This window comes from Coregonus lavaretus, assembly GCF_964263955.1.
Source record: "Coregonus lavaretus genome assembly, chromosome: 7".
NCBI lineage: Eukaryota > Metazoa > Chordata > Actinopteri > Salmoniformes > Salmonidae > Coregonus > Coregonus lavaretus.
Window position 1 is genome coordinate 11,269,983 of NC_139994.1, and position 129,714 is coordinate 11,399,696.

The 129,714-nt window shown below is 43.5% G+C and overlaps 2 protein-coding genes across 3 annotated transcripts; one reads left to right on the plus strand and one right to left on the minus strand.

Annotated features, from left to right (window-relative positions):
- Window positions 1–5,011: 5,011 nt before the first annotated feature.
- On the plus strand, window positions 5,012–99,088 carry ctnnal1 (catenin (cadherin-associated protein), alpha-like 1). 2 transcript variants are annotated; one of them, XM_084166353.1, is made up of 19 exons: window positions 5,012–5,384; window positions 56,306–56,495; window positions 60,145–60,332; window positions 63,615–63,734; window positions 66,255–66,344; window positions 68,271–68,441; window positions 68,934–69,134; window positions 72,926–73,015; window positions 73,701–73,859; window positions 74,175–74,267; window positions 82,897–83,047; window positions 84,492–84,529; window positions 84,647–84,697; window positions 87,636–87,790; window positions 89,189–89,237; window positions 89,968–90,024; window positions 93,336–93,455; window positions 96,453–96,536; window positions 96,729–99,088. In XM_084166353.1, the coding sequence occupies exons 1-19, from the start codon at window positions 5,289–5,291 to the stop codon at window positions 96,891–96,893; spliced, it is 2,268 nt and encodes a 755-aa protein (XP_084022479.1). In that variant the 5' UTR covers window positions 5,012–5,288; the 3' UTR covers window positions 96,894–99,088. The 2 variants fall into 2 exon arrangements, with proteins under 2 accessions (XP_084022479.1, XP_084022480.1); XM_084166354.1 differs by having other exon boundaries at window positions 72,929–73,015.
- Window positions 99,089–99,099: 11 nt separating this feature from the next.
- On the minus strand, window positions 99,100–108,737 carry LOC311132961 (protein Abitram-like). The gene is made up of 6 exons (XM_084166355.1): window positions 108,544–108,737; window positions 108,198–108,249; window positions 107,834–107,963; window positions 100,104–100,180; window positions 99,899–99,968; window positions 99,100–99,746 (listed from the first exon to the last, which is right to left on the minus strand). Exons 1-6 carry the CDS (start codon window positions 108,611–108,613, stop codon window positions 99,588–99,590), a joined length of 558 nt encoding a protein of 185 aa, XP_084022481.1. The 5' UTR covers window positions 108,614–108,737; the 3' UTR covers window positions 99,100–99,587.
- Between the last annotated feature and the right edge of the window lie 20,977 nt (window positions 108,738–129,714).

Consider the following 129,714-nt stretch of genomic DNA (forward strand, 5'->3'; position numbering starts at 1 on the left):
GGCCAAAAGTATGTAGACACCTGCTCATCGAACATCTCATTCCAAAATCATGGGCATTAATATGGACTATGGAGTTGGTCCCCTCTTTGCTGCTATAACAGCCTCCACTCTCCTGGGAAGGCTTTCCACTAGATGTTGGAACATTGCTGCGGGTACTTGCATCCACTCAGCCACAAGAGCATTAGTGAGGTTGGGCACTGATGTTGGGCAATTAGGCATGGCTCTGAGTCGGCGTTCCAATTCATCCCAAAGGTGTTCGATGGGGATCAGGTCAGGGCTCTGTGCAGGCCAGACAAGTTCTTCCACACCGATCTCGACAAACCATTTCTATATGGACCTCGCTTTGTGCACGGGGACATTGTCATGCTGAAACAGGAAAGGGCCTTCCCCAAATTGTTGCCACAAAGTTGGAAGCACAGAATCGTCTAGAATGTCATTGTATGCTGTAGTGTAAATATTTCCCTTCACTGGAACTCAGGGGCCTAGCCCGAACCATGAAAAACAGCCCCAGACCATTATTCCTCCTTTGCAGTTGGCACTATGCATTCGGGCAGGTAGCATTATCCTGGCATCTGCCAAACCCAGATTCGTCCGTCGGACTGCCAGATGGCGAAGTGTGATTAATCACTCCAGAGACCGCGTTTCCACTGCTCCAGAGTCCAATGGCGGTGAAATTAACACCACTCCAGCCGACGCTTGGCATTGCACATGGTGATCTTAGGCTTGTGTGCGACTGCTCGGACATAGAAACCCATTTCATGAGACTCCCGACGAACAGTTATTGTGCTGATGTTGCTTCCAGAGGCAGTTTGGAACTCGTAGTGAGTGTTGCAACCGAGGACAGATGATTTTTACACGCTACCCGCTTCAGCACTCGGCAGTCCGCGGCTGAGCCGTTGTTGCTCATAGACGTTTCCACTTCACAATAACAGCACTTACAGTTTACCGGGGCCGCTCTAGCAGGGAAGAAATTTGATGAACTGACTTGTTGGAAAGGCGGCATCCTATGACGGTGCCACGTTGAAAGTCACTGAGTTCTTCAGTACGGGCCATTCTACTGCCTATGTTTGTCTATGGAGATTGCATGGATGTGTGCTCGATTTTATACAAACTGTCAGCAATGGGTGTGGCAGAAATAGCTGAATGCACTAATTTGAAGGAGTGTCTACATACTTTTGGCCATGTAGTTATCTCAGACCTCAGTGGCCAAAATAAAGCCTGCATGGCATCCAAAATGACTTTGCTAAGTTTTTTCACTTTTAAGTAAAATAATGGTGAGCACAGCGTTCAGTATGGTATGACCACTGACCAGGCTAACCAAAATATGCTTTGGTTGGTTGAACAGAACCGGTTATGGAATTGCGGTTCAAAGCAAGAATACCACCCATTACAAGAACACATGTCTCTGGTTGGGAAACCATAACAAGGTGTTCTGGGGGATATACAGTGGGGAGAACAAGTATTTGATACACTGCCGATTTTGCAGGTTTTCCTACTTACAAAGCATGTAGAGGTCTGTAATTTTTAGACTTCAACTGCGAGAGACGGAATCTAAAACAAAAATCCAGAAAATCACATTGTATGATTTTTAAGTAATTAATTTGCATTTTATTGCATGACATAAGTATTTGATCACCTACCAACCAGTAAGAATTCCGGCTCTCACAGTCCTGTTATTTTTTTATTTAAGAAGCCCTCCTGTTCTCCACTCATTACCTGTATTAACTGCACCTGTTCGAACTCGTTACCTGTATAAAAGACACCTGTCCACACACTCAATCAAGCAGACTCCAACCTCTCCACAATGGCCAAGACCAGAGAGCTGTGTAAGGACATCAGGGATAAAATTGTAGACCTGCACAAGGCTGGGATGGGCTACAGGACAATAGGCAAGCAGCTTGGTGAGAAGGCAACAACTGTTGGCGCAATTATTAGAAAATGGAAGAAGTTCAAGATGACGGTCAATCACCCTCGGTCTGGGGCTCCATGCAAGATCTCACCTCGTGGGGCATCAATGATCATAAGAAAGGTGAGGGATCAGCCCAGAACTACACGGCAGGACCTGGTCAATGGCCTGAAGAGAGCTGGGACCACAGTCTCAAAGAAAACCATTAGTAACACACTACGCCGTCATGGATCAAAATCCTGCAGCGCACGCAAGGTCCCCCTGCTCAAGCCAGCGCATGTCCAGGCCCGTCTAAAGTTTGCCAATGACCATCTGGATGATCCTGAGGAGGAATGGGAGAAGGTCATGTGGTCTGATGAGACAAAAATATAGCTTTTTGGTCTAAACTCCACTCGCCGTGTTTGGCGGAAGAAGAAGGATGAGTACAACCCCAAGAACACCATCCCAAACGTGAAGCATGGAGGTGGAAACATCATTCTTTGGGGATGCTTTTCTGCAAAGGGAACAGGACGACTGCACCGTATTGAGGGGAGGATGGGTGGGGCCATGTATTGCAAGATCTTGGCCAACAACCTCCTTCCCTCAGTAAGAGCATTGAAGATGGGTCGTGGCTGGGTCTTCCAGCATGACAACGACCCGAAACACACAGCCAGGGCACCTAAGGAGTGGCTCCGTAAGAAGCATCTCAAGGTCCTGGAGTGACCTAGCTAGTCTCTAGACCTGAACCCAATAGAACATCTTTGGAGGGAGCTGAAAGTCCGTATTGCCCAGCGACAGCCCCGAAACCTGAAGGATCTGGAGAAGGTCTGTATGGAGGAGTGGGCCAAAATCCCTGCTGCAGTGTGTGCAAACCTGGTCAAGACCTACAGGAAACGTATGATCTCTGTAATTGCAAACAAAGGTTTCTGTACCAAATATTAAGTTCTGCTTTTCTGATGTATCAAATACTTATGTCATGCAATAACATTTAAATTACTTACTTAAAAATCATACAATGTGATTTTCTGGATTTTTGTTTTAGATTCCGTCTCTCGCAGTTGAAGTGTACCTATGATAAAAATTACAGACCTCTAAATGCTTTGTAAGTAGGAAAACCTGCAAAACCGGCAGTGTATCAAATACTTGTTCTCCCCACTGTGTATATATACTGTACCAGTCAAAAGTTTGGACACAACTACTCATTCAAGGGTTTTTCTTTATTTTTACTATTTTCTACATTGTAGAATGATAGTGAAGACATCAAAACTATGAAATAGCACATATGGAATCATGTAATAACCAAAAAAGTGTTAAACAAATCCAAATATATTTTATATTTGAGATTCTTCAAATAGCCACCCTTTGCCTTGATGACAGCTTTGCACACTCTTGGCATTCTCTCAACCAGCTTCATGAGGTATTCACCTGGAATGGATTTCAATTAACAGGTGTGCCTTCTTAAAAGTTAATTTGTGGAATTTCTTTCCTTCTTAATGCGTTTCGGCCAATCAGTTGTGTTGTGACAAGGTAGGTGGGGTATACAGAAGATAGCCCTATTTGGTAAATGACCAAGTCCATATTATGGCAAGAACAGCTCAAATAAGCAAAGAGAAACGACAGTCCATCATTACTTTAAGACATGAAGGTCAGTCAATTTCTTCAAGTGCATTCGCAAAAACCATCAAGTGCTATGATGAAACTGGCTCTCATGATGACCGCCACTGGAATGGAAGACCCAGAGTTACCTCTGCTGCAGAGGATAAGTTCATTAGGGTTACCAGCCTCAGAAATTGCAGCCCAAATAAATGCTTCACAGAGTTCAAGTAACAGACACATCTCAACATCCACTGTTCAGAGGAGACTGTGTGAATCAGGCCTTCATTGTTGAATTGCTGCAAAGAAACCACTACTAAAGGACACCAATAAGAAGAAGAGACTTGCTTGGGCCAAGAAACACGAGCAATGGACATTAGACCGGTGTAATTTTTTCCTTTGGTCTGGACTCCAAATTTGTGGTTTTTGGTTCCAACCGTCGTGTCTTTGTGAGACGCGGTGTGGGTGAATGGATGATCTCTGCATGTGTATTTCCCACCGTAAAGCATGGAGGAGGAGGTGTTATAGTGTGGGGGTGCTTTGCTGGTGACACAGTCTGTGATTTATTTAGAATTCAAGGCACACTTAACCAGCATGGCTACCGCAGAATTCTGCAGCGATACGCCATCCAATCTGAATTATGCATCAGATTACCTGGCCTCCACAATCCCCCGACCTCAACCAAATTGAGATGGTTTGGGATGAATCGGACCGCAGAGTGAAGGAAAGGCAGCCAACAAGTGCTCAGCATATGTGGGAACTCCTTCAAGACTGTTGGAAAAGCATTCCAGGTGAAGCTGGTTGAGATAATGCCAAGAGTGTGCAAAGCTGTCATCAAGGGAAAGGGTGGCTATTTGAAGAATATCTCATATAAAATGTATTTTAATTTGTTTAACACTTTTGTGGTTACTACATGAATGTCTTCACTATTATTCTACAATGTAGAATGTAGAAAATTGTAAAAAGAAAGAAAAACCCTTGAATGAGTAGGTGTTCTAAAACTTTTGACCAGTAGTGTATATATATATATATATATATATATATATATACTGTATAGCCTATGAGGCTGCCAAACACCAAAGCGATAGCTAACACCCAACATCAAAGACTTACATTCCTGCAAGCACCTTGTTACATACATGTGTCTTCATTCTTCAATACAGCAGGTTTTGATCGCCTGCTATGAAGTTAATATGTGAATTGAGAAGGTATAGAGAGAGCTGTCTTGGATGCCGTAAAACTGTCCGAGGTGAGAGTGATAGAATATGAAATCAGATAGTGGCTTCTAAAGTCAAGGGTTCCTACCATGTCATAACAAAACACTAAGGGTAGGCTAAAGGCTATGCTGACAATGAACCATTTTGTACGAGTTTAAGACAAACTGAAATTATGTCTGTAAATAAGAGACTAAAACGTCCATGTCCTCAGTGTGCTCTCTCTCGCTCTCTGTCGTTACAACCTGTCTCTGTGTGTGTGTGTGTGTGTGTGTGTCTGCCTGTCAGTTCCTATCCGTACGGCTCTAGTCCTTGGATAGCCAACCCACTCTCTCGAGCTAGTTGCTGCAGACTCCTCTCTGTCTATCGTAGTTGAGTAAACTACATAGACATTAGCGGGCGCACAGAATGCAGCACAGCCGAACACGAGTGGATTAAAACGGCATGCTTCTTTAGAGGGTCAGTCAGTCGACTGTGTAACTAGAGGAAGAAACACCAAATACGTTCAGACATTAGTTTACCCTAATTTACTGAAACGTTACGCCAGGTAGAGGTAACTCAGTAGTGCATTGTGTAATAAAGAGCGATCGGCTGGAATGGCTTCATCTCCTTGCAGCAGTGGTAACTTTGATTCCGGACTGGAAATCAAAACTCGGTCGGTGGAACAAACACTTATCCCATTGGTCTCGCAGGTGAGTTGTTGTGCGCGAGAACTAGCCAAGTGAAACTTTGTCCATGAACATTCTTAAAGAACGAATTGTTATTTTGTTTAATTTACCAAGATAACGCAGTGTGTTGTAGATTGAAGGAGACTGCATTGCACTTTCACTCTCAAGTCGTCGATTTTTTAATCTATTCAGACTTTTGTGTAAATGTGAAAGTTTGATAGAGGCGGTTGAATGTCGGTGCATTGGAATAACTGCGTTGTTCATGTTTGTTTACGTGGAGGCCGCCGCATGTTCATGTTGTTGAGAAGTTTTGCCCTTACGAAAAAAGATTGCAGTTAGAGTGCAGTATAACTGCAGTACACTGCAGTATAACTGCAGTATGCAGCAAATACTGCGTCCAAAATACGTTTTTTTTTACTGCTGTAATTTTGCAGTGTAACTGCAGTTAGAGTGCAGTATTCTGCAATTACTGCGTCCAAAATACCACAGTTGACTGCAGTTACTGCACTTTTACTGCAATCTTTTTTTGTAAGAGTGGAATTTGAACCCAGTGAAATATCCAACTGCTGTAAAGGCTCCACGATTTAAAAAAAATAGTTAAATGGTCTCAATTCTATCGTGAACGGTCTCAAATTATTTAATTGCATAGGGCCCAACTTGGGAAAGAATGTGTTGACATGATCACAAGGAAGTTTCAAAGGGTAGCCTACTAAAACTACAATGTGTCGTTTGCTCATTGATTAACTATTGTTGAAACTGTTGATTTTCAGTAAGTTACATTTTCTCATTATGGTGTAGCATTTGTTGCCATTACATGTATCCAATTGTCTGCTTTTTTCCCCTTCTAATTAGTGCACAACGGGGCTGACCCCAAAATGTAGAAGAAAAGTTACAAATAGCCTATATGCTCCGAATTTACGTTAACTTTTCTCCCCTCACTAGAATACTGCAGAGAACATTATGATAACTAGCCTATACCCTATTGCCATGCAAGACTGCAGAGAAAGTTTCTCTGAATATCAATAGTTTTACCCAGTTTGCCCCAGCAATCTGACTTCCAGAACAGTGTTGACCCAACCCCCTCTAATTACTTTGACACACTTGTTTTGTTTTTCAATCTACAACTCTAATTTGGCATACCAACCATTCTTCAAAGTCTTAGATTAATCAGTGTTCATCAGATAACAAAAAGTACCTGCTATTCTGCAGTTTAAAAGCATATGGTCTAGGGCTGGTCAGATGGTTCTAACTATTAGGCTGTTACAGTTCTATAGAGAAAGCTACAAGCAATGTATGTCTATTATCCCCATTGAGAAATAGGATTTGTCCAGATCAGATCAACAACATAATCAGATTTTCATAAATAGCTCCTGTTTTAGCATGTGTAAAACTAACCCATTATGCTCTTGTGTGACCTCTGGGCTGATTTCCAATTCCAGCAAGTCACATGGCCAGCTTGCATTGCATCACATCGAGAGAGAGAGAGAGAGAGAGAGAGAGAGAGAGAGAGAGAGAGAGAGAGAGAGAGAGAGAGAGAGAGAGAGAGAATCACATAAATGCTAATGTCCCCTTGTTTAAGAGGTAGTGGCTATTGGAGAAGGGTCAGAGTGAGACATGTAATATATTCTGTTGTGTCTCTATTCATCTACAGTGGAAAGAGAGGCAGTGGGGCACCTATCCAATGAGGGTTTACAGAGCCCCAGACAATACAGTGGTGAGGGGGGTCTCTGTCCAGGACCCTTCCCCCTCAGAGGGGTGTCAAAGCCTGGGTCCTCCCTCCATTGGCACTGGCTCATTTGAAAGATAAGGCCACTAGTGTCATCCTTGTGGATACACCTATCACGAGGATAGCTGCATGACATAGGCCTAGGATACTCTTGTCATTCCAATGCATTCATTTAGCACTGGGTTGTGTGCTTTTTGATTCCATGTATCTGAAGTGAAGAAGCAGGTTGCGCATGTGTAAGAAATTGCAATGTACATCCTTTAGTTTATTGATGAAATGACCTGTAAAATCAATGTTTCTGCCTTGCTCAAGGAAAGCTGAAAAGATTCAAGGCCTTCTCTAGCTTAACTTCTTCATACCAACTAATTTCAAAAACTAGCAGAGTTATTGACTCGGTACCGGTACCCCCTGTATATAGCCTCGTTATTGTTATTTTATTGTGCTACTTTTTATTATTGTTTAGTTTATTTGGTAAATATTTTCTTAACTCTCTCTTGAACTGCATTGTCGGTTAAGGGCTTGTAAGTAAGCATGTGGCGCATGTGACAAATAAAGTTTGATTTGATTTGTATCATTCATGCCCATTGGACAGCCGACTTACTGAATTTAAGCCTACAGTGATGCAAAATCAAGATGTAAGGTCTGTTTCAAGTTCCCTCTATTCTCTCCGGTGGTGAGGAAAGATCGTCGTGTGTGGGTGTGCTATAATGACATTCACAATCTTGCTGTTTTAGATGTAACAAAAGCGTCAAGGACAAAATGTTTGCTCAACAAATTTTTTTTTCCTCTCCCGCCCGTGTAAGAATCCCCATAGCAACCATTTGCGACGCAGATAATCTCTGCTAAATGTTTTCTCCATATTTCTTGTTGAAGTCATGATGTCATTGGGGATAATCATGCACCAGACGGTGTTGTTGATACAATGTAAATGTAATACACTAGTTTCCCTGCAGTGAGAGGCTTCTGTTGTGTAGAGGGCAGACGTAGATTGTGAGGGACTCGCTGCATTGTGTGGGTTCTCCTTTGGGAGTGGTGTTGGGGGGTTGGAGAGGGGGGTACTGGATGATTATCTGACTGCCTGCATTGTGTGGGCTCTCCTTTGGGAGTGGGGTTGTTGGAGGGGGGGGGGGGGGGGGGGGGCAATGAAAGGTCTGTGTCACTGAGAAAAGTCCTGGGAACATTATTCTGGTGCTCGTTCCACCCCTGTCTGTACACTGTGACATTGATCTTCTCACAGCCTCTGTTCTGTTATCAGCTCCACTCCCACCAGCATGTAATCTCAGGGCTAGTAGCTGGGAGGGAGATGTGTGCGGTTGTGAGCAGGCCCAGGAGTACGTCTACAACTACATAATGAAATGGAACACTTTTATACACTCTCAGAACAATATAATATAGAACATTGCTATATTGTGTCTCTATGGCTACAATATTCTATCTCTATGGTCCTGCACCATGCATGCACACACAAGGTTACAATAACCAGCCTGCCTGTCTGTTTGTCTGCCCGCCTGGCTATCTGTTTGTCTACCTGCCTGTCTGTCTGTCTGTCTGTCCGTCCGCCTGTCTTTTTGTACCCTCCTTCACTGTGGCCACTCAGGACCTGGTCAAAACTAAGAATACCTTTTTTAAAAATCTTTCAACAGTATTTCTCTCATATATATGCAATGACATAGACATAGATTTGTTTTGTAGGTAACCCTTTTTTTATTCCAATGGTGTAATGAATTAATGGTGGTGAATAGCCTATCTCTGATAGAGGGGCCAAATTCACCTGTCATCATACACAGCACAGGGAAGCAAAGGAAAGCTAAATTAATGTGTCTAGGGCTGACCCCATTTAGTCGACTGGTCGATTGTTTGGTCGACAGGCTGTTGGTCGGCCGAGATTTCTTTAGTCGAACAGTAGCCACATTCATGGTGTATAAGATACCTGTCTGATTGGCACCTGTCTGAGTGGACTGATTCATTGTGGAGGCCGTGGCGATCAGTCAGTCAGTCTAAAACATGTGCTACTGAAATTGTATATGGTTATATTATGTAAGAACAATGGTGCAACACAAATAAAAAGTTAATTATTTTATAAAAAATGCGCTTTCTCCCGCGTTGGATAGTAGTCGCTGTCCGCGGTTCTGAAACACATCGGTGCGTAGTTGAATTGGCGCCTTTTCCTAGACCATGTTGCTATGTGCATAATAGCAAAGTTAACCAGCATATTGGTGTTGAGAACAATGTGGAGGAGGCAGCAGATCTCCTTCTTATTGTTATTATTACTATTATGATCATTATAATAAGTAATGTCATTATCATTAGTAGGCTTAGTATAGCAGCCTTGTATAACCACCATCGAGCTGTAGGCTTAAGAGCGCATCCTGTTTAGTCTTAATACCGTAACATACTTAGGCCTATATTTCAAAACGTACAGTATATAGGCTGCTGTATCAATCAATCATCTATTTGTTAATGTCATCACACAGCATACGAGTCATTCATGATGTGAAATGCAATCAAGCATTTTATTTTTAAAATAAAATAAAGCCACCATTGAATAATTAGCGTAAACAACAAATAGGCCTGAACCGTTCCATTTCGGGAATTGCATTCACGAATGAATGCGACTGTTTTTAGTCTTTGCTGTAATAAAGGCTTTACAAAAAAACATTACAACAGACTCTCTGGTACGCTTATAATTTATCTAGTGTTGTCTACATTGTTCCAAACGGTCAGAAAAATTATATTGTAATCTAACAGCACCAGTTTGGCACACATAATATGCAGGCAGTGCTTGCTCCTTACTTTATTTTTCTTGAGCTCCAGTATTTTCCTCAACTAGTCAAATTTATTGAGCAACCAGTAAACATTCCCCCATTTCGAGTTTATTTGTCACATCCTCTGCATTCATTTTGCTGTCACGTGTTACGGTGTTCAGAGTTTGTTCTAACCAATTTATTGATGTGATTACGATGTGCTATAGGTCAGGCCCTATTGGTCACGTGCATGAGATGCATACATGTGTCACATAAAGAGAGCAAGGGTTGAGGGAATAGGGAATGTTTTTCCTAAACAAATGAGGGATTTTGGTAACAGAACTTTTCAGTCAGAAATGGCTGTAATTATGTTGCAGCTTCAGCAACACGGACAGCGCGATACACACTGTTGATGTTCTGTGGTGGTCGCTGCAGCAGGGAAGAGAGAGAGAGAGACAACGGGTGCTAGTCACACAGTCACTCGCTTTCATTTATTTTTTACACAGCGCAGTCTGTCACTCCCTCTAGTCATTTGTGTGTCATCAAACAGTTTACTTAAAGTTTACTTCATCAAACAGTTTACTTAAAGCATCAGACAAGCTCAGTGCATATAGTTGATTTGATTAAAACACATAAGATGTGTCTATATATGGAAAAATACACATTTTAAAATTTCGGGCCAATTGGTCAAAAGAACAGACGACTCTTAGTCGACCAAGATTTTTTTTTGTCGGGAACAGCCCTAAATGTGTCTCAACCAGCCCTTTGTGCAGCCTTACCTGTGATGTGGTCCACACAGTCGGTTGGTGGGCAATTAGGCATAATCTAGTTCTGCTTTTGTGCTTGCTTTTCACATCCGATTACTGTTTTGAAGCCATGATTAGTCAAAAATAGTTCTGGTCTTTGGCTATATAATTGAGGTGTGCATTTAGTTAAACAAAAGTTACTGTGTAGAGTATAGATCTAACATGGTGGTCTTTGTCTTAACTGGATGGTTGGGGGGAGGTGGTGGTGTTGTTTGGAGGTTTGGCTAATAAATGACACCTGAGACTTTGATCTGATCTGGGAACATTTAAACGCCTGTGAAACCCAAAGCCTTGTTATAACATATTTGTGCTGGCTCTGTCGTTTTTCTGCCAGACTAAGCACAGTTTCTTAAAATATTTTCTCTTATAATTGGGGGCTGCGAAATCCTTTCTCTGTCCAAGTTGGTTAAGTTGAGTTGTCATGCTTGCGTAACTTCTGCACCACTTGCAGTTTTTCTGAACGTTCAAAAGGTCTGAGAAAGAGAGGAGAGTTTTTGGTTTATTTTACTCACGATCTGGAATAAGATAAAATATGTATTACCATAACAAAACCTCAGTGGCAGGCTTTCAGTCATTTGTTGATAACTTTACCTATTTTGTCAAATAACCACTCTGACAACACCTCAGAATAAAGAGAAAATGCTGCAACTTTTTCTCTGGTATCTGAGTGCTCCAGTCCCATCTATTCCTGAATGTTTAATGCTAAAATGAAAATGTAGTTTTATTGGGTAACTAACCACCCTGTGCAGTAATGTCCTAGCCTAGAATCCAAAGGGATATGCTCTGTTTCACCAGCATATCAGTGTGGATTCCAGGCTAGTAATGTCCCCATCCCAGCAGTGGAATGACATGATAAACACCCAGGTGGAAAAGTAGTTATTTATTATCAGACAGACAGTAGAGGCATTAACCTAGTTTGAGAGCATAACAGATCTGCTTCCTCTAGCCATGACTGTAATGAAGATGAGTGACTCCATGGCTTAAAGGCAAACCACGAAGGATTACCACACCAAACACCTCCTGGGATAGGAGACAAAGGTGTGTGTGTGGTGGTGTGCTGTGTGGTCAAGTGTGTTTGCCTGTGGTAAGCGGTTGCATTCCCTCAGCATGATGATTGTTTAGCTATAGCTTAACACGGGTGGCCAGGGCCAGGGTAATATCTGATCAATTATTTCACAGTCGACTTCAGGCTAGCTATGTGAGTTGAGGCCTCCGTTTGTTGGTTTCCTCATAATAGGCTTCTGTGTGAGGCCAAAGCCAGCGAGTCTGCTCTGCACTGTGGAGAATGATGCAGGCAGGCAGTGTGCATCACACATCATGAACCATGAGGCACAGAACAGGCAGAGTAAATGGTCTGGTGTAAGATAACATCCGATCAGCTATGAAAACACATGCGCTAGCCTAGGGCAGACTCGTTGTTGTGTGAATGAACAACAATGTATTTTGTTTCGATGCAACACATTTCTAGGCCGTTATTGTAAATAAGAATTTGTTCTTAATTTATTCACCTGGATAAATAAAGGTTGAATAAAATACTAAATAAAACCACAGATCCCACTAATATTTGGGGTGGGAAGCCAACGTGTAGTAGTTGGTCAGGTGGTTTGGTCCTATTAGGGAATCTTGGCCTCCCTTCCTATGACCACACCCTCTCTCATCCCTCTATCGCTCTTCCGTCTCTTCCCCTCTTCCGCCTCTTCCTCTCTTCCGTCTCTTCCCCTCTTCCGTCTCTTCGTCTCTTCCCCTCTTCCGTCTCTTCCCCTCTTCCATCTCTTCCCCTCTTCCTTCTTTTACCCTCTTCCTTCTTTTACCCTCTTCCGCCTCTTCCCACTCCGGCTATCAAGGGAGTCATTACCACTCCGTGTCTTTTTAAGAGGCGTTAAAAGGGTGTCCATCAGTTGTCCTCTCCCAGATAAGAGTCCAACACCTCCCTAGGGAGAGAACGGAGGAGGAGGGGGAGGAGAGGAATGGGGGGATGGAGGGCATCCCATCCATCTATCCATCCACAGTTTATGTGTGTGTTTCTGTTTCTGTGTGTGCGTGTGTGTGGTGCCATTTCACCCTCCTCCTCCTCGTTGGTTTGAGAGATAAGAGGAGAAGGAGTCATTACCCAGAAGGGATCTCTCACCTGAGAGAATGAGGAGGTAAGTGGAGTGTCTCTCACCCTCACTGGTGGTTATCTATTGGCCAGTGGCTGGTGGCTGATAGCAGACTCATTATCTGAAGTGGAGCTAACTGTCTGCCTGCTGCCGCAGACTGCGAGAGGAGAGGAGACCCAAGCCAGGGAGAGGAGACCCAAGCCTGGGGGCCTGGGCCCGTTTTCATAATGAATACGATCATATGGACAGGGAGAACCTGATCCTAGATCAGCACTCATACTTTTGAGATGCTTTGTGAATAGCAGCCTTGGGGGTCTGACTGAGGGGAGGTGAGGACTGACGAGAGGTTCCCTGTCCCTCTCAGGCCTGACCAGGGCTGCTCCTGCTCTGGGTTCCTACACCAGGATCAGGTGGCATCTTGGTTTACTTCCAGCAACCCGTATTTATGTCATGGAGGCGTGATATCTCTATCTGTTAGCGTGCTGGGAGCAGGAAGCGATCTCTGTCGGTGATGGTGGGGCTTGTCGTGTTGGGTTGCCCCCTCCCCCCTTTTCAATCCAGCATGGGAGAAAAGAGGAGCGCTCTATGAATAGAGAATACAAAACATCCACTGTCACTGGTGCTGCTTATGATCTCTGGGCTTTGGTGATGTTCAGTATTGAGTAGCAGTTGGTGGTCTCTCTCTCTCTGTCTCTCTTGCTCTCTCTCTCCCTCTGTCTCTCTCTCGCTCTCGCTCTCACTCTCTCCCCCCCCCCCTCTGTCTCTCTCTCTCTCTCTCTCTCTCTCTCTCTCTCTCTCTCTCTCTCTCTCTCTCTCTCTCTCTCTCTCTCTCTCTCTCTCTCTCTCTCTTCCTGCTCTCTCCCTCCCCCACCTCTCTCTCTCTCTGTCGATCAATCAATCAATAAATCAAATGTAATTTATAAAGGCCTTTTTACATCAGCAGATGTCACAAAGTGCTTATACAGCAAGCAATGCAGATATAGAAGCACGGTGGCTAGGAAAAACTCCCTAGAAAGGCAGAAACCTAGAAAGAAACCTAGAGAGGAACCAGGCTCTGAGGGGTGGCCAGTCCTCTTCTGGCTGTGCCAGGTGGAGATTATAAGAGTACATGGCCATTAAGGCCAGATCGTTCTTCAAGATGTTCAAACGTTCGTAGATGACCAGCAGGGTCAAATAATAATAATCACAGTGGTTGTAGAGGCTGCAACCGGTCAGCACCTTAGGAGTAAATGTCAGTTGGCTTTTCATAGCCAAGCATTCAGAAGTTGAGACAGCAGTTGCAGTAGAGAGAGAGAGGGACAGTCGAAAACAGCAGGTCCGGGACAAGGTAGCACCAACAGGTCAGGGTTCAACTTCTGAAACTGGAGCTGCAGCACGACCAGGTGGACTGGGGACAGCCAGGAGTCATCAGGCCAGGTAGTCCTGAGGCATGATCCTAGGGCTCAGGTCCTCCGGGAGGGGACGGAGAGAGAGGTAGAGAGAGAGAGAGAGAGAGAGAAGGAGAGAGAGAATTAGAGGGAGCATACTTAAATTCACACAGGACACCAGATAAGACAGGAGAATTACACCAGATACAGGATAACAGACTGACCCTAGCCCCCCGGCACGTAGACTATTGCAGCATAGATACTGGAGGCTCTTTCTCTCTCTCTCTCTCTCTGATCTCTCTCCCTGCTCTCTCTCTCCCTCCCCCACCTCTCTTATGACATGCCATTTGTAGACTCCAAGCAAGCTGACTGAGTCTTCATTTGTGTCAGCCTACCACACACAGTTTGGAGGTTGTTGTCAACACTTGGTGGTTGGGTTGGAGTCAGACAGACAGACAGTTAGTGCTATGCAGTAGTTTCTCCTAGTATACATCTATTAGTTCTGCTGCCTGGACAACGGCAAACAAACATCCAGCGATGGATGGCATGTATCAGTCTATCAGTCTCCTATTACTCTTCTATAACTAGCCCCACTCATCCCTGTCTCAGCTGACTGGACCACAGAGAGAGAATCACACCAGACTATTAGTTATATGTGTTAATTGCTTCCCTGTGAGCAGCTTGATAGCGAATTGAAAGTTGTCATAACAGAACAAAGCCGGGACTTTTAAGAAAAAAGGACAGCCAGGAAAAAATCAAATCAAATTTTATTGTTCACATGCACGTGTTTAGCAGATGTCATTGCGGGTGTAGCGAAATGCTTGTTAATGCATATCCATTGTCAGCAGGACAGGAACTTGAAGAATATTTTTGGGCAAGGCCTCGGAGGTGGAAACACGAAAGGCAAAAAAAATTGCCCAAACACTGTAGCTAAGCCTGATAGTGGAAATCCATCACAAAATTGTGGTAAAAGTTGATGCCTCCCAAGTTTTATGCCTCCTTGTGTGTTACAGGGGCATTCAAGGTTTGCTGTTAAGTTGAGGTGTTTTTACCTCTGGCAGGTGTCCCAGGTGTCTTTTTGATAGTGTTCACAGCCCTCTGCCCCCACACCACAGGTGTGGGACCTGCTGCAGAGGTTGCTTGTCAGGCCAGATGGAACTGTAGGTATGGATGGGTCCAGAGACCTCCATCCAGGCCAGTGGAGTTGGGAGCTGTTCCTGTGATTGCAGGGGGCTGATGACTGGTGTGTTAATATATTACTCTATACCTCTTTGTTAGGGTGGTTTAGTTGTCTCTCTTTCTCTCTGTCTCTCCCCCCTTTTCTCTTCTCTCTCTCCTTTTATCTCTCTTCTGTCTCTCTCTCTCTCTCTCTCTCTCTCTCTCTCTCTCTCTCTCTCTCTCACCTGAGAACCCAGTGTCCCAGACTCACAGGTTCAGTTCATTAATTATACATACTATTGAAAGCTTAGCCCCAGGCTACAGGTAGCTAGCACACTGAGGTAATATGAACCTGTCGTGTCCACAATGACCCAGCTCCTACTTCTTCTACCCTTTCTCTGTGAGTCAAATGTGTAAACTGAGACTTGATAATACCCACCCATCCCTTCTAAAGAACAGAGCTGGCCTGGAAGTCTGTAACCCTATGCACTGTTGGGTAGAGCGTGTGACAATGCAACTTGAACTTGAACTAGGCTAAAAGTAGTACAATGTAAAGGGAATAGGGTGCCATTTGGGACGCAACCGCCCACATTAAAATTTCTTCTCACTCGGGATTGAGTAGCCTACATGGAACCAAGTAGGAGCTTGCGGTATTCTGATCATGTTTTGTGTGTAATGTTGCTGTTGTCACGTGGCGAGTCAGTACAGTGTTTACTTCACAGAAACGTAATTTGAATAGGAAGGGCACAGATATGTCATTTTGATAGATTTGAAGGTCCTCGCCAAACAAAAGATCAACGTTCGATGCTGAAGCGTTTTCATTGCAAATTATTGTCGTATGACAGTTATGAGAATGAGATTGATGAGCCTGGCGTATTTGTTTGAGATTTGGCTACATTCTGTCGCTTTCAAAACAACTTTCCACACCTAAATTTCAGTGAACACTGTGAAAATGTCTGGAAAAAACCCCACAAGCGACTTTTTCAAAGAAAAAACTGAGCAGAAATTTCAGCTAGTAGCCCAGAGAAGAGAAGTCACACCAGTGTGAATCCTCCTTTGATTGTTCCAGTGTGTACATTCTATACTTCCTTCCTGCTGAGTTGGGTTCCAAAAGCAGCTTCTCAGAGTAATTAGTTCCATCAATCATGTCCCTGGTTTGGGCCCCATGGATTAGCCTAGCACTCAGCCTAGCGCTCAGTGCCCCTCCGTCAGACAGATAAGAACAGATGAGGCTAACGCTAATGGAAGCTAGCCGCTAAAACATTAACCTCTGGAATGGATTGTGCTTACTCCATCAAAATCGATAGCGTATCCAGGTTTGTTGGCAGGTATAACAAAACACAGCATTGGTGTAGATGGCGAGAATGCATTCTTGGACTCACTCCAACAGTAAACCTTTGTTTACAGTTCAAAACAGAAAAGATAACCACATATTTAACTTTTTTTAACTTTAATTGTTGTTTACAAAAATGTATGACTGTCCTTACCACATAAACTTGTGTGAAAGTTTTCAGCATCTTGGGGGACCGGGAGAAAGGGACAATGTGTGTGTGTGTGTGTGTGTGTGCCTGCATGTACAGTGGGGAAAAAAAGTATTTAGTCAGCCACCAATTGTGCAAGTTCTCCCACTTAAAAAGATGAGAGAGGCCTGTAATTTTCATCATAGGTACACGTCAACTATGACAGACAAATTGAGAAAAAGAATTCCAGAAAATCACATTGTGATTGTACAGTGGGGAAAAAAAGTATTTAGTCAGCCACCAATTGTGCAAGTTCTCCCACTTAAAAAGATGAGAGAGGCCTGTAATTTTCATCATAGGTACACGTCAACTATGACAGACAAATTGAGAAAGAAAAATCCTGAAAATCACATTGTAGGATTTTTCATTAATTTATTTGCAAATTATGGTGGAAAATAAGTATTTGGTCAATAACAAAAGTTTCTCAATACTTTGTTATATACCCTTTGTTGGCAATGACACAGGTCAAATGTTTTCTGTAAGTCTTCACAAGGTTTTCACACACTGTTGCTGGTATTTTGGCCCATTCCTCCATGCAGATCTCCTCTAGAGCAGTGATGTTTTGGGGCTGTCGCTGGGCAACACGGACTTTCAACTCCCTCCAAAGATTTTCTATGGGGTTGAGATCTGGAGACTGGTTAGGCAACTCCAGGACCTTGAAATGCTTCTTACGAAGCCACTCCTTCGTTGCCCGGGCGGTGTGTTTGGGATCATTGTCATGCTGAAAGACCCAGCCACGTTTCATCTTCAATGCCCTTGCTGATGGAAGGAGGTTTTCACTCAAAATCTCACGATACATGGCCCCATTCATTCTTTCCTTTACACGGATCAGTCGTCCTGGTCCCTTTGCAGAAAAACAGCCCCAAAGCATGATGTTTCCACCCCCATGCTTCACAGTAGGTATGGTGTTCTTTGGATGCAACTCAGCATTCTTTGTCCTCCAAACACGACGAGTTGAGTTTTTACCAAAAAGTTCTATTTTGGTTTCATTTGACCATATGACATTCTCCCAATCCTCTTCTGGATCATCCAAATGCACTCTAGCAAACTTCAGACGGGCCTGGACATGTACTGGCTTAAGCAGGGGGACACGTCTGGCACTGCAGGATTTGAGTCCCTGGCGGCGTAGTGTGTTACTGATGGTAGGCTTTGTTACTTTGGTCCCAGCTCTCTGCAGGTCATTCACTAGGTCCCCCCGTGTGGTTCTGGGATTTTTGCTCACCGTTCTTGTGATCATTTTGACCCCACGGGGTGAGATCTTGCGTGGAGCCCCAGATCGAGGGAGATTATCAGTGGTCTTGTATGTCTTCCATTTCCTAATAATTGCTCCCACAGTTGATTTCTTCAAACCAAGCTGCTTACCTATTGCAGATTCAGTCTTCCCAGCCTGGTGCAGGTCTACAATTTTGTTTCTGGTGTCCTTTGACAGCTCTTTGGTCTTGGCCAAAGTGGATTTTGGAGTGTGACTGTTTGAGGTTGTGGACAGGTGTCTTTTATACTGATAACAAGTTCAAACAGGTGCCATTAATACAGGTAACGAGTGGAGGACAGAGGAGCCTCTTAAAGAAGAAGTTACAGGTCTGTGAGAGCCAGAAATCTTGCTTGTTTGTAGGTGACCAAATACTTATTTTCCACCATAATTTGCAAATAAATTAATGAAAAATCCTACAATGTGATTTTCTGGATTTTTTTTTCTCAATTTGTCTGTCATAGTTGACGTGTACCTATGATGAAAATTACAGGCCTCTCTCATCTTTTTAAGTGGGAGAACTTGCACAATTGGTGGCTGACTAAATACTTTTTTCCCCCACTGTATGTGTGCATCTGTGTCTGGGAGCATTGACCGGCCGGAAGGGACAGTGAGTGTTGTGCCTTTTATGGCCTCAGTGCTTCTGGGTGGCTGGAGCCGGTGTGGTGACAGGTGGCGGTGAGTGAGAGTGACAGTAAGGTGACTTTTACACAGTGATGAAACTTCCTATTAATAAGTTAACATTAGCCCTACCACTGACCACTATAAATAAACAGTCTGGTTCCAAGAAGAAAGACCACATCCGTTATTGAAATGTTTTTGTATGTAGCCTTATGTGAGTAATGGACTGGTGGGTATGGAAGTCTAACTGTAAAGATGTTTTAGACTGGTTTCAATAATATGCAGCGGATATTGGTTGGTTTGGTTCTTTATGTACACACAGTGCTTGACTTGGGTCGGAGCTGTCTGGAACGCTGTACCGGCACTTCTAATTTTATAAAAACAAAGTAGCCTATCGCTGGCCCAGATTCACACATTGAGTCAAAAAAGGTTGATCAAAGCAGAATGAAGGCGGGATCTTCATTAAATAGCAATGGAGTGGGCATTCATTTCCTGATTCAGTTTGTGAATCTGTGAGTGACAGTAGGCTGTTTGAGATTGCGCAGATTGAAAATGTGCCAGCCTGAATGGCGTGATGCGCTTTTCCAAGTTGTCAAATTAGGGTTTGTATGGTCATGAAAAATCATGGAAATTAGTTTAATAATTGTTGAGTCATTCATGAAAGCACACTTTTAAATATGATCAATCAATAAAAAAAATGACATCTCAGCCATTATCAGAATGACCCTTCAGTGCATATCTGTGGTGCTGCGTGTGTGCCAGTGCGAGTGGGCCGTTGCCGGAGGAGAGAGCGCGACATTTCAGCAGCATGTATAAAATAATAACAGCCAGACTAACTACATCACCAATTCAAAACATAACTTTTAGCAGTTACCTCACTACTTAACTATAGCTAACTAAGCATTCATTTCTTTGTTGCCTTTCCACCGGCACTGTAGAGAATAAATACATCTGCACTGTTGGAAAGCTGGGATTCCCCTCTATTAAACAGTATTCATGTTATTGCAACAACGTTAAAAATATTCTCAGAATAGCCTAATTAACAAATAACTTGCTGTGCATAGAGCTCCCCTGAAACATGAATATTTGAGCCTTGTATATAAATACTAGTTTGTACCTTGCTTTGAAGTAGCCTACCTCATCCATTTGATCCCTGATTCATTGAATGAGGGAATACAGACATAAGTACTTGGTTGTAATGTTGAAAAAGCCAAGCCTGCACACCCAGGAGCTCTCCAGATGGAGGGTTGACCACCAGTTGACAACATGTGACTAACAGTGCAGTTCTATGTGGGGGGTTAAGTGCCTTGATCAAGGGCACAACGGCAGGAGGTAGTAGGTCTACATGGGATCAGACACAGCAGCTTTCCAGTGTCAATAATGCTTACGTTTTCATGTAGGCTATAATAATAATAGTCATGAAAATGTGGTTAAAAGTTATGGAGAAGTAATGAAAAATGTGCATAAACCTTTAACAGTGAATAATCAGAGGTCTCTATAGCATAATGTCATTTGTGAATTTCGGTGAACATAGTCTAATGGACCGACTTGGAAAAAGGCAGCTCCTACACTTCTTCCATCCCAAGTAAAGCACTGTGTACATATAGGGGCTTCAGTGTCAGGCTTGGGTTACAGATTGACTGCAGATAGCTATGGCCTTGAAGGAAATATGGGTGCTTAAAGTAACTGTCCAGGTTGTCCAGATTTCTATGAAATATGACTAATAATTGAATACAATATGACTGAAATAGTTTTCCATTAAAAATATTCATGGGCGTAGACTGCTGATTGGCCAGCTCATCCTCCTCAGGAGGATGACATCATCATCTACGAGGAAATAGCGAGCGTTTTAAAAACGGTCTGTTTGAGATACAAGTTTGAGGTGTTTTTTCTCACCAATTTATGCTTTGGCCACCAATATGAGTATAGAATGAGTCAACAACATTATTTGGGTATGAGTTAACAGAATATGAACTTTTAAAAGTGAGATTTTCACTGGACAGTTACTTTAAAAACACTGGAGAACATGATTGTGTGTCATGTAGTGAAAGCAGGTTGCTGTGTGTGTGGTGTGACAAGACACATTATTTTGTGCAGACGTGCAGGGGGGCCAGCATTCCTCCAGAGACAGGGCTTGTGTTTCCACCCTCCAGCGAAAGTGTGTGTGCATGTGGTGTGTTTTGTTTGTGTGTGTTGAGTGTGTGTGTGCTGTGACAGGAGGGGACATCTCCAGTGAGGTCAAAGGCCAGAGTCTCTTAGGGCGAGACACACACGCAGGATTCACACAGGCCTCTCCAGTCTGCATTAAATCACTGTCTGAATTCATCAATGAATTATCCCGCTTGCCCTCAACTTAAGCTTCTGCTTTTTGATGTTTGGCATGACACCCCTTTTAAAGTGATTTATTGATGTAATCATTCAATTTTGTGAGTGTTTTCTCTTCTCAAATGTCACTGACAACACGGCATGATGAACAGCAATCTCAGTTTTTCTTTCCCTCAGGAAAGAACATGTAATCATGTTGACATCACATCTTCTCTTCCATCTCTTTGTTTGATCATTGAAGAATCATTTGAAAGCAGAGTGATTGTGACTCATGAGAAAGCCACACCACAGCTCACTTACTCACGAGCGTAATTCAGTTGGCTGTCAGGCCTACCCTTGGAGAAAGTCAAGACTAACTCTTTCATGTGACACTTGAGTTTTTGTATTTGATTTCACCTCAATGGTGTTTCTCTCTCTTTGACTGAAAACCATGTTTCCCCTTTACTTTGCCATCCATTCAGCAGTCACACAGCTTCTTTTATTAGATTAGCATCCGAATGAATGTAGCTTTTGACTGCAGCCATGTGGCTGAGGGCCGTGGTCATTAGCCCTGTTAGCACTGTGGGAAGCTATGTGACGCTATGTGAAGCTATGTGACGCTATGTGAAGCTATGTGACGTTATGTGACGCTATGTGACGCTATGTGAAGCTATATGACGCTATGTGATGTTATGTGACGCTATGTGAAGCTATGTGACGCTATGTGAAGCTATGTGAAGCTATGTGAAGCTACTTTCACACACTGTTCCCCAGCTCTGTATTATTTGGCCATTACTTGAACATTTACATGAAGACTGATGGTATTTCTGCGGTTTACTTGGCTGGGATTTGGGATTATCCTCCCATAAGGGTTGGTGTAATTACCAAATCATCAGATACAGCTCTGGGTGAAAACAATATTAGAGAAATTGTTATTTTGCCAGAGGACAGGTTCCCCTTAGGATCCCCGGTTTGGTTTAGCGCTAGCGACCAACCGACTTGCTTTTTGGAAATTGAAATCATCTATGGAAGTTATTTTCCAGAACAAGATGGCTCATAGCTGGGTTTTCCTGTCTTGCTAATACTTCAGTGTGATGCTGAAAGGCAAATACATGTATAGGTCCCAGGCAAAGTTAGCTAACTCACATCCACTACACCTGGTCACGATGACCTTCCTAGCTCTTCTTCTGGGGCCAAATGTATCAAGGGACTCAGAGTAGGTGTGCTGATCAAGGATCAGGTCCCCCCTGCCCATGTTATGTTATTCATTGTGATCTAAAAGACCAAACTGATCCTACATAATTATCACGGCTCAGGAAAAGACCAAGATGCAGACAGTTCCATAAGCCCACGAAGCAACTCCTTGTGCCTTCCAATGGTGGTTCCTTGGGAGGAGACGGCGTTGCGGAGCTGGTCCGAGTCTGCTGGGTCCGTCATGGCCAGTTCGTACTATCACGGCTCAGGAAAAGACCCAGATGCAGACAGTTTGAATAACGGACGTTTATTAAATATACAGGGGGCAGGCAAAGGACAGGTCAAGGGCAGGTAGAGGTTGGTAGTCCAGGGCAGAGTCCGTAAGGTACAGAGCTGCAGGCAGGCTCAGGGTCAGGGCAGGCAGAAAGAAAGAAAGATCAAAACCAGGAAAAATAGAAAACAGGGCTCAAGAAAACAGGAGTACGAAACACGCTGGTAGGCTTGATGAGACAAGACGAACTGGCAACAGACAAACAGAGAACACAGGTATAAATGCACAGGGGATAATGGGGAAGATGGCCGACGCCTGTAGGGGGGTGGAGACAAGCACAAAGACAGGTGAAACAGATCAGGGTGTGACAATAATAATATATGCCATTTAGCAGATGCTTTTATTTTATGTATGGGTGGTCCCAGCAATCAAAAAACCGACTACCCTGGTGTTACAAGCGCCATGCTCTACCAACTGAGCTACAAAGGACCACCTACCAGCACTCCTTCTCTGAGAAGCTTGATCCATACGGCCCCTGGTTCCATTCTGTCAGCCGTTACTGTGCACCTCAGCAGCAGCCTGAGCAATATTCCTCGTGGCCCATTTCTGGGGCCAAAACGCCACAGGAGTTTAAACTGGCAGTTTATTCTTATCGGAGTCATTGTTGTGTGAGGCATCAGTCAGATGACTCTAAGATACTGATGATGAAAAGATGCAGAGCTGCTAATTACAGTGACTGATCTCCACTCCGCTCTCAGCATGGTCCCCGTCCAACAAAACCCTGTTAGATGATAATGGTACCTGAGGTAGTTACCACAGTAGACCGGATTGATTTACACTCTTAGCGATGCGCCGACCCACCCGAGAGGGGGTGTGTGTGTATGTGCGTTTGTGTACGATCTCGGGCCGAGAGGGGTGGCAGGTTGGTTTCCATCAATCACTGCTCCGCTCGCTCACTGCCAAATTATCCTTCTCTCTGAGATAAGTGGAGGTACAATGAAGCCTCATCAGGCAAGGGAGGGAGTCTTTGTATGAGCCCGAGCCATAACCATGCTGTTAGAGAAACATAACATAACAGTTAAAAACAAAGAGGCAGTATGTTATACATTATAAACTGGGTGGTTCGAGCCCTGAATGCTGATTGGCTGACAGCCGTGGTATATCAGACCGTATACCACATGTATGACAAAATTTTTATTTTTACTGCTCTAATTACGTTGGTAACCAGTTTATAATAGCAATAAGGCACCTTGGGGGTTTGTGGTATTTTGCCAATATAACACAGCTAAGGGCTGTATCCAGGCACTCCGCGTTGTGTCGTGCAGAAGAACAGCCCTTAGCCATATACCACACCCCCTCAGGCCTTATTGCTTAAATGTACCCCACCCCCACTACACTATGGAAATGCGTACGGTGTACATTTACAAGTGGGTGGGATGGAACTCTGTCTTGTCCTGAAATGTCTACCTTCTATATACATTATTATCTGTCAATGTGTGTTTTATTGTGTTGTACTGACTGTTTTAACTGTTTTTCTTTTTTTTTTTACATTTTACATTTTAGTCATTTAGCAGGCACTCTTATCCAAAGCCACTTAGTGCATTCATCTTAAGGTAGCTAGGTGAGACATAAAAATAAATAAAGAGAGTCGCACGCTCCTAGTAATTGATTGGGTAAACCACCAACGTTTCGGCATCACTCTGCCTTCTTCAGGGTGAGACAACCACATATCTCCGTCATAGTAAGCACATTTTTCCTAAATAAAGCAGCTATCAGTAAAGTTAGTGCTAGTAAGAAAAGTCAAGTGTGATTGGGACTCCAAGGTGACCCTGTTCAAAAGTAGTGCACTAAATCGGGAATAGTGTGCCATTTGGGACATTATCTGTGTCTCTGCTAAAGGTTTCTGCTGTCTACTCTACACTGGAAGCAGGATAACCAGTAGGGAGGTGTGAGCTGTGTCAATAGGCCACCACCATCATTACTTTGGACTGGGAACAAAGATGTGAAGGAACTAATTACCTACCTCTATTTCGATGTAAAAGAGATTTGTTTTTCCTCTTGGCCTTTAAAGGAAATACGCCTCTGAAATGGTCAATGTACTTGGTTGAGAGTGATTGTGACTCATTGCCACACGCACATGCACGCACATTCACACATACGCACACACACGACTCGTGTCAGTTGAGGCATATACAGTATCTCACAAAAGTGAGTACACCCCTCACATTTTTGTAAATATTTGAGTATATCTTTTCATGTGACAACACTGAAGAAATGACACTTTGCTACAATGTAAAGTAGTGAGTGTACATCTTGTATAACAGTGTGAATTTGCTGTCCCCTCAAAATAACACAACACACAGCCATTAATGTCTAAACCGCTGGCAACAAAAGTGAGTACACCCCTAAGTGAAAATGTCCAAATTGGGCCCAAAGTGTCAATATTTTGTGTGGCCACCATCATTTTCCAGCACTGCCTTAACCCTCTTGGTCATGGAGTTCACCAGAGCTTCACAGGTTGCCACTGGAGTCCTCTTCCACTCCTCCATGATGACATCACAGAGCTGGTGGATGTTAGAGACCTTGCACTCCTCCACCTTCTGTTTGATGATGCCCCACAGATGCTCAATAGGGTTTAGGTCTGGAGACATGCTTGGCCAGTCCATCACCTTTACCCTCAGCTTCTTTAGCAAGGCAGTGGTTGTCTTGGAGGTGTGTTTGGGGTCGTTATCATGTTGGAATACTGCCCTGCGGCCCAGCCTCCGAAGGGAGGGGATCATGCTCTGCTTCAGTATGTCACAGTACATGTTGGCATTCATGGTTCCCTCAATGAACTGTAGCTCCCCAGTGCCGGCAGCACTCATGCAGCCCCAGACCATGACACTCCCACCACCATGCTTGACTGTAGGCAAGACACACTTGTCGTTGTACTCCTCACCTGGTTGCTGCCACACACGCTTGACACCATCTGAACCAAATAAGTTTATCTTGGTCTCATCAGACCACAGGACATGGTTCCAGTAATCCATGTCCTTAGTCTGCTTGTCTTCAGCAAACTGTTTGCTGGCTTTCTTGTGCATCATCTTTAGAAGAGGCTTCCTTCTGGGACGACAGCCATGCAGACCAATTTGATGCAGTGTGCGGCGTATGGTCTGAGCACTGACAGGCTGACCCCCCACCCCTTCAACCTCTGCAGCAATGCTGGCAGCACGCATACGTCTATTTCCCAAAGACAACCTCTGGATATGACGCTGAGCACGTGCACTCAACTTCTTTGGTTGACCATGGCGAGGCCTGTTTTGAGTGGAACCGCTGTATGGTCTTGGCCACCGTGCTGCAGCTCAGTTTCAGGGTCTTGGCAATCTTCTTATAGCCCAGGCCATCTTTATGTAGAGCAACAATTCTTTTTTTCAGATCCTCAGAGAGTTCTTTGCCATGAGGTGCCATGTTGAACTTCCAGTGACCAGTATGAGGGAGTGTGAGAGCGATGACACCAAATTTAACACACCTGCTCACCATTCACACCTGAGACCTTGTAACACTAACGAGTCACATGACACCGGGGAGGGAAAATGGCTAATTGGGCCCAATTTGGACATTTTCACTTAGGGGTGTACTCACTTTTGTTGCCAGCGGTTTAGACATTAATGGCTGTGTGTTGAGTTATTTTGAGGGGACAGCAAATTTACACTGTTATACAAGCTGTACACTCACTACTTTACATTGTAGCAAAGTGTCATTTCTTCAGTGTTGTCACATGAAAAGATATACTCAAATATTTACAAAAATGTGAGGGGTGTACTCACTTTTGTGAGATACTGTAACACTTGCGGTGCATCATCTGCATATGTCAAACTGTCCTCCATAATTTATACACCACATTAAATATGAATGTAAAGCTAGCTATATAAGTACCTGCTTATCAATAAATGACCAGCTCTTCAGCAGGGCTTTCACCTGTATTTACTCAACCTGTTCTAGAAAACACCAGCTTTCAACCTTTTGACTCGTGTGACCTTGATGCTAAGAAAACGCAGAAAAACTCTGATGGAGAAAGCAGAAGGAGTACTCATGGAATCTTTTCTCCCCAATGATGACAATGTTTGGTTACATAAGACAAGCCTGGCTTAGATAATTCAGTTGGCCCGTTTCCAAGTCAATGAAAACATGATCATCATCAAATTTACTGCAGTAGATTATGTTGATGGGGGAGAATTTTCTGTTTACTTGAATATGATAACATGGTTATAAACATAATCAAATGTACTCGATGATATTAACATACTGTATTTACTTACATTTCAGTACAATGAATTCAATGAGGACCTCCCATGCTTCCCCAATAGCCAAGACAGGATTCTGTATTTTCCCACAAGCTCGGCGTGCCTGCCAATCATGGCATTGTCGGCTAAGATTAACAGGGTGGGTTGGTGAACCACAACGGGGGTTTGAGTCATGGCTCGCCACTCATGTAACCATTTCCTGCAGTCAAATGACCTAGTGGCCACATGGGTGGAATGTTATTCATATTCTTTCCTAATTTAATAATTAATAAACATATTTATTTATTTTACGCTGAAAATCCGGTGTTTCTATGTCAAATGGTTTTGTTATATTTCAGTCTTCTGTAATGTATATAAAGGGAAGATACCTAGTCAGTTGTACAACTGAATGCATTCAACTGAAATGTTCCTTCCGCATTTAACCCAACGCCTCTCAATCAGAGAGGTGCGGGGGGCTGCCTTAATCGACATCCTCGTCATCAGCGCCCAGAGAACAGTGGGTTAATTGCCTTGCTCAGGGGCAGAACGACAGATGTTTACCTTGTCAGCTCAGGGATTCGATCCAGCATCCTTTCAGTTACTTGCCCAATGCTCCTACCCTCCAGGCTACCTGCCGCCCAGTGTAATATTGGGATGCAAACTCAAAATTGAATACATTTCTACTCTATCTTTCAACTATATCTGACATGGTACAGGTGTCTTCTTTTTTTAAAGCCAATAACCATGTGTGTGAGGTGTATACTTTTGTTTCAAAGTAGATTTGTTTAAGACTACCAAGAAACACTCTGTGTGACCCTGATTTAGCCCACTTCCACATTTGGAAGACCTATTTGCGACCAAGTTTTAACTTCCTGACTGATGTCTTGAGATGTTGCTTCAATATATCCACATAATTTTCCTTCCTCATGATGCCATCTATTTTGTGAAGTGCACCAGGCCCTCCTGCAGCAAAGCACGCCCACAGCATGATGCTGCCACCCCCGTGCTTCACGGTTGGGATGGTGTTCTTCGGCTTGCAAGCATCCCCCTTTTTCCTCCAAACATAACGATGGTCATTATGGCCAAACAGTTATATTTTTGTTTCATCAGACCAGAGGACATTTCTCCAAAAAGTACCATCTTTGTCCCCATGTGCAGTTGCAAACCGTAGTCTGGCTTTTTAATGGCGGTTTTGGAGCAGTGGCTTCTTCCTTGCTGAGTGGCCTTTCAGGTTATGTCGATATAGGACTCGTTTTACTGTGGATATAGATACTTTTGTACCTGTTTCCTCCAGCATCTTCACAAGGTCCTTTGCTGTTGTTCTGGGATTGATTTGCACTTTTCGCACCAAAGTACGTTCATCTCCAGGAGACAGAACGCGTCTCCTTCCTGAGCGGTATGACGGCTGCGTGGTCCCATGGTGTTTATACTTGCGTACTATTGTTTGTGCAGATGAACGTGGTACCTTCAGGCGTTTGGAAATTGCTCCCAAGGATGAACCAGACTTGTGGAGGACTACAATTTTTTTTCTGAGGTCTTGGCTGATTTATTTTGATTTTCCCATGATGTCAAGCAAAGAGGCACTGAGATTGAAGGTAGGCCTTGAAATACATCCACAGGTACACCTCCAACTGACTCAAATGATCTAAATTAGCCTATCAGAAGCTTCTAAAGCCATGACATCATTTTCCGGAATTTTCTAAGTTGTTTAAAGGCACAGTCAACTTAGTGTATGTAAACTTCTGACCCACTGGAATTGTGATACAGTGAATTATAAGTGAAATAATCTGTCTGTAAACAATTGTTGGAAAAATTACTTGTGTCATGCACAAAGTAGATGTCCTAACCGACATGCCAAAACTATAGTTTGTTAACAAGAAATTTGTGGAGTGGTTGAAAAACGAGTTTTAATGACTCCAACCTAAGTGTATGTAAACTTCCGACTTCAACTGTATAGTGTATGTATAGGGGTAAGGTGTCTAGGCATCAGGATATATGATAAACAGAGTAGCAGCATCATATGTGATGATTGTATGTCAGTGGGTGTGTGTAGAGTCAGTATGTGAGCATATGATGGAGTGAGTGTTTGTGTGTGTGTTGGAGTATCGGTGTGTGTAGTGTGTAGGGCCCTGTGAGTATGCATTGAGACAATACAAAGGTCAACTCAGATAGGTGAACTATTTAGTTAGCTATTTAGCAGTCTTATGGCATGGGGATTGAAGCTGTTCAGGAGCCTGTTGGTGTCAGACTTGATGCACTGGTACTGCTTGCCGTGCGGAAGCAGAGAGAACAGTCCATGGCTTGGGTGGTTGGAGTCTAACAATTCTACAGGCCTTCCTTTCACACCGCCTGGTATAGTGGTCCTGGATGGCAGAGAGCTCGGCCCCAGTGATGTTCTGGGCTGTCTGCACCGCCCTCTGTAGCACCATGCAATCGAGGGCAGTGCTATTGCCATACCAAGCAGTGATGCAGCCAGTCAATATGCTCTCAATGGTACAGCTGTAGAACCTTTGGCGGATTTGAGGGCCCATGCCAAACCTTTTCAACCTCCTGAGGGGGAAGAGGCACTGTCACGTCTTCTTCACGAATGTGTGCGTGTGTGTGGACCATTTTAAGTTCTTAGTGATTTGGACCCCGAGGAATTTGAAGCTCTCGACCCGCTCCCGCTCCACTGCAGCACCCCTCCCCTCCCCCGTTTCCTGTAGTCCACGATCTGCTCCATGGTCTTACTGACGTTGACAGAGAGGATGTTGTTCTGGTCCCACACTGCCAGGTCACTGACCTTCTCCCTGTAGGCTGTCTCATCGTCGCCGGTGATCAGGCCTACCACCGTCGTGTCGTCAGCAAACTTGATGATGGTGTTGGAGTCGTGCGTGGCCATGCAATCATGGGTGAACAGGGAATGCAGGAGGGGACTAAGCACACACCCCTGTGGGGCCCCCGTGTTGTGGGTCAGTGTGGTGGAGGTGATGTTGCCTATCCTCAACACCTGGGCTCGGCCCGTCAGGAAGTCTAGGATCCAGTTGCAGAGGGAGGTGTTCAGTCCCAGGGTCCTAAGCTTAGTGACGAGCTTGGAGGGGACAATGGTGTTGAACTCTGAGCTGTAGTTAATGCATTTTCACATAGGTATACTTCTTATCTAGGTGGGTGAGTGCAGTGTAGAGTGCAATTGAGATTGCGTCGTCTATGGATCTGTTGGGGCGGTATGCAAATTAAGTGGGTCTATGGTGTCTGAGATGATGGAGTTAATGTGTGCCATTCCTGTTCCCAGCCTCTCAAAGCACTTCATGTTTAAAGATGTGAGTGCTACAGGGTGGTAGTCATTGTGGCATGAAGCCTTAGAGTTCTGGGAACAGGAATGATGGTGGTCATCTTAAAACATGTGGATTACAGACTGGGACAAGGAGAGGTTGAAAATGACTGTGAATATACCTGCCAGCTGTTCTGCACAAGCTCTGAGAACGCGCCATGGAATACCATGACTGAGGTGTTTAGTTCTGAAATATATTCCAATCAGCGCTAGCAAAGCAGTTCTGTAGCATAATCTCTGATTCTGGAGACCATTTCTCAACTGAGCGAGTCACGGGTAATTCCTGTTTGAGCTTCTGCTTGTATGGAGTCATGATCTGATTTGCCGAATGGCGGACGAGGGAAGGCCTTGTATGCTTGCATGTGGGTAGAATAACACTTTATAACACTTTATCGCCCCTAGTAGCGAGGGAGACGTGTTGATGTAAGTTCAGCATCATGTGTCTTAATGACGCAGAATTACCAGAAAAGCAGCCTCTGGATGTAAGTTTTCCTGGTTATAGCCTCGTACAGTTCGTTAAGTGCCAGCTTGTTATTTTTCTTGTCCTGAAAATTCCCCTTTTTCCTGTTTCCCAACATCTGTTCTGACAGTATATATCTTCATCACACCTGGCTCACAATCTGCTCTTCCCTTGTTTATCACCCCCTCTCATCATCTGCTGTATGTTGTTGTGCTGTTATCACCCCCTCTCATCATCTGCTGTATGTTGTTGTGCTGTTATCACCCAGTCTCATCATCTGCTGTATGTTGTTATCACCCAGTTATCACCCAGTCTCATCATCAATCAAATTTCAATCAAATGTATTTATAAAGCCCTTTTTACATCAGCAGGTGTCACAAAGTGCTATACAGAAACCCAGCCTAAAACCCCAAACAGCAAGCAATGCAGATGCACGGAGAGCATCACTATCACTGGGTTGTGCACTTATCACCCAGTCTCATCATCTGCTGTATGTTGTTGTGCAGTGCTTACAGTAACAGTACCCAGTGATGCTCTCCGTCTTACATTTACATTTTAGTCATTTAGCAGACGCTCTTATCCAGAGCGACTTACAGTAGTGAGTGCATATATTTTCATACTAGTCCCACGTGGGAATCGAACCCACAACCCTGGCGTTGCAACCGCCATGCTCTACCAACTGAGCTACACGGGACGAGTGTGCTGTATTGAGTGTGCTCTGCTCTACTGTTTAGTAGTCTGTGAGGGTAGCATATAAGCCTATATGGTGAAAAACAGGATTTATTTGGGACACAATATTAGAAACCATCCATCATATGTGCTAGACTATGGGTTAGACTAAATCCTATTGAATGAGGATGCTCTGCCCTTCTGTATAGTCGTCTGTGAGGGTATATGTTGAAAGAACAGGATTGATTTGGACATAAAAAAAGAAAGAAAACTATCCATCATCATTCACTAGGATTCCCTATGTAATCCACAGGCTCCACTTAATAACTGATAGATTTCCTATTACGACCAGAGCCATATCGGCCTTGGGCAAAAGTAGTGCACTACTTATGGAATAGGGTGCCATTTAGGACGCAGAATATGTATGCTGCTTCGGTCAGAGTGACTCATGAAGAGTGCTTGTTGCTCAGCCGTGCTCCACAGGCTCCACTTAATACCTGATAGATTTCCCATTACGGCTCAGACAGCAGAGATGGAGCACCAGGTAAACCAGGCCATTTCCTCTCTCTCCTGCTCTTACTGCTGCTCTTATGATAAACTCCCCACCACTCAAGAGAATGAACGACAAGACTTCTACTACCATCCAAGAGACGAATTAGAAGCTTAATGTGGAAGGCTATATGGAAAACGGAAGCAAGGTTTTTCCTTCCTTGCTCACATCTGCCATTTAGCCAAAGCGACTTACATCAGTCCTCAGACTTATGTGGTCCTTTGTAGATCAGTTGGTAGAGCATGGCGCTTGTAAAGCCAAGGTAGTGGGTTTGATTATCGGGACCACCCATACGTAAAATGTATGATCGCATTAGTGTAAGTTGCTTTGGATAAAAGCATCTGCTAAATGGCATATATTATATTATCAGTGAGTGAACACATTTTTGTATGGGTGGTCCAGCTGGAATCGAACCCACGACCCTGGCGTTGCTAGTGCCGTGCTCTACCAACTGAGCAACATAGGACCTTCTTTGCTCGCCCTCCTCATACTTGTTTAGCAGTCCTCCATTAATGTCTATGGACTTGACTTGAACTGTGGCATAGAGCACCATGCACGATGCCAAGCCATAATGCAAAGGAAGAATATCGTAATAGGTATATATTTTAAGTTGATTTGACACTGAATAGTGCTATGTAAAACCTAAGTGCTGTGTTTAGAGGTTAGTTTTCAGTGTGCCTGCCTGGCTGTCAGTCTGGTAGGGGTTGGCATGCGTCTGCTTGCTGTGGCCTGGCATGTTCAGACAGAGACGTGTATTGAGTGAGACCTCAAGTAATCGACACTTAGGCAGCAATTACAGATAAGAAGCCCATAAGAAGCCTAATTGTCTATCCTGAGGTGCTTGTGGATTTTCACTGATTAAAGGGGAAATCTGGAAATCAGAAAACAACAAAGTGGCACCCAGCCACTTGTTTTGGTAAACAGTTGAGGGATGGGGCCTTTAAGTGTACTGAACACCTGTGGACCAACATCAAAAGTCTTGCCTAACATAATATAGGCTACATTTTTAATCATATTTTGATTCCAAGGGAGGGAGCCCTTTGGTGCAGGAAGGGTTGATTCATCTGGATTTCCGTCCGTGCCTGAGGGTCGACTGGCCAGCTCCAACTGGCCTCTTACAAATCATGGTGTGTCACGATGTGTGGAACAGAAGATGACAGTAACATTGTTTGACGGGACCACACTGTGTGCCACGCACGGCAAGAACAGATATTGCTGCCGACCGCCACCAAGGGATTTCCTGTTCCCTCGGCTTAAGGTTGTAACTGTCATCTGTCCACGGCGATAGAAGCTGAAAGCAGACATGGGGCTATAGAGGAGGAGCGAGGAGAGAGGAAACAGAATCCCGCCAGTCCCTGTCAGTCCATAGATTCAAACCAACAACCCTCTGGTTAACTGCCTGCCTCTCTAACCTCAAGGCTACCGCTGCCTCCAGAAGTGGGAGCGCTGGGTAAATTAGGGACATAGAGTGAGTGGACAGTGCTCCCTCACCCCTGAGATTACAGCTCCTCAGTTTGAAATGGAGGCACTGCAACGAAGTGAGTCAGACGTAGCAACGTTCCATCTACGCACCAGGTTCACAAGCTGTCAAGGCGAGACTTATATAACTATAATCTCCCAGGACAGGTGGACTGCATACCTGCCTCCTGGACTCTCTCACATGTTCATCTCTGATGGATCTACATTCATGGTATTCTCTGGCTATGCAGAGAAAGGTCAGGTGAACAAACGAACAGTGATCCTCCTGGAATCATTCACGCAGCAGGCAGAGAGAGAGTGAGTTTCACTGGATACTGTAAATAGTCAGTCACGTTGCATTCTAGGCACTCTACCCCCCCCCCCCCCCCCCCCGATAATCACGCGCACAGGACAGAATGAAAGGAAGGTATTGTGTGCTCTGCTGAATGTGCTGAATGTGAGCTGTGTGTGTGTGTGTGCAGTGAGGACTCGCTGTAATGCGAAGACGAGCTCAAAACCGTATGGCACGCCAGCCCTCAGGTGCTTTGAGGACACAGCCTTCAGATGCCTCTCTCTCCTTTCAGCTGTCACCGGAGAGGAGTGACATGTTTAATGGGCTTATGTCAACTAATGTTTCAATTAGGAAGATCATATGCATGGGAAGTAAACACACGTGCATGTATGCTTATGCATGTCATGTTCAGGGATTATGAAGAGTACTGTAGTAGAATGCATCCTTTGATTTGATTCACACATATACACAAACAAACACACACAAACACACACACACACACACACACACACACACACACACACACACACAGGGTCGACACAGTTGTCTTTTGTCTAGGCGTTTATCCTTTTTGTTGTTTTGTCCTTTCACGAGTAGAGTGAGTCAAAAACAACAGGGGAGATCAGAACAACTGTTGAGTGGTGTTGATGCACACTGTGATTGTGACAGCTCTAGTTATTCCTCATTGACCCTAATAACCTCTCTGGCTCCTTGGCTCTGGAGGTCACCAAGGTTTCACTCTGTTTACCGCTGCATTAATGTCAACTGATTGCTGGGCCAATTTGACAAAAAACCCATACATGGCCTTTTCTCTCAGTGCTGTGATGGGTCAGATCTGATAATATAGAGTGGAATAACTGCCTGCGACACACACACTACAGGTTGACACTGGAGTGAAAATTAATTCCTGTCCCATCTTGTCCTGTAAATTATTTTCTACAACCCCCAGAACATTCCTGTCCCGTGCTCATTTTTGCACACAGAAATATGTAGACTATTGTGTTTGTTTACAAAGTATTGAAAATAATGTAATTAATGCATTATGCGACGGTGTGGTTGTCTTACCTATTTTAGTTAAATGAACTGACTGTAGGCCGAAGTTGCACTGGATAAGAGCATATTCTAAATGAGCTAAATGTAGATTGATTAAGGCTGGAGGATGAGGACAGAGACCCCAGCTCAAGCAAAGCACCGGCATAACACTGTGGACAGAGACCCCAGCTCAGCAAAGCACCGGCATAACACTGTGGACAGAGACCCCAGCTCAGCAAAGCACCGGCATAACACTGTGGACAGAGACCCCAGCTCAGCAAAGCACCGGCATAACACTGAGGACAGAGACCCCAGCTCAGCAAAGCACCGGCATAACACTGTGGACAGAGACCCCAGCTCAGCAAAGCACCGGCATAACACTGTGGACAGAGACCCCAGCTCAGCAAAGCACCGGCATAACACTGTGGACAGAGACCCCAGCTCAGCAAAGCACCGGCATAACACTGTAGCCTACAGCTGAGCACTGTGCACATATGAACATCTACAACACATTAACATTTACAACATGAACATTAAACATTTCAAAAACCTGAGTGGCAGTACTACATAGGTCAATCTATTTTTATTTCACTCTTCACCTCAGATGGTACGAGTTTAGTTAAATACTCAAACAATTGGGCTTGACGGTAAAGTTGTTGGGAGTATGAGCAGCTATGCCGCTTCAGGCCGCTTGTCCCGCTCTCTGGTTGGTAGCCTATTTGATTAAACCGCAGCATTTTTTACAAGCCGTGTACTCGGTTCCTTCTTTGTCAAAGACAACTCCATCAAATGTAGCTAAAACGTCACTCTTTCCTTGGCTCTAATGTTAATGTTAGTGATGAGTCCTTGGCTGCAACAAGACGTTGCAATTCCTCTATTGAAGGCTTCATCGTTTAGCCTACTGACGTAGGTTGGCATCTGAGGTAGCATAGTGACTGGCTACAAGTGGAGCGAGGCGTGAGAGTGAGCTGACATAAGAGGGAGGGGGAAATGACCTTTTTTTTTTTTTTACAGATTTGTATTATGTAAACTATATTAGGCCTAGCCTACACCGTGGTTTTTCAACGTGGCACCGTCATTGGATGCCACCTTTCCAACAAGTCAGTTTGTAAAATGTCTGCCCTGCTAGAGCAGCCCCGGTCAACTGTAAGTGGTGTTATTGTGAAGTGGAAACGTCTAGGAGCAACAACGGCTCAGCCACAAAGTGGTAGGCCACACAAACTCACAGAACGGGACCGCCAAGTGCTGAAGCGCGTACCACATTGAAATCGTCTGTCCTCGGTAGCAACACTCACTACCAAGTTCCAAACTGCCTCTGGAAGCAATGTCAACACAATAACTGTTCGTCGGGAGCTTTATGAAATGGGTTTTCATGGCTGAGCAGCCGCACACAAGCCTAAGATCACCATGCGCAATGCCAAGCGTCGGCTGGAGTGGTGTAAAGCTTGCCGCCATTGGACTCTAGAGCAGTGGAAACACGTTCGCTGGAGTGATGAATCGCGCTTCACCAACTGGCAGTCCGACGGATGAATCTGGATTTGGCGGATGCCAGGAGAACACTACCTGCCCTAATGCATAGTGCAAACTGGTAAGTTTGATGGAGGAGGAATAATGGTCTGGGGCTGTTTTTCATGGTTCGGTCTAGGCCCCTTAGTTCCAGTGAAGGGAAATATTTCAGCTACAGCATACAATGACATTCTAGACGATTCTGTGCTTCCAACTTTGTGGCAACAGTTTGGGGAAAGCACTTTCCTGTTTCAGCATGACAATGCCCCATGCACAAAGAGAGATCCATACAGAAATGGTTTGTTGAGATTGGTGTGGAAGAACTTGACTGGCCTGCACAGAGCCCTGACCTCAACCCCATCGAACACCTTTGGGATGAATTGGAACGCCGACTGCGAGCCAGGCCTAATCACCCAACATCAGTGCCCGACCTCACTAATGCTCTTGTGGCTGAATGGAAGCAAGTTCCCACATCAATGTTTCAACATCTAGTGGAAAGCCTTCCCAGAAGAGTGGAGGCTGTAATAGCAACAAAGGGGGACCAACTCATTATTAATGGCCATAATTTTGGAATGAGATGTTCGACGAGCAGGTTTCCACATACTTTTGGTAACGTAGTGTATCTACCTCTGTCGAACCATTATCTCTGCACATTGTAAATATGGTATTGGAACTGACCCTGAACTGACCCTGTATACAGCTTACTTACTTTATCGTGTTCTTCTTATTTTTATAGCTTGTGTGTTTTTATTCTACCTTGTTATTTTTAGGATTACATTGTAATTGATTACTGCATTGTTGGGGTAGGAGCTTGCAAGAAAGGCATTTCACTGTACTTGTGCATGTGACCTTAAAACTTGAAACTAGATAGAGGGGAGTGCTGGAGAGAGAGAGAGAGGGGGAGGGTGAGAGAGAGAGAGAGTGAAGAGAGAGAAGTCCTCGCAGCAATGTTCCAACATCTAGTGGAAAGCCTTCCCAGAAGAGTGAAGGTTGTTATAGCAGCAAAGGGGGGACCGACTCCATATTAATGCCCATGATTTTGGAATGAGATGTTCGACGAGCCATGTAGTGTATTTCCACCCCAAAAACTCAGTTTATAACTATTCCTGTACTGCCTGTTCCTGTGGACTGTTGATCCTGTCCCGTCCTGTCCCGAACTTGACTAGAACTTGACTCCCATTCCTGCCAGAATCCCACGGGACCCGCAAGAGTCCTGTTCCGTGTCAAGCTCTAAGTCACACACCACTCCCATTCAGCACTTCTTCCCCTTCCTGTCTGATGTTGTATTTGACATCCATCAGTCGTTGTATGTAGCCAGTTAGTCAATGATTCCTTAGGGCTCTCAAAGCTCACCCAATCAATTAGCATTATTTTCCCTGGCATCTCACTGGGTATTTTATGGGCACGGCTTTGAGTCTGCCCTCTCTCTGGAGCCATTCGTTGTGCAGCCGTCCTGTACTGCAGCCCAGAGCCACCTGTTCGCTAGTTCAAATCCTGAGCCGACTAGGTGAAACATTTGCCGATGTGCCCTTAAGCAAGGCAGTTAACCCTAATTGCTCCTGTAAGTTGCTCTGGATAAGAGTGTCTGCTAAATGTCAAAAATGTTAATGTAAAAGTGTGTGTGTACTGTGTAAGGAAAATTGTGTGTACTGTGATAAGCAATAGTTCTACAGTCCTCCAGCCTCCACCAGGCTCATCAGCCCAGGACCAGTCTGCCCATTCTGATAAGAGGCAGCCTCACTCAGCCCATCTTATCTTGTGCCCAGTACCCAGCTCCTTCATAATGGTGATGCATTGCTCTCAATGTGTCACTTGTTTAGGAGATCATGGACTGCCACTACAGCAGCAGACTAGTGTCTTTGGAAGAGCAGATGTAAAATTTCCATTTTCAGTTTTGAAAGTAGAAAGGTTTACTTGCAGGGGGTGTTCAAGGTTTACTGAATGCTAGGAGTTTCTTCTCAAATTCTTCCTCAATAAGTTGTTATAGCTGAAATGAAAAAGCTCAATATTTTGGTAGCAGTGTGTTAACTGTGTGCTGCGCTTGTTGGTTTTAGGAGTAGTGTAAAGAGATTAAGCTCACAGTTCCTGCAGAGGATGGAAAATAAAACATAGCGAGGCCTCACTCTGTGAGAGCTGAATGAAAGATAGGCCTGTATGTTCACGGTAATTGTTAAGAATGCATGGACAGAGAGCCCCACATGTGGCACGACTCCGTTCAGCTTTGTTCAGTCTTTAAACACACGAAGAAGCTGCCATATATATGGAGCTTGTTGTTGTAATTTAGTAAGGTAGAAACCCCTTTCTTTTCCCATTAGCTGACTCCATGACCCCCTCTTTGTCTCTGTAGCCAGTTCAATCAGCATGAAACGATTCAAGTCTGTTTCCTGGATAAGGGTTGTGGTTCATGCAGTGGGATATGCTTGCAGAGAGAAGGGGGTGGAGGGGGGTTTGTATGCCTGGCTGCCAGTCCGGTATGTTACACTCACTGAGGCTTTGTGTCGGTAATGACCGCCCTGGTTTACTAGAGCCATGCTTTTGTCTCAGAAACAGAAACTACCCCCATGGTTCTCATTAGCTCAGGGGCGGCCCCCGGTTCAGTTCAGCTGCGGTCCGCACGTTAAATGACTGTGACCAGAGGTGTTTTGGCGGGAAATGTGAGAAGTCAGCAGCAATACAGAGGGACATACAGAGTTTCTGTATAAAGAGAGATACTGTATAAAAAAGAGAGAGAGATTAAACCTTTGTGAGTGCAATGTTTACTGTTAATTTCGAATAGTTTTTTGTTTATTTCACTTGCTTTGGCAATGTAAAATACACTATATGTACAAAAGTATATGGACACCCCTTCAAATTAGTGGATTTGGCTATTTCAGCCACACCCGTTGCTGACAGGTGTATAAAATCGAGCACACAGCCATGCAATCTCCATAGACAAACAACGGCAGTAGAATGGCCTTACTGAAGAGCTCAGTGACTTTCAACGTGGCACCATCATTGGATGCCACCTTTCCAACAACTCAGTTTGTCAAATTTCTGCCCTGCTAGAGCTGCCCCGGTCTACTGTAAGTGCTGTTATTGTGAAGTGGAAACATCTAGGAGCAACAACGACTCAGCCGCGAAGTGGTAGGCCACACAAGCTCACAGAACGGGACCGCCGAGCGCTTAGTGAAAAACAATAACTGTTCGTTGGGAGCATCATGAAATGGGTTTCCATGGCCGAGCAGCCATACACAAGCCTAAGATCACCATCACCATGAACTTGACTGGCCTGCAAAGAGCCCTGACCTCAACCCTATCAAACACCTTTGGGATTAATTGGACCTCTGACTGTGAGCCAGGCCTAATCGCCCAACATCAGTGCCCAACCTCACTAATGCCCTTGTGGCTGAATGGAAGCAAGACCCCGCAGCAATGTTCCAAAATATCATGGAAAGCCTTCCCAGAAGAGTGGAGGCTGTTATAGCAGCAAAGCGGGGACCAACTCCATATTAATGCCCATGATTTTACATTTACATTTACGTCATTTAGCAGACGCTCTTATCCAGAGCGATTTACAAATAGGTGCATTCACCTTATAGCCAGTGGGATAACCACTTTACAATGTTTTTTTTTTTTTTTTTTGGGGGGGTTGGAGTAAAGGGGGGGGGGGGGGGGGGTAGAAGGATTACTTTATCCTATCCCAGGTATTCCTTAAAGAGATGGGGTTTCAAATGTCTCCGGAAGGTGGTGAGTGACTCCGCTGTCCTGGCGTCGTGAGGGAGCTTGTTCCACCATTGGGGTGCCAGAGCAGCGAACAGTTTTGACTGGGCTGAGCGGGAACTATGCTTCCGCAGAGGTAGGGGAGCCAGCAGGCCAGAGGTGGATGAACGCAGTGCATTTTGGAATGAGATGTTCGACGAGCACGTGTCCACATACTTCTGGTCATGTAGTGTATGTTTCCCATGCCAATAAAGCCCCTTTGAATTGAAAAATGGAGATGGGGGAAAGGAGAAAGATGTCCTCTCTTACCCATAGACAGTAGCAGGCCAGGGGCCCTTGTGTAAATGTGTCCTCTCCTAAGCCTGACATACTGTCCCCATTCCACTCTCTGATCTTAATTATCTGCCCTCTCTCTCTCTCTCTTTCTCTCTCGCTCTCTCTTTCTCTCTCTATCTGGCTAGCGACCAGCGCACCGTACTGAGCCTCATGTGCTCACAGACAATTTGGAATTCATTTGTTCTTCCATTAAAGCGCATATTCAGCACGACTTTCTTATTTTTGCCACCATCCCCCTGCGAACAGAACAGCCACACCTCAGCAGCATCACATAGCAGAAAGACCTGTGTTTCAAGGGCACCTTGGTTCAGGTTCCAGAAAAAAAGTAAAACCCAGCAGAAAACATTAAATTGGTTAAAATAAAAGCATCCAGCCAGTTGCCAGTTTGAGGGCAATGTTCTATATAAATCTGTACCCAGGTCCTTTCCACTACCTTAACCTGCCATATAATTGGATAAGATGGAAGAGGATGGAGTTTCTGTGACAAAATGATCTCTGTGATAGTATGGGACTGTGTCATGTTAGCGACCTGAGAGCTTTACAGCAGAGTGCAGAGCTACAGCCCTTGGTTATGGTAGTGTCTATGTAACTGCCTGATTCATTTTAATGGCCTTTGTTTTAGTGGAGAAAAAGCGTTGAGTGTTACCAAGGTTTTCGAAGCATCTTTTAATTACCATGTTGATTAGTGCTCCTGTTTTTGAAATGCCTATCCCCCAATTAGAGAAGCAACCCCACAATCCTTTAATTCAGATGTCCATCTGCTCAACTGGAAGAGAGGTTTGCTGTACAGTCTTCAACTCTTACCCTACGAGGTCCGGAGTCTGCTGGTTTTCTGTTCTACCTGATAATTAATTGCACCCACCTGGTGTCCCAGGTCTAAATCAGTCCCTGATTAGAGGGGAACAATTACAAAAATGCAGTGGAACTGGCTTTGAGGTCCAAAGTTGAGTTTGAGGGGTCTACAATCTACACATTCTACAGTCTAAACAGTCTACAGTCTAAACATTCTACAGTCTAAACAGTCTACAGTCTAAACAGTCTACAGTCTAAACATTCTACAGTCTAAACAGTCTACAGTCTAAACAGTCTACAGTCTAAACAGTCTACAGTCTAAACAGTCTATAGTCTAAACAGTCTATAGTCTAAACAGTCTATAGTCTAAACAGTCTATAGTCTAAACAGTCTACAGTCTAAACAGTCTATAGTCTAAACAGTCTATAGTCTAAACAGTCTATAGTCTAAACAGTCTACAGTCTAAACAGTATACAGTCTAAACAGTCTACAGTCTAAACATTCTATAGTCTAAACAGTCTACAGTCTAAACAGTCTACAGTCTAAACAGTCTATAGTCTAAACAGTCTACATTCTAAACAGTCTACAGTCTAAACAGTCTACAGTCTAAACAGTCTACAGACCATCCCTATTGTCATTATGTGACCGACTAGGGTGCAAACCTAAGTCTGCTGCCACCCCCAAGTAAATGTCCATCTGCTCAACTAATGTGTGCGATTGAACAAGTTGAGGAGACTAAACTGCTGGATGTAACCCTAGATAGCAAGCTGTCATGGTCAAAACATCTAGACTCAATGGTTGCTAAAATGGGAAGAGGTCTGTCCATGGTAAGGCGTTACTCTGCTTTCTTAATATCTCAGTCAACCAGACAGGTCCTACAGGCCCTAGTTTTGTCACACCTGGACTACTATCCAGTTGTGTGGTCATGTGAGGCAAAGAGGGACATAGGTAAATTGCAGTTGGATGTACATGGCACATATTGCACTTAGATGTACACGGAGGGCGAATGTCAGTAACATGCATGTCAATCTCTCCTGGCTCAAAGTTGAGGAGAAAATGCCTGCATCAGTTGGCACACAGTTCGGACACTCATCGGTACAATACAAGACATGCAATCTGAGGTCTCTTCACAGTCCCCAGGTCCAGAACAACGTCTGGGAAACACACAGTATTAAATAGAGCTATGACTACATGGAACTCTGCCACCCCAGGTAACTCAAGCTAGCAATAAAACCAGATAAAATAACACCTTACAGCACAATGGGGACATGAAGAGACACAGTCATTTTGATATATTTTGCATTGTAATTTACACTGTATTATGTGTTGTATCATGTAGGTGGGTGGCCTTGCACGAGCCTTGGCTTGTGCGAGCCAGAACGGCTCATAGGGCAGGAGCCATCTCCTGTTTCTGAAGCGTGAGGCAGAGGCAGGAGATGATGTAGTATTATGTAGTGTTATGTATATTATATTACGTCTTTTATTTGTTGTTTTGTTTCTTGTTTGGACCTTGGCAACGGCTAATTGGGGATCCTTAAAAAATACTAAAAACTGAAAGGGAGGTTTGCTGTACAGCCCTACACATTCTCAGACTATCTCTATAGTTGTTGCGTGACTGACCAGGGTTCGAACTCAGGTCTTCTGGCACCACAAGACTGTGTTAGCGCGCTGAGCTAAAGCCTAGGCATTAGCTTGGGGAGCTAACACAAGTCTTAAGGTTTAAGGTAACGCTACTCATCAAACGATTACAATATGTAAACACTTTCGGTCACTTCAGTATATTGTACTATGTTTTGCCAATTTTCTTTATTGCACTGGATAAATGTGCTTGTCATTTAGTAGGCCGGGTTTCTATTTACACTGTAATTAGCTGTAATAGCATAGCAGGCCTAGATCTCATTATTATACGCCTCATAACAAGCAAATCATTTCAGCTGGAGAAGTGTTGGGGTTTATCTTTTGGCAATGCACTCAGCTTTACTATAAGATTATATTCTAAGATTAAGAGATTCAAAATGAAATAGCGGGGCAGAAGTAATCTGTTCTAATAAAAAGCTATTAAACGTGATGGAATCAATGAGACGTGTGTTAAATAAAGAGCTTAAATAACGAGCTTCCAAGTTACTCTTGTTCACACTTGCTGGGTATTACATACATGTCCCAAATGGCACCCTATTCCCTTGACTCGTTAAAAGTAGTGCACTACGTAGGGAATAGGGTGCCATCTGGGACAGAGCCACAGTGTTACGAAGAAGTGACTGGATTTTCCCAATGGGATTTCCCAATAACTGGAATGTCTCAAGATTGCTTGTTAAGTTTGGAGAATACAATAGAAAAACACGCACACACTCACAAACACATGCGTGCACCCACACACTAAACAAAACACCAAGGGGAGAAAGACAAAATGCCAAACGGAGTCTTTTGTTGAGCTGTCTTTTAACACAACCTGTCAGCAACCACAGAAGGCAGCCTCAAGTGTTTCCATCTTTTGTTAAAAGTCAGATTTATAGTCAGACAGTGTCTCCTTCAGGAATATGCTTCCTGTAAGCCCAAACACAACCCATACACAACACTGCCTATTCTTTATCCTCCTCGGTTTCCATTGTGGGTTGTTGTTGTTGGAGCAGTGTGATGTGTGTGTAATTGTAGATGACAATATGGATAACAGCATGGATTTAGTGGCTGCAAATGAGGTGATTGTCTGTGTCTGGTCAAAAGCAGGAAACGGTTAGCTGTCCACCTCTGTGCTGATTACGCCAAAGCTCTCTGTGTGTTTGTGTGTGTGTGTTTGTGTGTGTGTGTGTACAGGTGAGGTGCTTTGATGTGTCGTAAACATTTGTTTTTGTTTGTTCTTTGAAGTCTTGTTTTTTTCTAAATCCTTGACAGGTTTTTATTTTCATCAGCAGGCAGCACAGCTCTGATGCTGTTCTGTTCTCATTGGGATGCATGGGGGATGTGTCAGAGCTTACTGTGTAGCAGAGAGTGTGTGTGTTTGTATGTAGCTTGTCACACTCAAATCTGTGTGCTCCCAGCTATGAATAACACTCTGCAGTGCTTCTTCCTGACCCCTGGCAAGCACATATTCTGCTGCTGTTGAAGAAGAAAAAACATCCACTGAATGGCTTGCTTAATTAGACTGGACATAGACTGCCTCCTAAATTGCACAACTTTTGACCAGGGCCCATAGGGATCTATGGCCTATAGTCAGATCATTAGACCTTGGCCTTAGACCCATATAGTCTCTCTCTCTCTCTCTCTCTCTCTCTCTCTCACTCACTCACTCACTCACTCACTCACTCACTCACTCACTCACTCACTCACTCACTCACTCACTCACTCACTCACTCACTCACTCACTCTCACACACACAGTAGCCTCTTCTCTCATGCCTCCCCGTACCAATATTATGTTTCTCCACCCTGCCTCGTTCCTGTTTACAGACAGCCCCATGTAGCCCTAGGTAACCAGGTTCCTAATTATAGACAGCCCCATGTAGCCCTAACCCTGCCAGGTTGCTGTTTACAGACAGCCCCATGTAGCCCTAACCCTGCCAGGTTGCTGTTTGCAGACAGCCCCATGTAGCCCTAACCCTGCCAGGTTGCTGTTTACAGACAGCCCCATGTAGCCCTAGGTAACCAGGTTCCTAATTGCAGACAGCCCCATGTAGCCCTAACCCTGCCAGGTTGCTGTTTACAAACAGCCCCATGTAGCCCTAACCCTGCCAGGTTCCTGTTTACAAACAGCCTCATGTAGTCATGTGTTTGTTGATCCCCCAGGAAGAAGTTTAGGGCAACATTTCTCTCCTCTATCTCTACCTAACGCAAGCACACAAACACACACACTGACCGTCAATACACTCTTATATTTATAGGTACTGTATCTTTCTCTAACAGAAATACACACGCGCACACACACACGCTCCTTCTCAATCATACGTTGTAAGAGATTCCTGCCCTGAAAGATACATTCTCTGCATGCTGCTAAAAGGCATAGGGTGTATTCCAAATTACACCCTATTCCCTTTTGACCAGTGCTCTATATAGGGAATAGGTTGCCATTTGGAACATCCCCAGAGGCACCGTTCAGATTCCTGAGGTTCTGTCTCACCCTTCTTTTCTGGGTGAGTGCCAGCGTGAGAGGGCATTTGAGTGTCATGAATACCAGCCACCCCTGATTCAGGTCCTTAATGATCTGCACACTATTTACACACACCATGCACGCACGCACACACGTGCGCGCGCACACACGTGCGCGCACACGCACATACACACATACACACACACACACACACACACACACACACCATGCACACACATGCACAAACACATGCACACAAACACGTTATGCGCACTCACACACCATACACATGCATGCACAGACACATACACACACACACAGGAACGCACACACACACCATACACAAGCATGCATGCACACACACAAACACACAGGGGCAGAGACTTTGAACCCATGACTTTTATGTAAATGTCATGATTTGAATTCAGGCCAAACATTCTAACCTTTTACAGAGGTTGAGTACAGTGTGACATATGGTCACTCTATCACCATGGGCCTATACTGTCATATACTGTAGTATAACTTATACAGTATTCAGGCTTCAGGACAGAAATTGGATTTCCCTTTTCCTATAGAATGCCTATTTTTTTCTGTGGGTGAGTCAGCAAGTGCTCCTTGGTTTGGAGGCAGTGTAACTAGTGGCTATCTAGTCCTGGCCAGGCAGCGCTGTTGTGACGCATGGAAAGAGAGAGAGAGAGAGGGAGGGAAGGAGAGAGAGAGGGAGGGAAGGAGAGAGAGAGATAGAAGAGAAAGAGAAGGACAGTGAGTGAAAGAGAGGGAGAAAGGGAGAGATGGGGAGAGAGAAAGAAAAAGAGGGAAATATAGAGAGAAAGAGAGTGAGTGAGGGAGGGAAACACTAAGAGATATGCTCTGTTTTATCCTCCTCTTCATGGACACACGTCATTAAACCGATCACCACATTCCACTCGGCTACACTGTGGCGTCACCCACTCACCCGCCGCCCCCCTTCCACTCTTCTGTCGTGCTTCTGTTCTGACTGAAGAGTGGGCTGTGGTTCTGTTCTGGGGGAAGAGTGGGCAGTGGTTCTGGTTGAAAAATGGGCTGTGGTTCTGTTCTGGTTGAAGAGTGGGATGTGGCTCTGTTCTGGTTGAAGAGTGGGCAGTGGTTCTGTTCTGGTTGAAGAGTGGGCTGTGGTTATGTTCTGGCTGAAGAGTGGGCTGTGGTTCTGCTCTCGTTGAAGAGTGGGCACTGGTTATTTTCTGGTTGAAGAGTGGGCTGTGGTTCTCTTCTGGATGAAGAGTGGGCTGTGGTTCTGTTCTGACTGAAGAGTGGGCAGTGGTTCTGTTCTGGTTGAAGCGTGGGCTGTAGTTCTTCTCTCGTTGAAGAGTGGGCTGTGGTTCTGGTTTAAAAATGGGCTTTGGTTCTGTTCTGGTTGAATAGTGGGCTGTGGTTCTGTTCTGGTTGAAGAGTGGGCAGTGGTTCTGTTCTGGTTGAAGAGTGGGCTGTGGTTATGTTCTGGCTGAAGAGTGGGCTGTGGTTCTGCTCTCGTTGAAGAGTGGGCACTGGTTATTTTCTGGTTGAAGAGTGGGCTGTGGTTCTCTTCTGGATGAAGAGTGGGCTGTGGTTCTGTTCTGACTGAAGAGTGGGCAGTGGTTCTGTTCTGGTTGAAGCGTGGGCTGTAGTTCTTCTCTCGTTGAAGAGTGGGCTGTGGTTCTGGTTGAAAAATGGGCTTTGGTTCTGTTCTGGTTGAAGAGTGGGCTGTGGTTCTGTTCTGGTTGAAGAGTGGGCAGTGGTTCTGTTCTGGTTGAAGAGTGGGCTGTGGTTCTCTTCTGGCTGAAGAGTGGGCTGTAGTCTTCTCTCGTTGAAGAGTGGGCTGTGGTTCTGGTTGAAAAATGGCCAGTGGTTCTGTTCTGGTTGAAGAGTGGGCTGTGGTTCTGTTCTGGCTGAAGAGTGGGCTGTAGTTCTTCTCTCGTTGAAGAGTGGGCAGTGGTTCTGCTCTGGTTGAAGAGTGGGCTGTGAAAAGCAGGTGGATGAAGGGGAGTGAACAGTTGATGAGCTCCTTAGTTTCAACAAGTTTCTCTCTCTCTCTCTCTCTCTCTCTCTCTCTCTCTCTCTCTCTCTCTCTCTCTCTCTCTCTCTCTCTCTCTCTCTCTCTCTCTCTCTCTCTCTCTCTCTCTCTCGATTCGATTCGATTCGATTCGATTTCGATTTAAGGGCTTTATTGGCATGGAAAATGTATGTTAACATTGCCAAAGCAAGTGAAATAGATAGTAAACAAAAGTGAAATAAACAATAAATATTAACAGTAAACATTACCATTCCAAAATAATAAATAAATTTCAAATGTCAAATTATGTCTATGTACAGTGTTGTAACGATGTGCAAATAGTTAAAGTACTAAAGGGAAATAAATAAACATAAATATGGGTTGTATTGACAATGGTGTTTGTTATTCACTGGTTGCCCTTTTCTTGTTGCAACAGGTTACACATCTTGCTGCTGTGATGGAACACTGTGGTATTTCACCTAATAGATATGGGAGTTTATCAAAATTGGATTTGTTTTCAAATTTGTTGTGGGTCTGTGTAATCTGAGGGAAATATGTGTCTCTAATATGGTCATACATTTGGCAGGAGGTTAGGAAGTGCAGCTGAGTTTCCACCTCATTTTGTGGGCAGTGGGCACATACAGTTGAAGTCGGAAGTTTACATACAGTGAGGGGAAAAAGTATTTGATCCCCTGTTGATTTTGTACGTTTGCCCACTGACAAAGACATGATCAGTCTATCATTTTAATGGTAGGTTTATTTGAACAGTGAGAGACAGAATAACAACAACAAAAAATCCTGAAAAACGCATGTCAAAAATGTTATAAATGTATTTGCATTTTAATGAGGGAAATAAGTATTTGACCCCTCTGCAAAACATGACTTAGTACTTGGTGGCAAAACCCTTGTTGGCAATCACAGAGGTCAGACGTTTCTTGTAGTTGGCCACCAGGTTTGCACACATCTCAGGAGGGATTTTGTCCCACTCCTCTTTGCAGATCTTCTCCAAGTCATTAAGGTTTCGAGGCTGACATTTGGCAACTCGAACCTTCAGCTCCCTCCACATATTTTCTATGGGATTAAGGTCTGGAGACTGGCTAGGCCGCTGATTCCTCACCGTTCTCATGATCATTGCAACTCCACGAGGTGAGATCTTGCATGGAGCCCCAGGCCGAGGGAGATTGACAGTTCTTTTGTGTTTCTTCCATTTGCGAATAATCACACCAACTGTTGTCACCTTCTCACCAAGCTGCTTGGCGATGGTCTTGTAGCCCATTCCAGCCTTGTGTAGGTCTACAATCTTGTCCCTGACATCCTTGGAGAGCTCTTTGGTCTTGGCCATGGTGGAGAGTTTGGAATCTGATTGATTGATTGCTTCTGTGGACAGGTGTCTTTTATACAGGTAACAAGCTGAGATTAGGAGCACTCCCTTTAAGAGGGAGTGAAGCACGGGGGTGGCAGCATCATGCTGTGGGGGTGCTTTGCTGCAGGAGGGACTGGTGCAATTCACAAATTCTCTGAAACGACGTTGGAGGCGGCTTATGGTAGAGAAATGAAAATTCAATTATCTGGCAACAGCTCTGGTGGACATTCCTGCAGTCAGCATGCCAATTGCACGCTCCCTCAAAACTTGAGACATCTGTGGCATTGTGTTGTGTGACAGAATTGCACATTTTAGAGAGGCCTTTTATTGTCCCCAGCACAAAGTGCACCTGTGTAATGATCATACTGTTTAATCAGCTTCTTGATATTCCACATCTGTCAGGTGGATGGATTATATTGGCAAAGGAGAAATGCTCACTAACAGGGATGTAAACAAATTTGTGCTCAAAATTTGAGAGAAATAAGCTTTTTGTGCGTATGGAAATTTTCTGGGATCTTTTATTTCAGCTCATGAAACATGAGACCAACACTTTACATTTATACTTTTGTTCAGTATAGATACCTGACTACAGGGTTGCAAATGGCACCCTTGCAAATGGCACCCTTCTCCCTTTATAGTGGGCCATGGTCAAAAGTAGTGTGCTATAAAGGAAATAGGATGCCATAGGGACAAACACCAGGTGTTAGTGGGCCTAGAGAATGCACTGACCTGCACAGTCCCACAGGGGACCACCTGCTTGTTGTGTACCAATTTGAATTTCCCTGACTGCTCACTCACCAACTGTGCTCTGGTATGGTCTGGATGGGAATGCCGTAGTTACCTGAATGGAAACAATCATTGAATAATTGATAGTAATTGGTTCAAACCTATACATAATAGATGACTCTGATCTTAGTTGCCTGTGTATGTGTGTGTGTGTGCGCGTGCGTGCCTCGGTTAGGGATGTAACAAATATAAAACAATTCTTAACAAAAAAAGTTAAAAATCTTATTTTGGTGTATGTTACCCCCTTTTTCTCCCGATTTCAATTATGATCTTGTCTCATCGCTGCAACTCCCCAACGGGCTCAGGAGAGGCCAAGGTCCAGTCATGCGTTCTCCGAAACATGGCCTGCCAAACCGCGCTCCTTAACACCCGCTCACTTAACCCGGAAGCCAGCTGCACTGATGTGCCGGAGGAAACACCGTTCAATTGACAACCGAAGTCAGCATGCAAGCACCCGGCCCGCCACAAGGAGTCACTAGAGCGTGATGAGCCAAGTAAAGACCCCAATTGTGCGCCATCCTATGGGACTCCCGGTCACGGCCGGTTGTGACACAGCCTGGGATCGAACCCAGGTCTGTAGTGACGCCTCAAGCACTGCGATGCAGTGCCTTAGACCGTTGCGCCACTCGGGAGGCAATTCTTAACATTTAGACTGCAATTTTTTGTATCGTTTAAACAATGTATCGTTTTAATTACATGTGAATTCACAATGCAGATATGGTCCTGCGTATGACTGCTAGGGGGCTGCAGTCATCACCTTACTGCTGTCCCCCACCCACTCAGCAACGATGGTAATTAATGGGTCTCCGTTTTTAGGTCTGCTGTGTGCCTCTCCTCCATGCTCTAAGTCTTCAGCAGTGGAGGCTCCTCAGAGGAGGAAGGGGAGGACCATCCTCCTCAGTGAATTTCATAAAAATAAAAATTGTAAAACATTGAAAAACGTATCCTTTTTAGATAAAACTATACTAAATATACTCACACGTCACCAAATAATTGATTAAAACACACTGTTTTGTAATGAAGGTCTACAGTAGCCTCAACAGCATTCTGTAGGGTAGCACCATGGTGTAGCCGGAGGACAGCTAGCTTCAAACCTCCTCTTGGTACATTGACTTCAATACAAAACTTAGGAGGCTCATGGTTCTCACCCCCTTCCATAGACGTACACAGTAATAATGACAACCTCCGGAGGACGTCCTCCAACCTATCAGAGCTCTTGCAGCATGAACTGACATGTTGTCCACCTAATCAAAGGATCAAAGAATTAATCTAGTACTGAAAGCATAAGCTACAGCTAGCTAGCACTGCAGTGCATAAAATGTGGTGAGTAGTTGACTCAAAGAGAGAGAAAGACAATAGTTGAACAGTTTTCAACAAATTAATTTATTCAAAAATGAAGGAGAAGCAAGAGAGAGAGAGCGATAGAGAGAGATTGTCTTTTTTTTTCTTCACTTACTTAGCTAGCAAATGCAGCTGGCTAGTTTAGTTACTCAAACACCCGGCTAAAACATAGTGATGCTATGTTAGCTAGCTGGCTATGACTATCCAACACAACACTGGAACTCTTTCAAGTCAAGGTAAGCTTTTGGTTTTATTAATTTATTGCCACCGGGGCCCGCCGGTGTAACTGCTTACTGACTATACACTGTAACGTTACTGCATGATTGTAGCGGGTTTACTAACGCATTAGTTATATTAGCTATGTTGACTAGGACATTACTTTAGCTAATATGGGGACAACGATGTAGGCTGTGTGTAGCGGTTATGACATGGTTTGGCTTGGAAAGGTTTTTTCGCCTGGTCACATACAGCTGATGTGTTGTTCATTGAAGTCCACAAACGAAGGGAAAAGGTGAGAGGAGGAGAGTGCATAGAGGCGAGAAGGAATACAACGTGGCTTCTATGAAAGTGAACTGTGTTTATGCATAATCAGGGGTGTATTCATTCCGCCGATTCTGTTGAAAAACGTTTCTTAATCAAGCAAACGAAACAGGGATAAAAATACCTGAATTTGTCCAATAGAAACTCTCATTTGCAACTGTTGGACTAATGATTACACCCTATATAAGCTAGATGCAGGCAAGAGTGTGCAAGGCGGTATTGAATGTGTCACTGTCTGTCCATGTGTCACTGTCTGTCATCTCAAATTTTTCTCTCGACTTGTGTGCACCTACGTTGTAAACTTTCATTCATAGAATATGGAAAATTTGAGTATCATGTAGTAGCCTAAACCTATCGATGTTACATTGAACTGGGTGAATGGAATATGAATGACAGTCATCCAACATGCTGTAATAGAAACAAGGCCATGCTCATGAAAAAACAAATCGTCCTCCCTCATTATAAACGGCACTGAACGCCACTGGTTTTCAGTACAGGGGACTTCATGTCCCACTTCTCATCAATGTGATGACTCATTGCAGTGATGTATGACAGCGTGTTCATAGACGTCCAACAAGTTGTTGTTAACGCCACGCATGGGGTGTTTGAGAGCTCGCGCTTTGTACTTGCAGAGCAATCTTTGTAAAATGTTCCATCCGGGCTGTCACATTTTTTTTCGACATGGCATCTTGTAGTCTGGTTCTACATATGCCATCAGTGCACTAAAGCCGACATCCTCTACCATTGACAATGGCTGCATATCATCTGCAATCATTTCCGTAATCAGAGCAGTGATTTTCTCAGTCCGTTCCTTCTCGCACTTCTTTTGTGTGAACCTGTAATGTCTGTTGTTAGTGGCCTGCACTGTTTTTGGGGTGTCATGGTGCCCCCCTTTTTAGATGGTTAAGCATTGCACCTGTACTGCCACTGTAGCTCAGTTCCACCTTGCATTTCACCACCTTCTCGTTTAACTTGTCAAAGTATTGTCATACAGGACTTCGCTGCTGTTGCTTCCCTGTCTCACTGACATTTTTTCAACCGTTAACGACGATGACATGCTGAGCGCTTTATGTCTGTAGCATAAAGTAGCGTTACAGCATTGTTGCGTTAGGTACAGTGCCTTGCAAAAGTATTCATCCCCTTGGCGTTTTTCCTATTTTGTTGCAGTACAACCTGTAATTTAAATGGATATTTATTTGGATTTCATGTAATGGACATACACAAAATAGTCAAAATTGGTGAAGTGAAATGAAAAATATAACATGTTTCCAAAAATTCTAAACAATAAATAACGGAAAAGTGGTGCATGCATATGTATTCACCCCCTTTGCTATGAAGCCCCTAAATAAGACCTGGTGCAACCAATTACCTTCAGAAGTCACATAATTAGTTAAATAAAGTCCACCTGTGTGCAATCTAAGTGTCACATGATCTGTCACATGATCTCAGTATATATACACCAGTCTGCAACATCACTAAGCAAGGGGCACCACCACCAAGCAAGCGGCACCATGAAGACCAAGGAGCTCTCCAAACAGGTCAGGGACAAAGTTGTGGAGAAGTACAGATCAGGGTTGGGTTATAAATAAATATCTGAAACTTTGAACATCCCACGGAGCACCATTAAATCCATTATTAAAATTTGAAAGAATATGGCACCACAACAAACCTGCCAAGAGAGGGCCGCCCACCAAAACTCACGGCCCAGGCAAGGAGGGCATTAATCAGAGGCAACAAAGAGACCAAAGATAACCCTGAAGGAGCTGCAAAGCTCCACAGCAGAGATTGGAGTATCTGTCCATAGGACCACTTTAAGCCTTACACTCCACAGAGCTGGGCTTTATGGAAGTGTGACCAGAAAAAAGCCATTGCTTCAAGAAAAAAATAAGCAAACACGTTTGGTGTTCACCAAAAGGCATGTGGGAGACTCTGGTCAGAAGGTACTCTGGTCAGATGAGACTAAAATTGAGCTTTTTGGCCATCAAGGAAAACGCTATGTCTGACACAAACCCAACACCTCTCATCACCCCGAGAACACCATCCCCACAGTGAAGCATGGTGGTGGCAGCATCATGCTGTGGGGATGTTTTTCATCGGCAGGGACTGGGAAACTGGTCAGAAATGAAGGAATGATGGATGGCGCTAAATGCAGGGAAATTCTTGAGGGAAACCTCTTTCAGTCTTCCAGAGATTTGAGACTGGGACGGAGGTTCACCTTCCAGCAGGACAATGACCCTAAGCATACTGCTAAAGCAACACTCGAGTGGTTTAAGGGGAAACATTTAAATGTCTTGGAATGGCCTAGTCAAAGCCCAGACCTCAATCCAATTGAGAATCTGTGGTATGACTTAAAGATTGCTGTACACCAGCGGAACCCATCCAACTTGAATGAGCTGGAGCAGTTATGGCTTGATGAATGGGCAAAAATCCCAGTGGTTAGATGTGCCAAGCTTATAGAGACATACCCCAAGAGACTTGCTGCTGTAATTGCTGCAAAAGGAGGTTCTACAAAGTATTGACTTTGGTGGGGTGAGTAGTTATGCACACTCAAGTTTTCTGTTTTTTTGTCTTATTTATTGTTTGTTTCACACAAAAAAATATTTTGCATCTTCAAAGTGGTAGGCATGTTGTGTAAATCAATTTTAATTCCAGGTTGTAAGGCAACAAAATAGGAAAAATGCCAAGGAGGGTGAATACTTTCACAAGCCACTGTATTTTTATAATTTGTATTTTTCTCTTTATGTTGATGATCGAGACCTGTTAGTGGTAGTTTTGTGATAACTGCACTGAGACTTTTATTTTGTGAGGAAAAAATAATAATAATTCTAAACGTTAACGATTCCAGTTTCGTTTAAACATTCACAGCCCAAGTGTCGGTGTGTGCGACTGTGCGTGTGTGTGTGTGTGTGTGTGTGTAGATGCTGAGCTACAGGAGACACCTCTTCTCTCATGCTGTCTCACTGCCGACTCTCTCCACTTGTTACTCCATAGGAAATCAGCAATCAGTTCTCTGTCTCTCTTCTGTGTACTCACTTGGGGAAAGTGGTGGAAACACGACCTGTGTTTACGTGCTGTACCCTGGATTCTTCAAATAGAAGCCCTTTGCTTTGATGACAGCTTTGCACACTCTTGGCATTCTCTCAACCAGCTTCATGAGGTAGTCACCTGGAATGCATTTCAATTAACAGGTGTGCCTTCTTAAAAATTAATTTGTGGATGAGCCCATCAGTTGTGTTGTGACAAGGTAGGGGGGGTATACAGAAGATAGCCCTATTTGGTAAAAGACCAAGTCCATATTATGGCAAGAACAGCTCAAATAAGCAAAGAGAAACGACAGCCCATCATTACTTTAAGACATGAAGGTCAGTCAATATGGAAAATGTCCAGAACTTTGAAAGTTTCTTCAAGTGCAGTTGCAAAAACCATCAAGCGCTATGATGAAACTGGCTCTCATGAGGACCGGCAGAAGAATGGAAGACCCAGAGTTACCTCTGCTGCAGAGGATAAGTTCATTAGAGTAACCAGCCTCAGAAATTGCAGCCCAAATAAATGCTTCACAGAGTTCAAGTAACAGACACATCTCAACATCAACTGTTCAGAGGAGACTGTGTGAATCAGGCCTTCATGGTCGAATTGCTGCAAAGAAACCACTCTAGTTGCAAGCACACACGCACACATTCGTACCATGGACAGCTACATCATATTTAGCTTATGTTGATTGGACTAAATTGTTTTTGGTATCTTTAAGTTTTCACTGTATTAGACTAAGCATAGGTGATTTGATGATGTTGAAATGGTGCTGAAATAGTGGCAGCAGCTACTGTTTTCTTTGCGACTTGCGGTAACTCTCTGGTGTTGTAAATAAAATAAAATAAAACATTTATTTAACTAGGCAAGTCAGTTAAGAACAAATTCTTATTTACAATGACGGTCTACACCGGCCAGACCCGGACGACGCTCGGCCAATTGTGCGCTGCCCTATGGGACTCCCAATCACGGCCGGTTGTGATACAGCCTGGAATCGAACCAGGGGGTCTGCAGTGACGCCTCAAGCACTGAGATGCAGTGCCTTAGACGCTGCACCACTCGGGAGCACAACAGTTGTTTAGTAGCCTGAAAACGTTGTTATGTGCAATATGCTTTGTGGACTTCACCGGACAGATGTTGCTCTCCGGTTTTGTGACGAAACAAAGGTGTGGCTGAATATATCACATGGCAAGGCATATGAACTAACAGGTTATAGAGCAAACAACGCAATTATCACAACACATAGGTTGTAATATGGCTATTTTTCCTGGCTTGGCTTCCCCAGTGATTTTACCCACCGCTACTGTATAGACAGATTTGTTTTGGGGAAACATGCTGTTCCACAGTGAAATTGGTTGGTATGCTGAGTCAGTTGAGCACAGCAGCACACTGTGCAATGGAAAATTAGAATTTGGAATTGCTGGAATTTAAACCAGCAATCTTCAGATGACTTAACCATTTCCTCACCAGCTATGATAGCATTGCTTGTATACCGCAAAATATGATTCCTTTACACGGTTCCTATTCATCTTATTCTGGAACGTCACAGTGATCGTGGCGAGTTAGTTGCAATTGTGTTTCTATTTCCGGCAACATTCGCGCGACATGGTCTTCCAGCTGATGGTGAGGCTTAAGTCGCACTGCATTACTTCTGCCTCATGAACCAATTAATGCTGTTACTCCTATGACCAGAGAAAGTTAAATATTCCTCGATATTTAAAAGGACTCTAGCTGCAAATAATAACAACGCAAGCTTTTCGAAACGCGCATTTTATGGCTTATAAAATTGCTGAACAAAGTGTTGACAGTGCTGAATAACAACTTACATTTAATGTACTCATAATGTAATGTAAATGTCATAAAAACAGCAGCTCTTCGCTGTATTCGTTGAGTCTCTCTCTACTCATGGTTTTAAACATTTTGAAATCCCACATTATCAACTTTGCTGTGAGTTCGAGGCTTCTTTTTATAGTCTATGGAGCGAGGAAACTGTGCAGACACTGTGATCTGAGCTATCTGATTGGCCAGCGGTAGGCCTATAGGTGCACTTGATTTGCTCTCTGGACCTGCTGGGTAGGCGGTGTTCTACCTTCAGACACATGAAATGGTTCAAAATGGGAACACTTTGCCTTCCCGGCGCTAGGTTTGCTGAATCAAGTGCACCTACCGTCAACAGCGCGAAACAAAACAAAATAATAGGAACGCAAGGCTTTGCGGTTTGGTTTTTCACAGAAATGCTTGGTGATCGACCAGGAATGGCTTGGAGATCGACCAGTCGATCACGATTGACCGGTTGGAGACCACTGCTGTACACCTATATTACAAACACACAAGGCACACCTCACTGATTAGAGTCTGTCTCTGTATCCTCCTAGGTCACCACCCTGATCAATCACAAAGACAAGCCAAAGAAGTCGGAGCGGACGCAGCAGGCCATCCAGAGGGTGGGCCAGGCGGTCAGTGTTGCTGTGGGTCGCTTCGTTGCGGTGGGCGAGGCCATCGCCGTGGAGAATGAGGAGCTGAAGGAGGAGATGGGAATGGCCTGCTTCGAGGCCCGCAGAGCAGGTAACTGGGGCTGCGTATAAAATTACATCCTAAATGGCATCCTAGTGCACTATAAAGGGAATAAGGTGCCATTTTGGATGCAGTCCAACTAAGGGAGTGTTTTTGCTGTTGTTTTCATCATAAATAAATTAAACATATTTTCTCTGTCTAGACAGAAACACATTTGCACTGGAGGCATTCAGAAGTCAAAGACTTTGTTGTTTTTGTTAGTTTTGAGTGAAGTTTAGTTTAAGTTTGCAAGACTAGAGGCTAGAGGGAAGTGAAGTTGGTTATGTTCTTTCCTGAGGGATGAAATGCAGAGACAAAGAACAGAACAGTGTGAGTCAGGTTTGGAAAAGGAGGGAGCTGTGTCATTTGAGGCTGAAGTGTTTGTGTACCAGGCAGGCAGGCAGGGCTGCAGGCGTAATGAAGGGTATTCTGAGGTTTGCCTGCTCTGTCTTCTGGACAGAGTTCACTCATCTTCAGTATCTTCTCTCGCTCAGAGGGATAGAGAAAGAGAGTCTCGCCTGTTCTCAGCTGTCGGCAGTTGCATCCTTTGCTTAGAGAGAAACAGGGAGTTGTGACCTTGTGCCCCCCTCTTTCAACACTTTTCCATGATGAGCCCATGCAACTAAATATACCTACCAATGCCAACCTTTTATCTCTCCATCATAACTGTCCAGTCATTCTCAGAATAACTACCACAAGCTGTGGGAGGAGGATATCTACACTGCAGCTATCAACACTCTTTCAAACGAACAGAGTAATATATTTTTGATCCGGCTTTGCAACTCTTATCAAGTGAAAAATAGCAGGATGAATAGGGGGTCGAAGCCTGAGGCCTGAAGCCCAATCACAGTCTTATCCTGTTGATATGTTAAGTCCAAAACAAAATCTCACAGGGTAAGAATTTAGACCCCAACACAGGGGATAATAGGTTTATTTTGGAGCAAACCGGCATGTGTAACAGTGCGTTTAATCCCCCAGTGTGCTGATTTGAAAAGGGCTGAACCCAAACAAAAGAGAGCTGGTGGGAAGCGTCAGCCAGACCCCACTATGGCCACTTTATTCCTTCCACTCCTCCTTTCTTCCGTTACTTTTACCGTTAAAAAGAGAGAAAGTGAACTTTTCCCTCCGTCGTTCTGGGACGGAATGAAGTTGTCTTCTCTGTGATGAAAAGAAAGAAAGGGAAAAAAAGGTAAAGCTTTAAATCTACGGGAAGAGGAGAAGGATTGACGGCCTCTTAAAGTGTAGCCAGAGGGAGGGCGAGACTAAGCGGACCTCCTCCAGCGCAGGGAGGGAAGGAGGGAGGCAGGCAAAGACTCAGGGAGGCAGGCAGGGAGGGAGGGAAAGATGCAGGCAGGGAGAGAGGCAGGGAGGAACAGAGGCAGGCAGGCAGGCAGGCAGCGTAATGAAATAAATAAAAAAGGTGATTACATTACTTTAATTTGGTGATCTCCATCATGGGGTGACGTCATATAGAGGGTGCAATTAGGCAGAGTTGTTTGGTTTCAATCTGTTCTGCTTGACCAGCCCAAACAAATGTATGTCGCTAGCTAAGGTTTTAGGAGACAAATACTGAGTTTTGGATAGTGAGTGTGTAAAAGGGCACCTAGGTCCTGTATCTCTCAAACTGGGTATGTCAGTGCAACCTGCAGGTAGTTACAAGACTCCACAGGTTTTAATCAAGTCAAGTGTTCGCCCCTTTCAAATACCAAGAAGCAGAAAACAAACAATTCCCATAAAAAGAGAGCTTAGCAATAAAGAGACTTGCTCAATAAATTGCTGTTCTCTGCACAACTAAAACACATCTAACACTAGAAAACAAGATCATGATAAAACACACCCTGTGAAAAAAACACACCCTGTGAACAGTCTGGCCTAGAACAAGTTCACGAATGAGCAACACTGTTACAAAACTGTTGTGAAGCATGGAGGGGGAAATTTGGCATAGCTTAATCATACTCCATGCAACTTCTGGACCCTATTCTGATGTTCAGCAGCATTCTTTGTGAGCTAGGCTGGTTTGGGGGATTCTGGCATCGACAAGGGGCTGTCGGATGCAATCAGTGCGTCAGTGCACTTTCTTTTGGATTGCAAGCCAACCCAAACAAGGAGCCAAACCATGCAGCCAACGTGAAACAAGTCTCTCTCTCTCTCTCTCTCTCTCGCTCTCTCTCTCTGTCTCTCTCTCTCGCTCTTCTCTCTCTCTCTCTCTCTCTCTCTCTCTCTCTCTCTCTCTCTCTCTCTCTCTCTCTCTCTCTCTCTCTCTCTCTCTCGTTCTCGCTCTCGCTCTCGCTCTGTCTCTCTCTCTCTCTCTCCTGCCCGAGACTATTTTGGTTATGGTTCTTCAGGCCAGTATTTGTGTGTTGGTTTTCCTTTTCCGTTGTCCACCCAGGGTTGTTTTGGAGTTTCGTGAACGAACTAGCGACACTCCAGTGTACCAGCCTCTCAGTTTGAAATGGCCTGGTCATGCCTCTCAGAGGACGTGCCAACTGGGCCCTGGCATTGGCTGGCATTACATTGCTGCAGTGCCACCGAGCTGAATATAATCCCCCAGTGCCTGCCTGCCTATCCAGGACAAGATGTTCCTACTTGGGTTTATGGTGCTACTGTTGACTGACAGGAGAGCAGAGGAGAAGAGAAGAGGCCCCGTGTAGCTCAGTTGGTAGAGCATGGCGCTTGCAACGCCAGGGTTGTGGGTTCGATTCCCACGGGGGGCCAGTATGAAAATGTATGCACTCACTAACTGTAAGTCGCTCTGGATAAGAGCATCTACTAAATGACTAAAATGTAAATGTAAGAGAGGAGAGGAGAGGAGCCTCTCAACTGTCACAAAGGGCACCCACTTGGGTTTATGGTGCTACTGTTGACTGACAGGAGAGCAGAGGAGAAGAGAAGGGGAGGGGAGGAGCCTCTCAACTGTCACGTAGGGCACCATGGGAAGGGAACCTAAAGGGTTTTAGCTCTCAAACAAACTGGAGCTGAATTCTGGATGTCACTTTTTAGTTTATGCAACTTTTGAACAAGTTTTTGGATAATGGGGTTTGCATGAAACCACTGAGAAGCAATATGACCAAGTATTAGAACATTTAGATAAAGTGATAATGAACTAGACATGGTACCTCTGAATATGTTGTATGGTGTTTCTATGCTGAATGATATAGAACAATTCCTATAGAGTTGATCATCATCATCATCACCCTCCCCCTTCTCCTCCTCTTCTTCCTCCTGATCATCATCATCAAAACCACTAGAGCCCGACTGATATATCGGTTCACCGATATTATCGGCCGATATTGGCCTTTTACCGCTATATCGGTATCGGCCGATAATTCTACTGATAACCAATATTCAATAAATAGGATGAAAAAAGGGAATCTCATGCTTATCTGAACACTTGCAGCCAATCTCATGATATTTCATTAATTTCACAATGTAAGAAATCAACATTTGAAGCATATTTCTAAGGACAATTCCTCTTCTGAATGGCAATTTATGAGAATTCAGTGCGGGAAAATAAAACGTTTTAATAAAACAGTATATCAGCAGATATATCGGTATCAGTAAGTTTTGTGCCCCAAAAATCGGAATCAATATCAGACCCCAAAAAAACATATCGGTCGGGCTCTAAAAACCATTATCATCCTCTGTCCTTTTTGTCCTCTAGGGGATGCCATAGCCCAGCTGACAGAAGTTGGGACTGCAGTGGCGCCACCTGTGGACGGACACACAACTGTGTTCAGTGACCGGACAGGAATGGTGAAGGCCGCCCGCATGCTCCTCTCCTCCGTCACCAAAGTCCTGGTCCTCGCAGACCGCATCGTCATCAAACAGATCATCACCTCACGCAACAAAGTAGGTACCCATCTTCATCAAACAGATAATCAAATAGGTACCGCTTCCGACCACACAGTATAGATATAGGGCCATAGATGCACACAGACTCACAGAACAAAGTAGGGACACACGGAGTCACACACATGATGTCCCCTCCTGTCACAGCACACACACACACACACACACACACACACACACACACACACACACACAGCACCCAGTACCCAGCACTGGCAACTCCATCCTCCTTCCAGTCTTTCAGATCTTATCTGAGCTCCATGAGACAGTACAGGAGAAGTCAGTCCTCTGCTGCTGTGGAGAGAATGGAGCGGGAGCAGCAGCACATTCACATAAAAGGTCCAGGGCCTGTTTCTATTCCTGCTGCTTTCAGGAACGGGATGTGCTGTGTGTGTGTGTATGGCTGTTAGAGGCGAGGGGGCACGCACACACACACACACACACACACACACAGAGGGTAAGGGCCTAATCACGTCTAGTAAGGCCTGTTTGGACAGACGGGCGACAGGGCTGCTCCCATTACTGGCAAGCACAATTCAATTTTGAACCCTGTCTCTGTCTGATAACAGCATAGAGCTCCTGCCTGGCTTGCAGGATGTCACTACTGTTTACCCTCCTAGAGCCAAGCCACTCTCTCGCACACACATGAACACACACACACACTCTGCTCCGGATAGATGGATCACATTGTTTTATAATAGATTCATATTTCATGATGTTTTGGAGGGGTCTGATAGGTGCTGAAGGTTTGATGCATTATGCATCGGCTGACTTTGTTGAGTGATGCATGTGTCAGACCAAGTTGTATCTAAATGCAATACAGTTTACTGGTAGCATATTATCTAGGTACGTATGTTATATGTTAAGTAGCTGAAGCAGTAGTAAGCTAATGATTTCTACATCATCATGGCAATAGTCATTCCTGTAACTATTGTATACAGTGGGGAAAAAAAGTATTTAGTCAGCCACCAATTGTGCAAGTTCTCCCACTTAAAAAGATGAGAGAGGCCTGTAATTTTCATCATAGGTACACGTCAACTATGACAGACAAATTGAGAATTTTTTCCCCAGAAAATCACATTGTAGGATTTTTTATGAATTTATTTGCAAATTATGGTGGAAAATAAGTATTTGGTCACCTACAAACAAGCAAGATTTCTGGCTCTCACAGACCTGTAACTTCTTTAAGAGGCTCCTCTGTCCTCCACTCGTTACCTGTATTAATGGCACATGTTTGAACTTGTTATCAGTATAAAAGACACCTGTCCACAACCTCAAACAGTCACACTCCAAACTCCACTATGGCCAAGACCAAAGAGCTGTCAAAGGACACCAGAAACAAAATTGTAGACCTGCACCAGGCTGGGAAGACTGAATCTGCAATAGGTAAGCAGCTTGGTTTGAAGAAATCAACTGTGGGAGCAATTATTAGGAAATGGAAGACATACAAGACCACTGATAATCTCCCTCGATCTGGGGCTCCACGCAAGATCTCACTCCGTGGGGTCAAAATGATCACAAGAACGGTGAGCAAAAATCCCAGAACCACACGGGGGGACCTAGTGAATGACCTGCAGAGAGCTGGGACCAAAGTAACAAAGCCTACCATCAGTAACACACTACGCCGCCAGGGACTCAAATCCTGCAGTGCAAAACGTGTCCCCCTGCTTATGCCAGTACATGTCCAGGCCCGTCTGAAGTTTGCTAGAGTGCATTTGGATGATCCAGAAGAGGATTGGGAGAATGTCATATGGTCAGATGAAACCAAAATATAACTTTTTGGTAAAAACTCAACTCGTCGTGTTTGGAGGACAAAGAATGCTGAGTTGCATCCAAAGGACACCATACCTACTGTGAAGCATGGGGGTGGAAACATCATGCTTTGGGGCTGTTTTTCTGCAAAGGGACCAGGACGACTGATCCGTGTAAAGGAAAGAATGAATGGGGCCATGTATTGTGAGATTTTGAGTGAAAACCTCCTTCCATCAGCAAGGGCATTGAAGATGAAATGTGGCTGGGTCTTTCAGCATGACAATGATCCCAAACACACCGCCCGGGCAACGAAGGAGTGGCTTCGTAAGAAGCATTTCAAGGTCCTGGAGTGGCCTAGCCAGTCTTCAGATCTCAACCCCATAGAAAATCTTTGGAGGGAGTTGAAAGTCCGTGTTGCTCAGCGACAGCCCCAAAACATCACTGCTCTAGAGGAGATCTGCATGGAGGAATGGGCCAAAATACCAGCAACAGTGTGTGAAAACCTTGTGAAGACTTACAGAAAACGTTTGAACTGTGTCATTGCCAACAAAGGGTATATAACAAAGTATTGAGAAACTTTTGTTATTGACCAAATACTTATTTTCCACCATAATTTGCAAATAAATTCAAATGTGATTTTCTGGATTTTTTTTCTTCTCATTTTGTCTGTCATAGTTGACGTGTACCTATGATGAAAATTACAGGCCTCTCTCATCTTTTTAAGTGGGAGAACTTGCACAATTGGTGGCTGACTAAATACTTTTTCCCCCCACTGTACATGAATACACCTTCATACATCATGGGCTCTATTCTGTTCTGTCTGTATTGCAGACAGATCCCAGACTACGCTTTTAACACACCTTCATGCAACACAGAGTTCTGTTCCGTCCGTCTTGCAGAGAGATCCCAGGTCACCCCTTACCCCACCATGTGTGTTCCATTGTGTACAGTAGAGGTGATTGGGGTAAATCATTGTGATCTGATTGGTTTCTCAGATGCCCCACTCAGCCCCAAGGCCAGAGTGATAACTCCTGAGACATGGTGACATCACCATTAATCCTCCTTCCTATTTCCCCATTCACCAGACGATTGGGAGACAATACCACTTCTTGTCACTATGACGTTTTCCTGTTTCAACAGACAGGTCCTCCGTGTCGTCTCAGTCAGTCAGTCATGACAAACTGCTCTACTGAACACTGTGGCTGGAAAGCGTGGAAAGTGAAATGAATGGCCATCACTTGTATGGCGAGGCCCACATTAAGAATTTGCTTTACTACCTTATTCTGTATCTGTAACTCCATTCAGACACATATCTTAAAGCAGGATTTTGCCAGCAGCAAAGGCAGTCTGAGGTGTCAAAGCAGTAACATCTCTCACAGCAACTTTTCTCCCTCAAGACATGGTTCTGGCAGAAAAAATGAGCCATCTTTGAGTTCAGTGTGTGGTATTTTGTGTTTAATTCAAGAGTTGTTGTGTGTAATGTGTGGGAGCCAGCGGGTGTTACTGTAATAGTGTTCCTGAACTTCCCAGGTGCTAGTAACCTTGGAGCAGCTGGAGAGAGTGAGCACCTTCCAGGAGTTTGTCCAGATCTTCAGCCAGTTTGGGAACCAGATGGTGGAGTTCGCCCACCTGACCGGGGACAGACAGAATGTGAGTACCATCCCTCTCTGAAAGTGTATTCTCCAAAGTCATCCTTCTTTCCCCCCCATCCTACCAAACGCTGTCATCCTACCAAACACTATGTGCCTCTCCACTCCCCATCAGCTCTCATTGTTGATAAACACAATCTTTCTAGAGAGAGAGAGTGTTGGAGTGGGAGAGTGAGACCCTCCAGATTGTGTACAGTGCCGTGAGCCATGTTGGCTCCACATCCACTTAGACAGCGAGATGACACAGATAGCAGGGTGTGTTTGACGAGCCACTGCTGCCCTGACACACACACACAAAGAGAGACACACAGAGAGACACACTCCAGGGCCTCTGCACCACCAAGGAGAGTGTGGGTGTGTTTAGACAAACAGCAGGAAAAAATTAAGGCTCAGATCTGACTTGCATATCAAAGGAGCGTTTACATCATGAAAGCAGAATGTTGATATGCCTTGATATGGTTTGAACCTTCAAATCAAACAAACTCTCTATTTGAAAAATATCAAGTGCAACATGTCATATTTATAAAACAAAACTTTACAGAAATAATGAGGCCAGAAAAACTCTGGTGTTCCCCTCCCCTGTAGTGTCAGCATCTGCTAATCCTGCTTTGATTCATACACAGTCTCTTTGTGTGCATCCCTAATGGCACCCTATTCCCTATTCCCAAAGCCCCATGGCTAGTGCACTAGACAGGGAATAGGTTGCCATTTGGGATACAGACTATGGTTTAACAGACTGCGCTAGATAGCTGATGAAAAGTGTTATCGCTGTGCCATAGGGAGAGAGCGGATAATATTCAGCTTTCCTTCCCCTCTTTTTGTTTAAAGGGGTGTTTCACAAACATGCCACGTCCCCATCTCGCTCTCCGTTTGGATATCTCCTGGCTCATCTATTGAGAGACTAACCTATCAAAGAGCAGGGGAATATAATAACACATCATCACATCTCCTTTGTAATCCATGGCTCTGCGCCTGGAGAGAAGTCGATTCAGCCTCTCCCGAAAAACACGCACACACACACACACACACACACACACACACTAAATCCCTACTGGAGGCTGAGTCTTTGAAACACAGAGAGAGGAGAGAGAGTCCGTGGATATTACTGAGACATCTAGTCTCCTGCCGACTACGTAATGTTATCTACTGCATTGAGTCGTGCTTCACCGGGTTGATCTATGAGTAAGAACTCTGATGACCTGAGAACTAGGCCTTAACTAAACTTAGCCTAATAACTGACATATCTTTCCCATCATAGGCATGTGGTCCATATGTATTCAGGATGCTCTTTAGGAAGTGTCTGACCCTTGTACTGGCATGATTTGGGCTGTGTCTCAAATAGCACCCTATTCCCTATTTAGTGCACTATTTTTTGACCAGGGCCCATAAGGTTCTGGTCAAAAGTAGTGCACTACATAGTGAATAGGGTGCGATTTGGGATGTGACCTTGGTCCACTAGTCCAGACCACTGGTAGGGTCAGATCCCACTGAGTCAGAGCGGGTTTGAGACTTGCGTCAGAGCCCACTGGTGCTGGTAGGTCACTGTCAGTTCTTAGCAAGACTGTATTGTAGCTTGAGAAATGGTTCTGTCTATTCGGTGGCTCACAAGATCAAAAGGCTTTAACTGGGTCACACTCACAATTCAGAGAAGTTTGGGATCCAGCTACTTCTCTAACTGTCCAGTATTGGTCTCTGTCCTTTAGGACCTGATGAGAAGCTTCTTCTCTTAAGCCTTGTTCACACTGTAGGCCTTAATGTTCAAAATCAGTTTTGTTTTTCAAATCAGTTTTGGATTACTGACTGTCCAAACAGCAAGTTACGTGACCAAATCGGATTTGTGTGTGTTCAGACAGCAGTCATTTGCTGACATTGCTACACTAGTTGACTTAGTAACAATGGGTGTGTACGCAGTGGTATAGGCTGATTGGTGGTGGTTCACGTGCTTCCTAACACTCAGAAGTTATGTAGCAAGCTAAGGTGACAACAATGCCTGCCATGGACGTTTCCCAGTTTCTTTGAACGTTCAAAATCGGAGTGTTTTGAACACATTTAAAGCCTCAAAAGATAAGATGATCCAACTTTCAAAATGAATGCTTTTTGGCTAGCCACAGCAGTCAACTAACTAGCTAGGTAGCTGTTTAACTTTCTATCACGTTCACTAATTTGTTTGTAAACAATTAACAAGCTAGTTAGCTGCCATATGTTCTTGTCAAACTGTCAACAGAGTAGCTAGCAAGCAACAAGATATTCAAAATAACCACTTGAGGACAAATACATCAGATTTGACCTTTCAGACACAAGTCACATGGGCAGGAATCAGATTTGTATCTGACTTCAAACCACCTACGAAGGTGGTTTGAAATGTGGCTTGAAATATTAGATTCCATGTGCTTTTCGTCTGTACAGACTGCAGGAAAAACAACAGATTCTAATCGGATATGCAAAGAAATAGGACTTGAGTCACTTCAAACTGCCAATGTGAACATGGCTTAAATGTCCAGTGTTGGTCTCTGTCCTTTAGGACCTGAAGGATGAGACTAAGAAGGCCAGGATGGCAGCAGCCAGAGCAGTGCTGGAGAAATGCACCATGATGCTGCTCACTGCATCCAAGGTATGTACATCCTACCACTACTGCTAATGTAGTAGGTCAAAGCTGTGAGCTGGAAAACCTTAGTACTGCATGGGTGAAATTAGGCCTTGTGGTGGTCATGTGAATTTTCATTCTTTTTCGGATTCAAACCAGCCTAACCTCACTTAAAACATAGTTTTTGTGTTAAATATACAGTGCCCTCCACAATTATTGGCACCCCTGTTTAAGATGTGGTCGAGGACTTCCAAAAATTCTCCTTTTTTTTTAAACAACATAGAACCCAAATGCAAAAAAATAGAAAAATCCAACCTTTTATTTAAGTACATTACTTTGGTGTAAAAAAAAAAAATCACACATTTAGAAAAAAAAAAACTTGAAATCATGAGTCCCACAATTATTGGCACCCCTGATGTTAATACTTTGTACAACCCCCTTTTGCCAACAAGACAGCACTTAATCTCCTCCTATAACATTTCACAAGATTGGAGAACACAGAGAGAGGGATCTTTGACCATTCTTCTTTGCACAATCTTTCTAGATCATCCAGTGTCCTGGGTCCTCTCTTATGCACTCTCCTCTTTAGCTCGCCCCACAGGTTTTCGATTGGGTTGAGGTCTGGGGACTGAGATGGCCATGGGAGGACCTTGAGTTTGTGACTGCTGAACCATTTTTGTGTAGATTTTGCCACATGTTTTGGATCATTATCCTGCTGAAAGACCCAATGACGACCCATCTTCAGCTTTCTGGCAGAGGCCATCAGGTTTTTATTTAAAATGTCCTGGTAGTTCAAAGCGTTCATAATGCCATGCACCCTAACAAGGTTCCCAGGGCCTATGGAAGAGAAACAGGCCCACAGCATCACAGATCCTCCACCATACTTCACGGTGGGCATGAGGTGCTTTTTGGTATACTCATCTTTTGTTTTACGCCAGACCCACTTAGAGTGTTTGTTGCCAAAAAGCTCAATCTTAGTCTCATCTGACCAAAGCACACGATCCCAGTTGAAGTCCCAGTGCCGCTTAGCAAACTCCAGACGTTTACGTTTGTGAGTGTTAGTGAGAAAAGGCTTTTTCCTTGCATGCCTCCCAAACAGCTTGTTGGCATGTAGAGAGCGTCTGATGGTTGTTTTGGAGACTTTGTGACCCCAAGATGCCACTCTTTGATGCAATTCTGTGACAGTGAGCTTAGGACTTTTTTTTACTTCTCTTACCATCCTCCTCACTGTGCGTTGTGGCAAGATAAACTTGGGACCTCTTCCAGCCTTGTTTGTCACTGTTCCAGTTGTTTTAAACTTCTTAATGATTCCTCTGACTGTAGATACGGGCAAGTTAAGGCGAGTGGCTATTTTCTTGTAGCCATTGCCTGACTTATGAAGGTCGACACAAATCTGCCTTACTTGAATGGTGTGTTCTCTTGTCTTTGCCATGTTGACAAATGGGTAAGAGAATTAGGCCTCTGTGTCACGTCATATTTATACCCCAGGGAAACAGGAAGTCATTAATTACTAATTAAAAGTTCCTAGATACCCTGACCAACTTTAGCAACTACAGAAAAATATATTTTTTAAAAAATCAATTAAAATTTTCTGCGGAATTGTTAGGGGTGCCAATAATTGTGGAACTCATGATTTCAAGTTTTTTTTTTCTAAATGTGTGATTTTTTTTTTTACCACCAAAGTAATGTACTTAAATAAAAGGTTGGATTTTTCTCTTTTTTTGCATTTGGGTTCTATGTTGTTTAAAAAAAATGTTAATTTTTGGAAGTCCTCGACATCATCTTAAACAGGGGTGCCAATAATAGTGGAGGGCACTGTATATATATATATATATATGAGGTAGAGGGACTGTATTACTACAATTGATTCCAAATATGGACTGTTTCTTCTTCTGCTGCTTGGTTTTCAAATCATGTGCCAGATAAAATCATGAGTCTCTCTCTTCCCTGTAGACGTGTCTCAGACACCCTGACTGCGAGTCGGCGCGTATCAACAAAGACGCCGTGTTTCACCGCATGCGTTTCGCCCTGCAGCAGGTCATCGAGATCGTGACGGACACCCGGCCCTGCGGGGAGACCAAGGTCCTTCCCCTCAGCATTTACACCGGCATCAAGGACTTCAAGGTGGGACGACAGGGGAGGACCGAGCCTGGGGGCTCCTTCCATATGTTGTTGTCTTTTGTTCCACTTTGTATTGTAACAAGGTTCTAAGTAACAATGTGTTATTACACTGTACTTGCCTGTGTTAATACAGTATGCCGCTTTAGGCCTGGACATACAAAGATGAAGCATGCTAGGAGTTCTTTGCGATTTCTTTAGAATAAGTCAATTATCCTTAGACAACCTGAAATGCCAGTAGCTTGTTTTTGAACTAGATAATAGACTGCACCAGAGATCATAGCGCTTTCTAATGATCTTCTCTGTCTCTGCCTGTGTCTGTGTCTCTGCCTGTGTCAATTCAATCATTGGCATGGCAAATAGTTTTTGTATTCACTATTGTCTATGTCTCTGTCTTTGTCTCTGTCTCTCTCTGTCTGTGTCTCTGTCTCTGTCTGTGTCTCTCTGTCTGTCTCTCTGTCTCTGTGTGTCTGTCTGTGTCTCTGTCTCTGATCCCAGTCCAACGTGGAAGGTCTGCGTGAGGGTCTGTACTCGCTGCCCCACCAGGCTCTGTCTGGCCAGCTGGATGCGGTGGTGGAGAGGACTGAGGACTTCACTGACTCGGCCTACACCAGCCATGAGCACCGAGAGGGCATCCTGCAGCTCTCCCAGCTAGCCCGCCAGGACACTGACCAGCTCATCGCAGCCTGGATGGAGGCGGTATGTGGCCATTCACAGGGCATACATGCACACAGTCATACATGCATACACACAAGCACACACAAACATGTATACATGTACTCACACAGATATGTGATAGATATGGACTCATACGAAAAAGGCTCCTTAACAGCTTCTACCCCCAAGTCATAAGACTGCTGAACAATTAATCAAATGGCCACCCAGACTATTTACATTGACACCCCCCCTCCATTTGTTTTTACACTGCTGCTACCCGCTGTCTATTATTTTACATTTACATTTTAGTCATTTAGCAGACGCTCTTATCCAGAGCGACTTACAGTTAGTGAGTGCATACATTTTCATACTGGCCCCCCGTGGGAAACAAACCCACAACCCTGGCGTTGCAAGCGCCATGCTCTACCAACTGAGCTACAGGGGACTATTATCTATGCATAGTCACTTTACCCCTACCTACATGTACAAATTACCTAGACTAACCTGTACCCCCTGTATATAGCCTCGTTATTGTTATTTTATTGTGTTACTTAGTATTATTTACTTTAGTTTATTTTGTTAATATTTTCTTAACTCTTTCTTGAACTGCATTGTTGGTTAAGGGCTTGTAAGTAAGCATTTCACGGTAAGGTCTACACCTGTTGTATTCGGCGCATGTGACAAATAAAGGTTGATTTGATTTTAAGAGCACACATACAGTATGTCATGATTTAGCACATATGAATATGCACATTTACACGTATAAATACCCCCAGACTTTTGTTTCTGCACGCACATTTGATTAAACCTTTATTTAACCAGGTTAGTCTCGTTGAGATAAAAATCTATTGTTCAAGAGACACCTGGAACACACACATTCACTTTCTCACTGTATCTCCTTTCTATATTGTCAGTGAATGTTCTTGAGCTGTCAAGTGATTCTCTGGGTGACAAATGGATCACACTGCAGGAGTGTAGCTACATTACCTTGTGTACTGTTGCTAGGTTTACAGATAATATGGAGGAGAAGTATAGAATATCCAGCCTTTTCACACTACCCTCCCACAGAATACTATACAGTACTATTTTCCTTCATTCACTATAGGCCTATTTCCATACAGGATTTACCCCAGTGTTTTACCCAAAAGTCTCAGACTTGTCTGTTTCCATCTACGCGGGCCAGTACCCGTGTCTCACTGGACCATAGCTCCGGCGGACCTGCTGTCACTTGGGGCCAAAACCAGGCCACTGGTACTTTTCCAGAACTTTAACACCTTCTCACAAAGCAACTGTTTTGATTATGCAGAGGTTGTTGATTCTTCTCTTCACAAGTTCTCATTGTCAGCCCTAGCTATGGAAACACAATGTCCCTAGTATAACATAAGGGTGTACAGTGGGGGAAAAAAGTATTTAGTCAGCCACCAATTGTGCAAGTTCTCCCACTTAAAATGATGAGAGAGGCCTGTAATTTTCATCATAGGTACACGTCAACTATGACAGACAAATTGAGAATTTTTTTTCCAGAAGATCACATTGTAGGATTTTTAATGAATTTATTTGCAAATTATGGTGGAAAATAAGTATTTGGTCACCTACAAACAAGCAAGATTTCTGGCTCTCACAGACCTGTAACTTCTTCTTTAAGAGGCTCCTCTGTCCTCCACTCGTTACCTGTATTAATGGCACCTGTTTGAACTTGTTATCAGTATAAAAGACACCTGTCCACAATCTCAAACAGTCACACTCCAAACTCCACTATGGCCAAGACCAAAGAGCTGTCAAAGGACACCAGAAACAAAATTGTAGACCTGCACCAGGCTGGGAAGACTGAATCTGCAATAGGTAAGCAGCTTGGTTTGAAGAAATCAACTGTGGGAGCAATTATTAGGAAATGGAAGACATACAAGACCACTGATAATCTCCCTCGATCTGGGGCTCCACGCAAGATCTCACCCCGTGGGGTCAAAATGATCACAAGAACGGTGAGCAAAAATCCCAGAACCACACGGGGGGACCTAGTGAATGACCTGCAGAGAGCTGGGACCAAAGTAACAAAGCCTACCATCAGTAACACACTACGCCGCCAGGGACTCAAATCCTGCAGTGCCAGACGTGTCCCCCTGCTTAAGCCAGTACATGTCCAGGCCCGTCTGAAGTTTGCTAGAGTGCATTTGGATGATCCAGAAGAGGATTGGGAGAATGTCATATGGTCAGATGAAACAAAAATATAACTTTTTGGTAAAAACTCAACTCGTCGTGTTTGGAGGACAAAGAATGCTGAGTTGCATCTAAAGAACACCATACCTACTGTGAAGCATAGGGGTGGAAACATCATGCTTTGGGGCTGTTTTTCTGCAAAGGGACCAGGACGACTGATCCATGTAAAGGAAAGAATGAATGGGGCCATGTATCGTGAGATTTTGAGTGAAAACCTCCTTCCATCAGCAAGGGCATTGAAGATGAAACGTGGCTGGGTCTTTCAGCATGACAATGATCCCAAACACACCACCCGGGCAACGAAGGAGTGGCTTCGTAAGAAGCATTTCAAGGTCCTGGAGTGGCCTAGCCAGTCTCCAGATCTCAACCCCATAGAAAATCTTTGGAGGGAGTTGAAAGTCCGTGTTGCCCAGCGACAGCCCCAAAACATCACTGCTCTAGAGGAGATCTGCATGGAGGAATGGGCCAAAATACCAGCAACAGTGTGTGAAAACCTTGTGAAGACTTACAGAAAACGTTTGACATGTGTCATTGCCAACAAAGGGTATATAACAAAGTATTGAGAAACTTTTGTTATTGACCAAATACTTATTTTCCACCATAATTTGCAAATAAATTCATTAAAAATCCTACAATGTGATTTTCTGGAATTCTTTTTCTCATTTTGTCTGTCATAGTTGACGTGTACCTATGATGAAAATTACAGGCCTCTCTCATCTTTTTAAGTGGGAGAACTTGCACAATTGGTGGCTGACTAAATACTTTTTTTCCCCACTGTATACACTAGTGTAACACTGGTGTTGCAGTCGAAAAGCAGTACATAGGTGTTGGATCTAACTTGAAGTCAGCCTCGTTGTATGAATGGCTATCCACTTGACTCCATTGATTACATGGAACACATTGTATTCTCTGTCTCTCTCGAAACCTCACTCAAAAGATTCTCCTTGGACTCAAACTTGGAGGTTTTATACAATGTGTTTTTCTATCGTTATAACGATGTGAAAGTAGAGGCCACAGTTCCACTGACAGATTGAATGGAATCAGAGCTACAACACGTTGAAGGATTGGCTCCCTATTGAGACCCATTTCCACAACGTGCGTCACTAGCTGGATCCCAGGGTCTGTTCGTGTTTCTCTACTCAATTCAGTAGAAACAGAGAGGGTGTGAGAAGGTGTGTTACTCCACTCATTTAAGTGGAAACCGAGAGAGTGAGATGAGGTATGTTCCTTATCTTATTTCAGTAGAAACAGAGGGTGTGGTGAGTGGTTCAAAGACAAATCATCTGGTGCCTCCTGCTTGTTTGACAGTGTTTTTACACCCTGCTGTAATCCTCTCTGTGCACGGTCGGTACTGCCCACCTGTCTCCTTGGCCTAAGAACCTGTGTCTGAAACTGTCATGTTTCACAGGCTATTGGTGAAGCAGAAGGGATCTCTCTCTCTCTCTGACAGGGCCTGAGCAGGGCTGTGTGATCTTGTGTGGGTCAGAAACGGACTCCTCCTTCCTCTGCAGAGACAGGCCACGTCCAAGGCAGCAGTCCATGTGCATGATTTATGTGACCACTCTTTATTTTTTCTCCCTCCCTCCCCTTTTTTTTGTTTTTGTCTTTCTTTCAAGAAGCACTCTCTTAATGCTAGAGAGGCCACGGAGGAGATGGAGCTGTCTATACTGAAGACCTGCCAAAGTGTCTACGAACTCCGTAGAGAGGTGAATCCTGTAACCCTGCGCTCCTACTCAGAATGCATCACTGTCTGGCATGCCAAGGGGTTCAGTCCTAGAGCATTTCTGTACTCTCCATCACAGTTTGTCTGTATCCCTTGTCTTTGATATGCCCACATTACTCTCTCTCTGTTTACTTCTTCTCTTTATCCTCTAGAGTGTACACTGCCACTCTCCCTCTTTCTGTCTCTGACACTCTCCCTCTTTCTCTCTCTGACACTCTCCCTCTTTCTCTCTCTGACACTCCCTCTTTCTCTCTCTGACACTCCCTCTTTCTCTCTCTGACACTCTCCCTCTTTCTCTCTCTGACACTCTCCCTCTTTCTCTCTCTGACACTCTCCCTCTTTCTCTCTCTGACACTCTCCCTCTTTCTGTCTCTGACACTCTCCCTCTTTCTCTCTCTGACACTCTCCCTCTTTCTCTCTCTGACACTCTCTCTCTGACACTCTCCCTCTTTCTCTCTCTGACACTCTCCCTCTTTCTCTCTCTGACACTCTCCCTCTTTCTCTCTCTGACACTCCCTCTTTCTCTCTCTGACACTCTCCCTCTTTCTCTCTCCTCTTTCTCTCTTTCTGTCTTACTATTCTTTTATCTTTCCATTGTGCAGCCAGGCGTACAAAAGATACAAAATGTTCACACATATTCACCCCCTCTCTTTCCCTCTCCCGTCCAGCTCCATAAGGTGGCGGTGGGGAGGGCGGCGGACCTGCTGAAGCTGCATGCGGAACACCTGCCTCTGCGGGCCCTGAAGGCCTCGGGGGGCGAGGGCAACCTGGAGGCCGTGGCAGAGTACGCCCGGACGCTTGGCGAACAGAAAGAACAGCTAGTGGAGGTGAGAGAAGCTCACTGGGCTGGGGAGGTTGACTTAAGTCTGTTGAATCTCCTTGTTCAAGTCACCATTGAAGCACAATAAAGTATTCAATTCAATCAACAAAAATCCAACCTCATATCCATCTCTATGCCTGAGTATATGGACATGGGATGTGTGATGTGGGCTACTGGCTTTGGAAGCCTTTATGTATTTTTCCAATTGAAATATCTGGATAAGTATCTTGATCTGTTGTTGGCATCTACATGTAGGTCTATGTTTGCTGCTCATATCCAGTCATATTGATGTTAGACGCCAATGTTGTTTGTCCTGTTCCAGACGTGTCGTCTGCTGTGTCACGTCTCAGGGACAGAGCCTCTGGAGATCACCTGTATACACGCTGAGGAGACCTTCCACGTCATCGGCCCACAGGTAACACACTCTGACAGGTAACACACACTCTGACAGGTAATACACACACACTGACAGGTAACACACACACACTGACAGGTAACACACACACACACACACACACTGACAGGTAACACACACACACACACACACTGACAGGTAACACACACACATACTGACAGGTAACACACACACACACACACACTGACAGATAACACACACACACACACACTGACGGGTAACACACACACACACACACACTGACAGGTAACACACACAGACACACACACACACTGACAGGTAACACACACACACACACACTGACAGGTAACACACACACACACTGACAGGTAACACACACACACTGATAGGTAAAACACACACTGACAGGTAACACACACAGACACACACTGACAGGTAACACACACACTGACAGGTAACACACACAGACACACACACACACTGACAGGTAACACACACACACACACTGACAGGTAACACACACACACACACACTGACAGGTAACACACACTGACAGGTAACACACACACACTGACAGGTAACACACACACTCTGACAGGTCACACACACACACACACACACACACACACACACACACACACACACACACACTGACAGGTAACACACACACACACTGACAGGTAACACACACACACACACTGACAGGTAACACACACACTGACAGGTAACACACACTGAGGACGGGGCCCTGAAGGGCCAAAACAAGACACATGCTATAGTCCTGATCATGTCTTCATGTCTGATACAATCCATGTTGTGACAGAAACTTGATAAGCTGTATAACCTCTCCATTATCAAGGTTCAGTTTGTCAGCACATCCTCTGCCATCTTGATCCCCTGTAGCTTCACCCCCATCCATTAAACATAGCCAACCATTGCAGAAACAGACATTAAGATGACTTCATCTGATACATGGAGAAATAACTCAGACCACATGACACAAGTCAGAGTGCATCACCCCCAGTGTGCTGCATTTAATTGGCAATTACCCGTGGGAGTCCCTTTATTATCATTGAAAGACACGCACACACCAGTATCATCCCTCACTGCTGGGCGGTGGCTCCCCCTCTGTGACCTTATTGATTGGTTGACCTTTGAGCCTATGAGCTCAGTCATTACTGCGGGGTCATGCAGCGTCTGACGTTGCCGTGGGCGGATCATCACATTTCACACTACACCCCCAGCAGCAGATAATAACCCTCCCAACGGCCTGGAAGACCAAACATAATTAGAAAAGTGGGGGACAAAACTGATGCCCCGCTGAAGATTGTGTGAAATGGAACAAATCCACCCCCACACTGAGAGGAAATGATCCGGTATAACTCCTGTGTCTCTGCTCTCTCATAGAATAGTTAAACATTGTATGAGACTGAGGCCTGCTTCCATTCAAATCAAATCAAATGTTATTTGCCACATGCGCCGAATACAACAGGTGTAGTAGACCTTACAGTGAAATGCTTACTTACAAGCCCTTAACCAACAATGCAGTTTTATAAGAAAATAAGTGTTAAGTAAAAAATAGATAAGTAAAAAATAAAAAATTGCAAATAATTAAAGAGCAGCAGTAAAATAAAATAACAGTAGGGAGGCTATATAAATCAAATCAAATCAAATCAAATTGTATTGGCCACATGCGCCGAATACAACAGGTGCAGACATTACAGTGAAATGCTTACTTACAGCCCTTAACCAACAGTGCATTTATTTTTAATAAAAAAGTAAAATAAAACAACAACAAAAAAGTGTTGAGAATAAAAGTATAAAATAACAGTAGGGAGGCTATATATACAGGGGGGGGGTACCGGTGCAGAGTCAATGTGTGGGGGCACCGGCTAGTTGAGGTAGTTGAATTAATATGTACATGTGGGTACCGTTACATTTACATTTATATTTACATAATTTAGCAGACGCTCTTATCCAGAGCGACTTACAAATTGGTGCATTCAACTTATACAGTACAGAGTCAATGTGCGGGGGCACCGGTTAGTCAAGGTAATATGTACATGTGGGTAGAGTTAAAGTGACTATGCAGCGTAAAAGAGGGGGTTGGGTTGGGGTGGGGTGGGGTGGAGTGGGGGGGCAATGCAAATAGTCCGGGTAGCCATGATTAGCTGTTCAGGAGTCTTATGGCTTGAGGGTAGAAGCTGTTAAGAAGCCTTTTGGACCTAGACTTGGCGCTCCGGTACCGCTTGCCGTGTGGTAGCGGAGAGAACAGTCTATGACTAGGGTGGCTGGAGTCTTTGATAATTTTTAGGGCTTTCCTCCGACACCGCCTGGTATAGAGGTCCTAGATGGCAGGAAGCTTGGCCCCAGTGATGTACTGGGCCGTACACACTACCCTCTGTAGTGCCTTGCGGTCGGAGGCCGAGCAGTTGCCATACCAGGCGGTGATGCAACCAGTCAGGATGCTCTCGACGGTGCAGCTGTAGAACTTTTTGAGGATCTGAGGACCCATGCCAAATCTTTTCAGTCTCTTGAGGGGGCTTTGTCGTTCCCTCTTCACGACTGTCTTGCTGTGTTTGGACCATGATAGTTTGTTGGTGATGTGGACACCAAGGAAATTGAAGCTCTCAACCTGTTCCACTACAGCCCCATTGTGGAGAATGGGGGCGTGCTCAGTCCTCTTTTTTTTCTCCTGTAGTCCACAATCATCTCTTTTGTCTTGATTACGTTGAGGGAGAGGTTGTTATCCTGGCACCACATGGCCAGGTCTCTGACCTCCTCCCTATAGGCTGTTTCATCGTTGTCGGTGATCAGGCCTACCACTGTTGTGTTGTCGGCAAACTTAATGATGGGTCGTGCCTGGCCATGCAGTCATGGGTGAACAGGGAGTACAGGAGGGGACTGAGCATGCACCCCTGAGGGGCCCCCGTGTTGAGGATCAGCATGGCAGATGTGTTGTTACCTACCCTTACCACCTGGGGGCGGCCCGTCAGGAAGTCCAGGATCCAGTTGCAGAGGGAGGTGTTTAGTCCCAGGTTCCTAAGCTTAGTGATGAGCTTTGAGGGCACTACAGTCGCTGTCAAAAGTTTTGAGAATGACACAAGTATTGGTCTTCACAAAGTTCGCTGAGATATTTTTGTCAGATGTTACTATGGTATACTGAAGTATAATTACAAGCATTCCATAAGTGTCAAAGGCTTTTATTGACAATTACATTAAGTTTATGCAAAGAGTCAATATTTGCAGTGTTGACCCTTCTTTTTCAAGACCTCTGCAATCCGCCCTGGCATGCTGTCAATTAACTTCTGGGCCACATCCTGACTGATGACAGCCCATTCTTGGATAATCAATGCTTGGAGTTTGTCAGAATTTGTGGGTTTTTGTTTGTCCACCCGCCTCTTGAGGATCGACCACAAGTTCTCAATGGGATTAAGGTCTGGGGAGTTTCCTGGCCATGGACCCACATTTTTTATGTTTTGTTCCCCGAGCCACTTAGTTATCACTTTTGCCTTATGGCAAGGTGCTCCATCATGCTGGAAAAGGCATTGGTCGTCACCAAACTGTTCTTGGATGGTTGGGAGAAGTTGCTCTCGGAGGATGTGTTGGTACCATTCTTTATTCATGGCTGTGTTCTTAGGCAAAATTGTGAGTGAGCCCACTCCCTTGACTGAGAAGCAACCCCACACATGAATGGTCTCAGGATGCTTTACTGTTGGCATGACACAGGACTGATGGTAGCGCTCACCTTGTCTTATCCGGACAAGGTGTTTTCCAGATGCCCCAAACAATCGGAAAGGGGATTCATCAGAGAAAATAACTTTACCCCAGTCCTCAGCAGTCCAATCCCTGTACCTATTGCAGAATATCAGTCTGTCCCTGATGTTTTTCCTGGAGAGAAGTGGCTTCTTTGCTGCCCTTCTTGACACCAGGCCATCCTCTAAAAGTCTTCGCCTCACTGTGCGTGCAGATGCACTCACACCTGCCTGCTGCCATTCCTGAGCAAGCTCTGCACTGGTGGTGCCCCGATCCCACAGCTGAATCAACTTTAGGAGACGGTCCTGGCTCTTGCTGGACTTTCTTGGGCGCCCTGACGCCTTCACCACAATTGAACCTCTCTCCTTGAAGTTCTTGATGATCCGATAAATGGTTGATTTAGGTGCAATCTCACTAGCAGCAATATCCTTGCCTGTGAAGCCCTTTTTGTACAAAGCAATGATGACGGCACGTGTTTCCTTGCAAGTAACCATGGTTAACAGAGGAAGGACAATGATTTCAAGCACCACCCTCTGTCACGATTGTCTTCCAAAGGAGTAGACCAATACGCAGCGTGTTGAGCGAACATGATAGACTTTATTAATTAAAGTACCAAAACAAATAGACGAATCATAAAGTCCACAGTAACAATGACCGTAAAGGAACAAAAACCCACAACACCCAAGGGAAAACATACAGATTAAATATGTCTCCCAATCAGAGACAACCAGCCGACAGCTGACACTCGTTGCCTCTGATTGGGAGTCACACAGGCAAACATAGACATAGACAACCTAGCATACCCAACATAGAAAACGAACACATAGAATGCACACACCCTGGCTCAACAAAAAGAGTCCATTAGCCAGGGTGTGACAGTACCCCCCCCTAAAGGCGCGGACTGCGACCGCGTCTTAACAAAACCCCAAACAGGGGAGGGACCGGGTGGGCACTCCGCCTAGGTGGCGGATCCGGCTCCGGGCATGATCCCCACTCGCTCTCAAACCCCCCAAAGTACCCCTGGTCCGGTCTGGTCCTGCTGACCGGAGCTGGACTGCCCACAGGTGGAGCGGATTGCTCTAGCTCCGGCGTAACGCATCTGACCGGCGCCGGACCAGGCACCAGTGGAACAGGCACTTGCCGTGCCGGACCGACGACGCACACCACTGGCTTGGTGTGGGGAACAGGCACGGGCCGTGCTGAACTGACGACGCACACCACTGGCTTGGTGTGTGGAGCAGGAGCGGGCCGGACAGGGCTGACGAAACGCACCACAGACTTGGTGCTGGGAGCAGGAATGGGCCGGACTGGGCGGGCGACGCGCACCACAGACCTGGTGCGGAGAGCAGGAACGGGCAGAGCCGGGCTGACGAGACGCACCACAGGCTTGATGCGGGGAGCAGGAATGGGCCGGACTGGGCTGGCGACGCGCACCACAGACCTGGTGCGGAGAGCAGGAACGGGCAGAGCCGGGCTGACGAGACGCACCACAGGCTTGATGCGGGGAGCAGGAATGGGCCGGACTGGGCTGGCGACGCGCACCACAGACCTGGTGCGGAGAGCAGGAACGGGCAGAGCCGGGCTGATGAGACGCACCACAGACTTGGTGCGGGGAGCAGGAACAGACCGGACCGTACTAGGGACACACACCACTGGCCTTACACCGGGATCTGGAACGGGCCGGACCGGACTGGTAACACACCCCAGTACCTCTCGCCGTGCCTTTACACCTTCCATCCCCTCTTCTACCAGTGGCCCCCGTAACCTGGCGGCCTCCTCTGCAACCCCGCTGGACCGCTCCATAGCGGCCTCCTGCTGCCCCGACGTCGTGAGCCCCCCCTAAAAATTTCCTGGGGGTCTCTCCTCCCCGTGGGCCAGGCCTCCATCATTCTCGCCCACCTCTCGCTCCTCTGTCTCCAACCCTCGTCACTCAGCTCCTCAATGGGCTTGACCCAGTCGAAGCTGCCACGGAGATCTGCCAGCGCTCTCCCTGGCGATGGCTCCTCGACTCGCTGCTTGGTCCAGTGAAGGTGGGTTTTTCTGTCACGATTGTCTTCCAAAGGAGTAGACCAATACGCAGCGTGTTGAGCGAACATGATAGACTTTATTAATTAAAGTACCAAAACAAATAGACAAATCGTAAAGTCCACAGTAACAATGACCGTAAAGGAACAAAAACCCACAACACCCAAGGGAAAACATACAGATTAAATATGGCTCCCAATCAGAGACAACCAGCCGACAGCTGACACTCGTTGCCTCTGATTGGGAGTCACACAGGCAAACATAGACATAGACAACCTAGCATACCCAACATAGAAAACGAACACATAGAATGCACACACCCTGGCTCAACAAAAAGAGTCCATTAGCCAGGGTGTGACACCCTCCTTTTAAAGCTTCCAGTCTGTTATTCTAACTCAATCAGCATGACAGAGTGATCTCCAGCCTTGTCCTCGTCAACACTCTCACCTGTGTTAACGAGAGAATCACTGACATGATGGCAGCTGGTCCTTTTGTGGCAGGGCTGAAATGCAGTGGAAATGTTTTTTTGGGGATTAAGTTCATTTTCATGGCAAAGAGGGACTTTGCAATTAATTGCAATTCATCTGATCACTCTTCATGCCATTCTGGAGTATATGCAAATTGCCATCATCAAAACCGAGGCAGCAGACTTTGTGAAAATCTGTATTTGTGTCATTCTCAACTTTTGACCACGACTGTATGGTGTTGAACGCTGAGCTGTAGTCAATGAATAGCATTCTCACGTAGGTGTTCCTCTTGTCCGGGTGGGAAAGGGCAGTGTGGAGTGCAATAGAGATTGCATTATTGTGGATCTGTTGGGGCGGTATGCAAATTGGAGTGGGTCTAGGGTTTCTGGGATAATGGTGTTGATATGAGCCATGATCAGCCTTTCAAATGACTTAATGGCTACAGACGTGAGTGCTGCGGGTCGGTGGTCATTTAGGCAGGTTATCTTAGTGTTCTTGGGCACAGGGACTATGGTGGTCTGCTTGAAACATGTTGGTATTACAGACTCAGTCAGGGACATGTTGTAAATGTCAGTGAAGACACTTGCCAGTTGGTCAGCATATGCTCGGAGTACACATCCTGGTAATCCGTCTGGCCCCGCGGCCTTGTGAATGTTGACCTGCTTAAAAGTCTTACTCACATCAGCTACGGAGAGCGTGATCACATAGTCATCCGGAACAACTGATGCTCTCATGCATGCTTCAGTGTTGCTTGCCTCGAAACAAGCATAGAAGTGATTTAGCTCGTCTGGTAGGCTTGTGTCACTGGGCAGCTCCTGGCTGTGCTTCCCTTGTAGTCTGTAATAGTTTTCAAGCCCTGCGACATCCGACGAGCGTTAGAGCAGGTATAGTACGATCTTAGTCCTGTATTGACTCTTTGCCTGTTTGATGGTTCGTCGGAGGGCATAGCTCCTTGAAAGCCGAAGCTCTAACCTTTAGCTCAGTGCGAATGGTGCCTGTAATCCATGGCTTCTGGTTGGGGTATGTACGTACAGTCACTGTGGGGACGACGTCATCAATGCACTTGTTGATGAAGCCAGTGACTGATGCGGTGTACTCCTCAATGCTATCGGAAGAATCCCGGAATATATTCCAGTCTGTGCTTGCAAAACAGTCCTGTAGCTTAGCATCTGCGTCATCTGACCACTTCCTTATTAACTGAGTCACTGGTGCTTCCTGCTTTAGTTTTTGCTTATAAGCAGGAATCAGGAGGATAGAATTATGGTCAGATTTGCCAAATGGAGGGCGAGGGAGAGCTTTGTAGGCGTCTCTGTGTGTGGAGTAAAGGAGGTCTAGAGTTTTTTTCCCTCATGTTGCACATTTAACATGCTGGTAGAAATTAAGTAGAACGGATTTAAGTTTCCCTGCATTAAAGTCCCTAGGAGCGCTGCCTCTGGATGAACATTTTCCTGTTTACTTATGGCCTTATACATTTACATTTACATTTTAGTCATTTAGCAGACGCTCTTATCCAGAGCGACTTACAGTTAGTGAATGCATACATGTATACAGCTCATTGAGTGCAATCTTAGTGCCAGCATCGGTTTGTGGTGGTAAATAGACAGCTACGAAAAATATAGATGAAATCTCTCTTGGTAAATAGTGTGTTCTACAGCTTATCATGAGATACTCTACCTCAAATCACAATCTCCTTTTCTTGGGCCCCTTGTTGGTCTTCCCTCAAAGAATCAACTGTTCTGGATAGGTTGAATAACACAGTAATAGCTCCACTCAAGGCAGCGTTTCCCATGTGGGGTCGCCTGATTTGGAAATGCGGTCGCGAGAGAAATGGTGAAAGAAAATGTAGAACCAAAAAATGTACAACTGTTTTCCTCCTACACATATTTTGAACAGTTTAAGCTACAAAATATTATAACCCCATCACTGAAAGATAAGACTCTCAGGAACAGGTTTGTGTCTGTTTCCCTCTACAATGGCCACAAGCCTCATTAGAACAGAGTGGACAAGACCAGGCACTAAATCAGACTGGGGGGAAAAGGTAATGAATGATGATGTTCTTTTCTACACAGAAGATCATACAAAATTATTAGCTGATGATCTTCTGAACTTCCCAATACCTTTTTGATGCATTTCAGTCACTTCAAACCAGTACTTTTGAAATACTGTCAAAAGTAATGTCAGACTAATTTGTAATAGACTGTCAAATAAAAAAGTTAACATTGGCCGTTGATTACATTACTTTTGTTACATGGTGGGGTCACAAATACAATTTGATATCAAAATGGGTCGTGGGCCAAAAAAGTTTGGGAACCCCTGACTTAAGGTAGAACTTTGTTAACCTTATCAAAACACTTTAACAGTCCAATACAGTGTAAAACATAGCTCCTCCCTCTGCTCACTCCCTCTCTCTCTCCTGTCAGATCATCTCTGCAGCCCAGACGCTGGCCCTTCACCCATCCAGTAAGATTGCCAAGGAGAACCTGGATGTGTTCTGTGAGGCCTGGGAGTCCCAACTCTGCGACATGGCCGTGCTGCTAAGGGAGATCAACGACGTGTTCGAGGGCCGCCGAGGTAGGGCTGCCAGTGGTAGGAGAGGGGGAGAGGGATCCTGGTCGCAGGAGAGGGTTGTCGTAGGACAACTCACTACAAGCCGTGGTTGTTTTTACTCTCTGTCTCTCGCTGATCTGCGGTTGTCTAATATGTATTGATCCTATTCATAGACAGTTGAATGTCTATAACCGTAGTTGTTTGTATTATCTGACACAATCTCTGTCAGGGAGGGGATGTCAGATTAAAGCACCATCAGCAGGATACCTCTGATCGAGTCGGAGATACAAACCGTTCTGTTACATGCCTGACAGCCAGTGTGTGCGCACGCGCGTTCGTTTGTGCATTTGTGTCCCAGCGTGGTGATGCCAGACGTTTCTCAGAGCTCTCTCCCAGCCCGCAGCGTGATTCCTATCATCCGTAACCTCTGTGGCGTGTCACGGTGCCAGTATTTATGGGCTACGATCCTAATGACAAGCAGCGAGAGAGACGACGTCCCCCTGCTAAAGCCATTGAATAGAGGAGGAACAAGGATAAATGTCCCTCCCTGGTGGAAGTTTAACGATGAAATTCACACTGTTCCCTCGAGTCGTGGCTCTCACATAGCAAAAGTGCTATTATTCCTCTGGTACAACTGGTAGGGGTGTGTGTTTATCTGTGTGTGTGTGTGTGTGTGTGTGTGTGTGTGTGTGTGTGTGTGTGTGTGTGTGTGTGTGTGTGTGCGTGTGCGCGTGCGTGTGCGCGTGCGCGTGCGGAGGGGGTGTGGTACTCAAGCGACACAGACAAGCCCTCCAAAAAGCTGCAAAGCTTTTATGTGAAGTAATGCTCCTTTTACGGCAGTGCCTCATAAGCCGTTAAACACGTCAGTGATGTTTATCACACCCTCACCACCCCTGTAAATTCTACTGAAATGTCCCTTTACCGGGACTTAGAGAGTGAGGCTGAAGATCTCAGCACCTGACAAGAAATCTGTTGAGTTGATTGGTTGCACTCCATTTGAAGTCTGATAGAGGATGTGTTAGGGATAATCAACTGTAGTATGATAGAGGATGTGTTGGGGATAATCAACTGTAGTATGATAGAGGATGTGTTAGGGATAATCAACTGTAGTATGATAGAGGATGTGTTAGGGATAATCAACTGTAGTATGATAGAGGATGTGTTAGGGATAATCAACTGTAGTATGAAAGAGGATGTGTTGGGGATAATCAACTGTAGTATGAAAGAGGATGTGTTAGGGATAATCAACTGAATCCCTCCCTTTTAGTATATTTTCATGGGTTGGAATGAATGGCGGGAAACCATTTGAAAATACAGGAAACAAAAGTACATAGGGCATTTCAAAAGGCACACAATAATTTAGCTGGAAAATGATTTTACCAAACTAACCTTGTGATCCAATGCCCAGAATATGACTTTAAAAATTATATTTCCTCAAAATACGTTCTTTCTTTCTGATTAATTACAGGTGATAAGAGAGCCTACTTGTCGCTTCCCAGACCAGGGGTGAGTATCAGAATATTCAATGTTATGACTGGTGGATATTTCTTATTTTATTCAAATTACTTTCCATAATTTCCTCCTTTAATATCACTCATCCTGTCAAACATTTTCTCCCCCCAGAAACATTCAGCCAACCTGAAGACGGTGAAGGCTGTCAAGCTAGATGCGGAGGTATAACTTAATCATCAATGACACAATACACCTCACATAGGCTGTGTCCCAAATCAAATGTACTCTATTCCCCCCCAGGGGCCCTGGTCAAAAGAAGTGCACTATATAGGGGATAGGGTGCCATTTGGGACGCATCTATTACCTCTACTTCCTCACCCTGACAGGTGAATTCATTCTGCAGGAAATTAATAACTGTTCAAACACACTATTGCGGAATCATGGCGATATTGCAGGAACCATGGTCTGCTAGATTTTAGCAGTACTCTGTCAGTCATGACTGGGAATGCAGGGTCTAGAGTGTTTTATGTGTAACTTAGTACACAATATGATAATCAATAATTGGAAATGATTAGGAAATATTGTGGCTGATTGATAATGCATGACATTGAGAGGTGAAGTGCAGAACTGAGTTTTATATTCAAACTGATAATGCATGATTATGAATGATCGTGAATCACTAACACAGATGATAATGAATGAATGATGATATCTATAAAGTAATCTACTTATTGCTCAAGGACCACCCAATATTGCCTGACCTTATACCTAAGCAGCCTGGGCAGGTTTCCCAAAAGCATCTTAAGGCGAAGTTCTTCGTTTGAACCTTCGTAGGAACATCGTTAAATCTCCAATATTTTTCCAAAAACCATTGTTTCTGAAATTGCACTTGAAAAGGCTTGTTAATTAACGACTGCCTCAGACCACTAGTAGAACAGCTAAGTGCCTGGTTAGATGTTTATCTGTCTTTCTGTGACCACCGATAACTTCAGAACGAATGTGACTACAAATAGAAAGTTGCCAATGTCTAGGCAATTGTTACAAACAAGCGAAGGATATACCGAGATGACTGTATTAACAGATACATACAGTATAGGCTACATAGACCTAGACTGCTCAAAAAAATAAAGGGAACACTTAAACAACACAATGTAACTCCAAGTCAATCACACTTCTGTGAAATCAAACAGGAAGCAACACTGATTGACAATACATTTCACATGCTGTTGTGCAAATGAAATCAAACAGGAAGCAACACTGATTGACAATACATTTCACATGCTGTTGTGCAAATGGAATAGACAACAGGTGGAAATTATGAATGGTGGTGACCACAGACCACTTCTCAGTTCCTATGCTTCCTGGCTGATGTTTTGGTCACTTTTGAATGCTGGCGGTGCTTTCACTCTAGTGGTAGCATGAGACGGAGTCTACAACCCACACAAGTGGCTCAGGTAGTGCAGCTCATCCAGGATGGCACATCAATGCGAGCTGTGGCAAGAAGGTTTGCTGTGTCTGTCAGCGTAGTGTCCAGAGCATGGAGGCGCTACCAGGAGACAGGCCAGTACATCAGGAGACGTGGAGGAGGTCGTAGGAGGGCAACAACCCAGCAGCAGGACTGCTACCTCCGCCTTTGTGCAAGGAGGAGCAGGAGGAGCACTGCCAGAGCCCTGCAAAATGACCTCCAGCAGGCCACAAATGTGCATGTGTCTGCTCAAACGGTCAGAAACAGACTCCATAAGGGTGGTATGAGGGCCCGACGTCCACAGGTGGGGGTTGTGCTTACAGCCCAACACCGTGCAGGACGTTTGGCATTTGCCAGAGAACACCAAGATTAGCAAATTCACCACTGGCGCCCTGTGCTCTTCACAGATGTAACATCCTCCAGCATGACCGGTTTGGCGGTGGGTCAGTCATGGTGTGGGGTGGCATTTCTTTGGGGGGCTGCACAGCCCTCCATGTGCTCGCCAGAGGTAGCCTGACTGCCATTAGGTACCGAGATGAGATCCTCAGACCCCTTGTGAGACCATATGCTGGTGCGGTTGGCCCTGGGTTTCTCCTAATGCAAGACAATGCTAGACCTCATGTGGCTGGAGTGTGTCAGCAGTTCCTGCAAGAGGAAGGCATTGATGCTATGGACTGGCCCGCCCGTTCCCCAGACCTGAATCCAATTGAGCACATCTGGGACATCATGTCTCGCTCCATCCACCAACGCCACGTTGCACCACAGACTGTCCAGGAGTTGGTGGATGCTTTAGTCCAGGTCTGGGAGGAGATTCCTCAGGAGACCATCCGCCACCTCATCAGGAGCATGCCCAGGCGTTGTAGGGAGGTCATACAGGCACGTGGAGGCCACACACACTACTGAGCCTCATTTTGACTTGTTTTAAGGACATTACATCAAAGTTGGATCAGCCTGTAGTGTGGTTTTCCACTTTAATTTTGAGGGTGACTCCAAATCCAGACCTCCATGGGTTGATAAATTTGATTTCCATTGATAATTCTTGTGTGATTTTGTTGTCAGCACATTCAACTATGTAAAGAAAAAAGTATTTAATAAGATTACTTCATTCATTCAGATGTAGGATGTGTTATTTTTGTGTTCCCTTAATTTTTTTGAGCAGTGTATTTCAATTGAGTTTTATTCAATTGAGTTTTATTATTTAGCTATTTGTACGCTACTGTTTGTAGTTTTTGCCTCAATATATTTCATGATGTGTAACAACATGCGCGCAATGATGTTTCAAATCTTGATTTAGTGCATTATTATAGGGTAAGCATTAGAATAATAAGCCGCCTCAATATTTGTAGCCATAGGTGATAATATCTCTTAGGAGCTGATCCGTCGTCAGTATTATGGAATAATTCTAATGTTAAGGTATGATTTGAAAGGGAGAAGGCTGATCCGAGAGCAGTGCTGTCTTTCTTTCGATCCTATCAGTATCGACACATGCCTCAACGACGCACTTAGTAAACGTTCTCTCTGCGTGGTGTTTTGGGAAACGCATGCTTCGGCCGTTGTAGGAAAGATGCATCGTTAAAACACTCTTAAGCCTAAATTCCATCGCAAAAAAAAAAAAACTGGGTCCTGGTTTGTTCTGTACTTTCGGATGGAATGATGAACTAATAAGGGACCCATTATCTTTCTTTCTTTCTTCAGGAGCAGAGCACCATAGCCAAGCTGGGTCTAGAGCTGCGTCTGTTGACCTCAGATGTGGACACGGAGGTGGAGAAGTGGGAGGACCAGGAGCATGACATCATCCGCCAGGGCCAGAGCATGTCCAGCATGGCCTACTCCATATACCTCTTCACCAGGTAGACCGTCTGTCTGTCTGTCTGGTTGGTTTTGTGTCACAGAAGATTGCAACTCCTTTTACCGCAAGGTACTTTGCACCAGCCAGGTATTGACCACCAGCCAGGTATTGATCACCAGCCAGGTATTGATCACCAGCCAGGTATTGACTACATCTGTATGGATATAGAAGTAGAGGACACAGATGCTATCACAAATCTTGTTGCTATGATGTGCATAGTTAATTTACAAAAGTATGTGGACACTCCTTCAAATTAGTGGATAAGCTATGGTATAAAATCAAGCACACAGCCATGCAATCTCCATAGACAAACATTGGCAGTAGAATGTCTCGTACTGAAGAGCTCAGTGACTTTCAACGATGCCACCATTCCAACAAGTCAGTTCGTCAAATTTCTGCCCTGCTAGAGCTGCCCGGGTCAACTGTAAGAGCTGTTATTGTGAAGTGGAAACGTCTAGGAGCAACAACGGCACACAGAACGGGACTGCCGAGTGCTGAAGCGCATAGTTCGTAGAAATCGGCTGTCCTCGGTTGCAACACTCACTACCGAGTTCCAAACTGCCTCTGGAAGCAACGGCAGCACAATAACTGTTCGTTGGGAGATTCATGAAATGGGTTTCCATGGCCGAACAGCCGCACACAAGCCTAAGATCCCCATGCGCAATGCCAAGCGTTGGCTGGAGTGGTGTAAAACTCGCCGCCATTGGACTCTGGAGCAGTGGAAACGCTTTCTCTGGAGTGATGAATCGCGCTTCACCATCTGGCAGTCCGACGGACAAATCTGGGTTTGGCGGATGCCAGGAGAACGCTACCTGCCCCAATGTTTAGTGCCAACTGTAAAGTTTGGTGGAGGACAAATAATGGTCTGGGGCTGTCATGGTTCGGGCTAGGCCCCTTAGTTCCAGTGAAGGGAAATCTTAACGCTACAGCATACAATTACCTTCTAGACAATTCTGTGCTTACAACTTTGTGGCAACAGTTTGGGGAAGGCCCTTTCCTGTTTCAGCATGACAATGCCCCAGTGCACTAAGCGAGGTCCATACAGAAATGGTTTGTCGAGATCGGTGTGGAAGAACTTGACTGGCCTGCACACAACCCCATCGAACACCTTTGGGATGAATTGGACCACAGACTGCGAGCCAGGCCTAATCGCCCAACATCAGTGCCTAACCTCACTAATGCTTGTGGCTGAATTGAAGCAAGTCCCCGCAGCAATGTTCCAACATCTAGTGGAAAGCCTTCACAGAAGAGTGGATGCTGTTATAGCAGCAAAGGGGGACCAACTCCATATTAATGTCTATGATTTTGGCCATGTAGTGTACTTCATCAGTTGTGTCATCAGGTAATATTTAATTCACTCAGTTCTGTTTTTCGTTCATTTCCTGTATCGATTGTGCAGGGGGGAGGGCCTACTGAAGACAACCACAGATCTGTTCCACCAGGCTGAGGTAAAGTACTGTACACGTCCCCTGTCCTCCTCTCCACTCATCCCTCTCCTCTCCCTTCATCCCCCTCTACTTCATACAGGGCTTTAATTGAATATGTCCCAGGTGCCATTAAACACAACCACGTCCCTGGGAGAAGACAGAATCAATACACTATTAAAAGGCCCAAGACAATACTTTGTCTGTGGTAAGGAGAGGATGAGTAGGGGAGCAGAGTGCCCCGGCCTGAGCTTAATATAAAGAGAGCAGGAGAGAGACGGAGAGAGGCAGAGAGAGAGAGGCAGAGAGAGAGAGGCAGAGAGAGAGAGGCAGAGAGAGAGAGGCAGAGAGAGAGAGGCAGAGAGAGAGAGGCAGAGAGAGAGAGGCAGAGAGAGAGAGGCAGAGAGAGAGAGGCAGAGAGAGAGAGGCAGAGAGAGAGAGGGAGAGAGAGAGAGGCAGAGAGAGGGAGACAGAGAGACACAACCATAGAGACGCAAATATACTTTATATAACCTTTTCACACAGCAAAATGTAACCTGCAATTATCGTAATTGGCTTTTGAATTTGAAAACCTACAGTGTGTTCTGGTCTTGTTCACATCCTCCCAGCTACTTACAATACAGCCAATGAGTGTAATTGACAAGACTTGGCTGATAGATTTGCCAGACCAGTGTTCAGAATGTTCTGCCTGTGAAGTTAGTCATGTTTTTCTCTCTTTGTATCCTTCTGTTTTAATCTCTTTCTCTTTCTGCAGGTGCTTTCTGAGGAGGGACTCCAGCTGTGTTCTTCACTACACACTTTCTCCACCAAGGTACACAACCACGGACGGACGCACGCACTCACGCAACCACACACAGGCTCCGAGACAGCTTCTACCCCAAGCCATAAGACTGCTAAATAGCCAGACTGCTAAATAGCCAGACTGCTAAATAGTCAATTAATGGTACCCGAACTGCACTGACTATCTTGCTCTGACCCTACGCACACTCACTAGACTATATATACACACCACATACACACTCACTAGACTATATATACACACCACATACACACTCACTAGACTATATATACACACCATACACACACTCACTAGACTATATATACACACCATACACACACTCACTAGACTTTATATACACACCACATACACACTCACTAGACTATATATACACACCATATACACACTCACTAGACTATATATACACACCATATACACACTCACTAGACTATATATACACTCCATATACACACTCACTAGACTATATATACACATCATATACACACTCACTAGACTATATATACACACCATATACACACTCACTAGACTATATATGCACACCATATACACACTCACTAGACTATATATACACACCATATACACACTCACTAGACTATATATACACACCACATACACACTCACTAGACTATATATACACACCACATACACACTCACTAGACTATATATACACACCATATACACACTCACTAGACTATATATACACACCATATACACACTCACTAAACTATATATACACACCATATACACACTCACTAGACTATATATACACACCACATACACACTCACTAGACTATATATACACACCATACACACACTCACTAGACTTTATATACACACCAAATACACACTCACTAGACTTTATATACAGTGAGGGAAAAAAGTATTTGATCCCCTGCTGATTTTGTACGTTTGCCCACTGACAAAGAAATGATCAGTCTATAATTTTAATGGTAGGTTTATTTGAACAGTGAGAGACAGAATAACAACAACAAAATCAAGAAAAACGCATGTCAAAAATGTTATAAATTGATTTGCATTTTAATGAGGGAATTAAGTATTTGACCCCCTCTCAATCAGAAATATTTCTGGCTCCCAGGTGTCTTTTATACAGGTAACGAGCTGAGATTAGGAGCACACTCTTAAAGGGAGTGCTCCTAATCTCAGTTTGTTACCTGTATAAAAGACCCCTGTCCACAGAAGCAATCAATCAATCAGATTCCAAACTCTCCACCATGGCCAAGACCAAAGCGCTCTCCAAGGATGTCAGGGACAAGATTGTAGACCTACACAAGGCTGGAATGGGCTGTAAGACCATCGCCAAGCAGCTTGGTGAGAAGGTGACAACAGTTGGTGCGATTATTCGCAAATGGAAGAAACACAAAAGAACTGTCAATCTCCCTCGGCCTGGGGCTCCATGCAAGATCTCACCTCGTGGAGTTGCAATTATCATGAGAACGGTGAGGAATCAGCCCAGAACTACACGGGAGGATCTTGTCAATGATCTCAAGGGCATTGAAGATGGGGTCGTGGATGGGTATTCCAGCATGACAGTGACCCAAAACACACGGCCAAGGCAACAAAGGAGTGGCTCAAGAAGAAGCACATTAAGGTCCTGGAGTGGCCTAGCCAGTCTCCAGACCTTAATCCCATAGAAAATCTGTGGAGGGAGCTAAAGGTTCGAGTTGCCTAACGTCAGCCTCGAAACCTTAATGACTTGGAGAAGATCTGCAAAGAGGAGTGGAACAAAATCCCTCCTGAGATGTGTGCAAACCTGGTGGCCAACTACAAGAAACGTCTGACCTCTGTGATTGCCAACAAGGGTTTTGCCACCAAGTACGAGGTCATGTTTTGCAGAGGGGTCAAATACTTATTTCCCTCATTAACATTTTTAACATGCGTTTTTCTGGATTTTTTTTATTTTATTCTGTCTCTCACTGTTCAAATAAACCTACCATTAAAATTATAGACTGATCATGTCTTTGTCAGTGGGCAAACGTACAAAATCAGCAGGGGATCAAATACTTTTTCCCCCTCACTGTACACACCATATACACACTCACTAGACTTTATATACACACCATATACACACTCACTAGACTTTATATACACACCATATACACACTCACTAGACTATATATACACACCATATACACACTCACTAGACTTTATATACACACCACATACCCACTCACTAGACTATATATACACACCATAAACACACCATATACACACTCACTAGACTATATATACACTCCATATACACACTCACTAGAATGTATATACAGTTGAAGTCGGAAGTTTACATACACAAGGTTGGAGAAGTAGAAGCTTCTGATAGGCTAATTGACATCATTTGAGTCAATTGGAGGTGTACCTGTCAATGTATTTCAAGGCCTACCTTCAAACTCAGTGCCTCTTTGCTTGACATCATGGGAAAATCTAAAGAAATCAGCCAAGACCTCAGAAAGAAATTGTAGACCTCCACAAGTCTGGTTCATCCTTGGGAGCAATTTCCAAACGCCTGAAGGTACCACGTTCATCTATACAAACAATAGTACGCAAGTAAACACCATGGGACCACGCAGCCATCATACCGCTCAGAAAGGAGACGCATTCTGTCTCCTAGAGAAGAACGTACTTTGGTGCGAAAAGTGCAAATCAATCCCAGAACAACAATAAAGGACCTTGTGATGTTGCTAGAGGAAACAGGTACAAAATGATCTATATCCACAGTAAAACGAGTCCTATATCGACATAACCTGAAAGGCCGCTCAGCAAGTAAGAAGCCATTGCTCCAAAACCGCCATAAAAAAGCCAGACTACGGTTTGCAACTGCACATGGGGACAAAGATCGTACTTTTTGGAGAAATGTCCTCTGGTCTGATGAAACAAAAATATAACTGTTTGGCCATGATGACCATCGTTATGTTTGGAGGATAAAGGGGGATGCTTACAAGCCGAAGAACACCATCCCAACCGTGAAGCATGGGGGTGGCAGCATCATGCTGTGGGGGTGCTTTGCTGCAGGAGGGCCTGGTGCACTTCACAAAATAGATGGCATCATGAGGAAGGACAATTATGTGGATATATTGAAGCAACATCACTTTTTAATTTTCGGGATCACATTTTTACTTGTATTTTTATATAACTAAATGTGTCTTTATGATCACATTTTCACTTTTATTTTTATAAAACTACATTACATTTTTGGTGATCACATTTGAACTTTTATTTTCATATAACTTAATGTCTTTATTTTGTGATCAAATTTTTACTTGTATTTTGATATACTAAATATTTCTCCCCTGATCCCTCTTCAACAGCTGATGGATGAAGAAAAGGTGGTAGTGCTGTCGGAGATGGAGAAGCTTATGGGTTTGTGTCAGCAGCTACAGATGGGGGTGAGGACACCGGTACAGGGCAAGACTGCCACCTTCCAGAAGGTACTATTATTGATATACTAGCCTTACATAATATGTGGAACTATGGTGTTGTCAATGACTGGATTTGTTTTTGTAATGAAATCCACTTTTATTTAAGTTCTATGTTACAATAGTCCGCAAAGGATTAGTCTATTAATTAGATTTGTCATACAGAATATAATATCAATATTTCCAGGAGAGCACATACAGTGGGGAAAAAAAGTTATTTAGTCAGCCACCAATTGTGCAAGTTCTCCCACTTAAAAAGATGAGAGAGGCCTGTAATTTTAATCATAGGTACACGTCAACTATGACAGACAAAATGAGATTTAAAAAAATCCAGAAAATCACATTGTAGGATTTTTAATGAATTTATTTGCAAATTATGGTGGAAAATAAGTATTTGGTCAATAACAAAAGTTTCTCAATACTTTGTTATATACCCTTTGTTGGCAATGACACAGGTCAAACGTTTTCTGTAAGTCTTCACAAGATTTTCACACACTGTTGCTGGTATTTTGGCCCATTCCTCCATGCAGATCTCCTCTAGAGCAGTGATGTTTTGGGGCTGTCGCTGGGCAACACGGACTTTCAACTCCCTCCAAAGATTTTCTATGGGGTTGAGATCTGGAGACTGGCTAGGCCACTCCAGGACCTTGAAATGCTTCTTACGAAGCCACTCCTTCGTTGCCCGGGCGGTGTGTTTGGGATCATTGTCATGCTGAAAGACCCAGCCACGTTTCATCTTCAATGCCCTTGCTGATGGAAGGAGGTTTTCACTCAAAATCTCACGATACATGGCCCCATTCATTCTTTCCTTTACACGGATCAGTCGTCCTGGTCCCTTTGCAGAAAAACAGCCCCAAAGCATGATGTTTCCACCCCCATGCTTCACAGTAGGTATGGTGTTCTTTGGATGCAACTCAGCATTCTTTGTCCTCCAAACACGACGAGTTGAGTTTTTACCAAAAAGTTATATTTTGGTTTCATCTGACCATATGACATTCTCCCAATCCTCTTCTGGATCATCCAAATGCACTCTAGCAAACTTCAGACGGGCCTGGACATGTACTGGCTTAAGCAGGGGGACACGTCTGGCACTGCAGGATTTGAGTCCCTGGCGGCGTAGTGTGGTACTGATGGTAGGCTTTGTTACTTTGGTCCCAGCTCACTGCAGGTCATTCACTAGGTCCCCCCGTGTGGTTCTGGGATTTTTGCTCACCGTTCTTGTGATCATTTTAACCCCACGGGGTGAGATCTTGCGTGGAGCCCCAGATCGAGGGAGATTATCAGTGGTCTTGTATGTCTTCCATTTCCTAATAATTGCTCCCACAGTTGATTTATTCAAACCAAGCTGCTTACTTATTGCAGATTCAGTCTTCCCAGCCTGGTGCAGGTCTACAATTTTGTTTCTGGTGTCCTTTGACAGCTCTTTGGTCTTGGCCATAGTGGAGTTTGGAGTGTGACTGTTTGAGGTTGTGGACAGGTGTCTTTTATACTGATAACAAGTTCAAACAGGTGCCATTAATACAGGTAACGAGTGGAGGACAGAGGAGCCTCTTAAAGAAGTTGTTACAGGTCTGTGAGAGCCAGAAATCTTGCTTGTTTGTAGGTGACCAAATACTTATTTTCCACCATAATTTGCAAATAAATTCATTAAAAATCTTACAATGTGATTTTCTGGATTTTTTCTCTCTCAATTTGTCTGTCATAGTTGACGTGTACCTATGATGAAAATTACAGGCCTCTCTCATCTTTTTAAGTGGGAGAACTTGCACAATTGGTGGCTGACTAAATACTTTTTCCCCCCACTGTATGACTATAAATATAGTTCTACCATGTGACAAAAGACAATCTGGCTTGCTTGCTACTTAAACTGCATACTGTGTACTAATCATACTACATACTATTTAGAACTTACTGTTTAGTAAAAATGAATGCAGTAAGCAACCAATATTAGCATACAAGGCCCATCCTACGGAGAATGCGTCATCTAATTTTCAATTGCGTTGATTCCCGCCATTCGTTCATTTCGGTACAGCGCGTCCCCTCAGCTGACTGTCAGCTGTTGTCAGACACACGTGTGTCTCGAAATACAGTACGACATCCTGGCATTAAAGCGTACTCAATTTTCTAAATTGCACATACTATAAAACTAAAAACTTTCGCATTCCCAAAATACCTACTATTTAGAACGCAAGTACAGGTATTTGGACACGGTCATGGTTATAGGGAGCGTGAGACAACGCACTGAAAAGAAACCTGCGAGGAGTATTGATAAACTGCAATGAAAAGGACAGAGACAGTCAACCCATGCGGCATTGGGCAAACATTTGTTACTGCTTTACAGACAGAGGTCAATCATAAAAACATTATTGTAAAATTAAACCCTATAATGACGCTGAGCTTAATGAACCTCTTCAAATCTGTTTGACAGTGATGAACTGGCACGGGTCACCTTGTACTAATGGGAGAGGTTACAATCAGGATGAGAGAATAGAGAATAACATTGTGTGCATCCCAAATGGCATCCTATTCCCTATATAGTGTGCACTGATTTGAACAGGGCCCATAGGATTCTGGTCAAAAGTAGTGCATTATGTTGGGAATAGGGTGCCATTTGGGACACATCATGGGGCTTCTCTGATTAATGTGGATCTGTTAGACAGGCATGGGCTTTCCCCTCAAGTTGTCATTAGCCAGACAGATCGGTCCTCTGTCTGTCACAGGGGAATTAAGGGTGATTTAATCAGGCAAAGGTCATTGCTGAAAAGCCTTTTTAAATGGAGCAGGAGATGGGGGCTCTGTGTCTTTGGTGTGTCTAGTGTTGGTTTAGAAACACTCTTTAGAGAGACAACTTAGATTGTCACTAGAGTCCCTATCAGCTTTCCCATGTATGCATACCATTATTTGTTTGACCATTATCTGTATCTTTATGTTGTAATCATAATTATTACATTCTATCCAGACCACCATCCGTGGCATGTTTTTGTAATCTTCATCTCTGTCTGTCTCTAGGTGGATTCCTCCATTCAGAACACTAGAGCCATCATTACTGTGATGATCTACCTCCTGCCCGTCTGTAATAAGCTTGTCAGGAAGGTGAGAGGTCACAGTTGACATCAGCTCATCTACCAAGTGGTCCAAGTGCACTCTCTAACCAATGTTTACTGGGGTTTGAGTACACTTTTTTTTTTTTAAGTACAGATGAATATATCAATGGTGGTCATTTTCCAATGTTTTACATTGATTCAATTTGTTTTTTTCATTACTCTACCATGTCTGTGTCTACAGTATAAGTCAGAGAGGAGCAGTCTGGGTTCTCCACAGAGCTGGAGGGACAGGCAGTCATCCACGGCCATCAAAGACGACGTGCTCAACGGCAAGAACAGCAACGGCTTCGGGGTCAAATCCCTGGAGCAGCATATGGCCAACTTCACCTTCCTGGAGAGCAAGTAGTCCAGTCCAGCGACCTTTGATCCCTAACCTGTATCACCTATCAGAATTGGAGTGTACCATTGTCGACCACCAGGGGGCGACATACATAAAGCCTCACCCACCCTGCTCACACGTGCCTCTGTCAGTGTAATCAGCCCATTCTCTTTGTGGTGTAACTGTAACCTGTAGCACATCTCAGCCAAATACAAATACAGCACATGTATAAAAAAAAAAGATGCTGTAATGAAATCCATCGCCAGTGCATGATGCCATGACCTGACAGGTCTTTTAATCTCCTGTTATCAATCCGTGATTTGGGCTGTTAAACCAGCTTTCTGATTGCCTGGTCCCAGATCAGTTTTGGCTGTCTCGTCAACTCCAATGGCTATTGTCGTGAGGAGTTGGCAAGACAGCCCAAACAGATCTGGTAGCAGATCAGCTTTCTGATGTTTCTCTCACTGTTGTACATCAACCAAATCCCATCATGGTTTAGTAATTGAGTGAAATTAATGCTCTCTCACTTTGATGCCAAATAAGAGAGTAAATGGATGGTTTAATCATTATGACACTTGGCTTGCTAATAGACTGAAACATAAGGCTCTTATTATTGCTCCATTTAAGCAGAGGCGGAGACAATTTTATCCAGTTGACTTTCTACTGTCTGTAGAGTATTGAATCCTATTCAGTGTTTGTGGTATACTGTTTTATCCATTTTTCAGAAGACATCTAAAAGATTGCTGGCCTAGCACATGAGTCAAATCAAATGAACTGTGGTTTTATAGCTGTTCCTTATAAGTATACTTGTAATTAAGGCTGCGTCCCAAATGGCATCCTATTCCCTATACAGGGGTTCCCACATTTTTTTGGCCCGCGACCCCATTTTGGTATGATTTGTTTTCTTCACAACCCCATCATGGGGGAAAAAAAGTTATGTAATCAATGGACAATGTTTACTTTTTTAATTGGGGCTATGACAGTATTTCAATCTAAAGTATGGTTTGAAGTGACAAATGCATCAAAGATATTGGGAAGTTCAAAAGATTATCAGGCAATCATTTTGTATGACCTTCTGTGTAGAAAAGAACATCATCGATGTTATTTTCCCCCCAGTCTGATTTAGTGCCTGGTCTGGGTGTTCTGTGCGGCTTGTGGGCATTGTAGGTGTTCCTGAGAGTCTCATCTTTCAGTGATGGGGTCAAAATATTTTGTAGCTTAAACTGTTCTATAGATAGAGCCACATTTGTAGGAAGATAACAGATGCTCTGTTTATTACAACTGCATCTAGTGGCTACCGCAGGTTACTGGCGTAACCCCTGTTCTATGAACCAAGCATGATTATTTTTTATATTTTTTAATTCAGTTTCTCTCGTGACCCCATCTTCAAATGGTCACGACCCCTAGTTTGGGAAACACTGGAAACGGGTGTCATTTGGGACGCAGGCTAAGACTGCCTTGTGGGCTATTGTGTATTATTATGGTACTTGAAACATATACAGGTAACTGCCAAAATAAAGGAAACACTTGAGTAAATGACAGATACAAAGTATATTGAAAGCAGGTGCTTCCACACAGGTGTGGTTCCTAAGTTAATTAAGGAATGAATATCTCATCATGTATAAAAATGCCCAGTTGCCCATTATTTTGCCTACCATAGCTAGAAGAGAGCTCGGTGACTTTGAAAGAGGAGTCTCAAAGGAGCATAAGGGGTTTAAAGGGTGTGTGTGTCTCAGTCACCAGATCTCAACTCAGTTGAACACTTCTGGGAGATTCTGGAGCGACGCCTGAGACAGCGTTTTCCACCACCATCAACAAAACACAAAATGATGGAATTTCTAATGGAAAGATGGTGTGGCATACCTCCAATAGAATTCCAGACACTTGTAGAATCTATGCCAAGGCACATTAAAGCTGTTCTGGCGGCTCGTGGTGGCCCAACACCCTATTAAGACACTATGTTGGTGTTTCCTTTATTTTGGCAGTTACCTGTAGCTATATCCACAGAGGTGACGATTTTGGTACTACTAAACCTGAATGGTTAGTGTGAAGACTGAATAACCATATAAAGCTGTAGAGTTGATTGTGTATGGGTGTAGCTAATGTCGGCTGCTGTTGAGTAAAGAAACCACAGTTGTGCAGAAACAGATTTAGACCATCTATCCTTTTGACAGTTGAATGATTGATTAACAGAACACAAATCTAAATAAACATTATTTTTCTTAAAACAGGGTCGATTGTGTCATTTATTAAGGTATGTACAGTACACAGAAAATTCATATTTAAGTCTTCGGAACAAAAACTTGGGCTTGTTTGGTACATAGTCACTTCATAACTGACAATGTAAATATCTTAGACTTCCTCCTTTGAAAATAGATCTCACGTTCCATCAACAATCATAATAAAGAGCTAAAAAAAAAAGTTCTCATAAAACTTAACTGGCTCTGAATTTCTTCATGTTACATCAAAGCAAACAATAGGTAAGGTAGAGAACTTAAAAGGCACAGTGCATTACCTCCAGCACCCCAGATATCTGCACTGTCATCCACCACGGGCATAAGTCCATATCTGGACAGGGGTATGCACTATGCTTTGATGTAAGTACCTAGGTCTGGCTGGGCCTGAGGAGGCGAGGGACCCCCTCCAACAAAGCTGCCCCAGGAAAGGTCACTCCAGCTGGGCTGAGGAGAGTGTGATGAGTCCCTGTGACCTCCTCATTCCTCAGCATGGCTCAGCCTCTGGCTGTGGCTCTGGCTGGGTGCTGCTGGTCCGTTTAGAGATGACGCTCTCGTACTCCTCTCTGCTCAGGAGACCATTAGTGACTGTCTTGCTCTCCTCTATTTTAGGGAGGATGACAGCAATGTATCCCTCAGTGGAAGGCTGGTCAAATACACATGAAAGACAGGTAGGAGAGTTAGCCATACTAATGGTGATGTGATTTACCATCTCAATGGGGTACATGTAATTGAGGAACATTAGATTGACCAAAAATGTGTTTTAACTGGTATGAAGTTTATGGAAATGCTCCTCACCTTTCCCAGTAAAATTTCAGGCCTTTCAAGAATATCCTCATTGACCTCCAATAGCCGCCCCCTTATGCAGCTGAAAAGATCAACCAGGTTTACATTTCAGGCTAATTTAAAAAGACATGAGAGTAATGAATGGCACTAACCATAAAGGGTGGATTATCTGCAGAGGTGAAAATCATGATACAAGAGCAGCAAAGGTTGTAGTCACCTGTAAATGGTGTACTCCTCACCGTCTGTACATGTTATTCTACACAAAGGAGCGAACTCTGTGAGGAACTGTCCTCCCTGGAAAAGAGGAAGACGTGTTACTTTGACAGTCACAAGTCAGATCAAAGGATGTCAATACCATAGTATATAATAGTAGTGTAACATATAATATTAGTCCTAATATGCCAGAGTATCCTTACGGCAGGTAGCCTAGCGGTTAAGATCGTTGGGCCAGTAACCGAAAGGTCGCTGGCTCGAATCCTGGAGCAGACTAGGGGAAAAGTCTGTGCCCTTGAGCAAGGCACTTAACCCTAATTGCTTCTGTAAGTAGCATAGTGTCTGCTGCCCACAAAGCTCATCACTAAGCTAAGGACCCTGGGACTAAACACCTCCATCTGCAACTGGATCCTGGACATCCTGACGGGCCGCCCCCAGGTGGTAAGGGTAGGCAACAACACGTCTGCCACGCTGATCCTCAAGACTGGGGCCCCTCAGGGGTGCGTGCTTAGTCCCCTCCGGTACTCCCTGTTCACCTACGACTGTGTGGCCAAACACGACTCCTACACCATCATTACGTTTGCTGATGAAACAACAGTGGTAGGCCTGTAGGGAGGAGGTCAGAGATCTGGCAGTGTGGTGCCAGGACAACAACCTCTCCCTCAATGTGAGCAAGTCAAAAGGAGCTGATCGTGGAGTACAGGAACAGGCGGGCCGAACAGGCCCCCATTAACATTGACAGGGCTGTAGTGGAGCGGGTCGAGAGTTTCAAGTTCCTTGGTGTCCACATCACCAACGAACTATCATAATCCAAACACACCAAGACAGTCGTGAAGAGGGCACACCTTTTCTACAGAGGGTAGTGCGTACGGCCCAGTACATCACTGGGGCCAAGCTTCCTGCCATCCAGGACCTATATACTAGGCAGTGTCAGAGGAAAGCCCCAAAAATTGTCAAAGTCACCCAAGTCATAGACTGTTCTCTCTGCTACCGCACGGCAAGCGGTCCCAGAGCGCCAAGTCTAGGACCAAAAGGCTCCTTAACAGCTTCTACCCCCAAGCCATAAGACTGCTGAACAATTAATCAAATGGCCACCCGGACTATTTACATTTACACCCCCCCTCCATTTGTTTTTACACTGCTGCTACGCGCTGTCTATCATCTATGTATAGTCACTATACCCCTACCTACATGAACAAATTACCTCGACTAACTAGTACCCCCGCACATTGACTCGGTACCGATACCCCCTGTAGATAGCCTCGTTATTGTTATTGTGTTACTTTTTATTATTTATACTTTAGTTTATTTGGTAAATATTTTCTTAACTCTTTCTTGAATTGCATTGTTGGTTAAGGGCTTGTAAGTAAGCATTTCACGGTAAGGTCTACACCTGTTGTATTCAGCACATGTGACAAATAAAGTTTGATTTGATATGACTAAAATGTAATAATATACCAGACTACATTAACAAAAAAATAACTTCAGTTTTAGCAGTACATACCAATGATTTGTTTTGACGACACCGCGCCGTCATCTTGGCACTCCCACGCGATTGTAAAAAATATTTTTGTAACTATAGAAATGTATTTACTAACGTCTACTTTTGTTTTTAGTAGTGCTTAGCGATTAACCAACATTTCAGTTATGAGACGTAGGTTCAATTATTTGAATTCCATTTGTCGTTTCTTCCCCGTTTTTTTCTGTGAGCTCAATGTGCACATTGCACAATTTCTCTAGAGACAAATCAGATCCAGCCTGAATACACAGATCATGTATTCGTTCAAGAAACACATTCATGCAAAGAGGATTATAAATTTTTTTTAAATCAGTGGCGCAGTGACATTTTCTTGGCCCACGGAACTAATCATTCAGCTGGGGTTGCAATTTTAGCACACAATTTCAAAGGGACATTTTTGTTTACTCAAATGGACACCAATGGACATTGGCTAGTAGCGGTCATCAACCACATGGACATATTGTGTAATGTATATTGTTATTGTTATTTTATTTAATCTCAACACTGTTGTTGTTTTATTTTACTTTTTTATTAAAAATAAATGCACTGTTGGTTAAGGGCTGTAAGTAAGCATTTCACTGTAATGTCTGCACCTGTTGTATTCGGCGCATGTGGCCAATAAAATTTTATTTGGATACTGTTCTAGTCTCCAAATAACTTACTTCTAGAGGAAATTGAGGAAATTCTTAAAAGTCTGAGAAAATATCCATCCAGTCAGATTATAGTTGGTGGGGATTTTAACATGGTTTAGTATAATGAGACTGATAGATTGCCCCATAGGCCTAACATTGGTGTGAACAAATTGATGAATTTCTGCCAAAGCCTGGACTTAATTGACATATGGAGAGTTAAAAACCCTGGAGAGAAACAGTACACATGGAGTATTAGAGATCATTCACTACAATCAAGAATTGACTTGTGGGTGATAACCTCTAGTCTTGAGCCCAACACTGTAGAGGTAAAAATACTGCCTGTAGTCCTGGCGGATCATGAAGTCATATGGCTGACTGTGAGAATGTGCAGTAATGATGACAAGAAATATTCTGGTGGTTATTGGAAATTGAATAACTCATTGTTATTGCATGATGATTTTAAAAATGTGATTAAGAATCTAATTTCTGTTTACTGGAATGTAGCTGAGCTCTCTAAGAAAATTGCTGATGTCACAAAGATCGAGCATCTTGATCTTAATGAAAAAGCTAAATTGAATGATTTACAGAATCAACTAGATACATTTTATGAGGAAAAGGCTAGAGGAGCCTTCATAAGATCCAGAAAACAATGGCTTGAAAAAGGCGAAAAGAACAGTAGATACTTTTTTTATTTGGAAAAGAGGAGAAGGGGAACTCAACACACTTCGGAAACGTAAGATTCATGGGGTAACCTCTGAGGATAGAGAGTTGGTATCAGACTTTACCACTTAGTTTAGATAATCTTTACTCCTTATTTTTAGTTATTTATTTATTTATTTTACCAGGCAAGTCAGTTAAGAACAAATTCTTATTTACAATGACGGCCTACACCGGCCAAACCCGGACGACGCTGGGCCAATTGTGCGCCGTCCTATGGGACTCCCAATCACGGCCGGTTGTGATACAGCCTGGAATCCAACCAGAGGGTCTGTAGTGACGCCTCAAGCACTGAGATGCAGTGCCTTAGACCGCTGCGCCACTCGGGAGCCCAGCACAGCTAGATAACAGTTTGAGTGACTAAGGATCTCCTTGATTCTATAGAGAATGTTAACTCTGTTAGTGAAGAATTTAAATCAGTCTTGTGAATATTTATCCATTATGGACATCCAATATGAGGTTGATCAGTTAAAAAATAACAAGTCTCCAGGTTGTGATGGATTAACCTCTGAATTTTACAAAACCTTCTCTGAAGAAATAGCACAATTCTTACTTGAAACCCTTAAAGAGGCTATAAAGAAGGGAGAACTACCTGCCTCTCTGAAACAAGAGGTTATTAGTCTTATACCTAAACCACAAAAGGATCTCTTAATTATTGATAATTGGCGTCCAATCACACTCCTAAATAAACGACTACAAAATTATAGCCTCAATCTTTGCGAAAAGGTTAAAGTTGTGCTTGAATGATCTGATTGATGAATGTCAATCTGGATTTATGAAAGGGTGCCATACAGTGGGGAAAAAAAGTATTTAGCCAGCCACCAATTGTGCAAGTTCTCCCACTTAAAAAGATGAGAGAGGCCTGTAATTTTCATCATAGGTACACGTCAACAATGACAGACAAATTGAGAAAAAAAAATCCAGAAAATCCCATTGTAGGATTTTTTATGAATTTATTTGCAAATTATGGTGGAAAATAAGTATTTGGTCACCCACAAACAAGCAAGATTTCTGGCTCTCACAGACCTGTAACTTCTTCTTTAAGAGGCTCCTCTGTCCTCCACTCATTACCTGTATTAATGGCACCTGTTTGAACTTGTTATCAGTATAAAAGACACCTGTCCACAACCTCAAACAGTCACACTCCAAACTTCACAATGGCCAAGACCAAAGAGCTGTCAAAGGACACCAAAAACAAAATTGTAGACCTGCACCGGGCTGGGAAGACTGAATCTGCAATAGGTAAGCAGCTTGGTTTGAAGAAATCAACTGTGGGAGCAATTATTAGGAAATGGAAGACATACAAGACCACTGATAATCTCCCTCGATCTGAGGCTCCATGCAAGATCTCACCCCGTGGGGTCAAAATGATCACAAGAACGGTGAGCAAAAATCCCAGAACCACACGGGGGGACCTAGTGAATGACCTGCAGAGAGCTGGGACCAAAGTAACAAAGCCAACCATCAGTAACACACTACGCCGCCAGGGACTCAAATCCTGCAGTGAGAGACGTGTCCCCCTGCTTAAGCCAGTACATGTCCAGGCCCGTCTGAAGTGCATTTGGATGATCCAGAAGAGGATTGGGAGAATGTCATATGGTCAGATGAAACCAAAATATAACTTTTTGGTAAAAGCTCAACTCGTCATGTTTGGAGGACAAAGAATGCTGAGTTGCATCCAAAGAACATCATACCTACTGTGAAGCATGGGGTTGGAAACATCATGCTTTGGGGCTGTTTTTCTGCAAAGGGACCAGGACGACTGATCCGTGTAAAGGAAAGAATGAATGGGGCCATGTATCGTGAGATTTTGAGTGAAACCCTCCTTCCATCAGCAAGGGCATTGAAGATGAAACGTGGCTGGGTCTTTCAGCATGATAATGATCCCAAACACACCGCCCGGGCAACGAAGGAGTGGCTTCGTAAGAAGCATTTCAAGGTCCTGGAGTGGCCTAGCCAGTCTCCAGATCTCAACCCCATAGAAAATCTTTGGAGGGAGTTGAAAGTCTGTGTTGCCCAGCGACAGCCCCAAAACATCACTGCTCTAGAGGAGATCTGCATGTAGGAATGGGCCAAAATACCAGCAACAGTGTGTGAAAACCTTGTGAAGACTTACAGAAAATGTTTGACCTGTGTCATTGCCAACAAAGGGTATATAACAAAGTATTGAGAAACTTTTGTTATTGGCCAAATACTTATTTTCCACCATCATATGCCAATAAATTCATAAAAAATCCTACAATGTGATTTTCTGGATATTTTTTCCTCATTTTGTCTGTCATAGTTGACGTGTACCTATGATGAAAATTACAGGCCTCTCTCATCTTTTTAAGTGGGAGAACTTGCACAATTGGTGGCTGACTAAATACTTTTTTTCCCCACTGTATATCTAATAATCTGAGGCTGGTGTTAGATTTGGTTGAGTATTGTTAGCCATTGGATGACTCCCCTGTTATCTTATTTTTGGATTTTCAGAAAGCATTTGATACTGTAAGTCACAATTTTATCTTTGATTGTCTTAAGCATTTGAAGTTTGGTAATATTTTCTGTTGACACTATTAGAACTCTGTATAATGGTGGCAATAGCTGTACCAAACTCTGTCATGGAACATCCTCAAGGTTTAACATTTACAAAGGAATACGACAAGGTTGTCCAATCTCACCTTTTTTTTTTTTTTTTTTTTTAGTTTCTCAAACCTTATGCTCATTAGTTTATCAAAGTCAATTTGAAGGCATTACATTCCAGGCCAGAGAGATCAAGATAGTCCAACTGGCGGATGACACCTCACTTTTTTTGAATAATGTGTCACAAGCTAGATTAGCATTGGATATTGTGAAGCAGTTCTCCAAAATCTCAATCCAGCAGATTGTAACATCTCTGTTAAAGATACTGTAACATACCTCGGTGTAAAGATCACCAAAAATCTTAAGGCTGTGAATGATCTTCATTTGAATCCTGTAACTGAATCTATTAAAAATATATTTTCCTCATGGTTAGGGAGGGATTTAAGTCTTCAAGGGAGGGTGCTTTTATCCAAAGCTGAGGGGCTATCTATTGACATTCCCAAACCCACTTGCTGTACCTTAGATAGGCTATTGTCCAACTTCATATGGAAAAGAAAAACAAGCCACATAAGATAAAAAGAGATGTTATCACCAACAGGGTTTGTGATGGCGGTCTAAATGTCTTAGACTTCACTTTCTCTTTAATCAGATATCAAAAGTAAACTGGGTTAAAAAGGTACTTAAAAAATCCTCAGTTTCTGGAATATTATACCTCATTTTGTTTTTCAGAAGCTCAGAGGGCTTAATTTTTTACTACAATGTCCCTATATTGTGGGAAAACTTCCTGTGAAATTGGTGGCTTTTCACAAGCAGGCTTTAATGGGCTGGGCTTTGCTGTATAAACACAACTTTTCACCTCAGATGTTTATATGGAATAATGGGTCGATATTACATAGAAACAAGAGGTTATTTTACTGTAACTGGTTCTCGAAAAACATTGTCCTTGTCAGACAATTAGTTAGCATTAGTGGGACTATTTACATTTACATTTTAGTCATTTAGCAGACGCTCTTATCCAGAGCAACTTACAGTTAGTGAATATATATATATATATTTTTTTTTTATACTGGCCCCCCATGGGAATCGAACCCACAACCCTGGCGTTGTAAACGCCATGCTCTATCATGCTCTATCATCTAAAATGCATACAAAACAAAATGTCAAAAAAATGTATTCGTTACATGTCTTTATTTGATTTGATATAATGTGGATTTGTATTTTTTTTTTCTTCTCTTCCTTATTTTTGTGTGTACTCCCTCTGGCTGTTCTGTTTTTTGTGTTTTACATGTTACTGTTAAATAAATTAAAACTTAAAAAATTACAACAAAATTTTTTTAAAAAGATCCAGCCTGAACTGTGAGATGTAGTAGGGAGTTGTAGTTTAACGCTTAAAACTTGATAATTAACTACAATGACGATAATCCACTGCACATCTACTTGTCCGGTCTGTTTCTTTTAGCCTGCTACATTAGGTTAGTGTGGTGCAGACACGGAGAGAAGAATGCGCGATCGTGAGGGGATAAAGAGAGCAGCTGTTGCTTCGCGAAGTATCTCTACCAGAAAATACATTATCTAAGTGATTGATAGTTGGTATTCAGCAGTCATAAAAGTATGCCTTATTTACTTTGAAGAACTACAAAACAGTGATTATGTCAGTCAGCAGCTCTATAGAGATGAGATGATGACTTGGAATGAAATAGTAAAGTCATCAAATAAAACAAATGTAATATACACAACTGAAATATTTTATTAAAGTAATGTGAATAAATTATGGTTAAGTGATAAGCAGTTAATTGTTTTATTCTGTGTTACAGCATTCAACCCAAATAATCGAAACCGAACCTACCTCAAGATGCACTAATTGCTCAGCACTTTTTTTTGGCCACGTTTATTCTATTGCATACTTTTAAATTATATTATGTGCGACAAACAAAACATTAATGAAATAATACTGTATATTAAAATGTTTTCCTTAAAGTATGTTTTTGGGTACTAATGTTACCGTCCCCACTACAACACAAAAAATACTTAAATAGCCTACATGTAACTTTGTCCTTGAAAGTATGAAAATGTATGCACTCACTATCTGTAAGTCGCTCTGGAGAAGAGCGTCTGCTAAATGACTAAAATCTAAATGTCTAAAATGACTAAAATGTTTTTTAAAAATGAAACATTTAAATGAAATTTGGAGGACTGCTTTTCTGAGGAGTGCCAATATGGCCGACCCGTGGCTTCAAAGCCTCTACATGGCCAAAACATAGCATCAACAATCCAGGATTTATATACATCATTAGTACATACTCTCTTTGACTTCCCAGACACTCTGTTGTGCAGGCGACTGCAGCCAGCACTGATCTGATAGTTGATGCTCTTGATTGCCCTCCCGTTCTGAAGGATTGGGTGACTCTCTGCCAGGGTGATGACACAGATTCTGTCAAAAGAGATCCACAGGAACACATTAACGCCATGTTTAAATTTACTGAAAATAAATAATGTAGTCTGTGGAGGTAGCAAAGCGTTGATCAGTTTTGGGACAACATCAGGAGTCTGTATTGATTCCCGATGTTGTGTCCCAAAGCAACGCGTTGATGAGTAACTGTTTTGTTGATGAGCTGCACATTGTCAATTTGAAGTAGGAAATGAACACCTTCTCTTAGCAAGTTACCTGTTTGAATGCTGAAGAACGCACTGGTCTTCACAATCCTTGCCCTTGATATCTAAGCACAAAGAATAATACAACTTTAGTTACAACTTTGTTCATTCGTTAAGAAAAATAAGCCAGTGGTCCGCAACCACGTCCACGGAGGGATACAGGTTTGATGTTTTTGGACCAGCCCAGCTCTTACAGAAATTAGTCAACTGCACATTCTGTTAAATTACATAGCAAAGGCTGTCAGGCTAGCTACCATACCCAAAGCCAAAACACACGTGTTGGTCTCATGTCGACACCCAAGGTTAGTGGTCAACACTGTAACGTTAGCTAAAAGATGGATAGTTAGCTAATAAGTTACCTGTTTTATACCATCGAGTGTAATACCGATCGATAACAGAGGGTGCCTTATTATGCTCCATGTCTTCCATTGATAAAACAATTACTTAAGGGCATTAGCTATCTAGCTAAATAAAAACCAACTGTTTAACAGATAACTGTACAAATGCTTCGATTTCGTGACGGAGTGTAAACGCCGTTGCACACTTCTGGTCCGTCCTTTTCAATAATCCGGAAGACTTTCTAATTGAAATTCCGAACGTTCCGAGAACCTATTAATCCGTTATGAAATGACCTGATGTCAACCAACAGTTTATATATGCACTAGAGACAATCAGGGGAGCTGTTTTGAAGCCACCGCACCCCAATCTTGGCACTCCCCCACCGTTGTAAAAAATATTTAGGAAGTTATGGAAATGCATTTATTAATGTCTACATGGGTTTTTGCCACGTTTATTCTATTACAGAAACTTGAATGCATACATTTAAATTATATTATGTGAGCTAAACATAAAAATATATAAAAATATTTTCCTTAAAGTATAATTTTTTGAAAGTTCTAATGTTACGGTCCCCACTACAACAAAAACATACTTAAATACATGTAATTTTGTCCTTGAAACATTTCATTGAAATATTGTAGAATTCCATTCATTCCTATGGAGAACTTCTTTTTCTTGGGAGTGCCAATATGGCCGACCAGTGGCTTCAAAGCCTTTCATTGATCAATACATAACATCAGCAATCCAGGGTTTATTTATATACAGTTGAAGTCGGAAGTTTACATACACCTTAGCCAAATACATTTAAACTCAGTTTTTCACAATTCCTGACATTTAATCCTAGTAAATATTCCCTGTTTTAGGTCAGTTAGGTTCACCACTTTATTTTAAGAATGTGAAATGTCAGAATAATAGTAGAGAGAATGGTTTATTTCTGCTTTTATTTCTTTCATCACATTCCCAGTGGGTCAGAAGTTTACATACACTCAATTAGTATTTGGTAGCATTGCCTTTAAATGGTTGAACTTGGGTCAAACGTTTCGGGTAGCCTGCCACAAGCTTCCCACAATCATTTGGGTGAATTTTGGCCCATTCCTCCTGACAGAGCTGGTGTAACTGAGTCAGGTTTGTAGGCCTCCTTGCTCGCACACGCTTTTCAGTTCTGCACACACATTTTCTATAGGATTGAGGTCAGGGCATTGTGATGGCCACTCCAATACCTTGACTTTGTTGTCCTTAAGCCATTTTGACACAACTTTGGAAGTATGCTTGGGGTCATTGTCCATTTGGAAGACCCATTTGCGACCAAGCTTTAACTTCCTGACTAATGTCTTGAGATGTTGCTTCAATATATCCACATAATTTTCCTTCCTCGTGATGCCATCTATTTGATGAAGTGCACCAGTCCCTCCTGCAGCAAAGCACCCCCACAGCATGCTGCCACCCCGTGCTTCACGGTTGGGATGGTGTTCTTCGGCTTGCAAGCAGCCCCCTTTTTCCTCCAAACATAATGATGTTCATTATGGCCAAACAGTTCTATTTTTGTTTCATCAGACCAGAGTTGCAAACCATAGTCTGGCTTTTTTATGGCGGTTTTGGAGCAGTGGCTTCTTCCTTGCTGAGCGGCCTTTCAGGTCATGCCGATATAGGACTCGTTTTACTGTGAATATAGATACTTTTGTACCTGTTTCCCTGTTTCCTCCAGCATCTTCACAAGGTCCTTTGCTGTTGTTCTGGGATTGATTTGCACTTTTCGCACCAAAGTACGTTCATCTCTAGGAGACAGAAGATGTCTCCTTCCTGAGCGGTATGACGGCTGCGTGGTCCCATGGTGTTTATACTTGCGTACTATTGTTTGTACAGATGAACGTGGTACCTTCAGACGTTTGGAAATTGCTCCCAAGGATGAACCAGACTTGTGGAGGTCTACCATTTTTTTCTGAGGTCTTGGCTGATTTCTTTTGATTTTCCCATGATGTCAAGCAAAGAGGTACTGAGTTTGAAGGTAGGCCTTGAAATACATCCACAGGTACACCTCCAATTGACTCAAATGATGTCAATTAGCCTATCAGAAGCTTCTAAAGCCATGACATCATTTTCTGGAATTTTCCAAGCTGTTTAAAGGCACATTCAACTTAGTTTATGTAAACTTCTGACCCACTGGAATTGTGATACAGTGAATTATAAGTGAAATAATCTGTCTGTAAACAATTGTTGGAAAAATTACTTGTGTCATGCACAAAGTAGATGTCCTAACCGACTTGCCAAAACTATAGTTTGTTAATAAGAAATGTGTGGAGTGGTTGAAGAACGAGTTTTAATGACTCCAACCTAAGTGTATGTAACCTTCCGACTTCAATTGTACATCATTGATGTCAACAGGTGTTATCTTGATGTTTCCTGCTATAATCTTAAAGAGTGACTTCTCGTTTTGAAAACAGCCTATGTGGCATTGATATGAGTCAGAAACATTTATTCTAGTGTCAAAGTTGACTACAAAGTGTAAATAGGATAATTTTGGTCATAAAGTCAGCCTCATCCAAAACTCAGATTTGCGAGATGATAGGAAAAAATAGTATGTCACGGAATGAAGGGTAGGTTACCGTAACAGTTTTCATTGGGTTGGGTGTACTTGCAATCATGCCCATAGCACATTCGATATCCCTATGGGACAATATTTTTAAATGTCAATAGCTCCAAATTTCAACGACTTAAGACCATCGTGTTAGTGAAAATCGCCCCTTTCCATAGAGTGGTTTGTAGGTCATAATAGTTTGCAGGTCAAACCGTTCGGACGCTACAGATGTTTTCGTGAGAAGACCAATTTTCGGGATGTCTCATGGTCTGACAAACACCGCTCTAGCTCTGCCACCTTTCACCGCAGATGTGGAAATGCGACATCGGCGGATGCGGTGGATTGATGCAATGCAAAAACAGATATCTCTAGCTTAAACTGATGGATTTTGATGGGGATTTTTTTATTATGTGACTTAGATTGTGTCAAAGTTGCGTCAATTCAAATCTGGCATTAGGAACAAAAGAGGTCAACACGACTTCTAAGATATACTAGTTATTTTAATTAATGCAAAAACCTTCAATGGTAAATATGATGTTTCGTATATACGGGCTCTCCGAAATACCCCGCAGGGCACTTCAGAGAACTAAATCCATTGTTTCAGATTGTTCTTCAAATACTCTTACAGAGAGAGTTTCCCACCTCTCTGCTGGCCAATCAGAGTAGAGACTTGAGCGTGGTTTAGACTTACTCAGCCTATCCGTTGGCGCACCGGCTGTTCCCCGCCTCTTCTGTTACCAGGCATACGTTTATCATAACAACCTGTCATAGTGAGAAGAGCCAGCTCCCTTAGACACCATTCCTACGTCCAAGGAAGGTTCACAGATCACAAAGAACCAGTATAGTCTAGCATTTGGAGACACAAATCCTTATCTCATTTTACCCCCTAAAACAGCTCTTCACATCAATCACAGCTTGCCAGGTGACACAACCTATATTAGCCCAGTCAAGAATGCATTCTTTCTAAGTTAGTCATCCCATCAATTATAAAAATAATAAATCTCTCACAATTGCGTCAATTGACTGAAGGGGGTTTTAAAATAACTGATCTCAGTCCTCTTTAAAGTGAACACGGGTAAAAAATTAAATAAATGTGAACTCGCTTAATTTTTTGTGTGAAGTGAGAACACTCCAAATGAACTCAGACCCTTCAAAAGAGCCCCCGAAGCGAACTGAACTGAATCTCCAGAGGTGGTCTGAGTTCGGTTCGCCTGAATGTCGCGGTCCGGTTCCCTTTTTTAGGACAATGTGAATGCAGGTTCGGCTCTTTTGAGAGGACTGAGTTCCTTTGGAGAGTTCACACTGCACAAATAATTAAGCGAATCGCACTGAGGTCACAAACATTTCCTGAAAGGGACCGTGTGAAAACACCCTTAGATTCGATGTTGCTGCAGTGCGGTTTCCAACATGATCATTTGAAGAACAGGCTGTCAGTTTCTCATGCCCTTCAAGCTCAGCTTTATGCTATTAATAATGAACCCAACCCCTAAAACTGTGATAAATCCAAAATGCTGTTGTGGAGTAGGCCTACTGTGTAATAGCCTACATAAGCACACAGCCGTTTGATTGACGTGTCCCGAGATGTCTGAAAGGATAGCTTTAAACTTGCAACCCCTGACCTCTCTCCTCGAGCAAAGTGTGCTTGGCCCATTATTGTGCCTTCTACTCTCTGTTATAATGCCACTAGATGTCACTGTAATACAACCTTGGAGAGGTTAGTTAATGGCAACTTCATCAGGGTAATACAAGCCATATACATGCCAGTTAGCCCCAGTCTCTAAAGTTTTAATTGATGAATAATCGTGGCTGTTCTACCGAACGTAGGCTCCTACTGACTGATGTGTTTTGTTCTGATTCTGTTAAAGGTATTACGATAAATGTTTTGTGTTGTTGGTAATGGGACCTCAATCTGTTTTATTTCCTGGAAGTTCTTATCAATATCAATACAACTTTTTATATTCAGCTTTAATAAATATTCCAACATGCAAATTATTGTCACCGATTACGTAATTATTTCTAAGGGCTAGGGGTGGGACAGAGGGACCATAGGAATGTTTTCCCTTCCTGAGTTTGAGAAATTGAGACTCAATGTTGACAGGTCAGATTCCAGGCATATCGGACGTGGATGTTTGGCTACGTGGACCATTTGGAGGGAACCATTATTTATTTATTGCACAAGGCAGCTTAGGTGATATTACCTCATGTTGGCCAGGAGAGAGATAGAGGGGGTGTGTGTATGTGTGTATGGGTGGGTGGGTGGGTGGGGGGGGGGGGGGGGTGGAGAATAGAGAGAGAGGAAGAGAGGTACAGGACATATAGTTTTTCCATGTATCGGCTAACTGGAAACTGTGGCTGAAAACTGCCTACTAAATATGCTTTTCAATTACTCTTCTCTGTGGTAGTGTATAGTCTGCAATTGATTCAGAAAAAACAGACAAAACTGCAGCTGAGACAGTGGAAATTAATATAAATAATGCATTGGATCTGGTAAAAAACAAAAAAACTGTTACATCCAATGACTGAAATACTACAATACTTCCCTCCAAGTCTCCCAGTCTGGGTTGGTGTGACAGAAATAGGAGTGTATTTAGTCTCTGTGAGAGGAGGATGATGCTCATCTCTCAACTGGCTGCTGTAAGTCAAGTGTTCAACAATGTGCGTTACAAAGACATCTGTCACCACAGGAACAACAATTATTGTCTTAGAGTGATATGTGGAAGTGCTTAGGTCTTAGATGAGCCTGTATTGAGAAGGCATAGTTTAGTCACCTCGTACACTCGCGCTGTCTAGGGGGATGATGGTGATGAAGCCACAGCCTGACAACAGTTCCTCAAGGGATTGAGTTGATTAGGTTTACACACTTCAAAATAAGGTGAAGTGTGTGTTTGTAATCCTAACTGGCAGGTGGGCTTACGACGTGGTGCTTGGAGCATTGGAGAAATCCTGAGACATTTCAGCACATGCACACACACACACACACACACACACACACACACACACACACACACACACACACACACACACACACACACACACACACATTTATATACACTGACTGTACAAAACATAAGGAACACAAGGTGACCAGGTAAATCCAGGTGAAAGCTCTGATCACTTATTGTAATAAAAAAAATGTAATATGCCATTTAGCAGACGCTTTTATCCAAAGCGACTTACAGTCATGCGTGCATACATTTTTTGTGTATGGGTGGTCCCGGGGATCGAACCCACTACCTTGACGTTACAAGCGCCGTGCTCTACCAGCTGAGCTACAGAGGATCACTTGTTAAATCCACTTCAATCAGTACAGGGGAGGAGACTATGTCTGGCGCAAACCCAACACCTCTCATCACCCGAGAACACCATCCCCACAGTGAAGCATGGTGGTGGCAGCATCATGCTGTGGGGATGTTTTTCATTGGCAGGGACTGGGAAACTGATCAGAATTGAAGGAATGATGATTCCAGGTTGTAAGGCAACAAAATAGGAAAAATGCCAAGGGGGGTGAATACTTTCGCAAGCCACTGTATATATATACATATATATATACACACACACACCAATCACTCCAATGTGTAACCGACTGATGATGATGATTAGACTGGGACTTTAAGTGGTTGCAGCTGCAGACTTGCAGCAGCCGGCAAGGCTTCTGACTCTAGCTCCACGTCAGCTACTGTTGCAACATGGTTGTGTCTCCTTGTTTGCCTCGCTCCCTAGATGGAGTGACATTCTCTGGCTCCCTGCAAGCCAGTCAGTACTCTCGTGTACATACCTCATACACCAAGTAAACATTTGCCTGATAAGGGATCAGCAGAGCTTTATCATCAGGGGAACAGAGTACATTTTCATTATGGCTCCAGGAAGTTTCTGTGGTTGTCAAGTTTTAATGTCACGTGCACAAGTAAAGTGAAATGCCTTTCTCGCAAGCTCTAAACCCAACAATGTAGTAATCAATAAGATGACCATAAACAGCTGGTTGCAGAGTCTTATCACGGTCTGGTTAATTCAAAAAGCTGCTCACTGGAAAACAATCCTTTCCTGATCCTACAGTCAGTAATAATCTGAAATATGGTTTAGATCACAAGCCTCTGTGGAGTTATCTACAAGTATGGAAGACCTGTAGCCCGGTCACTGATTTCATCAATTTATTTGTGTTATTTTATTCCTTTTTCTATTCGTTACCAGGCAAGGCAATTGAGAACTGCTGGAACAGAAAGTCAATTGTTGGACTTTTCTAAGTGTTTGATATGGCTGGTCTGTCCCTGCTTATTGTACTGTACATAAATAACAATCATTATCTTGAAAGGTCAACATTCTGAAGTGCACAGTGGCTTCTAAAACTCCACACATTCTTTTGAAAACTGAGAAAAGGGATGTTGCGTCCTTCCAGAGGGACAACAAACATTTTTTATTGGCTTTTTTTGTTGGAAAGAAAAGAGAGACACCTGCATATTGACGTTATCAAAAGGAGAATATAGTTACTATGCTAAAGTGTACATTAAAAGTTAAGAGCCACTTTATTCACTTGAATATTTCAGTTAAAGCTTTTGGATTATTTCATGTTGGCACCTGCACATATCTCAGTGGATGTATGAGCTTCTTCCATTACGTATAGTTACGGGAGGACAGCATTTGATTCCAAAAGATTGTTATTCCTAGATGGAAAATCCACTATTGAGAGAATCCAGGGTATATTTTTTCCCTCTTTCGACAATATTTCTACTATTAAATGCTCAAATTGATGTTATAAAATGATGTGTTAATACTGGTCTAGGCAGGTCAAGCACCACTCTCTCTCTCATGGGCCTTGTTTCTGGATCCTCTCCAAAGGGCCCCTGAAACAACTTAGTACCAACCATGATTGCCTGGGGCACCAAGAACGACCATGGGGAATGGTCATATCCACTTTACATTCCACAAGTCAAGATTTTATACTAAGTACTCATATCTCAGGAGTGGATTCAACCTCAGCTCTCACAACCATAAGCACTTATGTGAATGATCAGGCACATCTGTTTAGTCCAGTTCCCATGAAAACATACTGTATAAAATGAGAATGGCTACAGTTGTGTGATGTCGGCTCACACAAAGGAGTTGGTGACTGTCTCATATGATTGAGGTTGAAGGTTGTAGAGATGTGTGGGTGTCAGTGTTGTGTTGGCTAAGTCCCTACTCTGACCATGTGGAAATGTTATGGAGCTATTAGGGTTCTGATCTCTTGGCTGATTAAGCTCCAAACAGACCAGCTCACGCATGTCTCTCTCTGATGACATCACAGGTGGAAATCGCTACTGAAGTGTGAACAAACAAGCCACACTTTGCTCTTGTTCTGTTGTCAGGGAGGCAAAAATACACTATATATACAAAAGTCTAAGATCACCATGCACAATGTCGTCTAGAGTGGTGTAAAGCTAGCTGCCATTGGACTCTGGAGCAGTGGAAACGCATTCTCTGGAGCAGTAGAAACGCATTCACCATCTGGCAGTCCGACTAGCGTGAATCTGGGTTTGGCAGATGCCTTGAGAACGCTACCTGCCCCAGTGCATAGTGCCAACTGTAAAGTTTGGTGGAGGAGGAATAATGGTCTGGGGCTGTTTTTCTTGGTTTGGGCTAGGCCCCTTAGTTCCAGTGAAGGGAAATCTTAACGCTACAGCATACAATTACATTCTAGACGATTCTGTGCTTCCAACTTTGTGGCAACAGTTTGGGGAAGGCCCTTTCCTGTTCCAGCATGACAATGCCCCCGTGCACAAAGCGAGGTCCATATAGAAATGGTTTGTCGAGATCGAGATTTGACTGGCCTGCAAAGAGCCCTGACCTCAACCCCATCGAACACCTTTGGGATGAATTGGAATTCCGACTGCGAGCCAGGCCTAATCGCCCAACATCAGTGCCCGATCTCTTTAATGCTTGTGGTTGAATGGAAGGAAGTCCCCGCAGCAATGTTCCAACATATAGTGGAAAGCCTTCCCAGCAGAGTGGAGGCTGTTATAGCAGCAAAGGGGGGAACCAACTCCATATTAATGCCCATGATTTTGGAATGAGATGTTCGACGAGCAGGTGTCCACATACTTTTGGTCATGTAGTGTATGTTCCACTCTCGAAAGTGATTGTGTGCGTTATTCCTGAAAATGACAGTGTGACTCGTTCACGCATCAGACGGCAGTATGAGACATTAACTGCCACATGTCTCTGATGACCAGAGCCATGTATCTAAATCTATGGCTCTGCTGATGACCTTAAAACAGATAATCATATCTATTGTGACTGAAAAAGCCAAACTCTGTCCTAGTGCTTCTTTGTGTGATGCTACAAAAGCTCTAGTCATTTTAGTACTGATTCTAGAATCTAGAGCAGGGCTCTCCAACCCTTTACCTGGAGCGCTACCGTCCTGTAGGTTTTCACTCCAATACCAGTTGGAACTAACCTGATTCAGCTTATCAACCAGCTAATTATTAGAATCAGGTGCGCTAGATTAGGGTTGGAGTGAAAACCTACAGGACGGTAGATCTCCAAGAACAGGGTTGGAGTTAAAACCTACAGGACGGTAGCTCTCCAGGAACAGGGTTGGAGTTAAAGCCTACAGGACGGTAGCTTTCCAGGAACAGGGTTGGAGTTAACCTACAGGACGGTAGCTTTCCAGGAACAGGGTTGGAGAGCCCTGATCTAAAGACTTTCTCCCTAGTGTGTTGGAAACCTGGTTACCAGTTTTCATAGAATGGGACCCCAAGGCTGATAGTTCAAGACAAACCACAAATTGTGGACTTTTCCTCTGTCCTGGTCTGTATCCCCCTCTATCCTCCTCTGGCCTGTATCTCCTCCATCCTCCTCTGGCCTGTATCCCCTCTATCCTCCTCTGGCCTGTATCTCCTCCATCCTCCTCTGGCCTGTATCCCCCTCCATCCTCCTCTGGCCTGTATCTCCTCCATCCTCCTCCATACTAGCCTCTCATGACAGCCTTAACAGCTGATTTGTTTAGATGTGCCGGCGCTACTAAAAGGCTTCTATGGAATGTGGTGCTCATCTGGGTAAAGTCATATCCCCCTCCAAAAAAGGTGATGGCATCTCTCAGAAAGAGCACAACAACAAAAGTTTTATCAGTTGGAATTAGCTTTGGTTAGATGTGGTTCTGGGTGCCGAGATTACCTCCATACTGATGACAGTGCTCTTGTCAAAACATATTAATAACTCACTGTTGGAGCCTTGAAGGACTCCGTGGCTGCAATTTGGAGACAGAGGAGGGACTTCTGATTTACAGAGCAGGGCACGGGCCAGACCACCACATGACTAGCCTAAAGGGGGACAAACACTTCTGTACTCAGCCTTCCTCCTCCATCCTCGCACCTGGTTTTCATCAAGAAGGACGATCTCAGTCAGTCAATGTGCTTATCTTTCCCTGGCGGGACACACACACAGACACCACGCACTAACCCCAGCGCCTAAGCTTTAGCATTCAGCACCTGGGTCAGGGATTGGAGGAAATTAGAGGAGTGGGGAGTCTGTGATGTGGATGCATGAATTCTCTGATTCGATAACATCTTCACTGATTTTCACACAACCTGGTCTGAGGTAGGATCACTGGTTTGACCCTCCATCCTTTCTTTGCCTTATCTGAAAAGCTTAAACTCAATCATATCTTTCTGCCATATTTTGTAAAGATAAATGGGATGTGGGCTATGAAAAATAACAGTATGTACCAGGTACCATAAGGCACAAACTACCTGCTGGGATCAACATGTACACTCTTAGAAAAAAAGGTGCTATCTAGAACCTTAAAAGGTTATTCGGCTGTCCCCATAGGAGAATCCTTTGAAAAACCCTTTTTGGTTGTAGGTAAAACCCTTTTGGTAGAGCTCCTTTGAACCAAAAAGGATTCTACCTGGAACCAAAAAAAAGTTATTCTATGGAGACAGCCGAAGAACTCTTTTGGAACCCTTTTTTCTAAGAGTGTATCTACAAACAAACTGTTAACATCTGATCCTTGAGTATGCTTTAGAGCCAGTGCCTTGGTTATGCACCACAAACTTAAAATAAGTATACTCAGTACAGAATGTGTTTAGTATGTGTGCATTCATATATAGTAGGTACAAGTTGGACAACAAATTAGCTGCCCACACGTTCTGCTTATGTTCATTTATCTTTTTCTTCATTTGCAACCCATCTGGAGCACAGCTGTTTATGTACTCTTTATGGAAAGAGAGAGTGTCTCCAGCAGACTCCATCTTCTTGATAACCTGTAGTCTGCTTGCTGTCTGGGATGTTACAGGTCATAACTCTTGTGCCGTTTGAATGATGGTACCACGTACTATCCAACCCAGCCAGGTCATTCTGGTTCGTTGGAACCATAAACGTCCTCCCTCAATCAGCCCGTCTCAGGTATTCTTAGAAAACTGCATATATCTTGACTTTCCCTGTGGAAATGTATTCCAAGTTTAAATAGTCTATTTTTGACATTGTCTCTCTTTTGTCTTTAAGGTGAAGTATTTTCTTCCATATGAATGCACTTAGCTAGCTACAAATGGTTGAATAGGCCTTCCATATTTTGAAATGCTGTGACCAAACATACGGTGCGTAATGTAATGTGCATACAATATAAAGGACATTTAAATAGTTTATTTCAGAAGCATTTCTCTCAGTAAGGAACAATTAAAACAATTAAAGGAATTACTCATTGTTTGTCCCCTTTGAGTTTATTTTGTAGTTCTTGGTAGTTATCTTGGTTTATTGTCTCACATAAGTGGAACTTTACAGCGGAATCTGCAAGCAATTTCAGTGCCGGGAGAATGCTGCAACTTTTACACCACACCACGCAGAGCAGACAGGATCATTTGCATATAATATCCTTCTCTCTCTGCATGTGAACTGAGCCGTTTACAGGAAACCTTGTTGACATTCTCCCCAGTGACGAGCGTTGGTGTATTCCTTTAGGTACAATTCTGTACTCTTAATAGTGCTTCTACATCTGCATTGCTTGCTTTTTGGTGTTTTATGCTGGGTTTCTGCACAGCACTTTGTGACATCTGCTGATGTAAAAAGGGCTTTATAAAGACATTTGATTGATTGATTTTATCAATACTGTATTATTTCCTTTCGGAGAGTGTGATGTCACTGTTTTGTAGATGGCTTGTGTGTAAATGCACTCACTGTCTTGTCAATTGTGTGTGTGTATTCAGCACTACAGAAAGTGCCTGTTTTTGAGACTACCCAGTGTCCTATAGGCTACACTACAAAGGACCATAGCAACCAAATAAGAGACAACAGGCTGACTACCACTGACCACACTGAGCTGTAGGCTATTTGTTCTCTGTGTAGAGCTAAAGGTGTTCTCACTGTATATAAGTAACAGTCACATGAATAGAAATTGACCTTTTACATACGTAGCCTACACTTCAGGGTGCTCCTTACATGTTTAATGGAATGAGAAAAGACACCCAGGGGTTTCGTTTAGAACTCCCCAAACTCTGTTGAGGTTATGGAGTTACAACCACTCTTCTGGAGTCTGGAATTTTTTGTTAGTTTTCCTCTGACTCTCTTGACAGAGTTGGACATGGTTGTATGTGTTGGCTGAGGCTTTTTGTTTGACTTGAAATTACAGCTTGTCATGTGTTGCTGAAAGAGTTTAAAATGTTGTACATTTCAGGAAAGTCCTCCTGCAACAAGGTAATCAAATTAAGATCCTACATCTGTATTGGACAATGATTGAACAATAAACTATATTTGAACTCTGGTGGTCCTCTGTAGCTCAGCTGGTAGAGCACGGCGCTTGTAACGCCAAGGTAGTGGGTTCGATCCCCGGGACCACCCATACACAAAAAAAAATGTATGCACGCATGACTGTAAGTCGCTTTGGATAAAAGCGTCTGCTAAATGGCATATTATTATTATTAACTCACTAGCAGCTGCAAGTTCCAAATACATACTACTGATCGATGTTATAGATTATTCTAAGGTTGCTATGTACAGTATAACAGTCAATAGCCTTCCACACTGAGAGTTGATTCTGTTTGTTTCATGAGTAGAGGACAGGGGAATGTATGTTGGCTTCCAAATAGCACTTTACAAAGTCAAGTATATTTGTCCAGGCTTCAATTGTTCCTTGACTAGCACCATTCATTCTCGCTGTCTATAATTCTAATGTTATAACTTCTAATAGTAACTGTATCCACTGGTTAAATGTGAGAGAGTTAGTAGCAGTGCTGCCTGCCAGCAGTAATCTTCTCTGATTGATTGACAGATTCAAGGGGCCATTATCATTAAGTAACATAATAGATGAAAAGCATTGAATATTTAAAATAATTTTGTAACTTTGCCTCAGAAGCATTTAATTGCAGGGCACTCCCACATCATATGAAGGAATGTGCCTAACTGATTTAGGGGACACAGTGAACCGTTGGGAGTTAGGGCCAATTTCATCGTAAAACGTTTCCTTGGTGTTAAATACAGTCTGTGAACAAACTTAAAATGTATAAATTGATGGTTCGGATTGCGTGATGCCAAGGTCATATTTTTCCATATTCTGTTCCAGTTAAAGCGAGGTTCAGATTCAATTAGATCTGTGGACCATACTTTTTTAATGGCTAGCTCCGAATATGAGTTTTCCGAAAGTTGTTTATATATTATAGAGATCAGTCTTTCAGGAGCCCAGATAGTTTATTTATGAATCCCATCATTGGATGTTTCGGTAGTTGGGTTTCCCAAGGGACTCCATAAACCAGCATAGCTGACCTAAGTTGTAAATATAGAAAAAAGGAGTTGCCTGGTAATGTGTATGTATCTTTAAATATTGGAATGATTTCAAAGCATTACTGTCCATGTTATTGGTAAGGGTACGGATTCCACATCTGGAGCATTGGGGGGATGCAAAAGGCCGCCCTCCAGATCGCAAGGCATTATTGTGAAATATTGGAGTATGGGCATGCCATTTTGATTCCCAGTGACATTGTTTTTCAATTTTGCGCCAAATATAAATTGTGTGAGCAATAATAGGACCAAAGCCTAGTTTACATTGTTTAAAGGATAAATCAGTGAAGACCACCTCTTCCAGGGCAATAGGAGACACAATATTACATTGTTTAAGGGATAAATCAGTGACCACCTCTTCCAGGGCAATAGGATACACCATATTACATTGTTTAAGGGATAAATCAGTGACCACCTCTTCCAGGGCAATATGATACACCATATTACATTGTTTAAAGGATATATCAGTGAAGACCACCTCTTCCAGGGCAATATGATAAACCATATTACATTGTTTAAGGAATAAATCAGTGACCACCTCTTCCAGGGCAATATGATACGCCATATTACATTGTTTAAGGGATATACAGTTGAAGTCGGAAGTTTACATACACCTTAGCCAAATACATTTAAACTCAGTTTTTCACAATTCCTGATATTTAATCCTAGTAAAGATTCCCTGTCTTAGGTCAGTTAGGATCACCACTTTATTTTAAGAATGTTAAATGTCAGAATAATAGTAGAGAGAATGATTTCTTTCAGCTTTTATTTCTTTCATCACATTCCCAGTGGGTCAGAAGTTTACATACACTCAATTAGTAGTTGGTAGCATTGCCTTTAAATTGTTTAACTTGGGTTTCGGGTAGCCTTCTACAAGCTTCCCACAATAAGTTGGGTGAATTTTGGCCCATTCCTCCTGACAGAGCTGGTGTAACTGAGTCAGGTTTGTAGGCCTCCTTGCAGGCACACGCTTTTTCAGTTCTGCCCATAAATGTTCTATAGGATTGACGTCAGGGCTTTGTGATGGCCACTCCAATACCTTGACTTTGTTGTCCTTAAGCCATTTTGCAACAACTTTGGAAGTATGCTTGGGGTCATTGTCCATTTGGAAGACCCATTTGCGACCAAGCTTTAACTTCCTGACTGATGTCTTGAGATGTTGCTTCAATATATCCACATAATTTTCCTTCCTAATGATGCCATCTATTTTGTGAAGTGCACCAGTCCCTCCTGCAGCAAAGCACCCACACAGCATGATGCTGCCACCCCCGTGCTTCATGGTTGGGATGGTGTTCTTCGGCTTGCAAGCAACCCCCTTTTTCCTCCAAACATAACGATGGTCATTATGGCCAAACAGTTCTATTTTTGTTTCATCGGAGCAGAGGACATTTCTCCAGAAAGTACGATCTTTGTCCACATGTGCAGTTGCAAACCGTAGTCTGGCTTTTTTATGGCGGTTTTGGAGCAGTGGCTTCTTCCTTGCTGAGTGGCCTTTCAGGTTATGTCGATGTAGGACTCGTTTTACTGTGGATATAGATACTTTTGTACCTGTTTCCTCCAGCATCTTCACAAGGTCCTTTGCTGTTGTTCTGGGATTGATTTGCACTTTTCACACCAAAGTACGTTCATCTCTAGGAGACAGAAAACGTCTCCTTCCTGAGCGGTATGACGGCTGCGTGGTCCCATGGTGTTTATACTTGCGTACTATTGTTTGTACAGATGAACGTGGTACCTTCAGGTGTTTGGAAATTGCTCCCAAGGATGAACCAGACTTGTGGAGGCCTACAATTTTTATTCTGAGGTCTTGGCTGATTTATTTTGATTTTCCCATGATGTCAAGCAAAGAGGTACTGAGTATGAAGGTAGGCCTTGAAATACATCCAGAGGTACACCTCCAATTGACTCAAATGATGTCAATTAGCCTATCAGAAGCTTCTAAAGCCATGACATCATTTTCTGGAATTTTCCAAGCTGTTTAAAGGCACAGTCAACTTAGTGTATGTAAACTTCTGACCCACTGGAATTGTGATACAGTGAATTATAAGTGAAATAATCTGTCTGTAAACAATTGTTGGAAAAATTACTTGTGTCACGCACAAAGTAGATGTCCTAACCGACTTGCCAAAACTATAGTTTGTTAACAAGAAATTTGTGGAGCGGTTGAAAAACACGTTTTAATGACTCCAACCTAAGTGTATGTAAACTTCCGACTTCAACTGTATCAGTGACGACCACCTCTTCCAGGGCAAAAGGAGACACAATATTCCTCTCTATTCTCAGCCAGGGTATGTCTTAACCAATTTGATGCCTACCCTTCTCATGTGAAAAGGAAAAGTGAAGAATTAGGGTTGCGTCCCAAATGGCACCCTATCTTTTAACCACGGCCCATACAGTAGGGCTCTGGTCAAAGTAGTGCATGTAGGGTATAGGGTGCCATTTGGGTCGTAGCCTAGGTCCTGATGTAATTAAGAAAAGGGGAAAGACATAGTGCCCCTCTTCATGATTGACGAAAGCAAACATTTATCCGGATTTTGTCAAGGCACGCCAGGGTTGAGCATCCAGAGCCTGATGTTGTCAGACGTTTGGACAGCTGGGTCTGCTCTCGCTCTGGGGCTTCTGAGTTGAGGATGTGGCTAGATTAGAAAGGCCTGATTACATAACGCTAACTGCTGCTAGCTCAACACAGCTCTCACTGCCTCTCGGGACGAGAGAGGGTCTAAAGAGATGAGAAAGAGGGGGAGGGGGAGGGGGGGAATGAAAGATGGAGACTTACAGTGTGACACTGGCTCCATCAGCACTCTTTTGTTTTCCTTCTTATTCAGGGAAAATACGTAACGTATTGTTCCACCATGTTTTCCTTGGTGCCTTAGATCCAGTGTAACATCAAACAGACCTCAGGAATGGAATGGTGGAATCAGAACTGGAAGACAGGAGAAAGTGTCGTTTGTTATCTCTCCACAGCCTTTCTAGTCACATCTGAAACAGGGTCGACCTTGAGGTCTATCCGGGATAGAAGAGAACGCCTTCTCCTGTGAGGGTGTCCAGTTCTTCAGTTTGTTAATGTTGAACTGATTCTCATTTCCGCTCTCTTCCCCGTTGTGTCCCTTTGTTTTGGTCGACACATCCTCACGGCTGTGTGATCGTTGGCAGAGTAGTGAGGTATTCCTTTACATATCTGTATTTGTTAAACACTTAAACACTTCCATGATATCTGGGAAATGCAGTCATTTCTTGTTAGATGTTTGCTTGTGAAAATGTGAAATCCATGGGAAAGGGCTTGGCCTATTTGCACATTACAAGGACATTTGTTTCTAAATAACTCATAGCATAAATATAAGTATAAGTCATATTTACTCAGGGTGCTACCACACCTATAAACTTATATTGAAAGTTTATATGAAATCGCCCTTGAAAATACAAGACTGTATTTCAAGGTTCAGAGATCAGCTGGAGTCTGCATCACCAGGCAGGCGATGCTTTAGCAATGACGCTAGCTAATGCATTGTGTTATGCCCTGCTCATAATGCAAAGTACAGCCGCCGACTGTTTCACATACGGACACACACACACACACACACACAAAATCAGCTGAATTTGTTTGCCTTGCAGATATTTTAATGGGGATATTAAAAGCAGAGAAAACAAATATTTGATCCTGTTATGAATTCAATAAAGAAAAAGTGTTGAGTTTGTCCCAAGGAGTCAGATCTCACTGTACAGAGTTCCTACAGCTGGCTAAAAAATCTCATGAAATGTAATGAATCAAATGGGCCATGTTGCTGACACCAATGGGCTCCAGATACAACATTTGCAGCCTGCCAAGTTCAGAGGTAATGATCTTGCATCTTTTGGTATTTTCTGGCTTTCACTGGTGATCATCTTGAGGAAGTGGATGAACGGACAGTCATAAGGTTCCTCGTAAACTTAATGTCTAAAATATAAACTATTTTGGGTTAAGATGGAAAAGTTCACTGTACAAACTTCAGTGAGTCACTTCTAGCAATTTGATCAGCATGAGCAGAGAATTACATGACTACACAGTTTGCATTGTCAGACATGAAAAATGTATGCACTCACTAACTGTAAGTCGCTCTGGATAAGAGCGTCTGCTAAATGACTAAAATGTCAAATGTAATGGTTATCGCTGCTGTCCTCTGTATGACTCAGGTGGACCAGAGTTACCCACAGATTTTGAGATTTCGGTTGTTTTTCTACTTACCCAGAGTCAGTTAACATTTTGATGTCTCTGCGTGCAGTTTGGAGATGATTGAAGTGAGCATATTTTAAGTTTAGTGCATTTGCTGGTAGTGTCCCGGTACAATAGCCAGCTCCTCTCAAAAGCAGGGAAATAGACCTTCTAACTACTCTAAAGCTGGGTGGTTGGTCATTTATAGTTTTACAAAGCTATACATAGTAATCAATAATTTATACATTTGTTAATTTGACTGATAATCATAAGAAACAAGATTCAATCCACTTCCTCATTCTGTCCCGTTGTCACATAGAGATGTATAGAGATCGCACCGTTGCATCTGTCCCATTATGGCGTCTGTGAGTGCACAGGCAGCGCCACTGAGACAGATACAATGTTGTGATCTCTTTACATCTCTATGCAAGAGAACTGCATCAGAGAATTGATTAGTTAACATCCTCAGATATCAGACAGCACCCACTGGGCACAACTGGTTGAAACAACATTGTTTCAATGTAATTTGTCAACATATTGTGACATGGAATCTATTTGGAAAATACATTGGATTAAAAAAAAAAAGTAATCAACGTAAAACTGTTGTTTTGAGCTTTAAATTTCAACCAGAGGATTATGTCAACATGGTAACCAAATTTCAACATAGACAAACCAACGTCCAGATTTTCAACATTATTCAAAAAAATATAGGCTGGGCAGCACCTCCAGCTAGAGAATTGATCTATGTACAGCTACCCATTTTGTCTCCCAATCCAAGGTTTTAACCAAGCCCAGCCCTGCTTAGCTATGATATTTTTCAGTGACTATTGCCAATGTGCTATCGTGAGAATGATTGTTTAGAATGCTCCACTTAAAAAACGAAATACATTCACTGTTGCAATCGAAGTCATTCCAAAGGGTAGGTTTAACAGAGTAAATGAAATGTGGCCATACTCAATCATCAATTATGATATTTAGGCCTATATAACATTTGCAAAGTCATCAACAGCAACTTTTCAACCCAGAATTCAACTAAATAATAGACAATACAATAGGCCTAGGATTTCAACCTCTGGTTGATTTCAAATGTAATGATATTAAATTATATTGAATTGTGTTTGGTTGTCAATGCAACCAAATATCAACATTTGAAGGAGATGGATCTTCTGCTTGGATAGTTCCATCTGTGCCACTGACTTTGTCATTTTTAATTAAATCCAGTTTGTCTACAAATAAAAAATGTGTATGTTGGATTCACGTTTTCATCTCAACCAAAAATCTAACTTAAAGAATTTGGCAAAATCATATCAAACTTTATTTAAAGTGCATCAGAGTCTCCAACTCAACCAAAAATAAAAGTAAAATAATGGGATTAAGCCAATTGAACTATCCAAGCAGTAGATACAGTGGCTTGCGAAAGTATTCAACCCCCTTGGCATTTTTCCTATTTTGTTGCCATACAACCTGGGGGGTTTGTATCATTTGATTTACACAACATGCCTACCACTTTGAAGATGCAAAATAATTTTTTTGTGTGAAACAAACAAGAAATAATACAAAAAAACAGAAAACTTGAGTGTGCATAACTATTCACCCCCCCCCCCTGGGGCCTTTCAGAAGAGGTGTATATATACTGAGATCATGTGACACTTAGATTGCACACAGGTGGACTTTATTTAACTAATTATGTGACTTCTGAAGGTAACTGGTTGCACCATATCTTATTTAGGGGCTTCATAGCAAAGTGGGTGAATACATATGCACGCACCACTTTCCGTTACTTATTTTTTAGACGTTTCTGTAACAAGTTCTTTTTTTCATTTCACTTCACCAATTTGAACTATTTTGTGTATGTCCATTATATGAAATCCAAATAAAAATCCATTTAAATTACAGGTTGTAATGCAACAAAATAGGAAAAACGCCAAGTTGGCTGAATACTTTTGCAAGGCACTGTACATCTCCTTTAAATGTTGATATTTGGTTGAGTAACACATCCATGGCCACATTTGGAGGTAACTGTAACTATACGTTTCTTCTTATGTAACCATATAAAGCGTGCATCTTCAAGATAGCATGTAGTCATTGCAGGTCTGTGGAGATCTTCACAATTGCTTTAATAATCTGCGCAGAATCTCGAACGGCACTGATCACTTGCAACATGTACTTTTAATGTAATCTCAACTGCAATCCAGGACATTTGGTTCTGCTATTACTGTAGATGAAGTACAGTGATATCACAGTAATCTGTTGTATAAATAAACAAAATATCTGACATAGTATTCCCATTTGAACTTTAAAGAGTGACAACTAAACCAAAATTCTGATGTTGTTTTTCCATTGGAATTTGGTTGTGCTTTTAGATGGTTGAAGTCAGAGTGATGACACATTGGAAATTCAACTAACTTTTGGCTGTCTTTTTGAGTGGGTGAATATAGGTTGTAATCTCATTGATCAAAGTCTCAACCAAATATTATCAAATTTCGTAGTGTGCCCAGTAGGCACCTTTCACAGTCACAATGAACCTATCAGCATCGCATATGGCCGTCATGAGGCCTTGGCGAGACAACAACAGCACACAACACAATCTACTGAGATTCAGACTGAGGTAAACCAGAGTATTTTCACTGTGCTGTTTTCCCCAATGTTTGTTTGGATTCAGGAATGCTATGTTGATTCTTATTCAATTTGGTGCATACTTGAAGCCCTGGGTTACATTCAAGAGGTCATCTTCTAACGTGATGTTTTATCAACTTATTATGGCTTCTCTGGACATAAATCCCCATTTCCCTTCCAGAAAGAACCTTGTTATGTTATGGCTAGTCGCTCATGACAGACGAGCTGGCCAGACCAGTGCACACACAAGAGTTGGTTCTGGGTGCCGAGATTATATGATAATTTACTTTTATTTATATGAACAATGTGTACACTCAACTGAAATCAGTTTGCAAGGGTTAGGCTAAAGGTTCTGAAACTGTAACCATTGACATATACGTGCTGACAGACACACACATCCATAAATTACACATTTACACATACAGTAAACACCCATAACATAGCATTCAAGTCTTACATCGATCAACTGTGATGACACTAACATGTTTGTCACGTTCGTTGAATGACGGGACAGACCAAGGCGCAGCGTGATATATGTACATGTTTATTCAACTAAATAAACACACGACAAAACAATAAACGAAACGTGAAGTCCTAAGGTAGATACACACAACATACCTTACACGGAACAAGATCCCACAACTCAATAGTGCCAATAGGCTGCCTAAGTATGGTCCCCAATCAGAGACAACGAGCGACAGCAGAACTATGCATACTAGATCCCACATAGAAAATACTACATAACAAAGAATATACACACCCTGACTCAACATATACGAGTCCCCTGAGTCAGGGCGTGACAATGTTTTGTACTCTGGCAGGACACTTGGTCAGTGTTCTGGACTCTGGACGGACTTGAACGTCACTGTTGATTTACCCCACGGAAAATTCCTTCTCAGTTCAATCCCAAAGGCTCAGATAAGGACCAATGTGTGCTTTGGTGGAAAAGTAGACTCGTAACAGACGTTAATATCCTAAATAGAGTAGCTGGCCTCTAAGTCTCTTAGTCCTTCTTTTAAACATATTTGCTGTATGCTTTATGTTATTGAGATAGGACAGTGAAGAGGAGAC

Excerpts from the sequence above, each read along its gene's own strand:
- ctnnal1 (XM_084166353.1), top strand. The coding sequence starts at position 5,289 with ATGGCTTCATCTCCTTGCAGCAGTGGTAACTTTGATTCCGGACTGGAA. Across the intron at positions 60,333-63,614 it reads TCATCACCTCACGCAACAAA|GTGCTAGTAACCTTGGAGCA; the intron begins GTAGGTACCCAT and ends TGAACTTCCCAG. Across the intron at positions 74,268-82,896 it reads TCCACGTCATCGGCCCACAG|ATCATCTCTGCAGCCCAGAC; the intron begins GTAACACACTCT and ends CTCTCCTGTCAG.
- LOC311132961 (XM_084166355.1), bottom strand. The coding sequence starts at position 108,613 with ATGGAAGACATGGAGCATAATAAGGCACCCTCTGTTATCGATCGGTAT. Across the intron at positions 107,964-108,197 it reads GTTCTTCAGCATTCAAACAG|AATCTGTGTCATCACCCTGG; the intron begins GTAACTTGCTAA and ends CTCTTTTGACAG. Across the intron at positions 99,969-100,103 it reads GAGGAGTACACCATTTACAG|CTGCATAAGGGGGCGGCTAT; the intron begins GTGACTACAACC and ends TGATCTTTTCAG.